This window comes from Bubalus bubalis, chromosome 16, assembly GCF_019923935.1.
Source record: "Bubalus bubalis isolate 160015118507 breed Murrah chromosome 16, NDDB_SH_1, whole genome shotgun sequence".
Taxonomy (NCBI): domain Eukaryota; kingdom Metazoa; phylum Chordata; class Mammalia; order Artiodactyla; family Bovidae; genus Bubalus; species Bubalus bubalis.
In genome coordinates this window covers 35,140,535-35,282,623 of record NC_059172.1, presented here as the reverse complement: position 1 = coordinate 35,282,623, position 142,089 = coordinate 35,140,535, and the positions used below count along the sequence as shown (strand labels likewise).

General features: G+C 37.2%; 6 protein-coding genes, 1 long non-coding RNA gene and 3 pseudogenes across 7 annotated transcripts; 5 read left to right on the top strand and 5 right to left on the bottom strand.

Moving 5' to 3' along the window:
* Positions 1-14,147: 14,147 nt before the first annotated feature.
* LOC112579656 (olfactory receptor 51L1-like) lies at positions 14,148-15,503 on the bottom strand. The gene has a single exon (XM_025266505.3). It carries the CDS (start codon positions 15,451-15,453, stop codon positions 14,494-14,496), a length of 960 nt encoding a protein of 319 aa, XP_025122290.3. The 5' UTR covers positions 15,454-15,503; the 3' UTR covers positions 14,148-14,493.
* Positions 15,504-22,645: 7,142 nt separating this feature from the next.
* On the bottom strand, positions 22,646-23,899 carry LOC123329637 (annotated as a pseudogene).
* Positions 23,900-33,616: 9,717 nt separating this feature from the next.
* Positions 33,617-34,561, top strand: LOC102389142 (olfactory receptor 52D1-like). Its single transcript, XM_044928977.2, has one exon. The coding sequence runs from the start codon at positions 33,617-33,619 to the stop codon at positions 34,559-34,561; it is 945 nt and encodes a 314-aa protein (XP_044784912.2).
* A 14,055-nt stretch (positions 34,562-48,616) lies between these two features.
* LOC123329754 lies at positions 48,617-91,879 on the top strand. The gene is made up of 3 exons (XR_006545314.2): positions 48,617-48,882; positions 50,644-52,024; positions 91,397-91,879. It is a non-coding gene; the product is annotated as an uncharacterized LOC123329754 (long non-coding RNA).
* On the bottom strand, positions 60,331-61,275 carry LOC123329753 (annotated as a pseudogene).
* On the top strand, positions 75,023-76,910 carry LOC102407448 (olfactory receptor 52M1-like). Its single transcript, XM_044929433.2, has 2 exons — positions 75,023-76,601; positions 76,846-76,910. Exons 1-2 carry the CDS (start codon positions 75,671-75,673, stop codon positions 76,908-76,910), a joined length of 996 nt encoding a protein of 331 aa, XP_044785368.2. The 5' UTR covers positions 75,023-75,670.
* LOC123329752 (olfactory receptor 52M1-like) lies at positions 86,976-87,988 on the top strand. Its single transcript, XM_044929434.2, has one exon. The coding sequence runs from the start codon at positions 86,976-86,978 to the stop codon at positions 87,918-87,920; it is 945 nt and encodes a 314-aa protein (XP_044785369.2). The 3' UTR covers positions 87,921-87,988.
* Positions 91,880-96,957: 5,078 nt separating the features above from the next.
* Positions 96,958-98,146, top strand: LOC112579471 (olfactory receptor 52K1-like). The gene has a single exon (XM_025265916.3). The coding sequence runs from the start codon at positions 97,202-97,204 to the stop codon at positions 98,144-98,146; it is 945 nt and encodes a 314-aa protein (XP_025121701.3). The 5' UTR covers positions 96,958-97,201.
* Positions 98,147-106,555: 8,409 nt separating this feature from the next.
* Positions 106,556-107,513, bottom strand: LOC102409691 (annotated as a pseudogene).
* A 12,169-nt stretch (positions 107,514-119,682) lies between these two features.
* LOC102406499 (olfactory receptor 52A5-like) lies at positions 119,683-120,633 on the bottom strand. The gene has a single exon (XM_044928976.2). It carries the CDS (start codon positions 120,631-120,633, stop codon positions 119,683-119,685), a length of 951 nt encoding a protein of 316 aa, XP_044784911.2.
* Positions 120,634-142,089: the final 21,456 nt, after the last annotated feature.

Sequence of the window (142,089 nt, the reverse complement as noted above, 5' to 3'; positions counted from 1 at the left end):
AGCTTAAGATGACAAAATTCAACATCCATTTATGATAAAAACTCTCCAGAAAGCAGGAATAGAAGGAACCTACCTCAACATAATCAAAGCTATATATGACAAACCCACAGCAAACATTATCCTCAATGGTGAAAAATTGAAAGCATTTCCTCTAAAGTCAGGAACAAGACAAGGGTGCCCACTTTCACCATTACTATTCAACATAGTTTTGGAAGTTTTGGCCACAGCAATCAGAACAGAAAAAGAAATAAAATGAATCCAAATTGGAAAAGAAGAAGTAAAGCTCTCACTGTCAGCAGATGACATGATCCTCTACATAGAAAACCCTAAAGACTCCACCACAAAATTACTAGAACTAATCAATGACTATAGTAAAGTTGCAGGATATAAAATCAACACACAGAAATCCCTTGCATTCCTATACACTAATAATGAGAAAACAGAAAGAGAAATTAAGGAAACAATTCCATTCACAATTGCAACGGAAAGAATAAAATACTTAGGAATATATCTACCTAAAGAAACTAAAGACCTATATATAGAAAACTATAAAACCCTGGTGAAAGAAGTCAAAGAGGACACTAATAGATGGAGAAATATACCATGTTCATGGATTGGAAGAATCAATATAGTGAAAATGAGTATACTACCCAAAGCAATCTATAGATTCAATGCAATCCCTATCAAGCTACCAACGGTATTCTTCACAGAGCTAGAACAAAGAATTTCACAATTTGTATGGAAAAACAAAAAACCTCGAATAGCCAAAGCGATCTTGAGAAAGAAGAATGGAACTGGAGGAATCAACCTACCTGACTTCAGTCTCTACTACAAAGCCACAGTTATCAAGACAGTATGGTACTGGCACAAAGACAGAAATATAGATCAATGGAACAAAATAGAAAGCCCAGAGATAAATCCACGCACATATGGACACCTTATCTTCGACAAAGGAGGCAAGAATATACAATGGATTAAAGACAATCTCTTTAACAAGTGGTGCTGGGAACTCTGGTCAACCACTTGTAAAAGAATGAAACTAGAACACTTTCTAACACCATACACAAAAATAAACTCAAAATGGATTAAAGATCTCAACGTAAGACCAGAAACTATAAAACTCCTCTAGGAGAACATAGGCAAAACACTCTCTGACATACATCACAGCAGGATCCTCTATGACCCACCTCCCAGAATATTGGAAATAAAAGCAAAAATAAACAAATGGGACCTAATTAACCTTAAAAGCTTCTGCACATCAAAGGAAACTATTAGCAAGGTGAAAAGACAACCTTCAGAATGGGAGAAGATAATAGCAAATGAAGCAACTGACAAACAACTAATCTCGAGAATATACAAGCAACTCCTACAGCTCAACTCCAGAAAAATAAATGACCCAATCAAAAAATGGGCCAAAGAACTAAATAGACATTTCTCCAAAGAAGACATACAGATGGCTAACAAACATATGAAAAGATGCTTAACATCACTCATTATCAGAGAAATGCAAACCAAAACCACTATGAGGTACCATTTCACACCAGTCAGAATGGCTGCGATCCAAAAGTCTACAAGTAATAAATGCAGGAGAGGGTGTGGAGAAAAGGGAACCCTCCTACACTGTTGGTGGGAATGCAAACTAGTACAGCCACTATGGAGAACAGTGTGGAGATTCCTTAAAAAACTGGAAATAGACCTGCCTTATGATCCAGCAATCCCACTGCTAGGCATACACACTGAGGAAACCAGAAGGGAAAGAGACACGTGTACCCCAATGTTCATCACAGCACTGTTTATAATAGCCAGGACATGGAAACAACCTAGATGTCCATCAGCAGATGAATGGATAAAAAAGCTGTGGCACATATACACAATGGAGTATTATTCAGCCATTAAAAAGAATACATTTGCATCAGTTCTAATGAGGTGGATGAAACTGGAGCCTATTATACAGAGTGAAGTAAGCCAGAAAGAAAAACACCAATACAGTATACTAACGCATATATATGGAATTTAGAAAGATGGTAACAATAACCCTGTGTACGAGAAAGCAAAAGAGACACTGATGTATAGAACAGTCTTATGGACTCTGTGAGAGAGGGAGAGGGTGGGAAGATTTGGGAGAATGGCATTGAAACATGTCAAATATCATGTATGAAACGAGTTGCCAGTCCAGGTTCGATGCACGATACTGGATGCTTGGGGCTGGTGCACTGGAACGACCCAGAAGGATGGAATGGGGAGGGAGGAGGGAGGAGGGTTCAGGATGGGGAACACATGTATACCTGTAGTGGATTCATTTTGATATTTGGCAAAACTAATACAGTTATGTAAAGTTTAAAAATAAAATAAAATTTTTAAAAAAAGATGATTTAGTAGAATGTGTAGAATTTAAAATTTATAATTATAAAATATATAATTTTTATATGTGATGTTAAGCAAACTATAATTGATTTTGAATCTGATTTAAAAGATTCAGAACATTCTTCCTGTTATGTTTCAGAACTAATTAATCATTTAGAGACTGATTCTTTCTACCAAAACTATAAAACAAAAGATATAGGGGTTTTTGAGAGAGTAGAAATTTATCCTTCAAAGCAAAAACAAGAGAGAAAACAACAACAACAAAAGTAAAATGCACAAAAAATGTCTACTGGCATCTGACCTCCACACCAAAGCTCTTCTGCTCAAATGAGAAAATATATCTTCCCCCTATAGATTCCAGGATTTATTCTGTAGTCAAAAAAGACATTATTAAGAAAGGTGAGCCGTTTCTCAAACTCCACTTGCTCCTCAGCTGCCCAGCCTCCATGCTCACCATAATATTGGTTTAGGAATTTAAACTCTATGGGACAAATTACCTTCCACTGTAAACTAATAAATCAGCATCTTCTGTCTTGGAAAGTCTTCTTTGACATTCTGTGACATGAAATCCCTTCAGTCTCCTCTAGTTCTATGTAATATCCTTGATTACAGAAGATATTTCCCCCAATTGTTTAACAATTTTCTAAGAAATACAAGATCCATAATCAAGACACCAAATAAGTAAATTCCAGAAACAAATTCAGTCTTCCTGACTGTTCATATTACACTTAGTTCTATTGACATACTGTATGAACTGATACTTCGTACGGCCCTGCTATTTAACTTCTCAAATTCCTGTCTATCTCCTCACTTTTCTGTCCAAAATTTCACTGATTATTACTTTCTTTTTTTTTCAATTTTATTTTATTTTTAAACTTTACAGAACTGTATTAGTTTTGCCAAATATCAAAATGAATCCGCCACAGGTATACATGTGTTCCCCATCCTGAACCCTCCTCCCTCCTCCCTCCCCATTCCATCCCTCTGGGTCGTTCCAGTGCACCAGCCCCAAGCATCCAGTATCGTGCATCGAACCTGGACTGGCAACTCGTTTCATACTTTCAATGCTCAGAGTGCCCAATATTATTCTTTCTTTTTGATGATTCTTTTCTAATTTCTATTCCATAATCAAAATTTAAAATCTGGTTCTTTTTATCATACTGCTTAGTCAATTCAAACCATTTTTCCAGTTTTATAAATGTTCTCTCCCATTGCCAAGAAGAAGTAAACATGAAGTTTCATTGAAAACTGAAAGATACCTGAACTAAAGGCCATTTTTCATCATATCACTGACCTTCTTTTAAGTTGAAAGGAGACTGATATCTAACATCTCTCTTATGTGGAATATATTTCTCTGGCTCTGCAATCACATTAACTTGTTATATTCTGGTTTCAAAGCTTACTCACTTTAATTTAGACCAAATGACTTCTTTCTCTCTCTCTCTTCTATAGAGGAGTTGTCTCCTCTATAAACTGAAGATAATAATAATTTGATGGAATGTGCTAAGGTGAAGGAGATAATGTGTGTAAACTTGTTGGCATAGAGCCTTTTCTATGATGATGATAGTGATGAAAACGAGAACAATGATGATAACAATAACAATAACACCAACGACCGTTTGATGTATAATGAGAGGAGGAAGACAAGGGGAGACTATGGAGTATCCTCCTCTAGAGGAAACACCATGAATTGCTATGTTAAAAGTGACCTAGATGGTCTGAGAAGTAGAAAGTGAACTATATCAGTTTCATTTCCTTTTTATCAACTAAATATTTAGTATAGCCAGAGATATGAATTGCTCCTTAATATTTTTCTACCCAGAAATTCCTCTGATCAATATGATGACAGTACATACATACTTTCCATTTTATTCAGCGCCAATTTTGGGGGATAAAAATATCCAAAATAGAATGAGAAATCTCACCAAGAGTTAAAATGAGATCTTTGGGACTTCAGTGAAATAGGAATCTGAGCAATCACATTAGCATTCTGATGTTACTGCAACATATATATTCATTATTCTCCATATTCACTAGCATCTGGTCCATCTATTTTTTTCATAGCCCCCATGTTGAAGCACCTGTTTGATTAGACAATCCAATATCTACTGGTCCTGATGCTCTAGTTTCAAAATCTTTCACATTGTCTTTTGATATCTTCTACATCCCCAGAGTAGGAGGGTGGAGTCTGGAATTAGTTAATAAATTCAACAATATGAAGGTCTTAAGGTTTAGAACATAATTAATAATTAATATCATGTTAAAAATCACTGATACATGGGATTAGAAGGGACCTGAAATCTTATCTGCTGTAATCCCACTCTTATTCTGGATTCCTCTTCTGTTATGTCTGGTAATATTCCTTTATGCTGTGTAAACAGTCACATGCACTGACAGACAGGGGACTACTTGCCATGAAAGTCTACGGTATATTAGGCAAGTTCTATCTGAAAAACCTATGTCTGGCTTGAATCCTCTGTCTATGGGTATGCACAATAAAGATTTGGAGAAAGTATGCACTCTAATAACCTGAGAACCTCTTCCTTCTCAATCCATTCCCCTGGTCCTTCTTCTCACACTTTGGGTGTCTGCCCTGCTCTCTTTGATATCTCAAGCCCCCTCTGTATTTTCCTATTACCTCCCAGTTTTACTTCTCCCAATCCTCACCTAATGATAGAATAGTTGCTCTTGTCATGAGTGACTGCTCTAATTCTCAAGGAAAGAAGGATGAGTTAATAAGTGTTCCTCCAATGAAGTTGACATGCAAAGAGAAGAGAAGACAATGTTGTGAGACAAACAAGAGAAATGATCTGCCTGAAGGTGTTAGAGTTCTCATAAGCCACCAGTTGTATCATTAGATTCATAGGATTTCCTCAGACTCTTACAATAAATTCCTCTTTATTTAAACTAGAAAAAAAAAGTGTTCCTCCAGTCCTTAGAGATGTGAGTCCCCATGAGAAATGCAGGACCATGCCTGTAACCCTGTCTGCACCACTATTTTACTTTAGGGCCCTTCCCCAAATTCTCTGTTTTCCATTTCCTATAATGCAGTTTGGAAATGCAAAGGCAGGAGGTTATAGAAAGTTCCAAGTATTAATCACCTCAATGTCTGGAACAAATGTGGTCGTGTGACATGTAATGAAATACTATCTTGCATCCAGAATATGGCAAGGTAATAAAGATGCTGGGCTTCCCAAGTGGCTCAGTGATAAGGAATCTGCCTGCTAAATGCAGGAGGCACAGGAAATGTAGGTTTGTTGCTGGGTCAGGGAGATCCCCTAGTTAGGAAATGGCAACCCACTTGTCATTCTTGCCTAGAAAATTCCATGGACAGAGGAGACTGGTGGACTACAGCGCATTTAGTCACAAAGAATTGAGAGAATCAATTTCTAGGTAGGTTGATAAGAAGTCCAGGGTCCCTGAGGAGGAGAGAGGGGTCTGGGGCTTTCAAAGAGGAGACAGAGGTCTGGAGTTCTCAAGTAGGAAAAAAGGACAAACATTTTTTCTACATTGTTTTGTTTTAGTCAATAGAACAATGTAGCTTGCTCAAGGACATGTTTTTCCTTCTTAAGACCCTTCTGACTAAGCCTGTCATTTAAAAAATGTATATTGTGGGATTGGGTCTGGTAAGATCTTTCCTAATTCTGTTATATTAAAGTGCAAATTGTGGAATTGGGTCTGGTAAGACCTTTACAACCTTGAGACATTCTTTTGATTTACTGTAATAACCAATTGAAAAAGTATATAACTCCCTTGCTAAGACTATCAAGGGGGGCACTCTACATCCCCTTTCTGATGTCTATGTGAGAAGCTTTCTCTGTTCCCTTTTATACTTTAATAAAATTCTGCTACACAAAAGCTCTTGAATGATCAAACCTGGTCCCTGGTCCCAAAGCTAAATCTTCTTTGGAGATCAGGAATCCTTCACCCTGAGCTATCAGAGTCAGATAAGCCTGAGTGACTGACAGGCACACTTGCACTCAATAAAGAATGTTAGCTGTGGAGTAGCCAATCAAAGGGACTTATTAAGGACTTAAACTGTTGAGGAACATGGAGTCTACAACCTAAGGGCTGGGAATGACTCAAGTTCAGTTCTGTTACTGTGCTTAGTTACTCACTTGTGTCCAGCTCTTTGTGACTGTAGCCCACCAGGCTCCTCTGCCATGGGGATTCTCCAGCAAGAATACTACAGTGGGTTGCCATGCCCTCCTCCAGGGAATCTTCCCAACCGAGGGATTGAATCCAGGTATCCTGCATTGCAGGTGGATTCTTTACTGTCTGAGCCACTAGGGAAGCATGCCACCTGGCTAGCCTATCCAACCACCACAAAACAGGACACTTCATTGAAATACTCTGCAAATGTCATGACAGCCAAAGGTAATCTGATTGTCTACAACTTAGGTAGGAAAAGGAGCCAGGCTGCCACAGGACCTCAACAGCAGGAAAGGATGAACTTTTTTGGATATGGTGACCTTATCTGGTCTCAGCTACAATGATTGTTGGACAAGGAGTTTAACTGCTCTATATTGGGTCAGATTGCTAATTTGAATCAATATATTTTATTCCTTCTTCTGATTTAATGGGGGTGAAATTATGTCAGGACAAATTCCAAAGAAAAGGAAATTTGTGGTAATGATCAGGATTATGTTCACTGGATTCATCTGGCACTTTTATGTAAGCACATGCATTTTCTAACTTAACTTTTCTCATTCCAAACATTCTTGCAAATTGCATTCTATGGTTCATGGGACAAGATTTATCACTTATAAACTTAGTTGTCATAATTCTTATAATGTACTTTCTTATATCCACTATAAAACATATTTACCTCTTCTTCATTTATAAAAGAGCTAAAACATTTCTCTGGCATTAGACAGTAAAAAAAATACATGATGAATATAATAGAAACCTATATATGGTCAAGTTGTTGAATTAAATGAATTGGGTGTCTTAAAAATATCTGTACTATTATTCTCTTTATAAATGCACATGGCTTTTTCTCGACTTTCTGGGTAATGAGGTGGTTATCCACATTGTACTTTTTTAAAGGATAATGCTTTTATGGTTTAAGTTATTCAAATGACTGAATGACTAAGTGTGCTAATGACGTATTTTGGAACAATGCATGTATAAAAGAAAACACTAAACACTTAAATGGTGAAGGGTGTTATTCTCTATTCTGATTTTGTGCTTTTTTAATTTTTTTGTGTTTTGCCACAAAGGGCTTTCTGCAAATAAAGATGATCAATGCATAATCCAAAGAATAACATTTGACATCATGAAAATAATTGTATTGCATTTTTCCTAGTGATAGGAGACTGGAAAAAATGAATTATTATTTGGTCTTCTGGATATCTTACAGATTTTTCAGATAGGCAGACAATACTTTTAGAGGACAAGCAAATACTCATGGCTTAATGAAGCAAAACAATATGTGTAAGCGTGTCTCAGCGTGTAAGTCTATATAAAAGTGGGTGAGATGCTTATATCATATTATCATAATTCTAGGCAAGAGTAGGAGGGCTTTCACTTTAAGAGAGATAGCTACTTGCTGGAAGGCTGGACTGGACAAAATAATGCTTCCCTTCTCAGTTCATAATATAACTGTGGCATCTATTCCTTTGTTCAGTCATTCATTCATCTGTATATTCAAAACTCATCTCTGATTCAACAATTGTACTCCTGGGCAAACACCTGGAGAAAACATGGTTTGAAAGGATACATGAACCCCAATGTTCACTGCAGCACTATTAACAATTGCCACAACGTGAAAGTAACATAAGTGTCCATAGGCAGATGAATGGATAAAGAAGATGTTGTACATACATAAAATGGAATATTATTCAGCCATTAAAATAACAAAATAATGCCATTTGCAGCAACTTAGATGGACCTGGAGATTATCATTCCAAATGAGGTAAATCAGACAAAGGCTGATATTGCTATAATATTATAGCAATTATAATATTATATTGCATGTAAGCTATATGATATTGCTTACATGCAGAATAAAAAAAATACAAATGAACTTATTTACAAAACAGAAACAGACACACAGACTTAGAGAACAAACTCATTGTTACAAGTTGGGGGAGAGAGGGAGTTTGGGATTGACATGCACACACGGCTATTTTGAAAATAGATAACCCAGTATAACACAGGGACCTCTGGTCAATATTCTATAGAAACCTAATAGAAAAAGAATTTAAAAAAGAATAGATACATGTGTCTGTATAACTGAATTACTTTGCTGCAACATTATTAATCAAATATACTCCAATAAAAATACAAATTAAAAAATGAAAAGAATAAAATATTTAGGAATAAATTTACTTAAAGAAACAAAAGACTTATATATAGGAAAAACTATAAAACACTGATGAAAGAAATCAAAGATGACACAAATAGATGAAGAAATATACCATGTTTATGGATTGGAAGGATCAATATAGTGAAAATGAGTATACTACCCAAAGCAATCTATAGATTCAATGCAATCCTTATCAAGCTACCAAAGGTGTTTTTCACAGAACTAGAACAAATAATTTCACAATTTGTATGGAAACATAAAATACCTCAAATATCCAAAGAGAAAGAAGAATGGAACTGGAGGAATCAACTTTCCTGACTTCAGACTATACTAAAAAGCTACAGTCATCAAGACAATATGGTACTGGCACAAAGAGAGAAATATAGATCAGTGGAACAAAATAGAAAGCCCAGAGATAAGTCCACACAGCTATGAACACTTTATCTTTGACAAAGAAGGCAAAAATATACAATAGAGAAATTGTATATTTTTATACATTATATAAAATTAAAGAGATTATTAAATTATTATATTATATAGATTATTATTATATAATCTCTTTAACAAGTGGTGCTGGGAAAACTGGTCAAGCACCTGTAAAAGAATCATACACAAAAATAAATTCAAAATGGATTAAAGATCTAAATGTAAGACCAGAAACTATAAAACTCCTAGAGGAAAACATAGGCAGAACACTCTCTAACATAAGTCACAGAAGATCCTTTATGATCCACCTCCCAGAATATTGGAAATAAAAGCAAAAATAAACAAATGGGACCTAATTAAAATTACAAGCCTCTGCATAACAAAGGGAAATATAAGCAAAGTGAAAAGGCAGCCTTCAGAATGAGAGAAAATAATAGCAAATGAAGCAACTGACAAAGAATTAATTTCCAAAAGATATAAGCAACTCATGCAGCTCAAAACAAGAAAAATAAATAACCCAATCAAAAAATGGGTCAAAGAACTAAACAGACTTTTCTCCAAAGGAGACATACAGATGGCTAAGAAAACATGAAAAGATGTTCAACATCACTCATTATCAGAGAAATGCAAATTAAAACCACAATGAGGGACTGTCTCACCCTGGTCAGAATGACAGCCATCAAAATGTCTACATGCAATAAGTGCTGGAGAGGGTAGAGAGAAAAGGGAACCCTCTTACATTGTTGGTGGGAATGCAAACTAATACAGCCACTATGGAGAACAGTGTGGAGATTCCTTAAAGAACTGGAAATAGAACTGCCATATGACCCAGCAATCCTACTGCTGGGCATACACACAAGGAAACCAGAATTGAAAGAGACACATGTACCTCAATGTTCAACACAGCACTGTTTACAATAGCTAAGACACAGAAGCAACCTAGATGTCTATCCACAGATGAATGGATAAGGAAGCTGTGGTACATATACACAATGGAATAGTACTCAGCTATAAAAATGAACAAATTTGAGTCAGTTCTAATGAGGTGGATGAAACTGGACCCTATTATACAGAGTGTCATGTCCGAGTCTTTGCGACTCCATGGATTGTATAGTCCATGGAATTCTCCAGGCCAGAACACTGGAGTGGGTAATCCTTCCCTTCTCCAGGGGATCTCCCCAACCCAGGGATCAAACCCACGTCTCCCACATTGCAGGCGGATTCTTTACCAGCTGAACCATAAGGGAAGCCCATACAGAGTGAAGTAAGCCAGAAAGAGAAACACCAATACAGTATATTAACACGTATATATGGAATTTAGAAAGACAGTAATGGTGACCCTATATGCAAGACAGCAAAAGAGACACAGATGTAAAGACAGGCTATTGGACTGTGTGGGAGAAGGTAAGGGTGGGACGACATGAGAGAACAGCATTGAAACATTTATATCAACCATAAGTAAAAGAGATGACCAGTGTAAGTTCAATGCATGAAGCAGGTCACTCAAAGCTGGTGCTCTGGGACAACCCAAGGGATAGGGTGGGAGGGAGTGGGAGGGGGATTCAGGATGGGGGGACACATGTTTACCCATGGCTGATTCATGTCAATGTATGGCAAAAACCACCACAATATTGTAAAGTAATTGTCCTCCAGTTAAAATAAATTAATTAATTAATTTAAAAATAAAAATAAATAAAATAACACCTCTACACCAACTAAATTCTTCTAGGAAGAATTATCTTAATTTTGAGAATAGGTATTTCTAATGTTTTTTGTAAAATATATTTCATGAAAATCATGTAACTAATGATACACTGTAAGAGTTAGAATATGCTCAGTCACTCAGTCTTATCTGACTCTTTGCGACCCCATGAACTGTAGCCAGCCATGCTGCTCTGTCCATGGGATTTTCCAGGCAAGAATATCAGAGTGGGTTGCCATTTCCTTCTCCAAGAGTTAGTATACAGCGTGATATTTTGTAAATTCAAAGCTTAGATTATCTATGTAAATGTTCATTTAGAATAATTTTACTGGCATGCAAAATGCAAAATTTAAGATGCAATGGTTTGAATATATGTTAAGGAAAAAACTTAAAATGTTTCGTTTTTAGGAGCAGAAGCATTAGGAAAGATATGATCAGCATATCTTTTTAAAAATGTAAAATTAAAAAAAATTAAAAATATTAAAATATTAAAAATACATTTTGTATCTGAAGGTATCATATGAAGGATGACTATAAATATTTAAATGTCACTTGTACATATGAAATTAATGTTCACATTTCTCATTTTTTATTTTGCATATTAATTTTATTTTACTTATTTACTACAGGGAATATTATCTAAGTCTGACGTTCACATATCTTTATTTTTATTTGTTGATGTTTCAGACAAGGTGAATGTGCTAAAGGAGAGGGGTAATTAGAAGTAGAATAAATAATTAAGATAAAGAGAGATAGGAACAGACATAACTGAATTAAAACCAGGGAAAAGATATAAGCTAATGGAAATTCTGAGTGTTTTCCATATGCCTGACATCTGAAATCATAATTTAAAGTTAGTAAGATTTGTTTTATTATAGGAAATATAGGTTCATGGAGGTCAAATTTTTCACTCCAAGTTTTTTTTTTTTAAATCCAACGAGTTGCCAGTCCAGGTACGATGCACAATACTGGATGCTTGGGGCTAGTGCACTGGGACGACCCAGACAGATGGTATGGGGAGGGAGGAGGGAGGAGGGTTCAGGGTGGGGAACACATGTATACCTGTGGCAGATTCATTTTGATATTTGGTAAAACTAATACAATTTTGTAAAGTTTAAAAATAAAATAAAATTAAAAAAAATCCAATCCAAATGAATCAGTCTTTATTCAATGGTTGATTCACTTCTATATAACTTATGCATTAAATAATTATTAAGTGACTCTTTTACACTAAACATAATGTTGATTTTCACAGATAGCAAAATCCTTGAGACACAGTTCCTACAGTAACAGAATAAGATTTGTGAAAATATACTACCTATCATTAAGACCAATATAAAAACTGGGAGTTACAAAGCATTCTTAAAGTTTTATTTTTTGCTTCATTTCTTTCTTCTATTTCAGTAAGTACAGACATTTGAACTAAGACATTTCAATTAAACTTGCAAGTTTGTTAATACAACTCTATGCACAGCTATGCATTCAATAATTTCAGAGAAAAGTGAAGACAGTTTATATATTGAAAAGAGTTCTAGATAAAAATTGAGATCTGTATTACCTGTTTCCTACTACTATAAACTTACAAGTATCTACACCTCAGTGAGTTAGATTTTTTTATGTTTAAATACTATATCCTTAATTATTATTAGATACATCTAATCCAGTAGATTATATAATCACTGGCATCACATGACATTATCTCAGGGACATAAAAAATCACTGAGTTTGGCTTTCTGAAAGAGTAAGATTAATTCTAAAAATTAAATAAAACTATGAAAGTTGTCCCTTTCTATTCCTGATGAAAATAAATGTCCTCAGAAAGAACAGAACATGTGAGTAAAATTTTAAAAGATGATGCTGATGGACCATAAAGTTTGAAAATTTCCTTTTTGAAACCTAATATGTTCTTACATCAAGATAAAGTTTTTTTCCATTTTTAATAAAGTTAGCATAAGTAGATTTACAAACACACTTACATAATGAGAAAGGTAATATAAGATTCTCTGACAAATAGAGTATCAAGAAGCAAAGAAATATGGGTTTAGAATAATCAAGGAAAACTTCATGGACAATCAGCATTGAATCAGGATAGGATTACAAATGAGAAACCACAGATGGAAGTGATTTCCAACACACTCCGCTTCAACACGTTCATCAGATTAGATCAGATCAGTCACTCAGTCGTGTCTGACTCTTTGCAACCCCATGAATTGCAGCACACCAGGCCTCCATATCCCTCACCAACTCAAGGAGTTCACTCAGACTCACGTCCATCGAGTCAGTGATGCCATCCAGCCATCTCATCCTCTGTTGTCCCCTTCTCCTCTTGCCCCCAATCCCTCCCAGCATCAGAGTCTTTTCCAATGAGTCAACTCTTCACATAAGGTGGCCAAAGGACTGGAGTTTCAGCTTTAGCATCATTCCTTCCAAAGAAATCCCAGGGCTGATCTCCTTCAGAATGGACTGGTTGGATCTCCTTGCAGTCCAAGGGACTCTCAAGAGTCTTCTCCAACACCACAGTTCAAAAGCATCAATCCTTCGGTGCTCAGCCTTCTTCACAGCCCAACTCTCACATTCATACATGACCACAGGAAAAACCATAGCGTGACTAGATGAACCTTTGTTGGCAAAGTAATGTCTCTGCTTTTGAATATGCTATCTAGGTTGGTCATAACTTTCCTTCCAAGGAGTAAGCGTCTTTTAATTTCATGGCTGCAGTCACCATCTGTAGTGATTTTGGAGCCCAGAAAAATAAAGTCTGACACTGTTTCCCCATCTATTTCCCATGAAATGATGGGACTGGATGCCATGATCTTCATTTTCTGAATGTTGAGCTTTAAGCCAACTTTTTCACTCTCCTCTTTCACTTTCTTCAAGAGGCTTTGTAGTTCCTCTTCACTTTCTGCCATAAGGGTGGTGTCATCTGCATATCTGAGGTTATTGATATTTCTCCTGGCAATCTTGATTCCAGCTTGTGTTTCTTCCAGTCCAGCGTTTCTCATGATGTACTCTGCATATAAGTTAAATAAACAGGGTGACAATATACAGCCTTGACGAACTCCTTTTCCTATTTGGAACCAGTCTGTTGTTCCATGTCCAGTTCTAACTGTTGCTTCCTGATCTGCATACAAATTTCTCAAGAGGTAGATCAGGTGGTCTGGTATTCCCATCTCTTTCAGAATTTTCCACAGTTTATTGTGATCCACACAGTCAAAGGCTTTAGCAGTGTCAATAAAGCAGAAATAGATGTTTTTCTGGAACTCTCTTGCTTTGTCATGATCCAGCAGATGTTGGCAATTTGATCTCTGGTTCCTCTGCCTTTTCTAAAACCAGCTTGAACATCAGGAGGTTCACCGTTCACATATTGCTGAAGCCTGGCTTGGAGAATTTTGAGCATTACTTTACTAGCATGTGAGATGAGTGCAATTGTGCAGTAGTTTGAGCATTCTTTGGCATTGCCTTTCTCTAGAGGGAATTTAGGAAGTTCGTGTTGTCAGTCTATTATAAATCCAGTAGACACCAATTCTCTCCTTTAGGATTTTTCACAATGTACTGTCAGAGCTATTTCAGCTTTTTTTTTTTTTTTTTAAGTAATCTTTTATTGGTAACTCTGGTGCCAACATAGAGAGCAGACAAATCACTATATATTTACAAACTTAATGTTCATGTCATCACTGTGTAGAGGACATGTCTACATCACAGAAGAACTGAGTTTTAGGGGGGAAAGCAGGTTGCGAATTCCTTGGCGGATATGCTTGGTCTTCACACTATAGATGACTGGGTTGAGCACAGGTGGAACTAGCAGGTAGATATGAGCCATGAAGATGTGGATGAGAGGGGATGAGTGTTTGGCAAAACGATGGACAATAGAGAGCCCAATCATAGGCACATAAAGAATAAGTACAGCACAGATGTGGGATGCACATGTGTTGAGGGCCTTTAATCTCCCCTCCTGAGATGAAATTTTTAATACTGAGTGAAGGATGAAAACATAAGACACAAAAATGCCCAGAGAGTCCATTCCCCACAGCAAAGTGATCAGAACCATTCCATACATAACGTTAAACTTGGTGTCAGCACAAGCAAGGCGGATCATGTCCTGGTGCAGACAGTAAGAATGAGAAAGTGTGTGAGAATGGCAGAAGGGAAAGAAGGCCAGCCGGGCGAGAAGTGGAATCACAGGAAGGGCACTTCTAAGCAGGGCTGCAATTCCAATTTTAGTAACAAGTGTAGGAGTGAGAATGATGGCATATCTTAGTGGGTGGCAGATGGCCACATATCGGTCAAGGGCCATGGCCAAGAGCACAGATGATTCAGTGAAGGAGAAAGTGTGAATGAAAAACATTTGGACTACACAGGTATTGAACTGGATCTCCCTGGATATGGACCACAGCACCCTGAACAGTGATATCATTGTGGGCAAGGACATGCCCATGTCAGTGAGAGAAAGCATGGCCAAGAAGTAGTACATGGGCTCATGGAGCCTGGGGTCTGTCCAGACAATATGTAGGATAGTACAGTTGCCCATGATTCCAACAAGGTAGAGGAGACAGAATGGAATGGAAATCCAGTGGTGAAATTCCTCATATCCAGGGATACCTGTGAGATAGAAGGTGGAGGAGAGGATATTGCTGGAGTTTACAATTGCCATAGGGCTTACTGTTAAACCACAATCCAGATTCACAATCACAGTCCAGAGGGGGAACAAATGAGAAGTTCAGCACCTGTGTCACAAAAACAAAACAAAACTTCAGTCTGTCCTATAATCACTCCTAGATTTACCCTCACAGTTTTGCTTTGTCATTCTTCATTTCTTTGCTGAGTGTTGTCCGTTAAGTAAAACATCCACTTTTATAACCACAGGAATCTTTCCTTCTTCTTCTCAAATGCAAATATATTATCATGTTCTATTAATATGGGTAATCTCCTTCTAAAGACACTACCCAGAACAGTACACACAAAACCCATTCTAGACTACTACTTTAATTTCATACTTTTCTTCAGGAAGATTCTCAACCAGAGTCACTGGTCATACATTAGAACATTTTCTTAAAAAAAAAAAATGACCTTGGCCATGACTTACATGAAATGGCTTTCCTGTATTAGCTTCATAGATTTTCCAGTAATACTAGAACACCACGCAAAGCATATTACAGAATTCAGGTAAGTATTGATCAGCATAGATTTTGCTCTTGCTAACCTATCTCTGGCTATGTAAGTGATGCCACAGGGTTGGTACCAAGTGAAAATCAACTCTAATATCAATTTAGTCTCAGACTAGTATCCCCAAGAGCTAAACATAAGTTAGGATAGACAGAAGAATGTATGATTTTTAAAAAGTATAAATATGTAATTTTTAATGTAATATAAGCAAATAATAATTAACTGACTCTGCATTTAAAGATTCCAAACCTTCCTCCTACTATGTTTAGGAACTGATTTATTATTTAGAGAGAGGTTCTAGCTGCAAAAAAAAAAAAAAGAAAAAGAAAAGAAAAGGCAAAATAATAGATATATAGGGATTGGGGAAAGATTGAGTAGAAAATCATGATTCATAGCAAAATCAAGAAAAAACAAAATAACAAACAGATTGAATGACCAAAAAAAAAAAAAAGCCTACTGTGCCTAACCTTGACACTAAATATTTTATACTTGGATGAATGAGTTAATATATTTTCACCTGTTAGATTCCAGTACTTCTTCTGTAGTCAATAGCAATGCCTCTGAAGTAAGAAGATGACCTTCACTTGCCCTTCTCTTGAGAAGCATCCATGCTTACCAAAATTCTAATCCATGGGACAGATTGCCTCTAACTGTAAATTAATAAACTGTCATCATGCTATCTTGGAAAGTCTACTTTGGCTTTTGGGAGATCAAATCCTCTCAGTCTCCTCTTGCTGTTGTTATTTTAGTTGCTAAGTCAGGGTCGACTCTTTTGTGACCTCATGGACTAGGGCATACCAGGCTCTGTCCATGGGATTTTCCAGGCAAGAATACTGGAGTGGGTTGCCATGTTCCCCTTCAGGGGAATTTCCTGACCTAGGGATCAAACCTATGTCTCCTGCATTGGTAAGAGGATGCGTTACCATTGAGTCACCTGAAAAGACTGCAGTCTCCTCTAGTTACATGTAAATAAACCCTGACTGCAAAAGATTCTTCCCTTGGATGTTTAATAACTTTCTAGGAAATGAAAGATTCATAAGCAAGACACCAAATATGTATATTACAGAAAAAATTTCAGGCTTTTTAACTCTTATTACAATTAAGTTCTACACACACACATAGTATGAACTGATTCCTCTTACAGCCCTGCAATTTAACTCCCCAAATTCCTATCTACTTCATCTTCCTGTCTACACCTGCACTAATTATTACCTTTAATGCCCAGATTTTCCAAAATTATCTCTTCTTTTGTTGATCTTTTTCCAATTTCTACACCATAATCCAACTTTAGAAATCTGGTTTTCATTTCACTGCCTGCTCAATTCAGACACTTTTTCTGATTTCACAAGGTTTCTCTGAATCATCAAAAAGGAGTAAACATGAAGTTTAATTGAAAACTGGGAAGATACCTCATCCTAGTACGTCTTTTGTCGTCTTACTGCCTCTTCACTGAGATTTTAAGGAGACAGTTATTCAACATCTTCCTTATTTAGAATGTTTCTCTCCTTCTGCAATCACTTTAACCTAGGCTGTATTCTGGTTTCAGTGCTGTGCTCAGTTTAATTTTGACCAAATCACCTTTTCTTCTCTCTGTACCAAAACTGCCTCCTCTCTGATCTGAAGAAAGTAACAATTTGAAAGGATGTGCTAAGGTAAAAGATATATTGTGTGTAAAATACTCAGCAAAGAGCCTTCCGGATGATGATGATAATGACAACAATGATGATGACAACAGTAACACCAACAAGAGTTGTTTAAAGTATAATGGGAGGAGGAATATATGGGGAGACTATGAAGTATCCTCCTTTAGAGGAAACCATCATGAACAACCATCTCACAAGTGACTTAGGTGGCCTGAGAAGTAGAAAGTGAATTGTATCAGTTTCATTTCCTTTTCATTCAGTAAATTTCAGTGTAGGCAGTATAGCCAATTCATTAATGAATTGCTTCTTAATTATTTTTTTTTCTATCCAGAAACTCCTCTGATCATTATGACACCACATACACTTCTCATTTTATTCAGTGCCAGATTTGAAAAAAGCAACAACAAAAACTGAGTCCAGGATAGAATGAGAAGTCTCATCAAGAGTAAGCATGAGATCTTTGGGACTTCAGTGAATTAGGACTTTGAGATATTAGCATTCTGAAATTACCATGACATAAATATCCATTGTATTCCATATTCACTATAATCTGGTCTGTTATTTCACAACCCCCTTCAGGTAGTAACTGTTCATTTTGATAATCCAATTCCTATTGTTCCTGATCTTACAATTTTAAATGCATTCACATTGCCTTATGGTATCTTCCACATCTCCAGAAGAGGAGGATGGAGTTTGTGGAGTTAGTTTATAAACTCAGAAATCTGAAGGTCTTAATGTGAATTTAGACCATAATTAATTTCATATTTAAAATAACTGGTAATAAGCGACTTCACTTTCAGGTTTCACTTTCATGCATTGGAGAAGGAAATGGCAACCCACTCCAGTGTTCTTGCCTGGAGAATCCCAGGGACGGGGGAGCCTGGTGGGCTGCCATCTATGGGGTCGCACCAAGTCGGACACGACTAAAGTGACTTAGCAGCAGCAGCAGCAGGATTAGAAGGGACCTCAAAGGTTATCTGGTGTAATCCCACTCATATTCTGGAATTCCTCTTTGTTATGTCTGATAATAGTCCTTCATCCTGTGTAAGCAATCATGTCCACCAACAGAAAGCAGACCACATGTCATGCAAGTCTAGGGTATATTAGGCAAGTCCTATCTGAAAACTCTGAGTCTGGCTTGAATGCTTTGTACAGGGTATGAATAATAAAGATATCTGGAGAAAGGATATCCTCTAATAAACTAAGAATCTTTCCCTTCTTGAACCATTCCCTTGGTGTTTCTTCTCACACTTTGGGTGTCTGCCCTTCTCTCTCTTGTCTCTCAAGCCCCAATTTGTGTTTTTCTATTACTTCCCGCTCTTACTTTTCCCAGTCCTTACCTACTTGGTAGAATAGTTCCTCTTTGCATGAGAGATTGTTTTAATTCTCAAAGCAAGATGCATGAGTTAATAAGTCTTCCTCTAATCCTTAGAGATATGAGTCTCCCTGAGAAATGCAAGACTGTGCCTGTAACCCTGTCACTGACACTATTTTAGTTTATAGCCCTTCCTCCAATCCTCCCTTTATCATTCCAGATATTGCAGTTTGGAAATTCAAAGGCAAGAAGGCTACAGAGAGTCTCAAGTATTTATCATTTCAATGTCTGGAACAAAGTAGGTAGTGCAACATGAGATGAAATACTAATTTGTACCCAGAATACGGTAGAGTAGTAAAGGTTGTTAGCCATGGTGTAGCCAATGAGAACTTATTCAGGACACAGAGGTGGAAATGGCTCTAAGTTGGTACTGTTACCACATACTAGATAAAAATGAAACTTACTTGTGTGAGTAGTTTCCTTCAAAACTATTGTAATAAAGAATATATGGGAAATCTCCTTCGCTTTCACTCAAATTTGCTGTAACCTTAAAACCACAATGAAAAAAGAAACCCATTTTAAAGATCATAAGCAATAATGCCAAGTGTGATTCTCTGTGCCATAGTTTTTACTGATGAAAGGGATTGTATAAATTTGATTTGATTATGTATAGATGCTTTCATTCAATGAATGAAGGGTCATATGTCTGTCAACAATTTTAACTTCTAAATGTCTACTGGTGATTAAGCTATGTAGCAGAGTTGGCATATGGATTACTGAATGATAAGAAATCTCCTCTCAGGGTGAATAAAACTGTCATAAAAAATACTAATTTCTAACTGTTTAGTACAGGAATTTCTTTTAAAAATGTGTTTTACTGTTAATCTTTTTTGACTCTGGTTTTGAACCTTGTAATACTAATTTAAATCTTAACAAATCTATCATTGATTCACTCAAATAAGATATTGCTAACTACACATGTCATAGCTTGCTAATCTTCCTGTACTGTTATATTTAAGATACTAATTGACAATTAGCTTTTTCAGGAGTTGAAAAATACAAGTAATTACTACAACAGAAGTAATAGTTCTCATAAATAATATTTACTCAGTTATTAAAATAAATTCACCATCCAATAACAGTCCATGAAAATAAGAGGCTATTTCTATCCCACCACTAGAAAAACCTTCACACTTCCATCTTCCAATATCTTGTGAAATTACCAGAGAAATGATTTGAACTTACTTCCTTCACTGGCATGGGATGCCTCAGAAATATCCTTACACTTAGCTTTTTGTAATATTAACTTAAATCATTGGAGAAGGAAATGGCAACCCACTACAGTATTATTGTCTGGAAAATCCCATGGACAGAGGAGCCTGGGTGGGTGGGTTAAAGTTCATGGAGTCGCAAACAGTCAGACATAACTGAACAACTGAGCACAATTTAAATCACTTTGACATCATTCAAGTTGGATATGTTAAAAGATCTCAGATTTAGAGGATTGTTATTAGTCAGTGAAACCATACTCCTTTACTATATGGTCTGTATATTTGTCATGTAAAAAACATAGGAACAAATTTTTTTAAAAAAGCAATTTCATCTCTCATTGTTAAATTCTTTGACAACCAAGATCATAAGCTCAATTTTGAATGATTCACTCTAATGGCTAGAAAATGATTTACAAATATTCACATTTACAACTACAAGATAAAGCACTACAGAGACCACAAAGCCTGAACTATACATGTGTAGTTGAGAGCAGATACAAATATGAAAGGCAGACTGCTTGCCAAAGGGCATCCTTAGGCTGTTTTCCAGATCTGCTCTGCTCTGCCTTGACCACAGTGAGCTAAATCAAAGGTCCCTTTGCTCTCTGACTTCTGGTTTGACTTGATTGCTAATGGAAATGCAGGAAGCAAGATACAGTTGGAATGTTTACCCCTTTGACTCCCCAACAACCCTCACTGTGGCTTCCTCATGGTGGCTGCATCTTTCTACAGAAAGGGAAAGCTCATGCTGGGTGTCCTTCTCCACATGCTGTCCTTCCCATGTCCTGGTAAAAAATTTTCTTCCCTTGCCACTTCAGGACTAACATTGGCATCTAATTCCCTTCTGTAGTACTATCTACATCAATGATATATTTATAAAATATGTATAAAAATATTTCTTCTTGGTTTTACCAAATCTTGTCCACATATTTTCGATGACCCCTGATGCCTGTATCAAAGTCTTCATATTATCCAGTTTGAGAACAATTTTATTTTTTTCCTGACAGAACCTTAATTAAGACAAAGGAGAGGTGTCTACCTCATATACATATGTGTGCCTCTTTTACTTTCTATCTCTGTCTTTGTGTTTATCACCATCACTATCACTATTGGCCAACTTAATATATGTTGAAGTTCTAATGTGTGTAATTTTTTCCCATTTTTTACAGGAAGCCTGATGTTCATTTTTTGGTTAATCAAATGAAAAAATCTTTTTTCTCCCACAATGGGGGAGTCATCTCAGAAATGATAGTTGCCCAAGTGTAAGAGAGAAAGCGTCAGGTAAATCTTTGCATATTTAGTTTTTCAACACAGTTGAACACAGTTCAGTGGATCCCTTTGCTATAAAATCTACATTCATATCTGATTTAATGTTAACATAATTTTCACAGATTTTTTTTTTCTGTTTTCAATTCACTTGGAACTGCAGAGTTTGTTTTTTATTTTTGTTTTTATTCTGTTCCCTGAGCTGGTTTACTTTCTAAATGAATTTTTTAAACTATGATTCCTAATAGTTTTAATTTTTAAAATCATCTTATGTATTCTTTCTTTTCAGAGTATCTAGAAATAATTCTGAAAAAAATGTGTTTATTATGTTTTTCAGCTTCCCTTTATTTAACCAAGGGGGGGTCTTTGAGGGTGATTAAAAATAGTATTTGTACAAAACAAATGTGTTCTCTTTGAGCCCTCTTTCTAACTACCTTAGATCCATTTCTATTTTCCCATTAGAATATATACTTTAATCTTGGGTGTTGAAAACTTGTTTCCTCTTATATCCTAAGGAATTGTGTAAGACAGCAAGATCCTCAGACAATTACAGTTTATGGTGATGGGGGGAAAGGTTCTCTCTTGCTCTATGTTTGTTTAAAGCTCTATACATGAGATATTACACCTAATAGGAGTGTATGCTGACCAAGGGATTTTGATGTTTTCACTACACTTCATGAATATAGATTCCCTCTATTGTAGAATTTGGATTTCTCTTCTAGTTTTCTCCATTGGATAAAACTAACTTTATTCATCGCCCAGATTTTTTTCTGACAATCATTTCAAAAGGAGTAAAGAAAATAAAGAAATGCCCAGAGGGATGGTACGGGAAGGGAGGAGTGAGGGGGGTTCGGGATGGGGAACACGTGTATACCTGTGGCGGATTCATGTTGATGTATGGCAAAACCAATACAATACTGTAAAGTAATTAACCTCCAATTAAAATAAATAAATTTATATTAAAAAATAAAATAATAGCAAAAAAAAAAAATGCAATAGTTTCATTTATGCCATCTCTAAATTTAAACATCCACTTGCTTACAATTTGACTCAAAATATGGAGTGTGAAGTCTACTTTGACATAATGGAAAGAAAATGTAATGAGTTATCAACATCAGTTCTGCTGTGTATTATGTCTTTTACCATTGAATTGTTCAGTGAATTTCTCTATTTTAGTTATAACATAGAAAATTGTACTTCCCTTCAAACTTGAATGGAAAATATCTTCATAAAATATTTGAATGAAATTATTCCCTCTTACTACTTCTCCTGACACAAGGGTTTTGAGATGATTTAAAGCTAGGAAATAATGATAGAAACTGAAATATTTTTCTTGAAGGGACATGTGGAATTTGTGAACTATCATGGAATTATTATATACCAAATGTGTCCAAGAATTTCTAACAGGTTAATCTTTAGGATGAAGGCAATGGATGTAAAAGTTGAAATATCAGAGAATCTAAGTTTGAGCAAGCCCTATCCTTTTGGATAATAATATTCCTAGGAAGCCTTGGCGAATCTGCTTTGTCTTGATGCTATAAATAATTGGGTTGAGAACTGGTGGAACTAATAGGTAAATATCTGCCATTGTAATATGAATAATGGGAGAGGAATGTTTTGCAAAACGGTGCACTAAGGACAACCCTATCATTGGCATATATAGAATGAGCACAGCACAAATATGGGAGACACATGTACTGAGGGCTTTGAGTTTCCCTCCCCGGGATGCAATGTGCAACACAGAGCAGAGGATGAGAGCATAAGATAAAAGGATTCCTAGAGAATCTACACCCTAATAAAATGCAAGAACAAACAAGCCATACAAAACATTGAATGAGATGTCAGAACAGGCCAATTGGATGACATCTTGATGTAAGCAGAAGGAGTGGGCGAGAACATGGGAGTGACAGAAAGAAAATGTGAGGATACGAACAAGAACAACAGGGAGGAGAGTGGAGCATCTGAATACGATGAAGACCCCTATGTAGACAATGCGTTGTGGGGTAAGGTTGCTGGAATACCTCAAAGGATCGCAGATGGCAACATAGCAGTCAAAAGCCATGGCCAGGAGCACAGCTGATTCCATTAGAGAAAAAGTGTGAATAAAATACATCTGGGCTACACAAGTATTCATCTCAATCTCCTTAGCATCAAACCAGAAGGTTCTCAGTACTGTGGGTAGGGTGGAGATGCACATGCCCATGTCTGTGAGGGACAGCATGGCCAGGAAGTAGTACATGGGCTCATGGAGACTCTTGTCAGTGTGGATGATGTGAAGAACTGTACAGTTGCCCACTATTCCAATCAAATAGAACACACAAAAGGGGATGGAAATAAGTGTTGAACATCCTCGCAGCCAGGAATCCCAGAGAGGTAGAATGAAGGTGCCTGTCCAATACTGGAATTAGTGCCTGTTGTAACATTGTTCCAAGAAGCCATTTTTCTACCATTAGAATATGAACTCCTAAAGGGAAGAAAAACATACAACATTGAAAAGATAGCAGGTCATGTTTTTACATTAGGTTTTTTTTTTCTTAATGCTTGCTTTGTAGGGGCATTATTCATACAGATTTGGAAATTACTTTGAATCATGTTAATATATTAATGTTTAATCCTTAAAATGATTTGTGGTTATTATACTGTTATCTGTCAATCTTTTAGGCTGCTGATTCTGGATTTTGAATGATTCATAGAATGCCCTTTCCTCCCCTAAGTGTATAATATAGTCTCCTCCATTTTCTACTATTATTTTCTTAGGTTAGTTTATTTTTATTCACTCTAAGTTGTATCATTTACTTTTATTTTTGATTGTGATGTAAAGAATATTTTCCCAGACCCTGACCTCTATATGTTAAGCATTCATTTAGCATTCATTTCACTCTGACAATGACACTTGGTGGAGGCATTTTAGAATGAATGTCAGAAAAAGCTTAGGCAATAAATGAATGAAGTTTGTTTTATCCAATGGAAAAAATCACACAAGACTAATCAAGTCATATAGGATATAAAATTGATATTTCAAAAAAAAACACAAAACACTGCATATGCAGCAAGTATGGTTATCAATTAGAGAGGTACATAAATCAGCCCTCAAACTGATTTAAATGTGAACCAGAAGTCCCCAAGCATCTATGGGTAAACAAGTGCCTACCTATTTGACACAGTCTCAGGGATTTGGAGTTCAGTTTCTCTTTCATATTCTCCACCAAGGCTTATTTATGTGTACCTACCCTGCAATAAGGCAAGAGTTTTAAGTAAATTTCTATCATTTGTTCCATGGATATAATTGATTTGTGAACTATGTCAGTTTTCTTAATCCCAGAGCCTCCCCTCAATTGTCAGTGGAGTCCCAACTAGTTTTCTACTGTTGCCATCTGTGAACACAGTCTTCAGACATCTCTGACAGCAAGGAAAACATCAGCCATCACAGCCTCATGATCCCTAAGATATTAGAATGAAGTTAACCCACCCTCAGGCTGTGATTCCATGGTCCACTATAATGGCAATAATCTAGTATCCTGCCTTTTTTTTTTTTTTTTTTTTCCTTCTGCTCCTTTGCTCATTTTCCCTCATGATTCAATCTTTCTTTCATAAGAGTAAGTTGGCTATTAATGGAGATCTCCTCATAGAAAAGGTAAAACAGATGCTATTATCCAGTTCCTTAAAAGTATTCATGAGTCACAATCACATCCTAATAAATAAGAGTACTTTAGACTCATAATTATTTATATATTTATTATATTTGAACCTTGGAATATGAGATCAACAGAGACTTGGTTATATATGAATAACCTGAGGCTCAGAAATACCATTGATCAAACTAAAGACCAATTTTGTTTACAATCCAAGCCCCTGACTCTAAAATGTTACTAAAATATTTGAACTCTATGTTCAGAAAGTAGCCCCAGTTCTGTCCGTAGCACACTAGGAAGTGTGTATTCTTGCCACCTTTTAAAAGGCCCTTCCTCCTTAGACTGCAGGATATTTTTACCAGGTTTCCCTGAGTAATCCTGGGAATTACTTATCTTTTTCTGCAATTGCTTCCAAGTTTTACTTGAAAATGTGCAGTCTTCTCACTTTCCTTTCGAGTTTTAACCAAACAGTGGCTTAGAAGAAAACTGAGAGAGATAAGCCTTAAAACAAAGAAATTTTGCTGGACAGAGAATGGCAAAACAGAAATCAGACTGATTATATTCTTTGCAGCCAAAGATGGAGAAGCTCTATAGAGTCAGCACAAGACTGGGAGCTAACTGTGGCTCAGATCATGAACTCCTTATTGCCAAATTCAGACTTAAATTGAAGAAAGTAGGGAAAACCACTAGATCATTCAGGTATGATCTAAATCAAATATCCTACAGTTATACAGTGTAAGTAAGAAATAGATTCAAAGGATTAGATGTGATAGACAGAGTGCCTGAAGAGCTATGATGGAGGTTTGTGACACTTGTACACGGAGGCAGTAATCAAGACCATCCCCAAGAAAAATACATGCAAAAAGGCTAAATGGTTGTCTGAGGAGGCCTTACAAATAGCTGAGAAAAGAAGATACGCTAACGGCAAAGGAGAAAAGGAAAGATATAAGCATCTGAATGCAAAGTTCCAAAGAATAGCAAGGAGGGATAAAAAAAGCCTTCCTCAATGATCAATGCAAAGAAATAGAGGAAAACAATAGAATGGGAAAGACTAGAGATCTCTTCAAGAAAATGAGAGATACCAAGACAATATTTCATGCAAAGATGGACACAATAAAGGACAGAAAGGGTATGGACCTAACAGAAGCAGAAGATATTAAGAAGAGGTGGCAAGAATACACAGAACTATACAAAAAAGATCCTCACGGCCCAGATAACCATGATGATGTGATCACTCACCTAAAGCCAGACATCCTAGAATGTGAAGTCAGGTGGGCCTTAGGAAGCATCGCTACAAACAAAGCTAGTGGAGGTGATAGAATTCCAGTTGAACTATTTCAAATCCTGAAAGATGATGCTTTGACAGTGCTGCACTCAATATGCCAGCAAATTTGGAAAACTCAGCAGTGGCCATAGGACTGGAAAAGGTCAGTTTTCATTCCAATCCCAAAGAAAGGCAATGCCAAAGAATGCTCAAATTACTGCTCAAATTACCGCACATGCTAGCAAAATAATGCTCAAAATTCTCCAAGCCAAGGCTTCAACAGTATATGAACCATGAACTTCCAGATATTCAAGCTGGATTTATAAAAGGCAGAGGAACCAGAGATCAGATTGCCAAAATTAGTTGGATCATCAAGAAAGCAAGAGAGTTCCAGAAAAAATTCTACTTCTGCTTTGTTGACTATGCCAAAGCCTTTGACTGTGTGTATCACAACAAACTGTGGAAAATTCTTAAAGAGATAGGAATACCAGACCACCTTACTTGCATCCTGAGAAATCTGTGTGTAGGTCAAGAAGCAACAGTCAGAACTGAACATGGAACAACAGACTGGTTCCAAATCGGGAAAGGAGTATGTCAAGGCTGGATATTGTCACCCTTTTTATTTAACTTATATTTAGAGTACATCATGCGAAATGCCAGGCTGGATGAAGCACAAGCTGGAATCAAGATTGCCAGGAGAAATATCAGTAACCTCAGATAGGAAGATGATACCACCCCTATGGCAGAAGTTTAAGAACTAAAGAGCCTCTTGATGAAAGTGAAAGAGAAGAGTGAAAAGTTGGCTTAAAACTCAAAATTCAGAAAACTAAGATCATGGCAACCAGTCCCATCACTTCATGGCAAATAGATGTGGAAACAGTGAAAACAGTGTCAGACTTTATTTTGGGGGGCTCCAAAATCACTGTAGATGGTGACTGCAGCCATGAAATTAAAAGACACTTGCTCCTTGGAAGAAAAACTATGACCAACCTAGAAAGCATATTTAAAAACAGAGGCATTAATTTGCCAACAAAGGTCTGTCTAGTCAAAGGTATGGTTTTTCCAGTAGTCATGTATGGCTGTGAGAGTTGGACTATAAAGAATGCTGAGTGCCAAAGAATTAATACTCTTGAACTGTGGTATTGGAGAAGACTCTTGAGAGTCCTTTGAACTGCAAGGAGATTCAACCAGTCTATCCTAAAGGAAACAGTCATGAATATTCATTGGATGGACTGAAGCCAAAGTTGAAACTCCAATACTTTGGCCACCTGATGTAAAGAACAGACTCACTGGATCAGACTCTGATGCTGGGAAAGACTGAAGGCGGCAGGAGAAGTTGACAGCAGAGGGTGAGATGGTTGGATGGCATCTTCAACTCAATGGACATGAGTTTGAGCAAGCTCTGGGAGTTGTTGTTGGACAGGTAAGCCTGGCATGCTGCAGTCCATGGGATCGCAAGAGTCAGACATGAAAGAGTGACTGAAATGTACTGAACTGAACTGCAACAAGAATGCTACCTTATGAAGTTGTGGTCTACAAAATATACACTCTCATTACTCTAGCATCCTGCCCAAAATCCTCCCCAAATGCAACAGTTCTAGTCAAATTAATCAATAATCCCTAGTCACCAAATCCAAAAAATGTTCTTGTTCTCATTATAACTCTCAGCAGTATGCAAAACTGTTGACCATGCTCTCCTCTGAAAATATTTTACATATATATTATTTTTGAAAACGTGCTTGCTTTATTTCCTCTTACCCTACAAAAAGTCCTGGGTATTCTTTGGAAGGAATGATGCTAAAGCTGAAACTCCAGTACTTTGGCCACCTCATGCGAAGAGTTGACTCTTGGAAAAGACTCTGATGCTGGGAGGGATTGGGGGCAGGAGGAGAAGGGGACGACAGAGGATGAGATGGCTGGATGGCATCACTGACCGGATGGACCTGAGTCTGAGTGAACTCTGGGAGTTGGTGATGGACAGGGAGGCCTGGCGTGCTGTGATTCAAGGGGTCACAAAGAGTCGGACATGAAAAAGCGACTGAACTGAACTGAACTGAACTGAACCCTACTAACTGATCTATTTTATTTCACTGCAAGGAGATCCAACTAGTCCATTCTGAAGGAGATCAGCCCTGGGATTTATTTGGAAGGAATGATGCTAAAGCTGAAACTCCAGTACTTTGGCCACCTCATGCGAAGAGTTGACTCTTGGAAAAGACTCTGATGCTGGGAGGGATTGGGGGCAGGAGGAGAAGGGGACGACAGAGGATGAGATGGCTGGACGGCATCACTGACTTGATGGACGTGAGTCTGGGTGAACTCAGGGAGTTGGTGATGGACAGGGAGGCCTGGCGTGCTGAGATTCATGGGGTCGCAAAGACTCGAACATGACAGAGCGACTGAACTGAACTGAACTCAAATATATCCACATCCAAGTCCTCAGAACTTAATGTTACTTCACATGGTAAAGGGTTATTTAAGTTACTGATGTCTAATAATCACCTGATCTTAAAATATGGAGAATGCTCTAGCTTATCTAGGCAGGTCCAATGTAATCATAAGGGTCCTTAAAAGTGGAAGTGGGAAGCAGCAGAGGAATCAGTGTTTTAGTGATACATGGTGATAAAACCTTAATTATCCATTGTTAGCCTTGAAGATGCAAAGAGACTCTGAGCCAAGGAATAAGAGCAGCCTGTAAAAGCTGGAAAGTCAGTAAAATTGATTCTATCCTAAAACCTCTGGGAAAGAATGAAACCTTTAGCCCAGTGACATATGTGTTGAATTTCTAACATACAGAATTAAATAAAAAGTTCATGTTGTTTTAAGCCATTAAATCTGTGGTAACTTACTATGGTGGCCATAGGAAACTTAATTCTGATAGGATTCTAAAGAGTATTTGGGAAGAAAAAAGACAATTAGTAGAACTGATCCAGTCACTATTTATGAAACTGCACATAAAAATACAATTTTACTTTCAAACACACACCCCTATAAACTGTCAGGTAACAGATCATAAAATAATTATGAAATTACTAATTAATAATCATCAGAAAATGGAAAAATTTGAATAGTTGGAGGAGTGAAGTAGAATGGCCAAAAATACATATATCAAGAAAGATAGAAGAAGGTAAATAATAGATGAGAGGAGAAAATATTTTACAAATGAGTAATAATTACTAGAGTTAAGGAAACACAAAAAATCCAAATTTATAGGACACATGGTATAGAAAATAAAATAGATTTTTTAAAAACTTCAATGTTAAAGAAATTTACTGCTATCAAACTCAAGATAAAAATTCTAAGCTTTGTAGATAGCAAAATCATATTGGAAAATAACTTTTTATTTCCTGAAATATTATGTTCCCTTATTTATTGTTGATTTTAACTACTACACCAAATATTCCTAAAATGAAGGACCTTGTCTGCTTTATTACATTTCTAGTCTCTAGACTATTACTATGTCCTAGTACATATAAAAGAGTTGATTTGATTACTAAAATAGTTGTTTTTATGAATAAATTCAGGAATGTTAAAAATTTCCATATTTATGATAATGGAACTAGAGATCATAGTTTCTTTGCACAGCATGTTCAGAGCAGTAGATGCACATGGTTTTGTGAATTTTTTATTATTTCTATCATACTACATGAAGAATTAATCTTGATAATTTTTCCTAGTTAGTAAAACAATAAAATAATACATATATTCAGGAACTGGAGAATGGTTAAGTAAACTATGCAACAAAATTCAATGACATATTTTGTGACCATTCAATTATGAAAACTCTATCATTTCTTTTAAGAAAGATCTCTGTTCCATTATATTTTCTCAGAGGAAATTAGGAATACGTGTACTCAAATAAGTCATAAATTATTACATAAAGCCAGTGTTGCCAAAAACTTGAAAGAATTTTGTGAAACAAGCATATCTTTAAGTATTTGTGACCAATCAATATATCCCTAATGAAATTACTTATACAGTGAGACAAAATCCACTGAAAAAGTTATCTATTTATTCCTATCTTCCTGGCTCTTGTCGAAGTGGTGTGAGAATAACCCGATCCCCTGCTCAAGAAGCTCAACTCTGGTATATCTTAGACTCCACAGGGAATCCATGCACACGTGAGCCACTTTCTTGGCTCCTGGGAGCCTGTGATCCTAGAACTATTAATATAATTGAGGTTAGTTGAGAAGAAGTAGATTTGAATTATGACAAACCTGTTCTGATGATATAGGACAGATGGGGTGAAGGATAATACAACCACCTCAGCATCTTTCTTCATTACTAGAGCTGTGGAGCAAGAGGCCCTGGGTTTTTTCATCAAGGCCAAAGGGATCAGAAAACAGAGTGATATTAAAATTCAATGACAGTGATATTAAAATTAATTTAAAATTAATGGTTTAGAATAGTAGGTGGTGAGAAAATAATTGAATGATGATTAGTATCTTCTATAAATAAACATCCTCATTGAATTGACAAGATGTTATAAAATATTTTTCATTACATCTCTCTCCTTATTTCTATCAGTTCATGGTTTGAATCAAAGCTGATATTCCTTGACCACTAGATCTTACTGCTCTAGGATTTTCCTTTTCTCCAATAATTTAGACTTCCTATCTGATCGTATCTCTAAGAAAGGCATGGCGTTCCGTTGAGGTTCTCTAAGGATAAGTAATGCCACTGAAAAGAGGAGATATAACAGTAACTGCTCCTTGACTTGTTCAAACTCCAGGGCGAAGAACCCACATCAGCATTTGGTATGTACAACAAACTGAAGAATAAGCCATGTTATCGAATCTATTTATCTGGGAGATAAGACTGAAGAAATTTAGGCTGTGCTACAGAGAGAGGTACCTGGGAGGACAGAAATTGTGTAAGTATTACTTTCTTCTCAGATTCTGCAACAGGGATGCTACTTGCACATGAAGTCTAAGTATATATTATTATTGCTGAAGTGGAAGCAGGAGCTTTGTGATCCACTGAAGAAGAGTCAGTTCCTATAGTGGCAATGTGACAAAGAAAAAAAAAAATTCAAGCAAGTATGTATGGGCCTGCTCTTACTTTTTTTTTTTTTTCCCTAACTTGTTTGCTATATCCCACTTTTTATATTTTTCTCTTTCTTCTCATCATTTATTTTCTCCTGTTTACTCGAAATAATTACTGGTGTTATTTTAAAATTCCTAATTCAAAGTTTTGTTATTTGACTTTATCATTTATGTAACAAAAACAATGCAGACTAGGAATTTATTACAAATTTTAGAATTGGAATTACGCCATGCAGATGGCATGTTTTCCTATCTTATAATTACATAAGGGGGTGTTGCTCTGAACTTGATTTAGTCTTTAAATGAAGAGCTATTCTGAAGAGGAAACTTAACTGCACAATAATGTATGTGTTTTGCCTATCCTTACATGCTAATATCTACTTTCTAAACTTGTATTTGCTGAAGTAAAGCTATTATTCAAAGTAAATCTTAAACCATATGTATTAAGAAAATTTACAGCTTCATTAGCAAATAATTTTAGATTTCCCTTATTGTCTTTTCTCCTATTCAATTTCAAATGAGAAAGCTCCTCAGTTGTTGCCAACTCCAAAACTGAGAGATATGTTTATTTCTGCCCCCATGCCATCTTCTAGGTGTTAGGACTTCTAGTCCTTTTTAGCTCCCTGGCCTACATTTGAATTAGGCAAACAGCACATTTATGAGAAGTTATACATCTATATATTTCCTAACAGAAGCGTACTTATCTGCTTAATTATCTCTCTAATCATCTTGGAATATGAGTGATAAAATATGCACTTATTATTTTGCAGGCTCTACTCCCTGTATTTTCAGCTGTTTTTCCTTGTTTTGATTTATATCTCTCCATGGGTAAATGTGCTGCCACTGTTGTTCTTATATAGCTGGTCTATAAATTGTCCTCAGAATTAACAGTGGTACTTGTCAGCATGACACAATTTAGCTATATATTGCTAAATTCCGATACCTCCAGAACTCTGAAGTTTGAACTTATCAGATGGAAAGGATGGAGAAAAGAGGTGATGTTTGAAGGAGAAATGAGATATTGGTTGAAAGAGGATGATTATTACCTGGTTCAAAATAGTTACCTTCCATAGGAGGAGGGTGGCTCTTAATTTTAACATAATCTGAGGAGACAGATGCAGAATGTGTCCTAATTTAGAACCTTCTGCTATCACTTTTAGAGTTCTCATTCTGTGGGAAAAGAGTCTAGAATATATGCAATTAAAATTATTCATTAAAGCATGCTAATTGATGTGGCACCATGGACAGTCAAGTGAAATTTAGGACAGAGTCTTGTGTTCTCTTTATTCTGTAATGTCACTGCCATTTCAAGGGACAATTGACACTTGAATATGAGTTTGAACTGCACAAGTCCACTTGCACACTGATTCTTTTCAATAAATACATGTACTGCTACTACATGATCCAGGGTTGGTTTCATGTACAGACGTGAAACTGAGGATACAGATGGCTGACTAAGGGATTTAAGCATCTGAGGATTTTACTATCCATGGTGGGTCCTGGCACCAATCCTCCATGCATACTGAGGGAACACTGTATTTCACAAATGAAAGTATTCGTCACTTAGTCATGTCCAGCTCTTTGTGACTCCATGGACTAGAGCCCAGCAGGCTCCCCTGTCCATGGGATTTCCCAGGCAAGAATACTGGAGTGGGTTGTCGTTTCCTTTTGCAGAAGATCTTCCTGACCCAGGGATCAAACCCAGGTCTCTTGTATTGCAAGAGGATTCTTTTCCATCAGATCCACCAAGGAAGCCCCATTTCACAAATAGTCTTGAACAAATTAATTTTTAAGAGGGTTAATACAGTTAAGGTTACCGTCGTCTGATTGTGAATTTACTTATGTTACATTTTTTTCTTTATCTTAAAGGTCCAGAGTGCTTCAGAACCAAGACTAAACATCTTATCTGTGAATCCTCTGACTCACAGAAGTAGAATAAATATCTCTACCTCTTTGTTCATAAAATGGTTTGTTCATAAACCTTTTACCACATTGATCACATGGGAAATTAATCACTGGTTTATATCAGTTTCTCCCCATTAGAATGTTAATTTGAAATTAGGAATTATGTCCTATTTATCATTTTATTTTTAGAGTATAAAAAATTCTCAAGATTTATATTAATTAATAAATGAAGTCATCAGTAAATAAATGGTCATATGAATATGAAAGTATACACATATTTTGCAACTGAGCACAGCCCATATTTTTCATCATGTCACTGCCAAACAACATCAGCTTTCACCCCAGTACCTTTCTTCTCATTGGCATTCCAGGGATGGAGGGCATCCACACTTGGATATCAATGCCCTTCTGCCTTATTTATTTAACTGCTCTCCTGGGAAATTTCTCCATTCTCTTTATTATCAGAACAGACTCCAACCTGCATAAGCCCATGTACTTCTTCCTCTGTATGCTCTCTGTGGCTGATCTGATCCTTTCCACTACTGCTATGCCCAAAATCCTCAGCATTTTTTGGTTCCATGACAGGGAGATCTATTTTGAAGCCTGCCTTGTCCAAGTATTTCTCATTCACTCACTATGCAGCATGGCCTCAGGGTTTATCTTGGCCATGGCCTTTGACAGGTACGTGGCAATCTGTAATCCTCTGAGACATTCCATTATCCTGACACACAGAGTCATCCAGAACTTGGGGCTGGCTATCATCTTCTGTGGAGTCGTGCTTTTCTGTCCTCAACCCTTTATGCTTTGGTGGCTTCCCTACTGCAGAACTAATGTCATCCCTCACACCTACTGTGAATTTATGGCTCTGATCAAGCTGGCTTGTGCAGAGACCAGGATCTGCAGAACATACAGCCTAACTGCTGCCTTCCTCACTGGAGGTTTAGATTTCCTATTAATCCTCTTTTCCTACGTTGTCATCCTTTACACTGTCTTCCATCTTCCATCCAAGGCTGCTCGGCTCAAGACCCTGGGCACTTGTGGATCACATGTGTGTGTGATCCTGGTGGCCTATACTCCAGCCTTTTTCTCCTTCCTTACTCACAGATTTGGACAACATGTAGCTCCTCATATTCACATCTTTGTGGCTAACATCTATATCCTTGTTCCACCCATGGTGAACCCAATGATCTATGGCATAAGAACCAAGAGGATCAGAGAACGATACCTCCAGGTTTTGACTTCTTGCAAATTCTAAAACAATCAACTCTTTCTGTAAAAATTTCCTAAGATTTATGAAGAAAAGAGATATTAACCCTCTTTCTAGAAGACTGAATCTCTACATCTTCTATTTGTAATATAAAGTATTAATTAGCACTGACTAGATTTATTCTTAAAGAACTTGCTTTAGATGATAGCTGACATAGATGATTTATTTTTAATATATTTGCTTGGTAATGAAATGTCTCCACAATTATGTCATCTTATTCACTATGTTCACTCATATAAGGTTACTCTGTTGTTCAGTCTTATTAGCTTTATTAGAAGTGTTGTTATTGACTTACTACCTCTGACTTTCATTAAGCTGCCATGCATTTGTAGGTTTCAGTGAACGGGGCTATCTATATCTCTGCAACAGTAAGACTGAAATTATTTTAACTTCATAACATTGGAAATTGAGATGGTTTTTAGCAAAATGTCTTCGGAGAAAGCAGATGCAAATTTTAAAAACTGTCATGATATGTCTTCCAGAGGCCTTCCTGTAATCTCTTTGTAACATATTCTTACATGTTTAACTTATTTAATTATGTTGCTAGAATCCTTTGAAACTTTCTAAGTAATATACATTCCCACAAATACTCCTGCAGAATGCTTAATGATTTTATAATTGCCCCACCATTTTTCCTATTTTTGTTTCTTCAGTTTCAAGTCGATTCAGTATATTCTTTGAAAATGTCTATAGCTGTCTCTCCCATTAATTGATTATCTTCCATACACTAATCTTATTTGCTACCAAACTATACTATAAAATAGAGAAATATTCTCTCTTGGCATTTCCTCATAAATAATCTTTCTTGCTACTATGACTCATATTTGTATAGAATATTGTGTAGGATTATTCATTAATGGTCTGTAAGTCATTATGGGTACACCAAGTCATTATGAGTATATATTACAATTATGTTTCCCTTAAGATCTAAACTCTTCCTGATTATTATTCAAATACTTTTGTCATCAGGACACAGTAGTATATTTTATCAATCTCTTCTCAGTATGAGTACCTCTCTCAGTTACAGTTATTCAAAATCATGCCACTTTTTCTCTTTGATTTTTAATTAATTCTTTCTAAGCAAGTGGGTTATTAGGTATTGGGTACTATTTGACCCATTTCTATTGACTGTCCTATGATTTCACACTTTCTCCCTCAAAATGAAAGTGTAACTCTGTGCTACTATTTCTGATTGTCTAAACTTATGTTATTGTTGTCCATTTCAAATTGTCTTCTTTAATATGGAAAAGACCAGCATATCTAAAATTCTGAGAGGTAATAAAAGGTAGCATTTAAAACAACTGGCTCTCAAGCCATACTGCTCAGCTGACTCCAACAAACACTTACTAGCTGTGTTGATCCTCATCAACTTATGCCACCTGTCTGCCTCAGTTTTCTGAATGGTAAAATGGAGAAAATTGATAATAGCTATTTCAGAATATAATTCTAACACTTAAAGGAATGCCTGTTGTAATTTGCTTCCACTGGGGTTAATTTATCAGGAGCTTAAAATTTAAGCCTAGAATTAAGAAATATTATCCAGCAAGAATGTTTAAATTGGAATCCAGTAAATTGGAAATAATTTTACCATTTGTGATCTATTTTAATTAATTTCAAAACCAAATGATTAGAATTTGGCAGTGAATAAAAAATAGATTCAAAGAAAAGGAAAAGGGTCCAATTAGAAAAGCTGGGCTGATAAGTTCTTAGAACCATCATCATAGTTATGCTTATATTGAGCTTACACAGGTCTACATAAAAAGAAAATGGGGCTTTCACTCATGGGTCAGCTCTTATAGGTAGTTTTTATTTGTGTGAATTTTATTTAATATTGAAGAACTATCTTCACTGATTTCTACATCAATGACAACACATATTCTGGAGTAGTCAGGAAGCTAAGCTACAAGTCACACTGTAGTTCAGACAGGTGCTTAATTGAAGAAGATTCATTCAGTGAATGAATACTAGAATTCCACTATGTCCCAGACATGTGAGCAGTAACACGCAAGATTAACATGCAGCACACAGGCCCCTTGAATTATATAATGTGTATCTTGGAAGGAAGGGACATTTGATAAGGTGCTTAAAATAAGTGATTTAACACACAGTGAGAAAATAATTTTACATTATGGAAAAATAATATAAACAATATAATTAGTGCTCTGCAAGAACAGAAGAGGGTTCTTCTCTAGAGGGTGTATTCATATTCCCTCTCAGAATAGGTTTAAAATATAGTGAAAACATTTTCTGAAAAGGTGGGAAAAAATTCATGCAAAGGAAAAAGTAGAAAGACCTGAAGGAAGGGAGGAGCTAAGATGGCGGAGGAGTAGGACGGGGAGAACACTTTCTCCCCCACAAAGTCATCAAAAGAACATTTAAACGCCGAGTACATTCCACAAAACAACTTCTGAATGCCGGCAGAGGACATCAGGTACCCAGAAAAGCAACCCAAGTCTCCGAAAGGAGGTAGGAAAAAAATATAAAAGACAAAAAAAGAGACAAAAGAGGGAGGGACAGAGTTCTGTCCCGGGAAGGGAGTCTTAAAAAGAGAGAAGTTTCCAAACATCAGGAAACCTTCTCACTACCGAATCTGTGCCGAGCCTTGGAAGCACAGAGGGCAACATAACAGGGAGGAAAAATAAATAAACAATTAAAACCCGCACATTGCGAGCCCTACAGTAACTTACCGAGCGGAGAAGCAGCGCAGACGCCTGCTAGCAAGTGGGGGCTGGGCAGGGAGGTGCGGCGCAGGCTGCATCGCAAGGATCTGGCCTGAATACCCTGAGCGCTATCTGAACGAAATAATTTGGGCTAGCAAACCAGACTGTGGGATATCTACCACGCGAAAAGCCAGCCCTAACTTAAGACACCGCCAGGCCCACACACGGAACAAAGGACTGAACAGAGATAGCTAGCAGCAGACCATCCCCCTCCGGTGACAGGCAGCCAGAGCCGGAAGGGGACAATCGCAGCCCCAGAGAGACATTATCTATAAAACTGTAAGCAGGCATCTTTGCTAACTAAAACTTCTTGGGGGTCTGGACGGTCAACATCTGCCTGAGAAGGTGCGCCGGTTGCATACCTAGATAACCGAGCGGTGGGGAGGCGATAAGTTGCAGCAATCGTGCGCACCAAACACCTCATCACCTGAGCTGCTTGGATCTGGGAAGGGCACAAAACGCAGGCCCAACCAAGAGTCTGCGCCTCTGAGGACTACCCGAATGCCTGAACCTGAGCGGCTTGGACCTGGGAAGTGCAGGCAGCCCAGGGCCAGCCTCAGATGGTTCCCGGCAGAGTAACCTAGAGCCTGAGCAGTGTGGGCAGGGAGGCTACACGCGCCGTGAACGGGGGGCAGACCCAGTGTGGCTGAGGTACTGCAAGCACACGCCAGTGTTATTTGTTGGCAGCATCCCACCCTACCTCCCCACAGCGTGACTGAACAAGTGAGCCTAAAAAAAAAAAAAAAAGTGTCCTCCATCATCCCCTTTGTGTCAGGGCGGAAACCAGACACTGAAGAGACCAGAAAACAGAAGAAGCTATAACAGAGGGAACCGCCTTGGAAGCTACAGGCAATAGATTAAAATCCTGTGGTTACTACCAACTACATAGGAAGGGGCCTAGAGATCTTGAGAAATATAAGTCGGACCAAAGAACTAGCCAACAATGAACTGAACCCACAATACTCACAACAAAACTGGAGAAAGTCCTAGATATATTTTTACTATTTTTATGATCATTCTTTTTTCTTTTTTTTATTTTTACTTTTTTAATTAAAAAAATTTTTTTAAGTCCTCTATTATTCCTTTAATTTTCACTTTTATAACTGATTACTTTGCAAAAAACAAAAAAAGAGAGAGAGAGAGAGAGAAGGCCCTATTCTTTTTTTTTAAAGCAAACTTCATATATATATTTTTTATAATTTTTTTGACCATTTTTTTTTCTTTTTTTTCCCTTCTGTTCTTTAACATTGTATTTTTGAAATTCCAAACTCTACTCTAGATTTTTAATTTTAGCTTTTTGGTATTTGTTATCAATTTTGTACCTATAGTTTTTTTTTTTTATAATTTCTGTGACCCTTTTTTAATTTTTCTTTTTCTTTTTCTCTGTTTCTTTCTCTTCTTCTTTTAAATAACATTGTATATCTGAAATTCCAAACTCTACTCTAGATTTTTAATTTATGCTTTTTGGTATTTGTTATCAATTTTGTACCTGTATTTTCTTTATAATTTATGAGACTTTGTTTGTTATTGTTTGTTTGTTTGTTTTCTCTCTCTCTTTCTTCTTCTTTTTTTAACATTGTATTTTTTAAATTCCAAACTCTACTCTAGATTTTTAACTTTTGCTTTTTGGTATTAGTTATCAATTTTGTACCTATATTTTCTTTATAATTTTCGCGACCTTGTTTGTTTTTGTTTGTTCGTTTTTTCTCTCTTTCTTTTCCTTCTTCTTTTCTTTAACATAGTATTTTTGAAATTCCAAACTCTACTCTAGATTTTTAATTTTTGCTTTTATGTATTTGTTACCAATTTTGTACCTTTAAGAATCCAATCTTCAGGACCCATTTTTCACTAGGGAGCGAGATTACTGGCTTAACTGCTCTCTCTCCCTTTGGACTCTCCTTTTTCTCCACCAGGTCGCCTGTGTCCCCTTCCCTAACCCCTCTCTACTCTACCCAACTCTGTGAATTTCTGTGTGTTCCAGACGGTGGAGAACACTTAGGGAACTGTTTACTGGCTGGATCTGTCTCCCTCCTTTTCATTCCCCCCTTTTATCCTCCTGGCCACCTCTGTCACCTTCCTCCTTCTTCTCTTCTCTGTATAACTCCATGAACAACTCTGAGCGGTCCAGTTGTGGAGGGCACATAAGGAAGAGATTACTGGATAGCCCACTCTCTCCTCTATTGATCCCACCTCATCTCATTCGGGTCACCTCTAACTCCCTCCTCCCTCTTCTCTTCTCCATGTAATGCTGTGAACCTCTCTGGGTGACCCTCACGGTAGAGAAACTTTTCATCTTTAACGTAGATGTTTTATCAATGGTGCTGTATAGAAGGAGAAGCTTTGAAACTACTGTAAAAATAAGACCGATAACTGGAAGCAGGAGGCTTAAGTCCAAACTCTGATTCCAGGGAGCTCCTGACTCCAAGGAACATTAATTGACAGGAGCTCATGAAATGCCTCCATACCTGCACTGAAACCAAGAACCACACAAGGGCCAACAAGTTTCAGGGCAAGACATACCAAGCAAATTCTCCAGCAACAAGGAACACAGCCCTGAGCTCCAAGATACAGGCAGCCCAAAGTCACCCCAAAACTATAGACATCCCATAACTCATTACTGGACATTTCATTGCACTCCAGAGAGAAGAAATACAGCTCCACCTACCAGAACACCGACACAAGCTTCCCTAACCAAGAAACCTTGACAAGCCACCTGTACAAACCTACACAATGCAAGGAAATACCACAATAAAGAGAACTCCACAAACTGCCAGAATACAGAAAGGACACCCCAAACTCAGCAATTTTAACAAGATGAAGAGACAGAGGAATACCCAGCAGATAAAGGAATAGGATAAAAGCCCACCAAACCCAACAAAAGAGGAAGAGATAGGGAATCTACCTGATAAAGAATTCCAAATAATGATAGTGCAATTGATCCAAAATCCTGAAATCAAAATGGAATCACAGATAAATAGCCTGGAGACAAAGATTGAGAAGATGCAAGAAAGGTTTAACAAGGACCTAGAAGAAATAAAAGAGAGTCAATATATAATGAATAATGCAATAAATGAAATTAAAAACTCTCTGGAGGCAACAAATAGTAGAATAACAGAGGCAGAAGATAGGATTAGTGAATTAGAACATAGAATGGTAGAAAAAAATGAGTCAGAGAGGATAAAAGAAAAACGAATTATAAGAAATGAGGACAATCTCAGAGACCTCCAGGACAATATTAAAGGCTACAACATTCGAATCATAGGGGTCCCAGAAGAAGAAGACAAAAAGAAAGACCATGAGAAAATACTTGAAGAGATAATAGTTGAAAACTTCCCTAAAATAGGGAAGGAAATAATCACCCAAGTCCAAGAAACCCAGAGAGTCCCAAACAGGATAAACCCAAGGCGAAACACCCCAAGACACATATTAATCAAATTAACAAAGAACAAATATTAAAAGTAGCAAGGGAAAAACAACAAATAACACACAAGGTAATTCCCATAAGGATAACAGCTGATCTTTCCATAGAAACTCTTCAAGCCAGGAGGGAATGGCAAGACATACTTAAAGTGATGAAAGAAAATAACCTACAGCCCAGATTATTGTACCCAGCAAGGATCTCATTCAAATATGAAGGAGAAATCAAAAGGTTTCAGACAAGCAAAAGCTGAAAGAATTCTGCACCACCAAACCAGCTCTCCAACAAAGACTAAAGGATATTCTCTAGGCAGGAAACATAAAAACGGTGTATAAAATCGAACCCAAAACAATAAAGTAAATGGCAATGGGATCATACTTATCAGTAATTACCTTAAATGTAAATGGATTGAATGCCCCAACCAAAAGACAAAGACTGGCTGAATGGATACAAAAACAAGACCCTTACATCTGTTGTCTACAAGAGACCCACCTCAAAACAGGGGACACATACAGACTGAAAGAGAAGGGCTGGAAAAAGATTTTCCATGCAAATAGGGACCAAAAGAAAGCAGGAGTAGCAATACTTATATCAGATAAAATAGACATTAAAACAAAGGCTGTGAAAAGAGACAAAGATGGTCACTACATAATGATCAAATGATCAATCCAAGAAGAAGATATAACAATTATAAATATATATGCACCCAACATGGGAGTGCCGCAATATGTAAGACAAACGCTAACAAGTATGAAAGGAGAAATTAACAATTACACAATAATAGTGGGAGAATTTATACCCCACTCACACCTATGGATAGATCAACTAAACAGAAAATTAACAAGGAAACACAAACTTTAAACGATACAACAGACCAGTTAGACCTAATTGATATCTATAGGACATTTCACCCCAAAACAATGAATTTCACCTTTTTCTCAAGCACACATGGAACCTTCTCCAGGATAGATCACATCCTGGGCCATAAAATCTAGCCTTGGTAAATTCAAAAAAACAGAAATCATTCCAAGCATCTTTTCTGACCACAATGCAGTAAGATTAGATCTCAATTACAGAAGACAAACTATTAAAAATTCCAACATATGGAGGCTGAACAACATGCTGCTGAATAACAAACAAATCACAGAAGAAATCAAAAAAGAAATCAAAATTTGCATAGAAACTAATGAAAATGAAAACACAACAACCCAAAACCTATGGGACACTTTAAAAGCAGTCCTAAGGGGAAAGTTCATAGCAATACAGGCACACCTCAAGAAACAAGAAAAAAGTCAAATAAATAACCTAACCCTACACCTAAAGCAACTAGAAAAGGAAGAAATGAAGAACCCCAGGGTTAGCAGAAGGAAAGAAATCTTAAAAATTAGGGCAGAAATAAATGCAAAAGAAACAAAAGAGACCATAGCAAAAATCAACAAAGCCAAAAGCTGGTTCTTTGAAAGGATAAATAAAATTGACAAACCATTAGCCAGACTCATCAAGAAATAAAGGGAGAAAAATCAAATCAATAAAATTAGAAATGAAAATGGAGAGATCACAACAGACAACACAGAAATACAAAGGATCATAAGAGACTACTATCAACAATTATATGCCAATAAAATGGACAACGTGGAAGAAATGGACAAATTCTTAGAAAAGTACAACTTTCCAAAACTCGACCAGGAAGAAATAGAAAATCTTAACAGATCCATCACAAGCACGGAAATTGAAACTGTAATCAAAAATCTTCCAGCAAACAAAACCCCAGGTCCAGACGGCTTCACAGCTGAATTCTACCAAAATTTTAGAGAAGAGCTAACACCTATCCTGCTCAAACTCTTGCAGAAAATTGCAGAGGAAGGTAAACTTCCAAACTCATTCTATGAGGCTACCATCACCCTAATACCAAAACCTGACAAAGATGCCACAAAAAAAGAAAACTACAGGCCAATATCACTGATGAACATAGATGCAAAAATCCTTAACAAAATTCTAGCAATCAGAATCCAACAACATATTAAAAAGATCATACACCAGGACCAAGTGGGCTTTATCCTAGGGATGAAAGGATTCTTCAATATCCGCAAATCAATCAATGTAATACACCACATTAACAAATTGAAAAATAAAAACCATATGATTATCTCAATAGATGCAGAGAAAGCCTTTGACAAAATTCAACATCCATTTATGATAAAAACTCTCCAGAAAGCAGGAATAGAAGGAACATACCTCAACATAATAAAAGCTATATTTGACAAACCCACAGCAAACATTATCCTCAATGGTGAAAAATTGAAAGCATTTCCTCTAAAGTCAGGAACAAGACAAGGGTGCCCACTTTCACCATTACTATTCAACATAGTTTTGGAAGTTTTGGCCACAGCAATCAGAGCAGAAAAAGAAATCAAAGGAATCCAAATTGGAAAAGAAGAAGTAAAACTCTCACTGTTTGCAGATGACATGATCCTCTACAGAGAAAACCCTAAAGACTCCACCAGAAAATTACTAGAATTAATCAATGATTATAATAAAGTTGCAGGATATAAAACCAACACACAGAAATCCCTTGCATTCCTATACACTAATAATGAGAAAACAGAAAGCGAAATTAAGGAAACAATTCCATTCACCATTGCAACGGAAAGAATAAAATACTTAGGAATATATCTACCTAGAAACTAATGACCTATATATAGAAAACTATAAAACACTGGTGAAAGAAATCAAAGAGGACACTAATAGATGGAGAAATATACCATGTTCATGGATTGAAAGAATCAATATAGTGAAAATGAGTATACTACCCAAAGCAATCTATAGATTCAATGCAATCCCTATCAAGCTACCAACGGTATTCTTCACAGAGCTAGAACAAATAATTTCACAATTTGTATGGAAATACAAAAAACCTCGAATAGCCAAAGCTATCTTGAGAAAGAAGAATGGAACTGGAGGAATCAACCTACCTGACTTCAGGCTCTATTACAAAGCCACAGTTATCAAGACAGTATGGTGCTGGCACAAAGACAGAAATATTGATCATTGGAACAAAATAGAAAGCCCAGAGATAAATCCACGCACATATGGACACCTTATCTTTGACAAAGGAGGCAAGAATATACAATGGATTAAAGACAATCTCTTTAACAAGTGGTGCTGGGAACTCTGGTCAACCACTTGTAAAAGAATGAAACTAGAACACTTTCTAACACCGTACACAAAAATAAACTCAAAATGGATTAAAGATCTCAACGTAAGACCAGAAACTATAAAACTCCTAGAGGAGAACATAGGCAAAACACTCTCCGACATACACCAGAGCAGGATCCTCTATGACCCACCTCCCAGAATATTGGAAATAAAAGCAAAAATAAATAAATGGGACCTAATTAAACTTAAAAGCTTCTGCACAACAAAGGAAACTATTAGCAAGGTGAAAAGGCAGCCTTCAGAATGGGAGAAAATAATAGCAAATGAAGCAACTGACAAACAACTAATCTCAAAAATATACAAGCAACTCATACAGCTCAACTCCAGAAAAATAAATGACCCAATCAAAAAATGGGCCAAAGAACTAAATAGACGTTTCTCCAAAGAAGACATACAGATGGCTAACAAACACATGAAAAGATGCTCAACATCACTCATTATCAGAGAAATGCAAATCAAAACCACTATGAGGTACCATTTCACACCAGTCAGAATGGCTGCGATCCAAAAGTCTACAAGTAATAAATGCTGGAGAGGGTGTGGAGAAAAGGGAACCCTCTAACACTGTTGGTGGGAATGCAAACTAGTATAGCCACTATGGAGAACAGTGTGGAGATTCCTTAAAAAACTGGAAATAGAACTGCCTTATGATCTAGCAATCCCACTGCTGGGCATACACACTGAGGAAACCAGAAGGGAAAGAGACACGTGTACCCCAATGTTCATCACAGCACTGTTTATAATAGCCAGGACATGGAAGCAACCTAGATGCCCATCAGCAGATGAATGGATAAGAAAGCAGTGGTACATATACACAATGGAGTACTACTCAGCCATTAAAAGAATACATTTGAATCAGTTCTAATGAGGTGGATGAAACTGGAGCCTACTATACAGAGTGTAGTAAGCCAGAAAGAAAAACACCAATACAGTATACTAACGCATATATATGGAATTTAGAAAGATGGGAACAATAACTCTGTGTACGAGACAGCAAAAGAGACACTGTTGTATAGATCAGTCTTATGGTCTCTGTGGGAGAGGGAGAGGGTGGGGAGATTTGGGAGAATGGCATTGAAACATGTATAATATCATGTATGAAACAAGTCGCCAGTCCAGGTTCGATGCACGATACTGGATGCTTGGGGCTGGTGCACTGGGACGACCCAGAGGGAGGGTATGGGGGGGGAGGAGGGAAGAGGGTTCAGGATGGGGAACACAAGTATACCTGTGGTGGATTCATTTTGATATTTGGCAAAACTAATACAATATTGTAAAGTTTAAAAATAAAATAGAATTATAAAAAAGAAAAAAAAAGAAAGACATAAGTTGAAAAAAAATAAAATAAAACATGCTTTATTTTCAGAGTAGTTTTAGGTTCACAGAAACCATTTTTTTCTATGTGTTGCCTCCATTTTAACTCTATTTCCCCTTTTCTGCCTTTTTGGAATTATTTGAACATTTTTTAATACTGTATTTTAATTTATCTGTTTGGCTTTTTACTGTATCTCTCTGTATTGTTTTTCAGAGGTTGAACTAAGGATTACAATCTACAAACATACCTTGGAGATATTATGGGTTTGGTTACAGACCACCAAAATAAAGCAAATATTGCAATAAAAAAAAAAAAAAAAGACCTGAAGGTAGAGAATAGGTTAAGGACAATTAGAAGAACTGTGCCATAACATATGCATTTGGAGAAGGCTACAAAAACCAAAACCATTAATCATAATTCTTCAGAGCACAGAATTGTGTGCCCATCCTGGGGACCACTGATGACATGGAAAAATGACAATGAAATTAGAACATTATTATCCATTAACTTAAGGTAAAGCTGGAAAGTCAGAGGACATCCTTGAAAGAGGTGACTGACTTTCATTACCATACTTGGAGAGCTGAGAATGCTTAGGAATAGTGAAGCTCCAGGGAAAGTGAAATTCTCAAACGTAGTAAGTTTTCTATGCCACTTCAGGGCCATGTTTGGGAAAGAGTGGGACAGCAAGTCATAGAATGCAGATATCTGAGCTGACACACCTAAAATTTTTAAACTTTGCTTAAAAAATAAAAGAAAATGACAATATCAATAATCGGGGGGGGGGCACATTAAAAGTTGGCTGGGGAAATCTTATTGATATAGGAGCAATCCCTATGATATAACATTTTTTGTAAGAACCTTTGAAATGATACTATTATGTGGCTAGTTTGATTCTTGGAAATTTTATTTTACTAACTGAAATAAAGATGCTAGAAATGCCATCATCTTACATAACACAGAAATGTATAAAAACACTCAGAGATCTGGATATGATGGAATGGACAAATTATAAAATGCCAATAAACCAGTAGCCAATTATATGTTATGAAAGGCAGTAGAGAGGATTTATCAAGTGAATCCAGAAGTAATACACTGATGAGAGAGGGACTGCCACCACTGAGAATCTAGTGATGACTGGCCTCTATAGCCTGGAATAAAGGAGGCAAGTACTATTAAGGACTGTATGCCTGCTCAGTTGTATCTGACTCTTTGTGACCCAGTGGTCTGTAGCCCACCAGGCTTCTCTTGTCCATGGAATTTTCCAGGCAACAATACCGGAGTGGATTGCCATTTCCTTCTCCAGGGGAATCTTTCTGACTCAGGGATTAAACCCATGTCTCTTGTATCTCCTGCATTGGCAAGTAGGTTCTTTAGAAGCTGAGTCACCAGGGAAGCCCTTACATACTATTATAGAACTAGGAAATACAAGATAAAATAATATCACCTTAATAGAACTTAGTCACATGAAACAAGGTGGTAAGTTTTTCTTTGTAGTGAAAGTGAAGGGCACAGTAATGGTCAAGGGTCCTGATGCAGAAAGAAATATGGAGATGGTTAATATAATATGGCATTCCTGGGGGCAGATAAATGTCATATTAAAAAAAAAAGTTATTCTTCAATATATACAAGCAAAAGAAACCAAAGATAGGTCATCAGGAGGCTGAGGGCAACTACTTCAGTGGAAATGTCACAATACTTTGCTCAGTTTTCAACTTGAGACAATTTCCAGATCCAGAATCCAGATGGAGACTACAAGAGAAGCTGTGTTTCCAAGAGCAAGAATATTGCAATAGTATTGCAAGTTTTCTGGGAAATGAATCTCCTAGTCCTTCTACAAAGGAGTCCATTCTTATTACAAAGATATTTGTAGCTGACATGATACCACAAACTCAAAGTATCATTATACCCTCTAATTACAATGAGGAAAAAAAAAAAAAACAGGGAAAAGGCTAAAATGGAGGCCTGTTTTAACTTTGATTCACAGAGGAATCAAAATCCAATGGCATTCACAAAATTCAGTAGTTATTTACTCCCTTCTCAAAACTATAATTTAAAAGGACATATGTAGCAGATAGCAGAAACTCCACATTCATTTCTTGAACAATGGGTCAGACTGTACAAGAGAAGATTAAGTGAGAGACTTTCCAGTGGTCCTTCTGCAGATAGTAAATAAAAACAACATTGCTTCTTGTGAGGAAAGGTAGAGAACAAATTACTCATTGCAAACATAAATGTTGAAGAATGATTACCCTGTTCATATCCTCATTTAATTCACCAATCTGGCCCCCACACAAGTCTAACACAGTCAAATGTTTTGTCTCTATTTAAACAAACCATGAAGGTGGAGAGGGAGTTAATGGACTACTGAAAACACAACCATTGAATGGCACCGACTGCACTACTGTGCCGCAAGTTGTTTTTTTTTTTTCTTTTGTTTGTTTGTTTTTGCTAGATTCCTCAGGTATATAACAGATGGACATTGATCTGGCAGATTCATTATTTTCCAATTCTATTAGGAAGAAAGTTAAACAGTTCACATACATGGGGGGAAAAGAACAAACGTGGCATAAAAACTCAGGCATGCCCACGACTTGTTAATTCTCCTACTGTTCTGATACAGTTCAAAGGACCCTGAACAATCAATAGATTCTGGAGAATATAAAACTAGTTTATTTTAATGAAATAGTTGAACCATTAATGGAAATTTTATTGGAGGCCTTGGTAAGACACATTTGTTTCAAAGAGTGGGAAATAAACCTTATGAATATTAAATAGCCTATCTCATCAGTGAATTTTTAAAAATCCTATTTATTGCTCTGAGATTTTTTTTTAAAGACATGTTTTAAAATAAAGGATGAATGTTTGCATCTCACACCTCCCATCGCCAAAATAAAGCACAATTTCTGATACACCTTTTCATCTACTATGAACAACATGTACCCCGCTTGGGATTATATCTTCAAAGCATTTATGAAGTGACAGGAAAGACTTTAAGCTTTGTGCTAGTTCCAAAGCAGGAAAGAGTTATGAAGCAGGCCTTGGCTGCATCATACAGAGCCCAACAGTTTGTGATACATACAACCTGGCAGTCTCTAATGGATTAAAACATTTGTGGTGGAAAGATATCCTGTGGAATTTATGGTCAGCTCTAATAAGGTACAGGCACTGTAGACCTCTAGGGTTGTTGAGTAAAGCCATGGCATAGCGGCAAAACTTTTACCCCAAAAAACAGGGGGCTTCTCTCTTGCCTGTGGCAAATACAGGTTATTGCCCTTCCCTTGCGCGCAATACAGAGTTCCCAAAATCCAGGAAAAGAATAATAATAATAGTAAAAATACTATTTCTACCTCTGTCGGGCAAATTGCTGAGATGAACCTGGAGCCGGAGCACCCAGAGCAAGCAGGCTTCCCTTTCTGACCAATTGCGTAGGCCCAGGACTCTGAGTGGGTGGAGTCGGGTGCTAGGGCTAACGCGATTGACTAACGGAAACGGTCCTCTCCACCAATGAGGAGGTGCGGCAGGATAGAGGGGCGGGGCCTGGCGGTAGCGCTCCTGGGAAGTCTCTGGCCGTCGAGGCAACGAAAGAAAGGTCTTGAAAGTCGTTGGCTGTGGTGGAAGCGCGGCTGGATGCTGCAGGCAGGTGAGAGCAGTGCTAAGGAAGGGAGAAGCAGAGTAGGATCCATTCCGTCCACTCTGTAAGCCAACTCTTTCTTGGCTGACTTTTGGAGCCCTATCGTACCCCTCCATACCACAGCTTGGATCCAGCCCTGCACTGTCATCCCTGGCTCTCTGCCCTTCTACTCTTCAGCATCCTCTTTCTGGCTCAATCTCTTCCTCCACGCCTGCCTCTCTCCTTTGGCACTCTTTCCTCCTTACCGCTGTCCCTCCACCCACCTTTCTGTACCAGCTGCCTCTCTTTCCTCAGCTCTCCTTTCTGGTCGTCTTTCTTAGAACCCTTCTCTGGCATCTATAGTATCACTGGCTATTATCTGAGGTCACGGAGGAGGGGACACACAAGGGGTGAGGGTCAGCCGGTGAATTTTGAATCTCCTAGAAGTGAATGCTGGATTTCCTAAAAAGCAGCCATTCACTGAACCGTTTCTCCTCACCTGTGGCCCTTTGTAATTTCTACAGGCTTTGGGTGGTCCCATTTAACTGAAAGCTAAGACTTTCAGTTAAACTTGCTCTTGGCAAAGTTACTGTGTTCATGAAGGGGGTAAATAAGGACATAGTTATGCTACTAGTATGATCCAAGAGCATGTAGAAGACTAAATATTTTTAAAGTGTTTGATAGAAAATAGGATCAAGGAAGATAAGCAGTCTTAAGTCTCTGCCTCAAAGTCCATTGTTAGTGTGTCAACCACAATCTCATCTCTGTCCATGGGAAAAATCTGGTCCTCATTGAAGCCAACCTGAGGAGACAGGGAGGGGATTGAGCTACAGAAGCTCCATGCCTGAAGCCTGTGATCTCCATCTCTGTTCATAGCTTTTCTCCAATATTCACAGCCTAGCAAGGGCCTGCCTGGTCTGCTGCTGCTGCGAAGTCACTTCAGTCTGTCCGACTCTGCGACCTGGTAGACAGCAGCCCACCAGGCTCCTCTGTCCCTGGGATTCTCCAGGCAAGAATACTGGAGTGGGTTGCCATTTCCTCTTCCAATGCATGTACGCATGCCAAGTCACTTCAGTTGTGCTTGACTCTGTACAACCCCATAGATGGCAGCCCACCAGGCTCCTCGGTCCACAGGATTTTCTAGGAAAGAATACTGGAGTGGGTTGCTGTTTCCTTCTCTGGGCCTAGTCTAGGAGGCAATATTCATTGTGGCAGTATTCTCCAGTCTGCAAGGAACAGCATTGCCCTTATTGCTCCTTACATAGAGCCTGAGTATTTCTTCCTCTGTGCTTCAGGATTTTAGATAACATCAGTATGCATCAGGTTTTAGTGGGTTCTACTAAAGAAACTTATGGGACTGTGTGGAAGTATGGGTTAAACAGTTTTGCCATGTATACTGCACTCATATATTTCTTGCTGTGATGCTAGTTTTTTTTTTTTAATATCATTTTTTAGTAGTAAGGAAGCAAAGTTTTACCCTATATTTTCCATTACTAATTTCTCCTTGAAATCCTTCACTATTTTTTTTTCCCTTTTCTTCACTCCATCCCCCACCCCCACCCCCATCATAATGAGTCTGACTGAGAGTCTTAAGAAGATATTTCATACTTGGCATCATGAAAAAGAATCTCCCTTCCTCTGTGGTTTATTTTGCAAATAGACACTATTTTATGATTTATTTGGAGAAACTTCTAAACTGATTTGGAAAAGAATCCTTAGCCAACTAGGAGTTACTATAACATGAAACTAACACAGAATTTTCTTTTTTGTTATTTTATTTGACCTTGTTAGGTACCAGAGGTACAGAGCACTTGACCATGGAATGAAATGTGATTCTGTGTCCAGACTACAAATTATTACCTAAATTCTGCCATATCAACTAAGTCATATGGCCTGTCACAGTTCATTGTAAGATGGAAATTCTACCTTTTGGATCAGGTACAAGCAGGGCCAGAGGATACAAGTAATCACCATAAACCAGTTTCCCACTTGCCCCTGTCACCTATCCTTTTGTACCATCACTTCTCCAAGTCACATCTCAGGATGGTTTATCGTGACCAGCTGAAGGAAAAGAAAACAAGTCAAACTTGACTTCTGAATGCATATATCAGTACAACCTTGAAATGGACTTCCTCTGTACTATAGCACCACTCTATTAGGATCAAGAGTGACCCTGAGAGATAATAATAAAGGGAAATACACCTGGCATTTGGAACATCTGACTACAGCAAGTGCACCCAATAGTTAGAGCTTGAAGTGGTATTCCTGGTAATACATTTTGTGTTAAAAAAGTGCTCTGAAGTAAAAATGTCTACAGACTCCTAGGAAATTTGGAAGAATAAATAGTTAGAAGGCTGGATTGAGAAATAATGGAAACTTGGGAAAAGGAAATCTGGGAAAGAAACATGTGGTTAACTTAAAGCAGAGGGCACAAGTGTAAAGATGTTTACATTTACCATTAATATTCAGCAGAGAGCACTGAACATAGAAGGAACATGGCACAACCAGTTAGACAGAATGGATTGACTGGCAGTCATCATCTGTCACTGGTCACCTCCAGTGGTAGAACAAATGTCAGATGTATGCAGTAGACTTGGGAGTAGAGATGGAGGTTTTGCATGGTCTCAATTCCTTGGGTTCCCACATACAAAGGCTACTCTTGCTACTGCTACTGTGGAATGTCCTACATTCCAGACAGAGCTGATACAATTCCATCCTTTGAGAAGACCATCCAGACATTTAATGGCACGTTAGTTACATTGGACCTCTTTCATTCTGAAAGGATCTACAATTCATCATGATTGGAACTGACATGTATTCAGCCAGTTTTCTTTAAGAGATTACCTTCTCTGCTTGCAGGACCTCAGCCATCAAAGCTAACTGAGTGTTCACAAAATAATTTATATGCAAGAAAAGGACCTTAAACTATCACATCAAACAATGTATACAGTAATGGGGTGAAGCTGTGGGCACATGGCCATCGCATCCACTATTCTTCTTACATACCACAGGACACAGAAGTTGTATGTCTAACTAAGTGATGAAACAGGTTTTGAAGGTGCTGCTGAGTTGCTGATTTGGAGATAATACCAGCAAAGATTGGATGTCTTTCTGCAAGAGATAGCAAATGCCCTAAGCGAGTGGGTCCATATCTGTAGTGCCACTGGATCAGGTAGGAGAGTTTCTCCCAACCATTTATTGAAAAGATAATGCTTTCCTCATTGTATGTTGTTCTTGATTCTCTTCTCACACATTAGTTGCCTATACATGGGTGGGTTTATTGCTGGGCTCTCTTTCATGTGTCTGTATTTCTGATTTGGGCCAGTACTATACTGTTCTGATTATTGTAGCTCTGTAATATATTTGAAATCAGGAAGTATGATCCTTCCAGCTTTGTTCTTCCTGCTCTAGAGTGCTTTAATATTTTTTCATCTACTTGGTTACATATATTCCTTACTATTCTATTGTTTTTGATGCTATTGCTTTTATATATAATTTTATATAAATTATAAAATATTAGGAAATTGTGTGCTTCCATATAAATTTAAGGATTATTTATTTCTATTTCTGTGAAAATTCCACTGGAAATCTGAAAGGCAAGATTGCATTTAACTTGGAGATCACTTTGAATATTATGGATCTTTGAACAGTGTTATTTCTTCCATTCTATCAGCATGGGCTATTTTTTCACTTATTTGTGTCTTCTTCAGTTTCTTTCATCATTGCTTCATAATTTTCAATGTACCCGCCTTTCATCTACTTGGTTACATATATTCCTTACTATTTTATTGTTTTTGATGCTATTGCTTTTATATATAATTTTATATATTTTTGGCTGTGTTGGGTCTTCATTGCTCCCCAGACTTTTTTGTAGTTGCAGAGAGGGGGCTACTCTCTAGTTGTGGTCCATGGGCTTCTCATTGTGGTGGCTTCTCTTGCTGTGTAGCATGGGCTCTAGGGCTTACAGGCTTCAGTAGTTGCAGCTCATAGACTCAGTGGCTGAGGCTTCCGGGCTGTAGAGCACTGGCTCAATAGTTGTGGTACACAGGCTTACTTGTGCCATGGCATGTGGGATCTTTCTGAATCAGGGATTGAACCTGAGTCTCCTGACTTGACCGATGGATTCTTTACCAAGCCACCAAGGAATTTGCTGATGCTGTTGTTCATGGGGTTGATTTTTAATATCTTTATTGGATAGTTAGTTTGTATCATTTAGAAATGTAACTTATTTTTGTATATTGATTTAACATCCTCTGATTTAACTGAATTCATTTATTCTTAGTCTTATACTTTTTTAGTGGCTACTTGATGGTGTTCTATACGTAGAGTGTCTTTGAGGAGACACAGGAAATGGAGAGTAGGTGATTTACAATAATGTGTTCCAATGCTTGTTGAATATGAGCCTCCTGAATATCTGGGGAAGAATGTTACAGGCAAAACAAAATAAAACAAAAACAGAAAATGTAAAGACTCTGAAGTTGCACATACCTTGCATTTTTTTTTGTCTGTATAAAAGCTGAGGTAACTAGAAAGAAATATACAATGAAGGGATCACTTGTAAGAAGCATATTCTAAGACATAAAAGGGGTCTAGAGGATGTGTACCCTTGTAACAGATGTAAGAGTCTGTTACTTTGAGTAAAATGAGAAACTCAGGGTAGTTTTCAAATAGGTAAGGTTTGAACTGTATTTTCAGAGGATAATTCTGATTGCTATTTTGATCTTTGGCTAAAGAGGGAAATGGTTGGGAAAGGGGATCATTTATCATTATTGTATCAAGTAACATGAACTAAGTAATATATTAAAATTAATTCCTCAACTCACATGGACTTATAATAATAACAGCAAAAATATATTTCTCACTCACTTTTCAGTTTTGTTGCTTCAGTCTGGAACTTATTGTGAAGGTGATGCCATTATAATTAACTACTGCTATTGTGTCATAGTTTCTCTTCACTTTCTGCCATAAGGGTGGTGTCATCTGCATATCTGAGGTTATTGATATTTCTCCCGGCAAACTTAATTCCAGCTTGTGCTTCTTCCAGCCAAGCGTTTCTCATGATATACTCTGCATATAAGTTAAATAAGCAGGGTGACAATATACAGGCTTGATGTACTCCTTTTCCTAAAAAGCCTCCTGATGAAAGTGAAAGAGGAGAGTGAAAAAGTTGGCTTAAAGCTCAACATTCATAAAACGAAGATCATGGCATCTGGTCCCATCACTTCATGGGAAATAGATGGGGAAACAGTGGAAACAGTGTCTGACTTTATTTTGGGGGGGCTCCAAAATCACTGCAGATGGTGACTGAAGCCATGAAATTAAAAGACGCTTACTCTTTGGAAGGAAAGTTATGACCAACCTAGACAGCATATTCAAAAGCAGAGATGTTGCTTTGCCAACAACGGCCTGTCTAGTTAAGGCTATGGTTTTTCCAGTAGTCATGTATGGATGTGAGAGTTGCACAGTGAAGAAAGCTGAGCGCCGAAGAATTGATGCTTTTGAAGTGTGGTGTTGGAGAAGACTCTTGAGAGTCCCTTGGACTGCAAGGAGATCCAACCAGTCCTTTCTGAAGGAGATCAGTCCTGGGTGTTCATTGGAAGGACTGATGCTAAAGCTGAAACTCCAGTACTTTGGCCACCTCATGCGAAGATTGACTCATTGGAAAAGACTCTGATTTTGGGATTGGGGGCAGGAGGAGAAGGGGATGACAGAGGATGAGATGGCTGGATGGCATCACTGACTCAATGGATGTGAGTCTGAGTGAACTCCGTGAGTTGGTGATGGACAGGGAGGCCTGGCGTGCTGCGATTCATGGGGTTGCAAAGAGTCAGACACGACTGAGCGACTGAACTGAACTGATTGTGTCATTGAGAAAAAGAGACTCTGAAACTAAAGTATGGCTTATAAATCTTCATTCATAAATAACACAGTTAAATCCTATATTGTATTGGCCCATGCAAATCACATGATGAAAACTAATGTCAGTAGGATTGAAAAATAACACTCCAACAGTAAGAGGCTCTATCAGGCAAGTTCAGTGAATATTTTGAACTATAATATACTACATTGTTATTACAAATATCCAAGAAATAAATAATAGTTTGCAAGAATGTTATTAGATAAATATGTGTTTTGGATATTTTTGTAGAAAAGTGAATAGCATTTGTTGGTTTGAATGGGATATATGAAAGAGTTACAGAGAAGAATTTGGGAAATGTTAGCAGCAATTCTAAGGAGGTATTTGCTCTTAGTGATATGGGAATCACTGGAGAAAATTAGTTTTGGATATATTAATTGAAGATGAATGTCAAATATTCTAAGGCTAATACCCAATAGACAGTTTAATGTGCAAATTGGAGGTTCACTTGTGTTACTTTAGTTGGAGAAAAGTGTGGGTTGAGGGGACAGTGAGGCTGGGATGATGAGTGTGGGGAAAACAGTGGAAAATAAAAGAGAAAATGGTATGGTATTGTACCATGAACCATGTATAGCTTGTACTAAGAATTCTGGGTTATCGTTGAATGAAATGGAAAATAATTGGATGATTTGGGGCAAAGTAATGGCAGCATTTAAGTTAAATCTTAATGGGGTTGCTCTGACTTCTATTTATAGAATCAGTTAAAGTTTGTAGGAGTTGAGGAAAACTGAGAGATAAAGACAAATTAGTAGGATATTGCAGCAACTCAGAAGAGATGATAATGGTTTAGATATGGTTGGTTGAAATGAATTTGAGAAATTAGGTTTAGACATGTCTTGGAGACACAGGTAACAAAATTTCTGAACAGGTGGCGTGTGAAAGATAATATGATTTGAGTCAAGGGTAATACTTTAATTAAAATAAAATGATATCTTTTTAGAAAATCAGAATGTCTCAGGCTTCTCCCACATTTTCTTATTATTCTATGGAGATTATCCCTATATTACTTACTACCTGAACATTTCTTAGAGAATATTCAAATTTCCTCTGCAACTATGCATGTCCAGAAAAGCCCACATATTGCTTTATCCACTGCTGCTGTTGCTTTGACTGGTCTAGTTTCCTGGAAACCAAGGCAAAAGTAAAAACATAGTTGACTGAAAACTGAGAATAAATAAATATGAGTAAAAGTATTTGAAATAAAAAGACTGTTTAAGAACCAAAAATAAATGTTCTTTTTAAGTGGACATACAATTGTTAAGAAAAATTAGCACATGATTCAAAGTACTGATATGTTCTCTGACCTAATGCAGTTAAACTCATTGTCAATGACAAAATTATATGATATCAAGAAAAAGATAATTCTAAAATATTTGAAAATTAAAGAGTATCTAAGTAATACATAGCTCGGAGAAGAAGTGTCAAAGAGAATTAGGAAATATTTCAAATGTAATGAAATAAAAATACAAGAAACCAGAATTTCTGTGGTAAGTAAGCTAGTTCTTAATGGCAATCAATAGCATTAATTTTTATATTAGAAAAAATAACAATATCTAAATTATGTTTCCATCTTAAAAAGATGGAAAACAGAGGCCAAAATAAATAAAAAACAATATAAGGAAAGAAATACTAAAAATAAAAACTGAATTGAAAACAAAAAATTTTTAAAAAAAGTTAATGAAACCAAAGCCTGGTTCTTTCATAAATCTGTAACTTAACTGACACAGAGAGAAATCACAGACATCAAAAATTAAAAAATAAAGAAGGCATATCAATACTGACCTTATGGATAGCAAAATGAGATAATGGAATACTGCAAACAATTCTATGCACATAAATGTGACAATGTAGATGAAACAGATGAATTTGTTGAAGGATCAAACTATCAAAATGCACTCAAGAATAAATAAATAATCTGTTTTTTCTACATCTATATCTTAGTGAATTTTATCAAATAAGAAAGAAATAACACCACTTACTTTCAATATCATCTAGAAGCTAAGAGGGAAAGGAAACAACTTTCAGACTTGTTTTATGAGGCCAAACTTGCTCATAATGACAACCAGATGAAAATTGTACAAGAAAAGAAGCTATAGATCAATACTCATGAATATAGATGTTAAAGTCTTCAACTATACATTAGTAAATCAAATCCTACAAAAGAAAGACAAATAATATGTCACTAAAGTAGGATTTGTCTCAAGAAAGCAAGCATGATTGAACACTCAAACAGTGAAGCCCACCACATAAAAGAAATAACAAGAGATAAGTCATATAATTTTATTGACACATGCAAAAATCATTTGAAAATATTTTAATATCCAAACATGATAAAAAAAAAAAAACAACTTTAACCAACTAGAAATAGAAGCAAACTTTCTCAAGTTGATAAAGAACAATATTAGTGATGGTTGAAGATTAAGTAGTGTCTATTACCAGAAACAAAGTAAGGGTGATCATTTTGACCACTTCTGTCCAATATCATATTTGAAGTCTTTGTATATTCATTAAGGGTAGAAAAAAAGACATTCAGATTGGAAAGAAATAAAATTATCCCTTTTTGCAAATGACATGCTATTTACATAGAAAATACCAAGGAATTTAAGGAAATCTTCCGGAAATAATGTTTATCAAGATCCATGTACAAAATTCAGTCAATGGACAACTGCAACTAAAATTTAAAAATAAGTGTCATTTATAATGGCCTTCCCAGGTGGCGCTAGTGGTAAAGAGCCCAGCTGCCAATACAGGAGACTTAAGAGATGCGGGTTTGATCCTTGGGTCGGGAAGATCCCCTGGAGGAGGGCATGGCAAGCAACCCTAGTATTCTGGCCTGAAGAATCCCATGGACAGAGAAGCCTGGTGGGCTACAGTCCATAGGGTTTCACAGAATCAGACATGACTGAAATGACTTAGCATGAATGCACATCATTTATAATAGTTCAAAAAATAGATCAAAATATATGTAAAACTTATATATTCAAAGCTACAAAACACTGAAATTTTTAAAAGACCTAAATAAATGGAGATATAACTATAGTCTTGTGTTTGAAGAATATAATTATGTTATCAATTTTCACCAGAATAATCAATGGAGTCAGTGCAATTTATGTATATATCTTCTCCTTGTATCTTTCTCCTTTAATTAGTAGTACTTTTGGATGAATATAGAAAGCTTAATTTTTACATAGTCCAATGGGCAATTTAATACTCTTTAAGAAAACTTTGCTTACCCTAATATAATACAGATACATTCCCTCCCATATTTTCTTCTGGTGGCTTTATTATTTGGCCCTTCTATTAAAATCTAAAATAAATCTGCTCTGCTCTTTGTATATGGTGTAGTTGTTAGAACTAAACTTTAGAGTAATAAATATGAATATTCAACTTAACAGCATATATTAAAAGGAAAGAACATTATTCTCTATTGCACTGTGTGATGTATTTGTCATATTCAGACAACTGTCCATTCTAGACCTCTTATTTATTGCATTGGTCATTAAAAAAAGTCTTTGTATCAATACCACTTTGTAATAATTAGTATAAATTTTTGTTTGAACATAGTGTGGTCTACTAGGAGTAGAGATGCATAGTTTTAATCAGTTGTCTGAGGACCTGGAGCTAAGTTATATTGTAGGTGTGCAGCTACATATAAGTACCCTACACTGAGAAGACAGAATGCATACTTAGATAAAAATCTGTTAAGGGCATGACATAATTTGTATTAGTTCTTGTTAATTGATACAAGTTATCAGGGACTTTTTGAGGGGCAACTCTTGTGCTACCTATATTTCAGAAGTGTAAGGAAGATACATTTTACATTCAGGATTGTGCTAAAAATATTCATGAGAAAAACTAGAACATTCTGCATAACATTATCTTCAATTATATCATATTATTGTTGTAAAGTAAATTGCATTTCACGGGGATATTTGAAAACACAAGGTTTTTTAATACTTTGAGCATTAACCAGAGTTATAGGTTGACCTAACAATATGGCTGGCTTAGAGAAAGAGATTAGATGAATCGATTAAGATTAAGAACATTCCCAGGATGGCTAGAAGTGTAAAGGTTCTGTCTGTGTTCAAAGCCTTGTTGTGACAGTACAAGTGAAAGAGACAACTGCACTATGGGATTGAAGCAGCTGATTATCTGAATAGTGCAAGAATGCCAGCTTTGTGTCCATGGATCAGGAAGAGTGCCTTGCTAGCACAGAACAGTACTGTACACCATGGTATAAAGTAGCCTTGCTAGCACAGAACAATACTGTACACCATGGTATAAAGTAGCCTTAGGTATGCAACTGATTAAACTAGTGAACTGAGAAAGATGGCACAATTTACATCACCATGTCTGGGTTATTGCTCACATTTAAGGATCCAAATCCAGAAGAACAATTTATGAAAGTTGGAATGAAATTATATCTGTATTGGAAGAAAGATTTCTCTTCTCCACTTCTGGACATGAAATGAGCCTACCCATGAATGTAGCCATATCTGAACTGATATGAATGATAATGCCACTGGGGCAAATGACGATTACAGGCCAAACTAAGCCATGCCACCTGACTGACCTTGAGTGAGAATACCTGCAAGCCCATATACGAAAAGGTCAGCAGGCTTTGACTCCTATCATTATTCGGACTGTGTGACTCTTTCCCAGGAGATGCAATAATTTAGACATACATCTAGATGCCAAACACAGGGCTAGGCAGAACTAATGGAAATGAAACTGAGCTGTGGGTTGATTGTCTCTTACTCTGTGAAAGCTCCAACTCATGGAGAATCACCTAGGAATTTCTCTGTGCTTGCTTGAAGACTAGAGTTTTGGTAGGACAGCCAGATTTCAAGGCTAGCTTACAATGGTTAAGGTGGCAGTTCGATTTGAGGGATGCTCTAGGGGTAACAGAAATGATGTCAATGGCACCAGTAGAAAGTCTGTGGTAGCAACTGTGCACCTGGACAAAAGCTCCTTTAGCTATGACTGTTGCACTAGGATATAGACTGTAACCAACATTCTCTGCTCTCATCTAGTAAGATATATTAGGAATGTAGGTAGACTCAAGAAGCTACTCCAAATGAGGGACTCTGATTTGGTGTTTTTAAAGTTTAAGCCAGGAAGATATGAATGACAGTTTGTTATTAGTTACTGGAATATTACAGCACTTTAAGACAAAATGCCAAAATTCTGGGCTGCAGAAGAGACAATAGTTTAAGATGTAACTGTAGTTTAAAATACAAATATTGCAAAAGGTAAATACTGAAAAATATTAATGAATTGTCCTATCAATAAATAACATAATTACAAATTAAATAAAAATTAAAAGAAAGCAATAAAAATGAAATTAGAAATAAAATTATTAAATAGAACTAATATCAGTATTGACCTGAAGAGATTTTATTTTATTCTATCTGTAGTTTGTGAAATAAATGTCTAAAAGTTTGAGTATGATGAAGTGAAGTCTTTAACAATGAATACACAGAGTTTAGCCAATGTCATCTCTATCTTTAGGAAATGAAAATATTCTTCCTATGATCTTAATATTTGATGGATCACCGCTATTATCAGTGATTCAGGAAAAATATCCATGCCACACGCTTGCGAATTACCTTATTTTTCACACCATAGACAATAGGGTTGAGTGCAGGTGGCACAAGGAGGTAGATGGTAGACAGAAGAATGTGGGCAGAGGGCACAACATGTCTAAACCGATGGCTGAAGAAGGAGAAAAAGGCAAGAATATAAAACTCAAGGAAAACAAAAATGTGAGCTGTACACGTGTTGAACGCTTTAAGCCGTGCCTCCTTTTGGTGTAGATGAAAAACAGCCTGGAAAATAAGGATATAGGAAATGAGGATGAAAATCATGTCAAATCCTAGAATTGTGAAACCTACGAAAAGACCACATGTTTTATTGACATGGGTGTCCTCTGCAGCCAGCTTGACCACAGCCATGTGCTCACAGTAAGAGTGGGCAATTACAATGGATTGGAAAAAGTGCAGTCTTTTGAGTAGAATGGGTAAGATGCCAACGAGCACTGTTGCTCGGATTGCCACGGCCAGCACCATACTAACCAGAAGGAAAGGTGTAAGGGTGGTTGTGTGCCTCAAAGGATCACAGATGGCAACATTGCGGTCAAAGGCCATTGCCAACAGGATTCCAGATTCCATGCCCTGCAAGGCATGGATGAAGAACATCTGGGCTAAGCAAGCATCAAAGGCCATGGAATAAAAGCCAAACCAGAAGATAGCCAACATTTTCGGAGCAATGGCTACACAGAGTCCTATGTCAGTGGCTGCCAACACTGCCAAGAAGATGTACATGGGCTGGTGCAGACTGTGTTCTGTAGGGATAATGATCAGTAAAATGATGTTTCCCAGAAGAGCCACTAAGCACACAGCAAAGAAGGAAAACCCAATCCAAAACTACACATGCTCCACTCCAGGGATACCAATCAGTGTCACTGTTTTGGGGTCCATATATGACATGTTCATGGATTCCATGGATGTTAGTGATCTCTTTTCACCGCTGATTCTCATACCTACAGAAGAGAATGAATGAGAAGTGAAACAGGACACTGACCTCACTATCATTAAGACACATCAGACATTAAACAAATAAACTTAGTGCTTTAGATGACAATCAGGCCAGAATATTGAGAGGTTCTATGCAGGATGACAGGATGGCGATAGAAAGCCATCCTACAAAACCTTTCCTAGAGACAACAGGGAAAAGTCTCAGGATTTCTAACCTACCATTTATGTAAGTAGAAACTATGACTCAGAACACTCTTCTTGCATTTTCCTTGACCTAGAGTCTGGGCCATTTGCAAAACTGCCAGGCTTTCTTTCTTTATCTCTAGATACCAACCCAATTTTGCTGTAAGGGAAAATTCTCCCTAGGATTCTTAAGGATCCAGAAAGTACTGTTGCTATCGCCCATGATCATTAGTCCACAATCCTATTGGGAATCTTCACCCTTAAGCAGTCTACTCCTGGTCCCAGAGAGCATGCTATTTATCCCCAAGTCATTGGCATTAGTTCTCAATTGTAGATCGGTAGGAGTGAGTTTAGCTATCTTACATTCACTTATTCCAATATCAAGATGCTGAACAAGTCACTATTTGGCAGGGCATTAAGCATGCCCATTAGAGGAGATTTGGAGAAGGTGATCTATTTTTAAAGGCTTCTGGGGTTGTTGGTTCTATAAATTATCCTTCATTTATGTTTAAGGAGAACTGTTGCATGGAATAGGGAAGGTGAAATACAAAGGATATTTTTACAGGGAGGCTTTAGGAAATTAAAAAAAAAAAAATAGAAATATTTCAAGAAGGGTAATAGCTAAAAATAGGGTAGAATTGAGTCAAAAGCAGAACTAAGCTAGTTTACATGTAACATATAGCAGGATGCAGGATATTATGCTTTTCCCCCACAAGTTAAAGTTCAGTAGATAACTAGTTGTATATCCTTCTGCTTTATGCAGTGGGGATCCGACTTTTCTTTTTACTAGCTTTACACTGTACTGTGATCCCAAATTGTACTATGACTCTCTACAGTATACTGTGGTTCATTAGCTGTGGCTTGGATTCTGAAGCACTTTTGAATATAATGACCAACTCTAGTATCTCCCTAGTTTTATACTCTTTTCTGTATTTGACTTGGGTTCCCTTTTATAAGAACCTAATCTCAAATTTAAGAAATTTATTTTTATTTCCTATTAATGTCTGTTTCATTAATCATTCTGTAATATTTGGACCATTTCAGATTTTACTACTGTCTGTCCATGCCTAAAAACTGATTTAAACTACTCCCACAAAGAGGTTTCCTCTGATCCGGTCATATTCATATACCATGGAAAAGGAAGCCATTTATGAATATAAGTGGAAGTCTCTATTTTTGTTTGTCTATGGTGTCAGTCTCTTGAAAAGATCATATAAGTAGCTGTTTCATAGTCACTTACAGCACATGTACAACCCACTCCAGTGTTCTTGCCTGGAGAATCCCAGGGACAGGGGAGCCTGGTGGGCTGCCGTCTATGGGGTCGCACAGAGTCAGACATGACTGAAGTGACTTAGCAGCAGCAGCATAGAGGTATAAAAAGTATTTTTGGTGTAATAATTCTCATACAAATGAAAAAAGAATGATGGAGGTACACTGAGATCTCTTTGCTTGTGATCCTCCACCAATATGAATTCTATATACTGTATTGATATTAATACTATAGTCATAATAGTCATAAGATATGGACTAAAGCAATAAATGTGACAAATAATTTTCTTTGATATTTATATGTAGTATTTGGAAGGATGTAGTGGGAGAAATGATGAAATGTGTGGAAGATGTTGCTAATAATTATGTGTGAGTTGTGAGAAATGATAGAAGCTAAGAGAAAAGGAAATCTCAGAATCTAAATAAATCAGTGTCTCCTGAATTCAAATATTGCCTGAATTGTAAAGGCAAAAATAAATAGTCACACCCACTTGATGACAATGCTTTTATCAGATTAGTTGTCTAATTATCAGTAATTGGATCACAGAGAGTCTGACACGATTGAGAGATTAAGCACAGCATAGCACATTTAACACAGTTATACTTTGGCCACCTGATGCAAAGAGCCAACTCATTGGAAATGACCCTGATGCTGGGAAAGATTGAAGGCAGGAGGAGAAGGGTATGACAGAGGATGAGATGGTTGGATGGTATCATGGACTCAACAGACATGAATTTGAGCAAACTCCAGGAGATGGTGAAGGACAGGGAAGCCTGGTGTGCTGTAGTCCATGGGGTCACAAAGAGTCAGACAGAACTGAGTGACTGAAAAACAAGAAGTTAAAATTAAGTGCTTGAAAATATGACAGATGACCTGGCTACTAATTCCTAGATCCCACCTTCCCACACTTAACTATAGAATCTTGCTGAAGATTTTATGGGATATTAGAGTTCACTTGCCTATAAAGCAGTAATAACCTCACTTACCTCAGTGCTAAATGAGATAATATATAGACTAGATTGGTGGTTGGCACAGTTCAGATATTATCTATGGTAGCTATGAAAAAAACTGGTTATTTTACCAAGATACAAGCTAATAATATTGAGGAAGCAGAACAAAACACACAACTGAAAACTCCTTGATTATAGAAATCATCCAAAACACACAACTGAAAACTCCTTGATTATAGAAATGGAAAAAAAAGAAAAAATAAAAACTCACAAGAAGATGAAAATTCCAGAGCTTAAGAGCTTTCTTCATCTTCCTATGTATAAGATTGACCACAGCCAAAATATTAAGGTGATATCTTTAGTATCATATGGTTAGGAAATGTCACATAATTTTCTAAAGTGTATTTGTAATAATTACTGATTTACAAGCTTTGTGAATTAGTAGGAATAAAATGCTGTGAGCCTAATGCATCTAAATTGTATTAAATACAATTAGGATGAGAAACAATAAGGGCTTGGGTTTGATGACCTTTAGCTTTTTGTTTGTTTGTTTTAATTTATTTGTTTATTTTAATTGGAGGCTAATTACTTTACAATATTGTAGTGGTTTTTGCTATACATTCACATGAATCAGCCATGGGTGTACATGTCCCCCATCCTGAACCCCCTCCCACCTCCCTCCCCATCCCATCCCTCAGGGTCATCCCAGGGCACCATAGTTTTTAAATAATCCAGTTACATATGGGATCATATAATTCTTACTTATTGAGAAGAAGAGGAAGAAAAGGTGCTAATAGATGATCTCCAATAGAAACAATAAGCCAGAAAGGAGATCGGGATATCTTTTGCCTTATCACAAAGAAGACTAATATTTTGTAAAAATTGATAAGATACTAAACCTTTTCAAGGCTTACAATTTTCCTATATTGTCTTACTTTCCATATCACTCAAACATATACCATATCTCTACAGACATAGATGGTCTGTTGCTCATAATTATTCTTTTTAGTTTTTAGGAAGCTGAAGAACATTAGAGTCAACAGGCCTCCAGATGACTTGAATCCAAAATCATGGGAACCATTTTTCATACATAATAAATTACTTGAGGACTATAAATAACAAGATGAGACTAAATTATCTGGAAAATTATTTCAAATCTAAATTATATTAATCTAGCTCCCCAACTCTCTTTTTGTTGATGAAAAATTGTAAACACAGAGAACAAAAATGACATGGCGATGGACAGAAAAATTAATGACCAAGGCAGCATTTTATTTTACTTATTTTTTAATTTAAATTTATTTATTTTAATTAGAGGCTAATTACTTTACAATATTGTATTGGTTTTGCCATACATCAACCTGAATCCGCCACAGGTGTACACATGTTCCCAATCCTGAATCCCCTCCCACCTCCCTCCCCATACCATCCCTCTGGGTTATCCTAGTGCACCAGCCCCAAGCATCCTGTATCCTGCATCGAACCTGGACTAGTGATTTGTTTATTATATGATATTACACATGTTTCAATGCCATTCTCCCAAATCATCCCCCACCTCCCTCTCCTACAGAGTCCAAAAGACTGTTCTATACATCTATGTCTCTTTTGCTGTCTTGCATACAGGCTTATCGTTACCATCTTTCTAAATTCCATATATATGCGTTAGCATACTGTATTGGTGTTTTTCTTTCTGGCTTACTTCACTCTGAATAATTGGCTCCAGTTTCATCCACCTCATTAGAACTGATTCAAATGTATTCTTTTTAATGGCTGAGTAATACTCCATTGTGTATATGTACCACTGCTTTCTTATCCATTCATCTGCTGATGGACATCTAGGTTGCTTCCATGTCCTGGCTATTATAAACAGTGCTGCGATGAACATTGGGGTACACGTGTCTCTTTCCCTTCTGGTTTCCTCAGTGTGTATGCCCAGCAGTGGGATTGCTGGATCATAAGGCAGTTCTATTTCCAGTTTTTTAAGGAATCTCCACACTGTTCTCCATAGTGGTTGTACTAGTTTGCGTTCCCACCAACAGTGTAAGAGGGTTCCCTTTTCTCTACATCCTCTCCAACATTTATTGCTTGTAGACTTTTGGATCGCAGCCATTCTGACTGGCGTGAAATGATACCTCATAGTGGTTTTGATTTGCATTTCTCTGATAATGAGTGATGTTGAGCATCTTTTCATGTGTTTGTTAGGTACTAGCACAAAAACAGAAATATAGATCAATGGAACAAAATAGAAAGCCCAGAGATAAACCCATGCACCTATGGACACCTCTTTGACAAAGGAGGCAAGAATATACAATGGAGAAAAGACAATCTCTTTAACAAGTGGTACTGGGAAAACTGGTCAACCACTTGTAAAAGAATGAAACTAGAACACTTTCTACAACCATACACAAAAATAAATTCAAAATGGATTAAAGATCTTAACATAAGACCAGAAACTATAAAACTCTTAGAGGAGAACATAGGCAAAACAGTCTCCTACATAAATCACAGCAGGATCCTCTATGACCCTCCTCCCAGAACATTGGAAATAAAAGCAAAAGTAAACAAATGGGATCCAATTAAAATTAAAAGCTTCAGCACAACAAAAGAAACTATTAGCAAGGTGAAAAGACAGCCTTCAGAATGGGAGAAAATAATAGCAAATGAAGCAACTGACGAACAACTAATCTCAAAAATATATAAGCAACTCCTGCAGCTCAATTCCAGAAAAATAAACAACCCCCAAAAAAAAAATGGGCCAAAGAATTATTTATTTATTTTTATTTATTTTATTTTATTTTATTTTTAAACTTTACAAAATTGTATTAGTTTTGCCAAATATCAAAATGAATCCGCCACAAGTATACATGTGTAGAAATATTTTTAAAAAACATTAAAATTATTCATTATTATAAAGGAGACTTGCTGAGTAGCCAGGTTTTAAAAATGTTTTATTCAAAGCTAACTATACTAATTGACTGTCACAGAAGAGTTTGATAGTTGTTAAGAGGTAAGGATAGTTGGATGGCATTACCGACTCAATGGACATGAGTTTGAGTAAGCTCCAGGAGTTGGTGATAGACAGGGAAGCCTGGCATACTGCAGTCCATGGGGTCACAAAGAGTCAGACAGGACTGAGCGACTGAACTGAACTGAACTGAACTGAAGAGGTGAGGATCTAAGAAGACTGTCAGTAATAGGTTTTCCCTCTCAGCGGTTGCAAATGTAGACTGTTTCTTGACCCAGAGCTTTAGTAGTTCACTCACTTACTTCAAAAATCATTAATTAACTAAGATTGCAATATGAAGATGCCTTTCTGTAGCAAGCATGCAGATTGTGGGGTTTAAGTGACAGTGACCAAAATATGAGGATGTCCACCTAGGTAGTTTTCTTCTGAGTGAAGCTCAACTGTCTGCACTCACTTTCAATCCTCACATGATGCCATCACATTTTTGTTTATTTACTTATTTATGTTTTTATTTTGGGTATTAAGCTGTCAGTAGTTGTCCAGCCTCAGAATTATTTATCCAGCTGCAGTACACAAACAAAATCAATTTGAATTATGAGGAGAAGAAAATGCTTTCATGCACTAACAGTTATCATCTTCATTACTTTTACTATTCTTTTTTCTTCACAGTTTCCTCAGCAATTTATTCAATGGCTGACATCTCTCCCTTCTTCCCATCCCATTATCTTACCTTCTTTTCTATGCTTTATGATTGTTTTTCATTTTACTCCTTTATAATTGCTTGTCTTTCACCTCTTTATTGTGTCTTTCCTTCCTTTCTTCCACTTTCTCTCTTTTTTCTCACTCTCGTTTTTTATGCCTATCGCACTGTTTTCTCAGGGTAAGGTTTTCATCAGTTGTCCACTCCTTCTGGAATATTTGCCTCCCCACTCTCTCCTTTCTCCAATATGCATTTATTAATTTGAGATTTTCCATTAAACAATATAATCTCCTTTAGGCGAAAAACATTTCAGAAATGTTATTCATTGTATATATTTATGTGTATATTTATTCATTTATTTAACATTGTCTTATTCTACAAAGAATTTGAAGCCATTCATATACATAGAATAGTAAAATATTCATTTTTAAAGCATAAAGCAAGAAAGACAAAGAGAGATTTCTCATTTTATAGCTACATTATTAAATAGTAGTATATATATATGTATAAAATGTATGTACATATATGTATATTCTTTGTATGTCCCATATCAATATGGTTTAATCTTTTTTGTCTCTATTAGAATTTTACTTTCAAAGAAATACAAACTTCCCTCATGACCCAACAATTCTACTACATAGTATTTACTAAAAAGTAACACATGTAAGTCCACAGTAAGTCTTATATAGTAATTTTTGTAGTAGTCTTTTTCAGACTAACCCCAATGACTGAAATGTCCATCAAAAGGATAATGATTCTGTTTCTCAGTATGATGAACTTTTAATATATGTATACTACTATGTAATCATCACCTAATTTTTAGGTACTAAAAATTTTCAGTATCTCAGAGACTCCCTTAGGCCACATTCCAATCATCAGCCAAACCTCTCTTCACTTCAAGAAACTATTAATATTTCTTGTTTTTATTACCACAGATTAGTTTTACCATGTCTTAGATTTTATTTGAATTGTAAACTGTAAATTGAAGCTTACTGAGTGAAAAACATAATGAAGAAATTCAAGCAAAGGGATGGATATAGCAAAAGAATAGTCTTGAAACAAAGGTCATACATACATTTCATGTCATTAGAGTTCATTATGATAGGGAATATTGTGGGAGATGGAGAAGTTAGTTTGTGTATACATGCATATGTATAAAAATGCATATATGTATAAACACATTCATATATATATGAATATATATGTGTGTGTATATATATGAATATACACACACATATATATAATCTTTCTTCTCTAGCTGTATTTCTCACAATATTCCTCATCTATTTTGAATGGTAAAGTATTTAATATGTGGATTTGAAGGAAAAAATGTTTTAGAAAAGAATTAATTGTAGTTAAAATTGATTAATTAGAGTTGAAAGTGAAGTCATTTAAGCAAGAATTAATGTCAACGTTTTCTTGGATCAGTAGGATACACTGGAATTCTCTTCTTATTTCTTCATGTCTCTGTTGGTATTTTGCCTTCTTACTACTTATCTCTGGCCCATATAGTCCATGTAATACTCTTTAAAACTTCTAAGTCACTACAGGAGAAGGCAATGGCACCCCACTCCAGTACTCTTGCCTGGAGTATCCCATGGACGGAGGAGCCTGGTGGGCTGCAGTCCATGGGGTCGCTAGGAGTCGGACACGACTGAGCGACTTCACTTTCACTTTTCACTTTCATGCATTGGAGAAGGAAATGGCAACCCACTCCAGTGTTCTTTCTTGGAGAATCCCAGGGACGGGGGAGCCTGGTGGGCTGCCGTCTCTGGGGTCGCACAGAGTCGGACACGACTGAAGCGACTAAGCAGCAGCAAGTCACTACATGAATGTATACTTAGTTTGGCTATACCTTTTTCCTGTGTCTGGATTGATGTTCCTTTAGGCAGAAACCTTGTTTACCTGATGCTTGGAGCTGTGATGAGTAAGGAGCCACTGCAGTATGAACACAAACAGTTGTTTCAAGCTGCGTTGCACAACAGAGAGTTATTTCTTTTAATGAAGCAGCCTCCATCACAAACTTACTTATCCTTTAAACACAATCTTTTAGAAGATAGTGAGCCCTTTGTTGTGAGCCAAACACTTGAGGCTCCCTTAGATACATCTTTTCTCTCTATGTGATTGGAAAATGAATGGTTCCAAAATTGGCAAATAAATAAATAAATAAAGGAAAATCCTTCATTTCCATGTTGGGAAGAATATATATTGAATTAATTACTCAATTAATAAATGCATATATGTGTGTATGTGTATGTCTGAATACTTAACCTCAATTTTAGTCTATAGTGTAATGTAAACCACTTTTCTCTTTCTTTTTAAAGAGTATGAAATGAGTCATTATTAAAAAGTTGGGCATTGAGGGAAATTATTAGTAAAGTTCAGGGTAATATGGGATGGAGTCTTCCAGTACAAAGCAGATAAGTGAGTTTAGCAGCTGTGATGGAGAGCCAGTTGAAGAAAAATTAGGATGGCAAGAATAAAGTGCAGAATGTATGACTACTTCTAATACTAGTGAATAGTTTAGTATTCTGGTTTATTAATTGTAACTATTAGAACTAATAAATTTAGTTGCACAACACAAAATCAGTATAAGAAATCATTTTGTTTTTGTACAAAATCAGTAAACAATTCTAAAAGAAAATTGAGAAAACAGTTCTGTTCAGAATACCAACAAAAAGAATAAAATAGTTATGAATAAACATAAACAAAGAGGCAAAAAACTTGAACACTGAAAATTATAAAGCTATTAAGAAAAAAATGAAAGAAGATCTAGGTAATTGGAAAGACATTACATTCATGGATTACAAGAATTGATATTGTTAAAATTTCCAAACTGTCTAAAGTGATCTACAGATTCATTGTAATCCCTATTGAAAATTTAATGGCACTCAAACAGAAATAGAAAAAAAAAATCTAAAATTCATATGGAATCACAAAAGATCTCAAATAGTCAAAACAATATTGAGTAAGAACAAAGATGGAGGCATCTCACTTCCTTATTTCAAAATATATTACAAAGCTATAGTAATCACTTTCACTTTTCACTTTCATGCATTGGAGAAGGAAATAGCAACCCACTACAGAGTTCTTGCCTGGAGAATCCCAGGGACGGAGGAGCCTGGTGGGCTGCCGTCTATGGGGTCGCACAGAGTTAGACACAACTGAAGTGACTTAGCAGCAGCAGCATAGTAATCAAAACAGTATGGAACTGGCATAAAGTCAGAGAAAGGAGATCAATGTAACAGATAACACAGCCTAGAAATAAACCTATACAGTCTACAAGGGTGCCAGAACACAATGGAAAAAGGATATTCTCTTCAATAAACGGTATTGGGAAAACTGGACACCCACATGCGGAAGAATGAAATTAGAGCTCTATCTGGCATCATACAAAAAATGAACTAAAATGGATTAAAGTCCTGAAACCATAACACTCCTAGAAGAAAATGGAGGGAAAAGGCTTCTTCACATTTGTCTGGGCAATGATGTTTTAGATATGGCATCAAAAATTAGCCAGCAAAGCAAAAATAATCAAATGGGTTTGTGTGGAACTAAAAAGATTCTGTCCTCTTAAAGGAAACAATCAACAGAGTAAATAATAATCTATGGAATGGGAAGAAATATTTGCAAGGCATGGAGTTGTTTAGGGGTTAGGATACAAAATATATGAGGAATTCATATATTTCATGTAACTCAGTGCAGCAATAATAAAGTAACTCCATTAGAAATTAGGCAAGTGACCTGAAGAGATGTTTCTCAAAAGAAGACATGAATGGCTAATATTTATATGAAAAAGGTGTTCAACATCATTAATCATAAAGGAAATGCAAACCAAAGTCACAATGGATATCACCTATTATGAAGGTTAGTGTGAAAAAAAGACAACAGCAACAAATTTTGGACAGACTGTGAAGAAACAGAAATCCCTGTACTCTGTTTGTGAGAATATAAATTAGTGCAGTAATGATGGGACACAGTATGGAGTTTCCTCAAAAATTTAAACAAAGCAAAACATAGAAGTGCCATATTATTCAGTAGCTGCACTTTTAGAAATATATCCAAAGGAAATCGAGTCACTCACTCTTGTTTCAAGTTGTAATTAAACTGTGTTAATCAAAGGAATAAACAATATGTTATTTGACTTTTTGACCTTTTTCAGGATTTCAGGTCCTGTTAAGTGGTTGACATTAAATAATATCATATTTTTGAAGAATGGCTAGATGTGTCACTAAAATTGGAGGAAATACAGAAATAAACTGCTAGCTCTTAAATTATGTAGATTATCAATTGCTTCAAGTACACAAAATAGTCTTCCTTCTGGCATTGATTCCATAGGGACCCCTTTGTGACAAATGTAATTCTTGCTTATCCTCTGAGAATATTATATTGAGGCTGCTACATATAAAAGCTTGGTCTTTGAGTTTCTTGTTGGCTCTAAATCAGTTTCTTGTACAAGCGACTTAGGGTTGTCATGAAAGTAGAGAAGGGTGGAGAAAAGGGTGATCTCAGTATAACTTTATAAGACATGAGATTCCGTAAAACACACCATCTTATTTTATGAAAGACCTAAATTCAAAGAAGGAGAAATAGTCTTTGAGCAGAGGAAATACACACTTATTTTCAATGGATGAAATTTTGAAAGAACCAGATTTTAGGAGGCATAGATCTTTTCTAAGGATATCATAGAAGTAAGGATTATCTCTCTTTTTAAAATTATTTTATGTTGCATAATTTATTCAAAGAAATAAAACATGGATAATAATAAAATGTATACCTTGTGTCATCTGGACTCCCAGGTTGGTATTTTCAAGCAGATGTCATCCTAGTGATCATATCATGTATGCTTGTAGACAAAAGCACTTTGAAAACTGATGTGTGTATTCCTCAGTGTGTGTACTTTTCATCTTTTGCAGTGTTCTATTTTGTGTTTATGCATACAACATATATGAATAAGACAAAGACACTGTTGTAAACATTGGATAATAAAATTCTCTGTAGGTTATACAATATATGTATTCATGTACTTTATTGCCCATAGAATCTCATCTGTTGTGTACTCATTGAATCCAAATTACATAAAATTTTCAGTTCATTGTGTTATGATTGCTCTTCCTGATGGAACTTTGTGCTCTTATCATTTTGATATATATCTGTATCTATACCTATGTCTATGTTTTGTGTATATTTATATATACACACACATGCCTATAGAGGTGTGTGTGTGTGTGTATATATACACACATATATATCATGTATATATTTCAAATATATATATATATCAGTTCCCAAGACCAGAAGTAATATGTTCTTTAGATGCCATTCTAGGTACCACTTAAGGAGACTTGCCTTTAGGCACAAAACTTAATTAGGTCTATTGCTATTATTGCTATAGAATTCATATCCCACTTGATAGTTTACTGCATTACAACTTGCTTCTTTATGGTGTGCTTTATAAGGTAAATCATTCAAAAAGCCACGTATGTGCAGTTCAAGAGTTTTTCACTAGAATAAAGTCTTGGTAAATGTAGATGCCTAAAAAACAATTCTTCAGTTAGTGGTATTTGGACCACTTAGGTGCGTTTACATGATTTTGGTAAGCGTATTAAGGGATAATTATTTGCTTCTTTATGAGTTCACATTATCTTCAGAAGAACTTGTTTGAGACATAAAAAAATCATATTTCTCCTCAAGAGCTGATGGTTGTACTACTCAGTGTAGCTGCCTTGATGGGAGATGGGGGAGAACAGATAACTAGTAACCAAGGGTTTCTCTACAACAAAATAATTTGTAATGATATAAAGAGTCCTTCTTTTCCCTAACCTTAGCCCCCACCTCCACACCTATCACCTTTATCCAGGGGAGATCCCAAAGGCTTCTTTGCCATGTAGGCTTAGCCCTCCACTAGAACTATGAGAAGCATAAAGCAATGTGATTTATTCAATAACTGGTACTTTGGACATCATTAGGTCAGTTTACAGAGAGCTTCCCAGGTGGCTCAGTGGTAAAGAATCCCCGTGCCAAGGTAAGAGACACGGGAGATGCAAGTTTGATCCCTGGGTTGGAAGATCCCCTGGAGGAGGAAATGACAACCCACTCCAGTATTCTTGCCTGGAGAATTCCATGAACAGACAGTCCATGGGGTCGAAAAGAGTCAGACACAACTGAGTGAGTGAGCATGCACACAGGCAGGTCAATTTACCAATCAAGTATGAACAGCTCTGCTTGTATTAGAATGTGGGTTTCTGGAGGAATAAATGAAGGAGCACAAAAGAGCCTATCTCTACAGTGAAATAGCCTGTTTGAAATATTGAGTATGGGAAAATATTGAATAGCATTAACCTTAATAGACATTCATATATATTCATATATATATATATATATTTCATGTATATATATTTACATATATATTTATAGGCTTCCCAGGTGGCTCTAGTATAGAACCAGCCTGCCAATGCAGGAGACTTAAGAAACCTGAGTTTTATCTCTGGGGTTGGGAATATCCCCTGGAAGAGGGTATGGCAACCCACCCCAGTATTCTTGCCTAGAGAATCCCCATGGACAGAATAGCCTGGCAGGCTGCAATCCATAGGGTGGCACAGAGATGGACATGACTGAAGTGACTTAGCACAAACATATACATATATGTATATATTCACATATGTATGTATATGTATTGTCCTTGTTTATATTTTTGTCCAAAGAACATATAATAATGTCTTTATTTAAAGGGTATACAGTAGAAAAAACAGGAAAAACCTGACATCATAATACACCATGCTTCATATTAGACACATAGGCAGTGTGACAAATGAGATCCAGAGGCATGGGATATATTATTGTAGTTTAAGAAGCCAACCAAAGGGTGTCAAGATCATTCTCTCATTTGGAAATACCCCAACTGATATCACATTTTTACTGCATGCAGCCCTATGAATTTTTAGTTATCCAGATTTAATATGTAACTCCAGGAGCTTGATTGCCTGCATTTTAACTTTATCTTAAAACAGGAGGTGAAGATTGTTTATTTCTACTACTTAAATCACCTAGACTGTGGGTTATGCAGTCTTCTAGTGAAACAAGAATTTTCAATAACTCCCAAAAAGTTTTACAATGTCCCTACTTAATCAATTACAGCCATGGAAAGTCTTCTCACTTGAGAGAAATACTGACTGAGAGATTAAGGAGGACTTTTCTAAGTCTTGCTCCAAAGAACATAGTTTCTGTTTATCATTGACATAAAATCAGCTTGAAGAGGGAAGTCAAAACCCAAGATGGCTTTGGAAGATACGTCTGCATTCTGAGGAATAATATCTTGTATTATTCACCTTGGGGAATCTGAGCGTGCTCTTCTTAGACTCCACTTTATCAAGTCATAAATCCATAGTTTAAATATTAACTGTGCACTTTTCACATTGTGATATTGCATTTGGAAAAGTGTGAATATGTTAGCAATATAATTTTCAGGCAACTATCACAGGAAGGAGTGGAAAGGAAATATAAATCCTATGGAACTGGTGGTATGGAGAACTTATGAGTGAAAGATGAAAATACACCAAGTCAGGTTATCTACAACAAATTTGGAACCATATAATCATTGGAAAAATAAATATCTTTCATAAAGATTTTACAGAGGAAACTGAAGCAGATAGTTTTAGAATATTCTCAACACAGTCACTTATAAAATTGATGTTTTGCTAAAATGGACAGTGGGGAAGTGAAGATTAAGTCATTGATGTGGGAAAATTGCCTTCATCGCCTCCTGCTTTCTCCTTTGATTTTTAAGATCCCACCACTGACACTCTTGTCTGTTTGCTCCTGCTTCACAGTAATTTTTCTTGCTATTTCCATTCCAAGAATGTCTGATATCCTAGATAGAGTGTGAGCTCCAAAATTTAGATATCAGCTTACATAACGTTTTCATCACCATCCTATTGTGATGTTTTTCTTGTAGAGTGTAATCTCCTTGAGAAGAATGTCTGATGTGTGTTACTTTATTCCCAGTGCCTAGGACATGGTTTGTTACACAGTAGCTGCTTAACAAATAGTTGTTGAATTAAGTAAATAGAGAAACTTTTTGTTGGAAATAAATGGATAAGATGACCTATATGCACCTATGATAATATGCAGTGACACATGAATGATCTTTATGTATTTGCAAACACAGCATTTGGTCTCTGATCCTAGTGAATTAAAATTCATGTGGTTATGAATTTGAATTGTTTTACAAACAGATCATTAAGGGTCTTCCTCAACTAAATCTCCCATATTTTCAGCTTCTGGTATGGTATCTTGGCATGGCAACTTTATCTTCAGAAGAACTGATAAAAATCAAAGAAAAAACCATCATGCCTCCTCTCAACACCTTTCATCCCTCTCCTGTCACCTTCTCGCTGATGGGCATCCCAGGACTGGAGCACCTGCATGTCTGGATTGGGATTCCCTTCTGCTCTATGTATGTGGTGGTGGTGGTGGGGAATGTGACCATTCTGGCTGTGGTGAGGGCAGAGCGAAGCCTCCATGAGCCTATGTTCCTCTTTTTATGCATGCTCTCAGTCACTGACCTGGTCCTCTCCACGTCTACACTGCCTCTCATGCTCTGTCTCTTCTGGCTTGGAGCCCATGACATTGCCGTTGATGCCTGCCTGACCCAAATGTTCTTCATTCACAGCTTCACTACCATGGAATCAGGCTTTTTCCTGACCATGGCCATTGACCGTTATGTGGCCATTTGTCATCCACTGCGCCACACCACCATCCTGACCCACACTCGCATCACTATAATGGGTATTATTGTGGTGATTTGGGGAGTTGCCTTCTTTTCTCCACACCCCATTCTGCTCAAACAGCTGCCTTACTGCAGAACACGAATCATTGCCCACACCTACTGTGAGTTTATGGCCGTGCTGAAGCTGGCGTGTGTGGACACAGGAGCCACCTCACGTTACAGCCTCAGTGTGGCTTCTATCATTGGCTCATGTGATGCGATTCTTACTGCTGTATCCTATGTCTTCATCCTCCAGTCTGTATTCCGCTTGCCATCTCGAGAAGCTGGCTTTAAGGCTTTGGGCACATGTGGATCCCATGTTTGTGTTATTCTTGTCTTTTACTCGACATCTGGTTTTTCCATTTTCACTCACCGTTTTGGGAAAAATATACCTGCACATATCCACATTTTTATTGCAAATATGTATCTTTTGGTGCCCCCTTTTCTCAACCCCATTGTATTTTGGCCACCTCATGTGAAGAGTTGACTCATTGGAAAAGACTCTGATGCTGGGAGGGATTGGGGGCAAGAGGAGAAGGGGACGACAGAGGATGAGATGGCTGGATGGCATCACTGACTCGATGGATGTGAGTCTCAGTGAACTCCGGGAGTTGGTGATGGACAGGGAGGCCTGGCGTGCTGCGATTCATGGGGTCGCAAAGAGTCAGACACGACTGAGCAACTGATCTGATCTGATCTGATCTGATGGAGTAAGGACCAAGAAAATACGGGAGCGTGTTATTAAGGCGCTAAGTGTAAAAGTTGCTTGATTTTAGTTGGATCAATGAAGTACATAGTTCAAGAAATATAGAACTGCAAGAGATGATGTAAGGAAAATAAGTAACCACTTTCACTCCCGTAAACGGATTTGCATTTACCACCTGAAAGTTGTTATTTACAAGATATGTAGAATATCTATGGATGCTAACTCAACACATTACTGTAACTTTTTTATTTAGTAATATTAGTGATGAAGTTGTTAATCTCATTCTAAATATGTACCTTTTGGAGGTAGGTACAACAGGGAATGAAAAGTATATAGAAGGATAGAAAATTTAAGTAGACACCTCTCCCTGCACACCCCCTCCAAAAAAGAAAAGTTATCTAAGATCTACATGCTGAATTTTATAGACCAGACATTTTGAAGACATCTTGAGTCCTATATATATGGCTGTGAATATTTAGAACCAGTAATAAGTGTTGTATCTATGACCTGATTGAATGAAATTAGAAGCTTGAGAAAAATGAGTAGTACTAATAATATCCAAAAACTAAATAAATTTAATTAAGAAGACATGAGTACTCCCCTCAAGGGAAACAAGCAGAAACAAAAATAATTTAATAAACTCATAAACATGAATTTTTGTGAAGGTGTCAACATTGATGTTAGAGCTTCAGTGGCTTTTTAGGGAAATTATGATTGAGCCAGGAATATTAAAAAATAAACAATATCTTGAATTCTACTGACTGCTAGAATGTAGTTCATATATTACAGGTTTGATATTTAGTAGTTATAATTTTCAAACTGCCACATTACCAGGAAGAGAAAATAACCAGGTGCATGGGTAAGAGTAAAAATCCCATACACTATTGTTTTGCTTAGTAATAACTCAGTGCTTCCAATAAAAGGTAGATAAAGTGATTTTAGGGCTTCTCAGGTGGCGTTAGTGGTAAAGAACCCACCTGCCAATGCAGGAAATGTGAGAGAAGCAGGTTTGATCCCTGGGTCAGGAAGATCCCCTGAGGAGGGCATGGCAACCCACTACAGTGTTCTTGTCTTGGGAATCCCATGGACAGAGCAGCCTGGCGGGCTACAGCCCACAGGGTCATAAAGAGTTGGGCACAACTGAAGTGATTTAGCACAGCATAGCCCAAAGTGATTTTAGCAGATGAGTTCTTTGGGATGGTAGTCTCTGGACACTGCTCTGGAGGTTGTCTAAGAAATATATCAACTGTATACCAGAGATCAAATTGCTAATATCCACTGGATCATGGGAAAAGCAAGAGAGTTCCAGAAAAGCATCTATTTCGGCTTTATTGACTATGCCAAAGCCTTTGACTGTATGGATCACAATAAAGTGTGGAAAATTCTGAAAGAGATGGGAATCTGATCTGCCTCTTGGGAAATTTGTATGCAGGTCAGGAAGCAACAGTTAGAACTGGACATAGAACAACAGACTGGTTCCAAATAGGAAAAGGAGTTCGTCAAGGCTGTATATTGTCACCCTGTTTATTTAACTTATATGCAGAGTACATCATGAGAAATGCTGGACTGGAAGAAACAAGCTGGAATCAAGATTGCCAGGAGAAATATCAATAACCTCAGATATGCAGATAATACCACCCTTATGGCAGAAAGTGAAGAGGAACTCAAGAGCCTCTTGATGAATGTGAAAATGGAGAGTGAAAAAGTTGGCTTAAAGCTCAACATTCAGAAAATGAAGATCATGGTATCCGGTCCCACCACTTCATGGGAAATAGATGGGGAAACAGTGGAAACAGTGTAAGACTTTATCTTTCTGACTCCAAAATCACTGCAGATGGTGACTGCAGCCATGAAATTAAAAGACGCTTACTCCTTGGAAGGAAAGTTATGACCAACCTAGATAGCATATTGAAAAGCAGAGACATTACTTTGCCAACAAACGTCCATCTAGTCAAGGCTATGGTTTTTCCTGTGGTCATGTATGGATGTGAGAGTTGGACTGTGAAGAAGGCTGAGCGCCCAAGAATTGATGCTTTTGAACTGTGGTGTTGGAGAAGAAGACTCTTGAGAGTCCCTTGGACTGCAAGGAGATCCAACCAGTCCATTCTGAAGGAGATCAGCCCTGGGATTTCTTTGGAAGGAATGATGCTAAAGCTGAAACTCCAGTCCTTTGGCCACCTCATGCGAAGAGCTGACTCATTGGAAAAGACTCTGATGTTGGGAGGGATTGGGGGCAGGAGGAGAAGGGGACGACAGAGGATGAGATGGCTGGATGGCATCACTGACTCGATGGACGTGAGTTTCAGTGAACTCTGGGAGTTGGTGATGGATAGGGAGGCCTGGCATGCTGCGATTCACGGGGTCGCAAAGAGTCGGACACGACTGAGCAACTGATCTGATCTGATCTGATCTGATGCCTTACAGAGAAGCTTTTAGTAGGAGAGCTATTTTGATCCTTTGGCTGGACTTTGTAAAATGTCAGCCAATTCCTTAGGCTCACCAAAATTTCTATATCCACTTCCCCTAAAATTGATCAGAATTTCATAGATCACATAAAAACATTCTAAATAAATTTAGAAGATACTTTCAATCTTAGAATCTCAATTTTAAAATTTGTGATGTTTAAATTTTATGTCAGTCATTTGTTCTAAATAACACAGTGAGTAAGATTCCTATTCAGGAACATTGATAATAATCAGTATGTTTTTTAATCAAAATTAGCAATCATGGTTATAGGATTTCACAATTTCATTGTGTGTAGAATTAACAGAAGAGATCATAGAAAAAGAGAAAAGTGTGAACAGAAAATGATGACTGTGTAGATGGGAGGGGAAAGGGCATTCAACTGGTGGCGGGGTTTGAACAAAAATTTGAGAAATGTGAAAAAGCCTTGCTGCATATGAGAAAGAATCCTGGTAGTGGTGCTGCATCATAGATCATCAGTATTTCAGGATTTAAGGCAGTAGACTTTATCTTATTGTATGAGTCCAGTCTCCACAATTTTCTTTCTGGGTTTGGCAGTTCTTATTCTACAGGTCTGAAATAGTAGAACCATTAGAATTTCTCAACATTCTTTCCTCACATAATACAGAGATCCTGTTACTTCTCATGTGAAATGTGGATAGACCTCTTAGTTTGAAACAAAGAACAATGAGGAAAGCACATAATCCAATAGTTCTTATAGGTTCAGTGTATTTCCCACAGAGAAAAGGTTATGTGTATATGGCTATATCTGTATATCTATATCTTTATCTCCCCTTAAGGGCATAAAACAGAAATACAAACAAGAGGTATACTTTAATCTTGAAATTCTTCCATTTATATCTCAAGTACTGCTATACCAAGATAGATAACCGACTATTTTGCCTCTGTTAAAGGAAAAACATGAATATATGCCTTTATTCCATCTCTTAGAGCTTCAAAGAATTTATAAATATGTAAAACCAGTGCTTTTTTAGTGCACTGAAATGCTCTATTTTAGTCATAATGATATATTAATCTGTTCATCAGACATATCACACATATGGAGAACTTATTTTAATATAGATAATATTCTTAGTGACAGTCATACCCTCCCAACCCACACACACTTGGAGATTTTGCCCTTTCTTCTCTCCAGAGTTCAGTTCACTACTCACTTGTCTTCAAAACTGAGATTGATAAGACATGGCTAGTCACCCGTATTGCTCTGAATCCTATACATATCTTCCTCAGTTTCTGGTGGGATTACATCATAAGTTAAAAATAGCATAGGTAAAAAGTGCATATAATACACCTAACCTACTGAATGTCATAGCTTAGCCTCACTTACCTGAAATGTGCTCAGAACACCTACATTAGCCTATAGATGAGCGTATACATTTAACACAAAGGCTATTTTATAACAAAGTGTTGAATATCTTATATAATTTATTGAATACTGAAAGTGAAAAACAGGATGGTTGTGTGGATGTACAGTGCTTCTAAACATGTTTGCTCTCATGATCACGTGGTTGACGGAGCTGCAGCTCACTGTACTGCCCAGCAACAGGAGGGTATCTTACTACATATGGCTAGCTTTGGAAAAAATCAAAATTCAATATCCACTGTACTGTTTCTACTGAATGTATATTGGTTTGCACTATTGTAAAGTCAAACAAAAATTGTAAGTCAAGCTACTGAGTTGCAGATCATCTATATATAAGAGGTCAAGATTCAGTACATTCATTAGGATACTCCGTTTTTTATCCCATGACTAAAATTAATTTCTAGTTTTATACATTGGGATTTTTAACAGTCTTAAGCTCAGAGTGGGCTTCCCAGGTGGCACAGTGGTAAAAAAAAAAAAAAAAAAAATCTGCCTGCCAATGCAGGAGACTCAAAAGATGTGGGTTCAATCCCTGGGTCAGGAAAGACCCCCTAGACAAGGAAATAGCAACCCATCCCAGTATTCTTGCCTAGGAAATCCCATGGACAGAGGAACCTGGTGGGCTATAGTCCATGGGGTTGCAAAGAGTCGAACATAACTGAGCATGCAACAATCTCTCTCAAGCTCAGAGTAGAGAAGGATAAATAACTCCTTTGATGTTAGCCCTTAATAGAATCAATTTTCATCCAACCACCTTTCTACTCCCTAGAAACTCAGGACAGGAGGTTTCCATTGTCTTCCTTTCCATCTCCCTAGTCTTGTTTTTCTACCTTTTGGTTCAGGTTGAGAAATGTGTGCTTGTGTTCATCATCAAGACAGACCCTACTTGGTATCATCCCACATGTCTCTTCCTGGGCATGCTCTCTGTGCATGACCTGAAGTCTAGCACTGTAATCCTTCCCTTAATTATCACTCTCTTCCAGGTCAGTGACAGAGATCAATTTTAAAACTTACCTGACTTAGATATCATGCATCCACCTTGAGGCCACAGAAAGACAATGATGTTACCCATGAGAAAGCATAACAACAACAACAAAAAAGCAAAAGCAAAATAGTTGAGTTGCAAGACAGGGAAGGATATATTGCACAGTGGAGAAGTTGACCGTCCATTCACAGTAGCAGCAAGTCAGTAGTAATACATGAGCTCGGAGGCAGATAGATAGACATGTTGGTAAACATGTTGATGGGATCTTCTCTTGCTTCTTTTTTCTCAGTGAAAGTGGAATCTAGTTTATCATCTAAGAGTGAAGTTAGGGGAAGTGTGACAGAGGTTTGGATTAAAAGAATACAGGAAATAATTTTGAGGTGACAGAAATTAAGAGACTTCAAAATTAAATGTATTATTAGGGTCCCACTTGATATAGTGAATATGAATTCAAAATAAGACCAGTCACTTGGTTGTAGATGATATTTTTCTCTAGCCATCTTTTTAGAAAAGTGCAAGCTTGAGATCTCTGTTATAAAAATAAGCCAAAGATTGCCTCTGTACATAGGCCTCTCTGACCTAGGGACCATTCATATCAGAGGCTATGAGACTGGTGTCCCCGTGGTTATTTAGATCACAACCTGTGTGATTGTATGCTGAACATCTGGACTGGCGTCCGTCATTTAAAAATATTTACCAATATGATAAATGAGAAAGTGGAAGAATACAAATTGCAGTAGAAATATAACATATAAACATAATTTAGTATAAAAGAATAGCAGTCCTTATTGAAGCAGTGACATTCCATCATAACCTTAAAATGAATAGGAAATGAAAAGGCCTAGGGAAGTATCAGACATAGAAGCAAAAACATGAATCAGAATCTTAAAGGAGACAGTGAAAGATAGTCTGGACTGGTCAAGACTCAGGGAAACTTAAAGATGAGCTGTGTAGCAGAAAGTGATGCCAAGAACCAACAAGACTATAAAGGCTCTTCTTGGTCCTTTGGGATGTTATCAGTTATAATCCATGGAAGTTATAGACTTTAATTCAGGCATACTTCAGTTTTAAATCTTGGTCATATAGTGATTAAGTTAATAAAATGTGGAACTAGAGATATCTGGATTCAGTTCCTAAAATCGCCCTTCATTTGCTATAAAAATTTTACTTAAATCATTTAATCTAATGGTCTCACTACTTCCTTGACTTTTTAGTGGTAATTTCCTATTTACAAAGGTTGTTTTGAAGATCAGTGAAAGAAGGGTTTTTTAGCATTAAACATAGGCCCAGAAAGTGATGACCTCTCAGTATATAAACATAATACTTTCTTATTGTTCTGAGGTTTCCTAATATTTTCCCACAAATTTATTTCATATCAAAACACTCAGAAAACCTTTGGGAAATAATAATATCCTTATTTGTTACCTTATGGGATAGTTAATATTAATTAGAGTAATTTAAGTTTTGTAGTTTGGGAAAAGGCCCCATATCCTGGAGGACCACTGATTCCCGTGCCACCTACACTGTTAAATCCAGTGGGATTTGATGCTGGGTATAATCCAGCTGATATTCAATGATCACACTTCTTAGCACCTGCTCTCATGCAAGATGGCTGTCTAGATTACTCTGAACTTCTAATTTGGGTGAGTTGATAGAGATACAGGACAGAAAAAGAAAGAAGGTGGCTACATTCAAACATCTGCATTTAAATTATGAGACCCTTCCTCAAAAAGGTAATGTCCATCTCTTCAAAAATACTCTTAGTAAAGTTAAGAGTAAATCTTGTAGACATGTAAAACGCTAAAAAGGTGTAGTGAACTCTGTTGATTTTCTAAAGTATATGGAGCATATGAAGCATAGACACTTCAAATAAGAGTTAAAGTAGCATTTAACTCCTTGACCAGGATAAGCTTTGAGGTCAGATTCAACTCTGAGCAAGGAAGAGCCATGTTCCTCCCAGTCAGCATTAGATGTTGATCAGTCATGGTGAATGTTTGTGGGAGGAGGAATATTACTTTTGACCTAGATACTGCAAGAACAGTGGTTTGCAAAAGGAAGTTAATAAAAAGGAGGGGGAGAACATTACAATCAGAGAAGTATGTGAAAAAGGCACAATTTCACAAAGAAGCATGTTGTATTTGGGGAATAGTTAGAAGTTAGTTGTTACCCCCATGGGAGGTACAGAAATAATATCTTAAAATGCTCTGTGTAAGATAATGTGCTAATTTGTTAACATGCATTAACAGCATTTATTTTCTCCACTTTACAGTTGAGGAAACCGAGAAAAAGATGTAATCAGTGCATGTGCTGTGCTGTGTGCTTAGTCGCTCAGTCGTATCTGATTCTTTATGACCCCACGGACGGTAGCCCACCAGGCTCTTCTGTCCATGGGGATTCTCCCGGCAGGAATGCTGGAGTGGATTGCCATTGCCTCCTCTAAGGGATCTTCCCAACCCAGGGATCAAACCCAGGTCTCCCACATTGCAGGCGGATTTTTTACCATCTGAGCCACCAGGGAAGCCCATAATCAGTATATAGAACACAACTAAAAGTTTTTATGGAAATACATGCATTTAATAAAAGGGCATAGGAAGAACCTGTGATAGTGAAAATAATCAGACGGAAGGGGAAAAAAAGATGAAACCAAGTTATACCATTACTTATGATGTGATACATTTCAAGATTTATTGAACTTTATTTCTTCTGAGTCAAAGATCATGGTCATTTAAAGTATTATGTAAATGATCATTTACAGAGCTCAGGTCAGGCTGGAAAATTTTTCAGAAGACACTGGGAATATTTCTAATACAATATATAGTCGGTTTAACAAGGTCTACGTTCCTCCCAAAATGCTGGGTAATGTGTAAGTCATATTCCAGTTTTGATGACACTTGATCAGACTATAAATTACAATGGAGTAAATAGGACTCAAATATTTGTAATTACATTTATCTCAACAGATCCATTTCTAATTTATGGATATTATGTAGAGTATATTAGAATGGTTAAACACAATTTTCTAGGATGATAAAAAGAATCTTGATATTGGTCTATTCTTATTTCAAAATTAGATTTCAATTGCTTCATTGTAGATGTAGAATAAATACCTTTAAAATCGGTATACTAACGCATATATATGGAATTTAGAAAGATGGTAACAATAACCCTGTGTACGAGACAGCAAAAGAGACACTGATGTATAGAACAGTCTTATGGACTCTGTGGGAGAGGGAGAGGGTGGGAAGATTTGGGAGAATGGCATTGAAACATGTAAAATATCATGTATGAAACGAGTTGCCAGTCCAGGTTCGATGCACGCTACTGGATGCTTGGGGCTAGTGCACTGGGACGACCCAGAGGGATGGTATGGGGAGGGAGGAGGAAGGAGGGTTCAGGGTGGGGAACACATGTATACCTGTGGCAGATTCATTTTGATATTTGGCAAAACTAATACAATTATGTAAAGTTTTAAAAATAAAATAAAATTAAAAAAAATCGATAGACAATAATCATTTAATTCAGGCTGTGAATATTAATAGATGCTTAATAATAATAAAAGAAACACAATGGTTATTTAAAGTAATATCTAAAATAATACTCTATAGATTATCAGGTTTAAAAGAAAAAGGCAAATGTTGAAACACTCACTCAAAAGTGTCTTAACAAATATGACTAAAATTATGAAAACTCTTTGTTGGTTATATTTTACTATTACTTAACATCTGTGACAGCAAATACTGATTTTGGTGTAATGGAAATAGTGTGAACTTTGCAGTCATGCAGAATTATGTTAGAATTCTGACATCTCAGCCATTCTTTCTGTGAGGCCATTGCATTATCCATAACATTCTGGGGTACTCTGTTTTAATTGATAAAATTTGAAAAATGATATTTAGTTCACATTGCTTTTCCAGCTACAAATGAACATATACAAAGATTCCAGGAAAATATATATATTTTTTCATGTTAGGATCACTAAGTTTTACTTTCTTTCCTTACTTCATTTAAACAATGATAGTAACTGAAATCACACTAATAATGTATGAATCAAAAGTGGTACCAAGTGCATGGATCTTTGTAGTGATCTGTATGTTCAGATATATGTGATCAAAGTAAGAAACAAGGCGTATTGGGGGATGTACTGTGAAGAAAGCTGAGAACCGAAGAATTGATGCTTTTGAACTGTGGTGTTAGAGAAGACTCTTGAGAGTCCCTTGGACTGTAAGGAGATCCAACCAGTCCATTCTAAAGGAGATCAGTCCTGGGTGTTCTTTGGAAGGAATGATGCTAAAGTTGAAACTCCAGTACTTTGGCCACCTCATGTGAAGAGTTGACTCACTGGAAAAGACTCTGATGCTAGGAGGGATTGGGGGCAGGAGGAGAAGGGGACGACAGAGGATGAGATGGCTGGATAGCATCACCGACTTGATGGACGTGAGTTTTAGTGAACTCCGGGAGTTGGTGATGGACAGGGAGGCCTGGCGTGCTGCAATTCATGGCGTCGCAAAGAGTCGGACATGGCTGAGCAACTGAACTGAACTGAACAGAAGAATTAAGGCAGAAAGTTAGGATTTTTGAAAATTAAGCTTAAAATAAGCAGGTTTGTCAATTGGGACTATTTCACTAAAAAGGAGAGAACTTAATGAAGGTATGACTGTTAAAGCTCAAATTTTGTGAAGACTTTTATGCACAAGACAGATAAATCTGTAGAGCTCCGTGGAAAAGGCAGTACTGTTTCACACCTCCTGAGGATACGTTCTGTGACAGTACTAGGAACATGTGTAAAGGACTAGGAAATGAGTAATCATACCTGAGCGTATGTACTCTCAGAAAGTACTTCAGACCTGTCCTAGAATATTATATCTCAGAATGATATTAAGAAAGTTGGGTTAGATGAGATCTTAGATCCTTTCCATTTATAATGTCTGATATTGTTTATCAAAAGATAATTTGACTTAAGTTGAAACCAAATTGTGAATTTAAAAAGTAGTATTGGATTTTACTATACATAGATTGTTAACAGATTTAGAGTTTGTTTTGTTCTTAAATGTGTGAGATTCATGACTTGATTTACGATTAGTACTTTGTGTCTGGTTGCAAGGTTTTTATTTTAGTAATTAGTGTTACTAAATTTTTTCACCCTGAAGTGTAACCTTGGATGTTTTCTAATGTGATGCTTTGGGATCTTCCATGCTTGTTTTTCATTTGTTGCCAGATTTGGTTGTGATGATCTTGGCACAAAGCTTTTGCCATAAAAAGGAGGATTCTATCAGCAAGAGACAGAAAGCAGCAGAGCAATGGGGCCAGCCAATAAATCCCAAACATCTCCAGACACTTTCTTGCTGATGGGCATCCCAGGGCTAGAGCACCTGCATGTCTGGATTGGGATTCCCTTCTGCTCCATGTATGTGGTGGCTGTGGTGGGGAATATGACCATTCTGGCCGTGGTGAGGACAGAGCGAAGCCTCCACAAGCCTATGTTTCTCTTTCTGTGCATGCTCTCAGTCACTGACCTGGTCCTCTCCACGTCTACACTGCCTCGCATGCTCTGTCTCTTCTGGCTTGGAGCCCAGGACATTGCCTTTGATGCCTGCCTGACCCAAATGTTCTTCATTCATAGTTTTACTGCTATGGAATCAGGCTTCTTTTTGTCCATGGCCATTGACCGCTATGTGGCCATTTGCCATCCACTGCACCACACCACCATTCTCACCCACACTCGCATCGCTAAAATGGGAGCTTCTGTGGTACTACGGGGAGTGGCCTTCTTTTCCCCACATCCTATCCTGCTCAGACAGCTGCCCTACTGCAGGACTCGAATCATTGCCCACACCTACTGTGAGTTCATGGCTGTGGTGAAGCTGGCGTGTGTGGACACAGGGCCCACCAAGCGTTACAGCCTCAGTATGGCCTTTGTCATTGGTTCCTGTGATGGGTTATTCATTGCTGTGTCTTATGTCCTAATCCTTCGTGCAGTCTTTCGTCTTCCATCGCGGGAAGCAAGTCTTAAAGCCCTAGGCACTTGTGGCTCCCATGTCTGCGTCATTCTCGTTTTCTACTCCACAGCTGTCTTTACCTTCCTCACTCACCGTTTTGGCCACAGTGTGGCCCCCCAAATTCATATCTTCATTGCCAATGTATACCTTCTGGTACCACCTTTTCTTAACCCCATTGTTTATGGTATAAGGACCAAGAAAATTCGAGACCATGTTCTTAGTTCTCTAATGGTAAAGGTTGCTTGATTATACTGAAATTGTTTACACAGATGGTATAAGAATAAGGAGGGAAGAATATAAATCACTTATCCCTTTTTCATAACTGACATGATGCCTTTTCCACTGGTATCAGACATCTTATTAGATTTTAATGGGGAAGAATGACCATACATGATAGAAATTTCTCAATTCTAATTAAACTAGTACACTTAATATATTCTGTCTGCCTTTGAATTTTGGGGAGCTTATTTAGAGCCTGATGAACTTAAAGGGACTCTCTTCTTTTTATGCTGCTAGTGATCATTCGTGGTATTAACTGGGGTAGTAGTTTATTTTCAAATACGGAGTGATTTTAAAAGGAAGGAAATCCATGAGAACCTCAAAGAATTCCACATAAAGTATAGGTGATTGAAAAATTAATTATTACTGTAAATATCCAGAGAAGAGACAATATATCAAGGTTGATGTCCTCTGAATACAACAAGTAATTGTGTTTTATTCCTACAAATTGACAAACTGGACAAGCTGTCAAATAGAAATGTGGAAAAGTTCAACATTGCTATAAATAATCAAGTCCACAGATCTGTAAGCATTGTATTGCTCATAGAGTATTCTCTCTCCACCAAGAGTAACATGTGTCTGCAATTATTTTCTTACCTGAACCAACATGGGATTTCTAAACCTTTATCCTGAAAACAAAATTACTTTATGTTTGATGTTACATACTTGGGAGTTTTCCCAGGGCATTGGCAGCCCACTGAGCTAGATTCAGGTATGCTGGTATTTATATGTAACAAGTCCTTGTTCAGAGATGAAGTCTATTATTACAAATAACTCAATTTCAATTTGTAGTGATTATGCTACTGCTGACATTGAAAATGAAATTATTAAAAGGAATATAAATATTTTACTGGAAAAAATCAAATATTTGTTACTTTTCATTCCTTCACTTCTTGGCTTACAAAAAAAAAAAAGGAAATTACTCTAGAGGTGTAACTGAGCAGTACCTTGTGGAGCCTTCTGGGGTAGACCCTTCCCCCATATCCTCTACTTTAGATCCTCTCAGAAGTACCTAGATAACAGTATCTAATGCACATTTCCTGAGTTGCTTTGCTGATGTTAAAACCCCCACCAAATGGAAGAAATTAACTACTTGATGACCACAGGCATTAGCCTCCAGACCTACTGGAGCCTGAGGACTGATAATGTTAACCCTTGTGACACTGCCCTATTATCTCACCATCAAGTAATGAGAGAATTGTGCATGAGCTAACCAAAATCCCTGCAGCTCCTCTCCCTCATCTTGCCTTTGAAAATGGTCTGCAGAAACCCACTGGGGAGTTTTGAATGTTAACTATCCCAGACTCCTGTTTGGTGCCCTACAATAAATGCTTTCTTCACCACAACCTAGTGTCTGTAGATTGGCTTTACTGCTTGTGTGTAAGCAGACTCGAGTTTGGTTTGGTAACAGAAGGTACTTAGAGTTACATGCTGAACTTCCCTGACCTGGTTTCTCTGTGTGATTTACTACTAAAGTATTATTTGTACTTTTTTTCTTTTCTCACTATTTGCCATCTCTTTAGTCTCAGAGCTTCATAGAGGTTAACATCTAAGTTCTCCATTCCTCTCCATTCCTCTTTGACTCTATTAAATGCCATCGTTTAAGCTTTTATCATTTCCATTATAACATTTCAACAGTTTCCACTGATACCTCCAAGGAACTAGCTTTTGATTACTATGTTCAGTACATTCTCTACATTGAGACCATAGTTATCCTCCTAACAATTTAAAACAAGCAAGTAATTGTGTCAGACACATGGAAGCTCCAGGATGAAAGCAAAGCTTTATGAATTACCTTTTCTACTGTTTTTTGTATCCTTCTTATATATTGCATATACTCTTTTTACTATTCATTAAAATTCTCACTTTTATTCAAACAGTAGTTCTCTTCATATCTTTGTGTTTTTGCTTAGAATGCTTCTCTCTGTCCCATCCTCTTTCTTACCTGGAGAGGATTCAGTTATCCTTCAAGATACAGCTCCTGTTTAAACTCCTCAGAAAGATTGTTTCCTTGAATCAAACTAAACAGAAATTCTCCCTATCATTATTGTAAAAAATGAAATGATATGTTGTACTTTTGCCACTTCAACTTACAGTATAGTTAGAGGTTAAATGCATTGACTCTAGAATGAGAGTGCCTGGGTTCATGTTTCAGCTTTACCACTTGCTGTCTTCGTGTACCCAGATACTTTGATAAAACTTTCTGGGCTTTGTTTTCATAATAAAACCGGGATCATGACATTGCCTTCTCCATAAAGTTTTAAGGATTGTATGAGTGAAAGCATGTAAGATACATTAAATTGTACCACACAGTAAGCTTTTAATAAACATACATTAGGTAACATTGTGGATTAAACAGACGTATAATTTTTGTATATTGAATGCCTGACTTTGTGAGACATATATGTCTCATTTAAACATATGTATACACACACACACACACACACACACACACACACACACACACACCATATATGCTTCCCTAATGGCTCAGTAGTAAAAATACAGGAGATGTGGGTTCACTTCCTGGGTCAAGAAGATCGCTTGGAGAAGGAAATGGCAACCCACTCCAGTATTCTTGCCTGGGAAATCCTATGGACAGAGGAGCCTGGTGGGCTACAGTTCATGGGGTTGTAAAAGAGTCCGACACAATTTAGCAACTAAAACAACTGCAATAAATATATATATATATATATATATATTATTAATATATTATTAATATTTGTATAATAATATATATTTACATGTTTGCACACACATATATGTAATTTGAATTATAATTATCACTATAATCATCAGAATGTTATTCTGATTTCACAAATGAGGAATTTAGACTTAGAGAGATTAAGTAATTTTCTCAACATCACCTGTTGATAAAGTGGTGAAATATATATTTTTAAAAAAATGAAAGTAGTTAATTCCATAGTTAAAGACTATCCTTTATTTACTTTTTATCTCTAACACCTCTCAGTGTCCTATGAACATGTGTGTTCAATAAATGCTTCATCAATGAAGCCATAAGATGTGGAATTCACTTGTCATGTTTCAGAGCTCCTAGTTTTGTGATAGTTATAATTAAAGTACTGAATTAAAAACATAAAGATAGGTTTTAATTATATTTTTATAAGATAATGGAGAAAAATTCAATGACAAAGGGATCTCTCCCAGGCTTAAGAGAATCTCTAGGGAAATTTAATCTTTAAGAATGTTCGTGATTATGTTGGATGTTTCCAGAAGGTAAATTTCAAAGTCTGGACCTTCAAGTTGTATTTTTTTAATTAAATTTTGTAGTATAATGGATCATTGAATCTAATTAAAAATATTTCCTGACAAGTTAATATATTTCTTATATGTTAAAAAAGATTGTTTATATGTTAGATTGGGAAATATGAACTAAGCAGTTAGCTTTTATAGGTTATCTACCAATGGCTCTCAAATTGCAGATGGTCAACAATAATTGAAGAGGAAAGAAACAGGCCGAACTGACTCCATCTTGAAAAAGAAGGAAATTCCATCTTGCACTTTCAGTGAACTTTGCACTACATGCCTGGTAGCCATGGGGATAGCATACCTATGGCCGAACTGGCCTCCTGGACTGATCAACACCAGATTCCATACCAAGATTTCCCGTCGCCAAAAAGAATGTAATAATCTCCTATATAGTCAATCACCTTTGTAATCTTTATGGCTCCCATTGGCGTAGGCTACAATATATAACCAGCTGACCCTTCTGATTATGAATCATGGCTGTAACCTGATTGAATCTCCCTTTAACACTTTCCAGCCTAGGTTTAAGGAATTTGGGGATGTGGGCTTGCGCAGTACACTTAAGGTATCTAAGGTTTTCACAAAAGTCAGTCGGGGTCCCTGGCTAAAGAGGAAACTCTGCCTCGGACCCACCGGTGTAATAAACTGTACTCCACTATCCACACTGTCCTTCTGAGTGAGTTTGTTTCCTGGGGCGTGTGTCTGTAAGATGACAACAACCACACAATTATATAGCCAAGATCCCTGCATTAAATTCTAGTCAATGGGGAGAAGATATACAGCTTATTCATATATTCATACAACAAAAGAATATTTATGGAGTGGCTAAAATGTGCCAGGTTGTGATAGGTTCTAATGAGAGGTGAGCAAAAAAGAAATCCATGTGTCAGGGAGTTTATATTCTGGTTGAGGTGGCATGACTTAAGTAAGTAATGTTCAAATGCATAGCTACATTGGATATCAAGTGCTATAAAGTAGAAGCATGGATTTTTTATAAAGGCAACTAACATCAGTTTTGATCTGGTCTGGGGGAATCAAGGAAAGTTTCCTTTAACAAGACATTTATGTGAGTGTTGAATGGGAGATAACTAGCTGAGGGAAGCAAGAGAAAATGTTGGGGTGGTGTTAAAGAGAGAGAGAACAGTATATGTGAACATGTGTGGATTTAAGGTAGACTTTAAGATAAATATTTAGATAGGCAGAGTCATCTTACATTTGAAGAACTGAAGGAGGTCCATTCATGGGATGCAGTACAGAGTGGAATGAAGAGTGCTGAGGACAGCTAAGAGAGTTTCATTAGAGAGTGGGGTAGGCATGCTGAGAATTCACAATTTTATCCTAAAAACTAAAGGAAGACAATGGAAATTGTATGCACGGGAGTGACATAATCAGGTTTGTGTTTTAAAATGATCATTGTGGCTGCAATGAAGAAAATGGATTAAGACAGAGTAGAAGGAATGACTAGAGAAAAACTTTTAGGTTATAAAGTTTTCAAGGACAATATGATAATAACTTGATCCATGTTAATAGTCATCATGATGAAAAGAATTAAATTGATTTGAGTACCCTGAACATACTTTAGGACTTGGCTTGATGAAGACTTTGACAAGCTCACACATTTTATGACCGTTGCTTACCCTAAGCCTAAAATTTGGAGTGGATGATTGATGAAAAACCTTTGTGTTTTTATGTGTCTTTGTGTGTGTGTGTGTGTGTGTGTGTGGTGCATTAACTGATTAAAAAAAAAAAATTTAAAGACTTAGACAATTTGCCAGGCAGTGGGGAAATAGTGAACAAACAGCGCCCCAGTCATTGTCTCCAGGATATTTACATTTGAATACATCCTGCAACAAAATAGTTGTTAGCAATTTCTTCCGCTTTTATATTTACTCTCAAGTTGAGCTTTTGACTTCTGCCAAGAGTTTTTCTGAAACTCAGTCTCTCCTAAACCTAGTATTGTGCATTTTTTTTTATAAAGCTCATCTCTTTCTTCTACTTGAATCTCACTTCTCTGTTATTTTTCTTTTTACATATCTCGTTTACCAAACAATGGTTTTAATTTAGTCAATTAAATATTTTATTTACTGCATACTTTTTTGCCAGATTTTTATGGATCCTTTTTGTATCTAGGGAATCAAGACTTCTACTTTCAGTTTCAGTTTGTCTGTGGAGGTCCCAGTGCCACTGGAAGTTAAAATGATTTAAACTGTTGGTTTTGAAGCAAGCCATAGTAATTTATATATAATTATAGTTGCATTTGGCCCTGCCTGTTGTTGCCCCAGGTGTTCTTTAATTTTCATTCTAAATAATTCTTCAATCCTTACTCCTCCCTGGGCTTCCTAAACCATACCATACCACATGCCAGAACACACAGGCAATTAGTTTTACAGTGCTTCTGAACAATTCTTATCCATCTGTACTCTCCTCACTAATTGGCTCTAGGATTTGTTCTCCAGAATAGCAAAGCTGAATAATGTCCCTTGCTTAACAGAGAGGCCACTAAGGACTCAGGAGGGCCAGGACAAGCCAGCATAAATCTGCCTCTAGCTCAGATGGTTGTCTTGCTGTGGACATCAACAGATCTTCCTCACACCTCAAGAGGACAGTGGCTTTGCTGGTCCCAGTTCCCCTATGACCAAATTCTCAACCATCTACAGGTACTATGCTAGGAAAAGAGAGAAAAATGGGGCAGGAAAAGAGTACAAAATCCTGAGCTGCACAAAGTCATATAGGATAAAGAGATTCTCAAATCTTTTCATCTAAATACCATAGTCACTAACCCTTGTACAGTTATGGTTGAGATCTGCAATCTTTAGATTGCCCAATGACATTCATTAGAAAATAATAAGTAGTATCTTCCTAATTTTTAAATCTAAATTTATGCTTCCTTTACTCAGATTAATATTTATACAGTTGTTGCTGGCAGTACTTAATGCTCAAATAATATCCTAATGCCACCACCACATGGATAATTTTTATTTATACTACTCCTGATAGATGAGCATTTAAATTCTACCTGAAAACTCCCACTGATAGTGAGCTTCTAATTTCACAGGGCTGTCTTTTCTTTTGAGTTTGTGGTAGGTTTCTTTCCCCTACTGAACTAAAATGCACCTTTAAAAATATTTTAGCCTCCTTTATTTGGCCAGGTATCTATGTCTGGTGACACTAAATATATATTTTTCCCCATAGCACGTAATGAATCAAAAAATCATTGGTGACTATACCCAGTATTTTATAATAATCTATAAGGAACTCACTTATAAGGAACAGGAATATGTAAAAATGGATATATATATATATATATATATATATATATATATATAAACTGAATCACTTTGCTGTACACCTGAAACTAAACAATATAAATCAACTATACTTCAATTTTAAAAAAGACAAACTCTTTAATATTATTTTTGCTTAGAAAATGTATGTTTCAATTTTTTTCTCTGTGTATTTTTAAAACCACCAATGCACTTTCAAAAGATGTTTTTCAATAACACTGAGTAGAGACATAGAATGCACAGTTCTTATTTTGAACACATTGAACCTGACAGATTTATGAAAAGTTGTTAGAGGAGGCTACTTTGGGGCAGTTCTATGAAATGTTTAATGCTGACCTCAGTAGCCATGAGCAAAATGAAGACTTTCGAATTACCTTCTCTTGGATGCTGATAAATTGACATGGTGCTTAAAGTACACCGTCTTTTCTATTATCACTGCCAGGTTTCTGGGTTCTGGCTTTCTAGTGTACTCAAGCCCTCAGATGAGGTCTCCTATTGTATTAGAGATGGATTGCTGAGATCAGGAAGAAATGACTTTCTGGTAAGGATCCATAAAGTACTGATTAAAGGTTATTTATGGAAACACACTATGGTAGAAAAGTACAGAGGTTGAATGTAAGTTTATGGCCCTTCCAACCTTTTCTAAAATGCTTTTTTAGAAAGATATCTTGGAAATGGGATTTTACAGGCTGCCAAATTATTTGTACTTCATTAGAACCCAGTGATAATAGCTATGGTAAAATAATACACATCTAAGGCGGAAAAAAGATTAAGGATAAAATTACAAATTTTATCAGGGCCATCACATATTCCTTCTTATGGTATCCGTTCAAGACTAGTTATTATCCTTATAATAGTTATTATCCTCATAAACACAAAGCAAAAAGGACTTTATTTTTGGCTTATCTCACTTAATCTTTGTACTTTATTGAAAAAGAAGAAAATTTGCATTTGTAGAGCACAGAAACATTAAAAGAATTAGGCCAGAAACACTGTACATTTTATACAATGTTGGGATTTAATGATGGACTTAATTCTCACAGCAAGTTTTGCAAGGTAAACCTCATCTCATTTTTGAGATGAGGAAAGAGGCTCACAGCCTTGAACACTTTATGGTCAAGTCACATAAAATTAGTGGCAGGGTTGAAATTGTATCACAGCCACATTTATCTGAAGACCTTATTATTTTTACTATACCAAGTTACCTGCTAGGAGACCTGCCTGTCATTTGGCTGTGGCTTGCCTTTTACCAAAGGTGGTTGATACATGAAATACTTAGATCTTCATAACTCAATTTAGGATGTATAAAAGCTGTGTACTTTTTGCCACTCTGTTTTGGGATCCTAAGTATTTAGAGTAAATTAATTGGCATAAAGACAAATAATCCAAGTTTGTGAAAACAAAAAAAAAAGGACACAGTGTTAATATCACTGTACTTTTTTATTGTTGTACAGTTTTTCTACAATGTTGTGTTGGCTTCTACTGTGCCTCAGTATGTATCAGCTATATGTGTACATGGGCTTCCCTGATAGCTCAGTTAGTAAAGAATTGACCTGCAGTGCAGGAGACCCCGGTTCAATTCCTGGGTCGGGAAGATCCACTGGAAAAGGAATAGGCTACCCACTCCAGTATGCTGGCTTGGAGAATTTCATGGACTGTATATATACATATATCCCTTCCTCTAGAGCCCCCCTCCCACTCCCCCTTGCCATGTACTTTTATTTTTTAAAGCAACTTTATGTTGTGTTTTTTCATCTCTGTATTTTAAGCGTCTGCTGAAGCTTCTATTTTTTCTGTGATTGCCTTTTATAAATATTATATAATTGGAATATTTCTAATAAAATGTGAAGTCCAGACCTTAATAGTGAAATTTAGTATTGTATAGTCTTTAACCTATAGCTGTCATCAAATAATTTGTAAATATGTATCTCTATTTGTTATGTATATTAACATATTTAACAACTATAATCTTATTTATATAGAAATATGTTACCATTAACTTTAAATTATGGTTGCTGTACAAAAACACATAAATACATATATATATATAAATTTTTAATATGAAATTATTATCTATTGAGGTATTTTTGACTCTACCTTTGTCCTTCAAAATATCAGTTATTCCTCCAGAAAACCATATTTTTCACATGTAAGAGCAGCAAATTTCCTAGGTTATTGGTAAAAAAAAAAAAAAAACACTCCAGAGAAGAATTCTGAAGCACAAAGGCCAGTCTCAAGAAATGAGGACCTTCGGATGATGAAATTCAACTTCTTCAGTGAAAACCATGCTTTCTAGCTCATCCACATCCCCATGTCATGCCTATAATGAATATATTGGATCTCCTTTCAGGTCCTGTTCTCTGAGGGGAAAAAAAAAAAACTCTCCTACAAGTTTATATACATTGAATATTAAACAGGATCAGGTCAACAGGAGAATTTACACAGCAGAGTTGGTATGTTTTTATTGAGAATTTTTCCCTGAGACTGCTTCTCTCCTGCAGAGAAAGTAACTGAGAATTATCTCCCTCCTTAACTCCATTAGCTGCAACATTTATTTGTTCACTAGCTGGTAAATTTTGCTTATCGCCATAAACTACTATAGTACCCAGCATTTTAGCTTCAAATGATGCAGTGATTTCAAAATGTCCCTCCTTTCTTTCTCTCTAGGAATCAGACCTTGAGGAGGTCTGGAGAGGGATGTCCTCTTGCAACAACTCCATCCCTCAGCCCTTGATATTTGTCCTGGCTGGAATTCCTGGCCTGGAATCTTCCCATGGCTGGTTCTCTGTGCCTTTTTTCTTGGTGTTTGTTGTTGCTGTCATTGGCAATGCCACCATTTTATGTATCATCAGGGTGGAGAAGAGTCTTCATGAGCCCATGTTTCTCCTCTTGGCCATGCTGTCAGTTGTTGACCTGTCTCTTGTCAGTGTCACTGTGCCCCGCATGCTGGGCATCTTCTGGATGAATGCCAAGGAAATCAGCTTTAATGCCTGCCTCACACAGATGTTTTTCATCCCATCATTTTATGTCATGGAGTCTGGGGTCCTTCTGACTATGGCTTTTGACAGATTTGTGGCTATCTGGCACCCTCTGAGATATACAACTGTCCTTAGTAACAGCCTGCTTGTGAAGATGGCACTGACTGTCCTGGCAAGGGCAGTGGCAGTGCTGACCCCAGCACCCATCCTGGTGAAAAGACTGGAAAGCTTCCAAACTCACATCATTGCGTACTCATACTGTGCCTACATGGCTGTGGTGCAAATAGCCTGTGGAGACCTCTCTGACCACATTGTCTATGGCCTTATGGTTATTGTAGCATCTGTGGGATTTGATCTGTTTTTTATCATTCTGTCATATGGGCTGATCCTTCATGCTGTCTTTCGGATACCCTCTTGGGAGGCACGGGGCAAAGCTTTCAGCACATGTGGCTCTCATCTTTGTGTCATTGCTCTCTTTTATTCCCCTGTTATCTTTTCTGTCTTGGCCCAGGTTTTAGGCTATCATATGGCTCCCCACCTACAGATTATCATTGACAATCTCTACTTCTTGGTGCCTCCCATGATCAACCCTTTGATTTATGGGGCTCGGACCAAGCAAATGCGGGAGTGGGTGCTACGAATCTTCCATTGTGAAGGAGATTGATGTTGGTACCTATAGACCTGGAAATCATGTTAACGTTGTAGGTAGAGATAATTCCTGTCAGAATTGGGCTTAGTAAGGAAAAGTATAAACCAAGGCAAGAGAAGGACTTGGTCAGTGTGGGAATGTAGAGGGGCATGTCCTTTCCATCAAGATGTAGTTGTTATGAAACCTTCATGACAAGCAATCCTTCATAAATGCTTATGTGTAATAAAACAGGAGAACATTTTGTAATTAATTTTATTGTTTATCTACTTCCATCACATAACATAAATTGGACATTTTTTTTCAAATGAGGTAAAATGAATTTAGGCATGTATCTTAAGACCTATGGATAAAAACAATTATCCAAAGTTTTTGTTGATATAATGATTTTTCTTCCACATTTATGTTTCAGATACTTCACCAACAGAATTATATATCATTGAAAATAATCCTAATTGAAATAAATATGTATAAGTATCCATGACCATATCAATAAATACTGAGCCCCTTCTTTTGTCTGAAGGGTTTTAATAGAGAAGTGTCATCCTTAGAGAGTTACTCAGTGTCAGAACATACAACCAATATACAGTAGATTGGACTTGATAAGTAAGATTTTACAAATGGAAAAAAAAAAAAAAAAGACAGCCTTAGTTTTTTTAGTAACCTCCATTTCCATACTGTTTTTCATAGTGTTCCACCAATTTACATTCCCACCAGCAGTGTATGAGGGTTATCTTTTCTTCATATCCTCACCAACATTTACTATCTCTTGACTTTTTGATAATAGACATTCTGATTTGTATGAGGTAGTGTCTCTCATTATGGTTTTGACTCATATTCCCCATAGAATTAGTGATGCTGAACGTCTTTTCATGTGCCTGTTGGCCATCTGCCATGTGGTCCAGCCATTCTAGGTATTTATCAAAGAAATATGAAAATGCTTATTAAAAGCTGCATATGCATCCCATGTTCATCACAGCATTATTTACAATAACCAAGACATGGAAGCAGCCTAAGTGTCTATCAACAGATGAATGGATACAGATATGGTGTGTATATTTTTACATATATATGCATACACATGTACACACACACCTATAATCAAACACTTTTCAGTTAAAAAAAAAAGGTGAAATCTTTTTATTTGTGACAACATGGATGGATCTTGAAGGTATTATGCTCAGCATAATAAGGCAAAGAAAAAAAGAAAAATACCATATTGTTTCATTCATATGAGGAATATAGATGAATAAATGAGTAAATAAAATGAAAACAAAAACAAACAGAAATACAGAGAACAGAGTAGTGGTTACCAGAAGGAAGAAGGGTGGGTGAAGGGTGAAATGGGCAAAGGTCAACTGTATGATGATGGGCAGAAAATAAGTATTAAGTGGTGAGCACACTGTAGTGTATACAGAACATGAAATATAATATTGTACATGCACATCTTATATAGTGTTATAAACCAATTTTTAAAGAACTCAAGCTATTTTTTTCTCTAGCTTCACTTTTTTTCCTTCCACCTATCCAACCTCACAACTTTTCACAAACTAGAACACCCAGATCTATGTCTTAAAGCCTGAGTTATAGCTGTGTTCCAGAAAACATTGCAACAATGTTGTGAACCACTCTTCTCTTCATATGCACCTTAAATGTAAGTCTTTCCAAAATAATTCCTTATCTCCTTGTCAGCTAGATTGTTCCTCTGTAGCCTTCACTTCTTTTGTTCTTTTGACCCGAGTTAAATACACAACCTTTGAAATACTTATTTCCTACCTTTTATCCAACCAATGACCAATATTTCTTTGCACATCTCCTTTGTCTTTTTTCTGTCTTATATTTTCATTACTTTCAATCTCTGTGCTACAAAATTCTAACTAACCTGCCTATATTCAATTTCTCTCATATTCAAAATTTTCATTGACTCTGCACCCACCTGGAGTCATCTTTTTCAAACAGACGTCTCATTTTGTCCAGTTAAAATCTTCAACAGCCTGTTCCTTAAGATAATGGCTTAACTCCATAGCATAGCATTCAAGTTCTACATGACTTGCTTTCAAACTGCCATGCCAGGTGCTCTACTTTCACTAAATCACTGAACAGGCATCAGTCTAGCCAGACATGACTGCTTTATTTGTAAAGAAATAACACATTACTGCTGTTTTAGCTCATTCTCCAGCTACTTAGGAAGCATTTTCCTTGATCTTAGTCAAAATTCTTCCCACCTCAAGAGACTTTCTTCAGTTTGTTTTCCTTAATGCTTATCTTCAAACATGTGCCAGTCTGTGCTGCGTTTCTTTGGTGTTCAGTCATCTGTGATCTGTTCTATAGTTCAGTTTTAGTCTACACACTTTACCTTTATTTTTAATTAATTTATTTAATTGAAGGATAATTGCTTTACAATAGTGTGATGGTTTTGCCATATGTCAACAGGAATCAGCCACAGGTATACATATGTCCCTCCCATCCTGAACTCACCTCCCTCCCCATCCTATCCCTCTTATATTGACATTTCTTTAAGGGCAATGGCATGCCCAGAAATTGAACTTTTCACCTCATGCAAACCAGTTCTAAACCCTTGTCTTAGCTTTTTAAAAAACATTGTTAAATACCAGTTCATAAACCAAGGGACCTATACATGCAAATCATACCCATCTTCATACCTCTAATGTTTATAATATAAACACCCTCAAATCTGTTTAGGACAAATATCACACAGATGATATTTACTCACATAAGTATATACAAATAGACATGCTATTTCCTTCATATATAGCCTTGCAATCATCTTATTTGTCTATAAACTCTTTTTTTTCTGGAATATGATAACATATGCATATTTGTATTCACCTATACACCTCACCTGAGATATGCATACATTCACAGGAACTTCTGTATGCACATATATCTGATGTACACACCAATTACATCATCAGTAGATATGCAAAACCACTATTAACCCCCTATCAAAGGTTCTATGTTATGGTCCCAAACATTTTTAGTGTTGTCTCCAATGATTATTTTCAGTGCTTCCCACATTAATCTCATACATGTAGTCTACTCTCAGTTTTTTGAATTTGTTTTTGGTTTTTTTTTTTTCTTTTTTCCTATAGAGATTCCAAGGTAGTCAATACACCTTCACTTATGTACACAGGAATTAATAGGAATTGATGAGAGAGACAGGACACACCAACACATCTGTTCCTTTCCAAGACAACACACCTTATTCTGCACAACAGCAATTTTCTCCTCTCTTAATTTAAGACATTAGGTTCTCGTCTGGCCCATGCTCCACTGTGAAAAAACTCAATCCATTCCAGGTAGTATACCAGAAAAAAAAAAAAGTGGATTGGGAACAGGTATGGTATGGTAAGTTATATAGAAGAAAGAAGCACTTTTCTCTAACTAAATACCCCTCAAACCGTTCATTTCTCAGTTCATATTCTCATCTACAAAAATAATTATAACCATTGTTGGCATCTGCCAATAATAACTGCCGGGAGCCGGCGAGAGGCACTTCACTCATGGCAAAGGTCATGAGGAAGGAGGCTCGGCATACGCAAAGGCGGGATCGAGCCTCAGGAGTCCCCCTAGATATTCTCGAGCATCTACCCCCCAAAAAACAGAGTCTGCCTACTTTATTGCTTTGTGCTCTCACCTCTGACTTTACTGGGGGCTGTCCCCCACCACCATCTTGCTCTCTGACAAAGAGTTAACTTACAGCTCCAGTTAATAAAGTTCCTGGGCATTAGGAGTGTTTAAATCCAAACCCCTCATAGATAGCTCTCTAACTCTCCTGACAAGTTTACCCGGACTCCTACAGCTATGCATATGATTGTTTACAGTCTCGAGAGGCACTGGAAGCTTAAGATATTCAAATAGCTTAGAGCCTTTCAGAGAGTTAGAAACTGTCAGAATAAAACTAGTAAAGGATTTCATTGATGAGCCAATGCTTGCTGCCAAGTTTCCACATCCCCTGTATTGTATTCTTGAATGTGTATTAATTAATATAGTTGGTATGTAGAAAAAATAAGTAGTGGCCTTGGTGTCAGCAACTTTAGACCCTTAAAGTAATAAATTATTTCCTTTGTTGTAAACTCACTGCACCTCTGCCCTATAGGAATGCAACTTTATCTAACACCTCTGGAGGATGGTGCCAAACCTTAAAATAATTACTCTTAGAGAAAATAAGTCTTACGGTTGACAAACCTTTGTCAAGAGTCATAAAATGTTAATAGGCCTTCTGGCCAAAAGATGATGTAAATCACCTAAACCATTTGTATACAATAAATTTGCAGGAAAGAAACCCTGGTTTTTGATAAGGATCAAAGACTGCTGACTTCGCATGATTTCACATCCCCTATTATCCTCTATGTGCAACTTAGGGTATAAAAGCCCCTGTTGAAAATAAAGCTACGGGCCTTGCTTACCAAAGCTTGGTCTGCCCATGTCATTCTTTTTCTCAATTTCTGGCTGAAGTTTCCATCTGGAGCACGGATGTCCTCTGCGACCATTTATTTGCCTGGGCTTCTAAGACCCACTCGAGAAGGTGTCTAAGGTGGGGCACCTTCTGCTATTCGAAAGGGCGCCTGCAGCCTCCGTGGTGAGAGCTAACCTGGTGTCACAGGTTATATTGATTTTCTGCGTAAACCAAGCTACTCAGCCTCTTTTCTCCACTGAATTTTCCTACTGAGCTATCCTCATTCTATTACTCTTTATATCTTCGATGAATATTTAAATTAATCACCGACGCCGTCTCCCCTTCGAATACTCTGGATCAGCCGGGGCTGGTCCTCGGCAAATAACATTCTGTAGAATGTGATATCTTTCCACTCTATATATTATGACAGACAGTGTCTTTAGAATTAATAAAAGTAAATTAATTGCTGGCAATCGTTTCTGATACTTTTGACTCAACCCAGCTAGTGGTAATACTTAAAGCTTCTGTGTTTTTCTTATATGGAGAGTTTAGTTCAGTTCAGTTCAGTTGCTTAATTGTGTCCGACTCTTTGCGACCCCATGAATCGCAGCATGCAGGACTCCCTGTCCATCACCAACTCCTGGAGTTTACTCAAACTCTTGTCCATCAAGTCAGTGATGCCATCCAGCCATCTCATCTTCTGTAATCCCCCTCCCCCAATCCCTCCCAGAATCAGGGTCTTTTCCAATGAGTCAACTCTTTGCATGAGGTGGCCAAAGTATTGGAATTTCAGCTTTAGCATCAGTCCTTCCAATGAATATTCAGAACGGATTTCCTTTAGGATGGCCTGGTTAGATCTCCTTGCAGTCCAAGGGACTCTCAAGAGTCTTCAACATCACAGTTCAAAAGCATCAGTTCTTCGGCACTCAGCTTTCTTCACAGTCCAACTCTCACATCCATACATGACCGCTGTAAAAACTATAGCCTTGACTAGACAGACCTTTGTTGGCAAAGTTAATGTCTCTGCTTTTGAATATGCTATCTAGATTGGTCATAACTTTCCTTCCAAGGAATAAGCGTCTTTTAATTTCATGGCTGCAATCATCATCTGCAGTGATTTTGGAGCCCCCAAAAATAGTCTGACACTGTTTCCACTGCTTCCCCATCTATTTCCCATGAAGTGAGGGGGCCAGATGTCATGATCTTCGTTTTCTGAATGTTGAGCTTTAAGCCAACTTTTTCACTCTCCTCTTTCACTTTCATCAAGAGGCTTTTTAGTTCCTCTTCACACTCTGCCATAAGGGTGGTGTCATCTGCATATCTAAGGTTATTGATATTTCTCCCGGCAATCTTGATTCCAGCTTGTGCTTCTTCCAGTCCAGCGTTTCTCATGATGTACTCTGCATATAAATTAAATAAGCAGGGCACAATATACAGCCTTGACATACTCCTTTTCCTATTTGGAACCAGTTGGAGATTGTTAAATTAATATCCCATGTTTCTGGTCCCCCATGGGAACAATTTGTAGGTGTGTTTCTTACATTTTTCCAGTACCCCTAGCAGGAAAAAGCTCTGGTAATCTACAGCAGTAATCTGCTCAGTCATGATTACTTTATTAGCTTCTTCCTCACTGTCTTAATTGCTTCCTCTCTCACAAGGTTTTTCATTTATCAATCCCCAGTTATACCACATACACTAAAATTCTGGCTTTGGTTTGCTTTGGGGAGAACTCTTGATAGGGCCATTCTAATATCATACTTACCTGATTATTGCTTGAGCCCATCATGTGGTAATTAAACTTTGATCTTTTATTCCTCCTCTAAGAAATAGTATAGGTCATTACCTTGATCAATATGAATAACCTCAGATATGCAGATGACACCACACTTATGGCCAAAAATGAAGAAGAACTAAAGAACCTCTTGATGAAAGTGAAAAAAGAGAGTGAAAAACTAGGCTTGAAACTCAACATTCAGAAAACTAAGATCATGGCATCTGGTCCCATCACTTCATGGCAAATATTTGGGGAAACAGTGGAAACAATGACAGACTTTATCTTTTTGGGCTCCAAAAATCACTGCAGATGGTGACTTCAGCCATGAAATTAAAAGACGCTTGTTCCTTGGAAGAAAAGTTATGACCAACATAGACAACATATTAAAAAACAGAGACATTACTTTGCCAACATAGGTCCATCTAGTCAAAGCTATGGTTTTTCCAGTAGTTATGTATGGATAGGAGAGTTGTACTATAAAGAAAGCTGAGCACCAAAGAATTGATACTTTTGAACTGTGGTCTTGGAAAAGACTCTTGAGTCCTTGGACTGCAAAGAGATCCAACCAGTCCATCCTAAAGGAAATCAGTAATGAATATACATTGGAAGGACTGATGCTGAAGCTGAAACTCCAATATTTTGGCCACTGATACAAAGAACTGAATCATTGGAAAAGACCCTGATGCTGGGAAAGATTGAAGGCAGGAGGAGAAGGGGATGACAGAGGATGAGATGGTCAGATGGTATCACCGACTCAATGGACATGAGTTTGAGTAAACTCCGGGAGTTAGTGATCGACAGGGAGCCTTGGTGTGTTGCAGTCCATGGGGTTGCAAAGAGTCAGACATGACTGAGCAATGAACTGAACTTACCTTGGTCATCAAGGGGAAGGAGACAAACAGCTGTGGCCCATGACAAACCTGAGCTAAGACTTACTGGTGTTCATGTGGTGGCATATATGCTCTCAAGCTGTAGATACTGGACAGGAAGGTCTGATGTGAAAATGAGACTAAGGGAGAGATGGCTTAAACATCAGAGTATTAGGTTTTTTGTAATATTTTTTGAGCTGTATGGATAAAAAGAGTGGGAAAAAAGAACCTGTTCCATGTGCATCATCAGAGAACTGGCTCAGATCAATGGACAGTATCTCAAAATTTGTCAGGGTTTCCTAATGACCTTTTGGAAAAAAATAAGTTCATAGTGAGTTGCAACAATACAGACAGAAAATGAACTCCTTCTAAAGCCATCATAAGCAATGCTAGTCAATGGGAACTTTGAAAAGAGGAATTGTTCACCTACCCAATAAAAAGGACTGTGTTTGGGCTGTTAAATGGTGTCAAGCATCCTATTACTTGGATATTAATGCATAACTTCATAATGCAGAATGATTTGTATAATTTTGATCACTCCTGAGGGGCTTCCCTAGTAGCTCAGCTGGTAAAGAATCCATCTGCATTGCGGGAGACCTGGGTTTGATCCCTGGGTTGGGAAGATCCCCTGGAGAAGGGAATGGCTACCCACTTCAGTTTTCTGGCCTGAAGAACTGGTGAAGGCATATTTGATTCTGCTTTTCATGAATCAAATGCTCAAGGAAGTTAGATTCACACATATCTGCACATACTCCTTCATAACTACCTAAGTTATAGTGTTTTAAAAACTAAGTTATGTTTAACACAATTTCATCATTTTAAATGAAACATTATTCAAGTCTCACATTTGCCATGACTGTCTATATGAGATCCTCTCTGATTCCCTAAAAAAAATCTAAAGTAGTTGCTTATCACATGTGAACCAAAATCTTTTGTTCTTGTCTTAACATAGCTTACGTAAAATTAAATTAGATTTATTCTTTTTAAATAATGGATATATCTGGGTCAATATTGCACATCCAAAAGATAAACTGCCTGTTGATATTATAGGAAGATACAAAGAATCTTATGTCTTGTTTCCTTGTAAACAATAAAAGAAAGGGAAAAAAAGAGAAAAGAATGATGGAAGGATGGCAAAAAGATAAAGGAAGGGAGAGATGAAGGGTTGATAAGAAGTTATGAGATACATATATTTTTTTCACCTAAGTTTATCTCATAGTATGATTGTTCCTGTTTTGGGAATATGCATTCTTTAGTGGAGATCATTATGATGTAAAAATCTCATCAAAATAGACATCGTACAAGAAGTTTTCATCTTAAACCTAAAAATATATTTTTTCCTGTATAATATTATTTTTGGATTACTACTGGGAGTCATGCTTCATAATACAAATCTGAGCCAGTCGTTTGTGGATCCCTGTGGTCTTCACACCATAGACAATGGGGTTAAGGGCAGGGGGAACAAGCAGATAGATGGTAGATAAGAATATATGAGTATAGGGTGATACATGTCCAAAACGGTGGCTGAATAAGGGGAAAAAAAGCAAGGATATAAAACTCTAGGAAGATGACAATATGGGAAGTGCAGGTATTGAATGCTTTGAGTCGTGCCTCCTCCTGAGGAAGATGAGAAACAGCTCAAAAAATAAGAATGTAGGAAATGAAGACAAAAATCAGGTCAAAACCCAAAATTGCAAAGGCCACAAAAAGCCCATATGATTTGTTAATGTGGGCATCTTCCACAGCCAACTTGACCACAGCCATGTGCTCACAGTAGGAATGGGCAATAACCACCGACTGGAAAATTTGCAGTCATTTTAGTAGAATGAGTAAAATCCCAACAAGCACTGTTGTCCGAATCGCCACCATCAGTACCATCTGGACTAGAAAGAGAGGTGTGAGGATGGATGCATTCCTCAAAGGATCACAGATGGCAATATAGCGGTCAAAGGCCATGGCTAACAGTATGCCAGATTCCATGCCCTGCAAAGCGTGGATGAAGAAGAGTTGGGTGAGGAAAGTATCAAAAGCCATGGAATAGGAGCCAAACCAGAAGATAGCCAACATCTTGGGAGCAATGGCTACACAGAGTCCTAGGTCAGTGGCTACCAACACTGCCAAGAGGATGTACATGGGTTGGTGAAGACTGCGTTCTGTTGCGATAATGATTGTTAAAACAATGTTCCCCAGCAGAGCCACCAGGCACACGCTAAAGAAGGGAAATCCTATCCAAAACTGTACATGCTCTAGTCCAGGGATCCCAATCAGGATCACTGTCTTCGGGTTCAGATATGACATGTTAGTAGATCCCATAAGGCTCATGAATCCTTTCCTCACCACTGATCCTGATACCTCTTCACAGACAAATCATGGATGGGAAGGAAGAAGGGGATTCTCTTTGTCATTCCTTGTAGATCATGAAAAAAATGGATGGAAATATGGACACATGGCATTAAATATTTGGAAATCAGCTTAAATCAGCATGATAATAGAATTCTTGAATACCTTTTCCAAATGCCAGTAAGGCTATTTATGGAAAAGGAAGATGAGTCCAGTGTTTCTCACCTAGAAATTATAGAAATCAAAATTATGATTCTAAGGACATTGACCTTACTAGTTTTTGAAGTGGTCTCAGATGGTGCCACAGATGACAACATTAATTTTTTTGTCTATATCCACTTCTAAACTCCAGACATCTTTCAGGTTAGGTGAAATTCCTCTGTGACAATTGAAGTCGTAGACTAGCTCCTCAAACTCATAGCCCTGTCTACTTTGTTTGAAACTAGAATCTCCAGAAAGTGGCAGCTTTTCCCAGGTTTCACATTTACTCTGGTTTAGGAAGTAAAATACCTACTCACAAACCTTGGAATTGACTCTCAGGTGAGACAGTGAGGAGGTTTGTTCTCTCCAGAAAGAAATGGTTCGCCCATGTGCAGGTTCTTATCCAGGTTTTGGAATTTATATGGAAGTGGTGTCCTTTAATCAGTAGTGGAGGAAAACTTGAGTTACTGAGAAAATTCTGGCCCATTAGCTTCAAAATGGATGTGTAAGCAGACTGGGATAGAAGGCGATGTAAATCCTTACAGATCTTAAAGAAAACAAAGTTGAGACAATAAATGGAAAGTCAGTTGAATAAAAGGCACAGTAAATTAGGATATGATAGTAACATATAAAAATTGACCTATTGGGTAACCCCTGTAGCTTAAATATTTTGGTTATGATCATGTGTTTCAGATGCAAAAGGACAGAGTTGCCTATGGGTCACTTTACTATTTATGATGGAGCTCAGCCTAACCTAGATGTTTTCTATCATTTTAGTATTTTCTGTTGGCAATGAAAATCATTTCTGATATTTTTGATCAAATTACCTTGCTTCACACCCAACCCAAACTTCTGGTATTTTTATAATTTCCCTCTTCTATTTCTTTAGAAATCTACTCAAAAAACTTAAGGCGACTTTATATACTCTTTTTTTTCTTTTTCATTAATTGTTATACAAGCTTAAAATCATCCACAAGTTTTATTCTGTGTATGATCTTTGTCACAGGCAAATACATTGAATAGAGAATACCACTCTGAATGGGATTTTATATATTTTTGTTTGATAGGAAACTAGAGGGATTACTGCTGTAATATACAGTAAATATACACATATTTATCTATACTTTAAATATATTATAAATATAAAAATGTAACATGTAGTTTTCTATATATTATATACATACAACTTTATGCTTTATGTTCATGCATATTATGTTTTGACATCTTAGAAAAACCTTTCTGGTTGGGGAGAGGCTGTCTCTGTCTGTCTGGGTGATAGCAAAATGCCTGCCTCTGCTGCTGCTAAGTCGCTTCAGTCGTGTCTGACTCTGCGCGACCACATAGACGGCAGCCCACCAGGCTCCCCCATCCCTGGGATTCTCCAGGCAAGAACACTGGAGTGGGTTTCCATTTCCTTCTCCAATGCATGAAAGTGAAAAGTGAAAGGGAAGTCGCTCAGTCGTGTCCGACTCTTAGCGACCCCATGGACTGCAGCCTACCAGGCTCCTCCTTCCATGGGATTTTCTAGGCAAGAGTACTGGAGTGGGATGCCATTGCCTTCTCTGAGCAAAATGCCTAGCCAGCAGCAAGTCTTTGGTCTGCAAAATAACTAATCCATACTTCCTTTATCTGGCCAGAAACTCCAGGAGGCAGTATTTTTCTGCCTTGAACATCCAGGGGCAACAGAGATCGTCTCTATATTCAGAACCCACAAAAATTTTTCAAAGCAGCAAATCCTAACCTGTTCACCCTTCCCTGTCATGACTTTCCCATGGAAATCCCAATTACAGCCTTGTTCTAAGCACCCAAGTTCTTCCCTGCTCCCCAATTTCTCCTCCTATCTTTTGCCTCCCACTTACCCTGATTACTCTCCATTTGGCTCTGCAAGACCTGCTATGCCTCTTGTCTCTATTAGGACCTGTTTGTATAATAACTATTGTTTTCCTGAGCCTATTTCTTTTCTCTTGTGGCCACACCTGGTTGATTACCTCATAAAAATATAAAATATAATATGTAAAACATGGTATAGAAATTTAGAAATATGTCATAGTATCTAAAATGCTGATTCTAACACTTACCTCAAGAGGAATCTTATTAAGTTTCTTAAGTTCACTCCACTATAAACAGAAATAATGTGCATGAGTTCTAAGCACTTCAGTCATGTCCAACTCTTTGTAACCCATGGACTGTAGCTGCCAGGCTCCTCTGTCCATGGGATTCTCAGGGCAAGAATACTGGAGTAGGTTGCCATGCCTTCCTCCAGGGGATCTTCCTGATCTAGGGATTGAACATGGATCTCTTAGGTCTCCTGCATTGGCAGGTGGGTTCTTTACCATTAGTGCCTTGGGAAGCCCAAATAGAAATAATAATATTTCTTAATTCATTGAATTAGTGGGAAGGATAAATGAATTTATACATAAAAAATTCAACACCAAAGGGGGAGAAAATAAGCACTCAGTCTCTGGTAGCTCATGCTGTCAGAACCTGTAGAGAACTTCTGTGTGACAGAGACAATTTACTGATTCTTGAGGAAGTGTAAAATTAAAATACACAAACAAGGAAACATTATAAATAAAGAAGTGACTACAATTCCGTGACAAAATAAATTTTCTTGAGCTGAATAACCTTCCTCAAGTCAGTCCATAAGATTGGACATTTATGTAAGCAAGTAAAATTATCATGGTTACAATAGAAAAATTACTTCCTAATGATGTGTAGAACTTGGTGGAGCCAATAAATTTCACTTATTTAAATTGATGCTTCCACTTCATTGGAGAAATAATCGTATCCTCCTTTAAATTATCCCAAGTAGATGGAAAACACATGATTAGGAAAATCAGTTTTCTAAAAAAGTTTAGACTAAAACTGCTTCTAGGACAGCAAAGGCATGCATTCTATGCAATTTTCTATGAAAATCAAAGCAGACAATGTTCATTCCTGATCTCTAAATGAAAGAGAAAGAAAAAGGAATAGGAAAATAACCTTCAATGAAAGTAGTATAAAGTCTAGGAAACAAGAGTCAAAAATATGAGACTTTAATGCACCCAGATAAAGAGAAGACTGTATTTCAGGGGATAGGATATGAGCTGTGGTTACAATGAGAAGACGAGACATCGAAGCTATTAAAGGCAACAGGATGCCTCTATCTTTCACCATCTCTTCACATCTTATAAGCTTTCCTGCTTAAATTGAAAATGTACATGCATGCACACACACACAGACAACTTTCCAAACCATAAACTGTATCTTCTTATTTTAATAAAACAAGCAGTGTTAGAGTGCTTGAAGGTGAACATTGGTTGAGGAGTGTCAAACCTTATTCTGATGTTGTCCTGACGCGAAGTAACTGGGATGTGTCAGTTCTGAGTTTTCCTCACATGTAGTTAAGAGGCTGATACTAGATTACTGTTTCATCTCTTATGTCTCTAAATGAAATGAATCTCTTTCATCTCTTCTATCAATGATTAAGAAACAAACGAACAGAAAAACTTGGATCAGAGTGGGGGAAAAGTGGCATGCTAAAAGAAAGTTTGTTACTGAGAGATATAATATTAAGATCTGATTCTCTCTTTTCCACTTCCTTTTAAAATTTGCTAAAATTGAAAACAATGAACCATACATAGGTTCCAATTCATGGAGAAGAAACTCACCAAGAAAAACAGATAGCTGGCTAGTATGTAAATCAGTGGAACAGCTCTTCTCTGACAGGATTTGAACTTGGAAATGTATTAATAGCTATCCACTCACCCAATGAGAATTGTGGCTAATGGAAAATCACCTGAGAATTTCTGTGTGCCCATCTGAGTGCCCAGAGTTTCTGGAGAGTAGCTAAACTTCAATAACAGCTTCAGTAATGGTAGTGGAGTTCAATCTAGGCGATGTTCTAGGGGCTACATGGGTAACGTCAATGCAACAGCACACACAATATGTTAATATTCATGCCCCTACACCACAGCATCTTTGGCTACACCTGTTGCACAACTATACCCAATATTAGAACGTAACCAGAGTTCTTTGCTGTCACCTAATAAGAACTACTGGGAATACAGATTCACAAAACTTCCAAAATGAGAGACCCTAATGTGGCGATTTAAAAGTTCCAGGTGCAAGATATGCATCACACTTTACTATTTTATGACTGAAATATGACTGTGTTATAAGACTTGATAAAACCCTAATTTTAATAATGGTATCAGTGCATGTTACTTATTCTAAAAGTGATAAAAATTATATTGTTCTATGATTTAATGTATTAAATTCTTTTTTAATACTCCTTGGGAACTTGCTTGTGATACTTGATATTAAAATCTGCCGAGGACTTAGATGAATTATTTGGTCAAAGCAACAGCCTGATTGTTCAGGTTATAGAGAGGATATCAGTGACCTTCTGAATGATACAAATGCTTTTCATCAAATACATGATCTGTTATTATTTATAAGATTATGACCAAAGGTCACAAGATGTAAGAAGGAATTTTCCTTAGGTTAACTTTATAAATCTGATCTTTTAGAGAATTCTATAGATAGACCCACGGCTGCATTGAAAGGAAGGAAAAAAGGAAAGAGAGGGAGAAAAAAAAGGAAGGTATGGGGGAAGAAAGGAGAAAAGACAAAAGGGTAAAAACACAATCCTGATTGGTAAATTACACTGGGAGTAGACCTTCTCTAAAGAAGTTTTAATTATGTGTTAAACAGGGACCTTTTTTTGTTTAGTATCTGTAGTAACTTAACTCCTCCTTCCTTTCCCTGAAAGCTATTCTCATGCATTCTGCAAAAGTATATTAGATATTGTGGATTATAGAGTATCAAAACTACAGTCAATCTGTATTTACCATACTATTCTTTCTTCTTATAGAGCATTTACTTTAGAAAACTGTTAACCGTTAAATTATTTTCCTTCTGAGATGTAAGTTATTTAAAAGTCTCTGAGAGTTTGACAGCATAGAAATGTCTTTCTCAAGGACCTGGTAACCATCCCCTTTGAAATATATTCCTCAAGGAAGGCAGTGCATCTCACACCTAGTCTCTATGGGGAGGTAGGAACCTAACCTTGGTATGTCTGTGCTCTAAACTGTAAAACAGCCTCTAGTCATGGAGACAGTAGAAGATTTACTTTTTGTGATCGATTTCCAATTAATTAATGCAGTTCCCTTGCAGTTCCCCCATCCCCAAATTTTCAAATTCTCTCACCTTGGATTTCAAGGGTATTGAGTATTCACTCTTGGTCTGTACTTCCTCTCCCTATTGCTGGCAATAGTATCAGAACAAAATGAACTTCTGTTTCTCTATTCCATCTTCTGGGATTTTTTAAAACATATATTAAAGAGAATTTTAGGGGGTCATCTATGTAGGTAAGGACCACTTTGAGCACTACACTCACTGAAGACATGACCCCGCTTGTATGCTCTGTTTATAGTTGCACATGCCCACCACTTTATTTTTTTTTTCTATTTTATTTTTTTATTATTATTATTTTTTTTTACTTTACAATATTGTATTGGTTTTGCCGTGCCATGAAGCCTGTGCTGCAATTAAGAATTGTCTTAATTCAACTCTAAATTCACTTTTCCTTGTTTGTGAAAATGTGCCATGGCTTTGCCATCCCACCCCCACACTCACCCCTCCACCCCCCTGCCTTTTTTTTCCTTTTTACCAGCCGGTACAATGATAAACTTTGTCAGTTGAGGGCACTAGTGAGGCACTGTGGGAAAAGAGAATTTTGCTTCTAGATTCAGAGTCAGATATGACTGAGCGACTAACACATGCACAAATTCAGATATCCTGGCAGATGGAGATTTAGTTCTTAACTCTAATCCTTTGAGTTTCCCTGCTGCTTCAGACGGTAAAGAATTTGCCTGCAATGCAGGAGACCCAGGTTTGATCCCTGGGTAGCAAAGATCCCCTGGAGAAGGGAATGATAACCCACTCTAGTATTCTTGCCTGGAGAATTCCATGGACACAGGAGCCTGGCAGGCTACAGTCCACATGATTACAAAGAGTTGGACTTGACTGAGCGACTAACAACATCTTATGTACTCATTTCAAAGACATAGTTTGGTTGCCATCTCTAGTCTCCAACAGGCTTCTGCAACTCTTGCCAACTGTTCCAGGGCCCGGGTTCTACAGTGCACAAAGTAAGCAGCACCTAGCAGCCGGCAGCTTCCTCAGAAACCCATGAGCAGCTTTTCCTGGCACCCTCTAGAAGATGGATATCTGGCAGGTTCCACTGGATCAGCATCACAGGAACGTTCAGTGATCCAAGTCTGTGCCTTCTCTAATGAGGTCTGAATTTCAGATCAAAAAAGGGAGGCTCCCCTCTTAGGTACTCTATCTCAGTCCTTCCTAGGGGTAGTGGCAGTCTTATATCTGCTGTTTCTGCATCCTTTAGAATTCTCTTTTTTTTCTTACTAGCCTGTCCCTCATTAGTTCAATCTCCAGTTAAAGTGAATAATTATTTAAATTAAACTTTCTCTGTCAAACACTGTGTGGTTTTTCGCTTACCATCAGGCTCAGAAAGATACATAGACAAAGCTGCACTGTGAGGAGATAGAATTTGATATGTGTGTGCATCTCTATTGGCTATTTTGGAATATTTACAAAATGGTGTTGAATTATATTAGTAGTTGAATTCAAGTTACTGCCACTTGGTATTTGCAATGAATTAAATCCTTCAAATTTGCAAAATTGTCCTGTTTAAGTATCACCTCATTCTGTATTTATTCAAGTGACTGTGGTTAGAACAGCATGATATTCTGTTTCCAAATTGATTTCTAGAGTATTTAAGTTTTTATAATGAAGTGGTCAGTATAGTTTTTTGCTTATTGTCTGTATTGTTAACTCATATTTATTATGTTATTGCATTGCTTGATCAAAAATTGAAAAATACAAAAAAACATGAATCACTTTTAGAATTAGGCTGCTTTTCAGGATTTAAATACACATTTGCCTGGAAACTCATGGATAATTTTCGTCATAAGTTCAGTTCAGTCACTCAGTCGTGTCTGACCCTGGACTGCAGCATGCTAGGCTTCCCTGGCTCAAACTCATATCCATCGAGCTGGTGATGCCATCCAAGCATCTCATCCTCTGTCATCCCCTTCTCCTCCTGCGTTCAATCTTTCCCAGCATAAGGGTCTTTTCCAATGAGTCAGTTCTTTGAATCAGGTGGCCAAATTATTGGAGTTTCAGCTTTAACATCAGTCTTTCCAATGAATATTCAGGACTGATTTCCATTAGGGTTGACTGATTTAATCTCCTTGCAGTCCAGGGGACTCTCAATAATCTTCTCCAACATCACAGTTCAAAAGCATCAATTCTTTGGCACTCAGCTTTCTTTATAGTTCAACTCTCACATCCATACATGATTCCTGGAAAAACCATTGCTTTGACTAGATGGACCTTTGTCGGCAAAGTAATGTCTCTGCTTTTTAATATGCTGTCTAGTTTGGTCATAGCTCTTCTTTTTCTTTTTAATTTTTTCCCTTTTTTAAATATAAATTTATTTATTTTAATTGGATGCTAATTACTTTACAATATTGTATTGCTTTTGCCATACATCAACATGAATCCACCATGGCGTCTTTTAATTTCATGGCTGCAGTCACCATCTTCAGTGCTTTTGGAGCCAAAAAAGATAAAGTCTGTCACTGTTTCCACTGTTTCCCCATCTATTCACCATGAAGTGATGGGACCGGATGCCATGATCTTAGTTTTCTGAATGTTGAGTTTTAAGAAAACTTTTAAGCAAAAAGTGTGATTTTTGTCATATATAGCACAAAGAATTGCAACATTGAAAAGATTTATAAAACCCAGTAATAGCTTCCTTAAGCTGATTTGGGATAGATAGTTATACTGAAGGATTTGATTATTATTAAAATGGATATAAGGATATGCATTTGGTATTTCTTCATTAATGGTTTGCTATGTAACTGAATAATCTTTTATAAACATCAGTTAAAGATAAGGACTAAGAATTATGTCATGAAAAATGATGGAGTAAGGAACTCAGAGAATCAAGCTACTCTACTCAAACATCTATGAACTTTCAAAAACTGACAGAATAAACATTTTTTAGAATGTCAAGATCTAATCAAAATATGACAACCACCAGGGACCTGCTTAATGAGGAGGGGAGAAAAGCAGCTGAATTTTGGAAGAAAGTTTTATGGCATTTTTGGTCATTCACTTACCGTCTTCCATTTCACAGTTCAGCAGTAGCTGTGGGAATGGGGCCCAAATTTCTGGTGCACCTTGCAAGTGCCAGGAGATAATATAATACTTCTAAAAACACTGTAAGTGTGCATTTTGACCTATCTGTTGGTTCACTGAAAAACCAGCACAGAGCATCACTTTTGTTCCCAGCCACCTAGACTACAGTAGCTTTGTGGGAGGAAGTGGGGTTTGTCAAAAAGATTTAAAGACAAACACTGCCTTATGTCCACCTAGAGTAAAGGACAGGAGTTAAGACAAACAGCAGACAGTTCCAACACCCCACAAGGATATGAAGGAAAATGTTTCTTGGGGTTATATGGGCAGGCTCACAAGGACCACTGTATATATCATGGAATGTGGTAGGTAACACATGTTCAGGACTGTATACTCACTCTGTGTGGCTGGACATAGACTATCAAAGCTGAATAAAGATACAACAAGAATAAAATTTCAGACCAATATCCTTAATTAATATAGATGCAAAATTTCTCAGCAAAATACTAGCTAACTGAATCCAGTAGCATAATAAAAGATACACCATGACCAAGTTGGGGTATATTTTAGGAATGCAAGTGTGGCTCAACAACAACAAAAATCAGTATGAAACACCACATTAATGGAACAAAAGAAGCAAGCAAACAAACAGAGAAAAACTACACAAAAAACAAAAACACATGGCCGTCTTAGCTTGTGCAGAAAAACATTTAACAAAGTCTAACACCCTCTCATGATAAAAGTGCTCAGAAAGCTAGAAGTAGAGGGAAAATTCTATGGCTAACTTTATGCACAATGGTAAACCACTGAAAAATTTTCCCCTAAGATAAGGATACATGAAAAGGTATTCACCATCACTGATCATTAGTGAAATGCAAATCAAAACCACAATTATCATTATCTCACATCTGTTAGAAGAGCTATTATTAAAAATCTAAAGATTACAAGTGTTGGTGAGGATGTGGAAGAAAGGGAACCCTTGTGCACTGTTGGCGAGAATGTAAGTTGGTATTGCCATTAGGAAAAAAAGTATGGTGGTATTTTTTTAAAAAAATTAAAAATAGAGCTACCATATAATTCAGCAGTCGTTCTTCTGGGTACATATCCCAAGGAAATAATATCTGTATCTCATGGAGCTATCTGTACTCCCATGTTTATTGTGTCATTATTCATAGTAACCAGGATATGGAAGTAACCTAAGTGTCTATTGAAAGATAAATGTGTATGTAAAAATATGATACATAACTATGTATTATGCCTTAAAAAAAGAAGGAAATCCTGCCATTTGTTACAACATAAATGTAGCTGGAATACTTTACTCTAAGTGAAATAAGCCAGATACAGAAAGACAAATATGATCTCATTTATATATTGAATGTTTAAAAAAAAATCAAACCCATAGACTCATAGCAACAGAGAAAAGAATGATGGTCACCAGAGGCTGTACCAAAGTGGGAAAAGAGAGCTTTTGATCAAAGGGTATAAACTTGCAGTTGTAAGACGAATGCATTTGAGAAACCTAATGCACAACATGGTGAACTATAGTCAATAATAATGTGTTGTACACTTGATTGTTAATAAGGTAGCTCTTCAGTGTTCTCCCCTCACACACACAAAGTAACTGTATGAGAAGATGGATATGTTACTTTTCTTGTGGTAATATTTTCAGTGTGTGTGTATATGTGTATGATTTTTAAATTTCATGTGTTTGTGTATTTAACATCTATTCTATATATACAATTTTTTTCAAAAATAATTAAGAAAAATTCTAAACATTCAGTTGTTTTACAGATATAAAATTTCATATCTTTACAGATACTCAGGTTTTGTATGTTTTGCTTTACAATTTTTGTAATTTATATCTTTCAAGAATTGGGCTTATTTTGTTTACATAGTCAAATTCATTGGTAGTAATTTATTTTCAATATTTCATTATTAATATTTTAATGTATATAGCATGTAGAAATAAGACTTTGTTCTTTCCTTGTGTTGGTGATTTATATTCTCTCTCTCTGGCTTTTTTCCTGTAATTTGCTTCATGTTTTATTAATTCATTTTCTGTCATAATCATTTCCATCTTTCAACTTATTTATGTTTAATTTGTTCTTGTTTTTCTCACTTTTCAATAATTATATAATGCACATTCATTTCAGAATATACAAAATAGACCTTAAACTGGGCCATAATTCAAGTTTTAACACATTTCAAATGTTTAATATTGTGAAAAGCATATTCTCTGAATACAATATGGCTAAATTAAGACTTAAGCATATTATTCAAGGTTTTAAATATCTGGAAATCATGCAGCTCATATCTTCACATGCTAACAAGATTATGCTCAAAATTCTTCAAGCTAGATTTCAGCAGTGAACCAAGAACTTCTGGATGTAAAAACTGGACTTATAAAAGGCAGAGGAACCAGATATCAAATTGCCAGCATCCATCGTTTCATACAAAAATCAAGGCAATTCAGAAAAGAAAAAAAGAGAGAAAAATCTACTTCTGCTTCATTGACTACATTAAAGACTTTGTGTGGGTGACAACAAACTGTGAAAAATTCTTAAAGAGATGGGAATACCAGACCACCTTACCTGTCTCCCAAGAAACCTGTATGCAGGACAAGAGGCAACAGTTAGAACCTTGTATGGAACAACAGGCTGGTTCAAAATCTGGAAAGGAGTATGTCAAGTCTGTATATTGTCACTGTATATTATATATTGTACATCATGAGAAATGCCAGGCTGGATGACTCACAAAACAAAATCAAGATTGCCAGGAGAACTATCAGTAACCTCAGATATGCAGATGATGCCACTTAAATGGCAGAAAGAGAAGAGGAACTAAAGAGCCTCTCGAAGGTGAAAGAGGAGATTGAAAAAATTGGCTTAAAACTCAACATGCCAAAAACTAAAATCATGGTATCCAATCCCATACTTCATGGCAAATTGTTGGAGAAAAAGTGGAAACAGTGGAAGATTTTATTTTTTTGGACTCCAAAATCACTGTGAATGGTCACAAAATTAAAAGATGCTTGCTCCTTGGAAGAAAAGCTATAACAAACCTAGACAGCTGTCAAAAAGTTGAGATATCACTTTGTGACAAAGTTCCAAATAGTCTAAGCTATTGTTTTTCTAGTATTCATGTACAAATGTGAGAGTTGGACTGTAAAGAAGGCTGAGAACTAAAGAATTGATGCTTTCCAGCTGTGGTGCTGGAGAAGACTCTTGAGAGTCCCTTGAACAGCAGGGAGATCAAACCAGTCAATCCTAAAGGAAATCAGCTCTGAATATTCATTGGAGGACTGGTGCCAAAGTTGAAGCTCCAGTACTTTGGCCACCTGGTTTGAAGAGCTGACTCATTGGAAAAGACCCTGATGCTGGGAAAGATTGAAGGCAGGAGAAGAAGGGTATGACAGAGGATGAAATGATTGGATGGTATTCCAGTACCAAAAGTTCGAAAACTAAAATCAAAGAATGATCTCTTATGAAGAACTAAATTAACTACAAATTAAAAATAAGGAAAGGAAAAGGAAAGATTATATTAGAAGAGAAATACATTAGAGATAGAGAGATAATATCAGTGTTAACCTAAACACTTTTTATGTCAACTTAGCTGTCTTGGAAATCAATGCTTTGAAGTTAAAGCATGATGATATAAAACCCCAACAGTTAACAAGAAGAGTCTGAACTCTTTCCCTTTGTAGGAAATAAAAATATTCTCTACATGTCCAGAGACATTTGATAGATCACTGCTGGGATCCATGATTCAGAAGCAAAACCTGTGCCACACGCTTACGAATTACCTTATTTTTTACCCCATAGACAATAGGGTTCAGTGCAGGTGGTACAAGAAGGTAGATGGTAGACAGAAGAATATGAGCAGAAGGGACAATGCGTCCAAAACGATGGCTGAAGAAGGAGAAGAAGGCAAGAATATAAAACTCAAGAAAAACAAAAATGTGAGCTGTACATGTGTTTAATGCTTTTAGCCGTGCCTCCTTTTGGTGTAGATGTAAAACAGCCTGGAAAATAAGGGTATAGGAAAGGAGGATGAAAATCATATCAAATCCCAGAATTGTAAAACCTACAAAAAGACCACATGTATTATTGACATGGATGTCTTCTGCAGCCAGCTTGACTACAGCCATGTGCTCACAGTAGGAGTGGGCAATTACAGTGGAATGGAAACGGTGCAATCTTTTGATTAGAATGGGTAAGAGACCCACCAACACTGTAGCTCGAATTGCCACTATCACCATCATGCGACCCAGAATTGAAGGTGTGAGAATGGATGTGTGCCTAAGAGGATCACAGATGGCAATATAGCGGTCCAACGCCATGGCCAACAGAATACCAGACTCCATGCACTGCAAGGCATGAATGAAGAACAGCTGGGCTAAGCAAGTGTCAAAGGCCATGGAGTAAGACCTGAACCAGAAGAGAGCCAACATCTTGGAAGCAATGGCTGCACAGAGTCCTATGTCAGTGGCTGCCAACACTGCCAGGAAGATGTACATGGGCTGGTGTAGGCTGCGTTCCATAGGGATTATGATCAGTAAAATGATGTTTCCCAAAAGAGCCACCAGGCACACAGCAAAAAAAGGAAACCCAATCCAAAACTGCATATGCTGTAGTCCAGGAATTCCAATCAAGATTACAGTTCTGGGGTTCAAATATGACATGTTAATGGATGCCATAGAGGTTGGTATTCTGTCTTCTCACCACTGATTATGATAAGTGCAGAAGAAAATTTGGATAGGAAGTCAGAATTGTTCAGGCTTCACTTTCATTCAACCTTTATCATTCAACCATACTGAGCATTCATTCAGTGCTTTGGATAGCAGTTTGGACAGAATTTTTTGAGGTTCTATAATACCTGCACATGACAGAAGCAAGCAATCATATAGCAGCTTTATCAGAACTGGAAAATGCAAGTTTCAGTATTCTTGATATAGCTCTTAGCTCTTGTGGAAATGAAAATTATGAAATGGAGATCACCAATCTTTGGCATCTTCCTTGAGTTCTCATCTTGTTTGCCTGAAAACTCAGCATTCAGAGTTCCTTCTTTATCTTCTTCCAAATGCCATCCTATTTTCACGGCAGTTGGTTATTCTTTTGGGTGGCTTGGAGTCCCAGGATAAATCTTGTTTCTGTTGTCCTGTGAGACTTAGTACTTAATCCTATGGGAACCTTCAGTATTAGCCACCCTGCTTCTGGTCCCAGTGAGTTGTTTATTCCTAGAGTTGGTTCTCAAATGGAGTTTGTCAGAATAGATTTCACCTTTCTTAAATTATCTCATTCAATAAATATCAAACAAACTACTGTTTTTGGGGACACTAAATGTGACCTGGTAGGCAAATTTGAAGAGAGTGGTCTTCTCTCAGACACAGACAGGTAAAGTTGGTTCTCTAAGTAAATTAAGGCTCATTTATGTTTAGGGTTGATCTGTTGAGCAGAATAGGGAAGAATAGAAGTGTGGAATAGGCTGTTTTTTTGTTGTTATATTGCATAATATTATTTTTTATTATACATTATATATACATGCAGGATCTGGCTAGTTTAGACACACTCTGAAGTTAGATTAGCAAAATAATGGTTTGTTCCTGAGGTTCAGGATCAGTGGATCCCTAGATTTCTTGAGCTCTAAAATCACATATCCTACTTTACATATTAGACTTCCTGGAGTGCTGCAGCCCATGGGGTTGCAAAGAGTTGGACAGGACCGAGTTGTAGAACAACAACAATATATTAATGACTATAAGGGACAAAAATAGTAGGAGATCCTTGATTATGATTCTTTATAGAGCTGGCTGCTGCTAAATATAACAACATTCTCTATCTTATGAGACCATTGTTTAGAACTTGTATCTCATGACTGATACTTGAAGGAGAGGAAAGTGGATTTGATTTACCTACTGGTTCCCATTTACAATTTGTAGAAGGATCACCTCCAATTATACTTTCTGATTAATGGTGTTGATAGTTATTACCCTGGGAATGCAGTTTGAAGGATGGCATAATTTGAAGCTCTACAAGGTTGTGCTTGAATGAATTTATCCAGTATACCAGGGATTGATCATGTCAGATCAGTTGGAACAAGAGACACATGAGGGACAGTGGTTCTGGAGGATGCTAAAAAGCACAAAATATAGTTTTATTTTCTAGGTTTTAAAAAATTCTGAACTTTTAATATATTTGTGGGTTATTTTAGTCTCCAAACCTAAATTCTCTGAGTGTCTTAAATTGAGACACTTGACTGCCAAGTATTGGCAATTTTGTCTTTAAATTTATATATGAAAAGATACAGAGAAATTAAGCAAACATTTACCTTTACAGGTAATAAATTACAGGTAAATGTATCTTTACAGGTACCTTTGAGCTTCCCTGGTGGCTCAGACAGTAAAGAGTCTGCCTGCAGTGCAGGAGACCTGGCTTCGATCCCTGGGTTGGGAAGATCCCCTGGAGAAGGAAATGGCAACCCACTCCAGTACTCTTGCCTGGAAAATCCCATGAACGGAGGAGCCTGGCAGGCTACAGTCCATGGGGTCGCAAAGAGTCAGACATGACTAAGCGACTTCACTTTACCTTTACAGAAACTTTTAAGCAACTGTTTTATAGTAGTGATAATAATATTAGTAATTGATCATAGTTGTAGTAATTTAATTACAGTATCTATTATGCATATATAAAATTTGAAGTAAAGATCTGATCCATACAGTGTGTGGTAGGAATTAAATGTATTAATTTAATTGATGAACTAAGCCAAAATCTATGGAAAAAAGAGAAAACTCTTTTCTGTATGTGAGACTTTATGTGGGAATTACATATCGTTTCCAGGTATCAAATTTTATGAAATGATATATTTTCCTGTGATTTTAAAAAAAATGAAATATTTTAAGTGACTATTTTACTGGTGAAAGTATTCTCATTCATAAATTCTCAAGAGTGTTATTTTATATGAAAAAACTAGTTATTCAGTCTATTCAATAAGCTTTCCTCATTCAACAAATATTGAAGAACTTTCTTATTATAAATTAGGCATTAACTATAGTTGCTAGCGGAGAAGGCAATGGCACCCCACTCCAGTACTCTTGCCTGGAAAATCCCATGGATGGAGGGAGAGGTGAGGGGTGAGGAGCCTGGAAGGCTGCAGTCCATGGGGTCACTGAGGGTCGGACATGACTGAGCGACTTCACTTTCACTTTTCACTCTCATGCATTGGAGAAGGAAATGGCAACCTACTCCAGTGTTCTTGCCTGGAGAATCCCAGGGATGGGGCACCCTGGTGGGCTTCCGTCTATGGGGTCGCACAGAGTCAGACACGACTGAAGTGACTCAGCAGCTGCAGCATAGTTGCTAGCAAGATAAACATGAACAAAAGAAACCTCAACAACATTATACCAGAATTTTGTAAAGTTGAGTTTTGAAATTTATGTGATAGCCGAGGTAAGATCTTTGGCCCAAATAAATATAAAAAGTTATGGTACAGATATGATCGTACATACATTTATTTATATTATTTTAAATGTACTGAACACTAACAAATGCTTATACCATTTTCAGGTTGTATATGGACATATAGCATATTCTTAAACCTGGACATACTGTTATTATTTTTTTTTTTCTGTGTGTGCTTATGTACTCATAAATTAGATCAGTGTGACATAATCCTATGGGAACCTTCAGAATTAGCCACACTGCTCTGGTCCCAGTGAGTGAGTTGTTTATTCCTAGAGTTGGTTCTCAAATGAAATTTGTCGGAACAGATTTCACCTTTCCTAAATTATCTCATTCAATAAACATCAAAGAAGAAGACAGTGATCACATATCTCCTCATGTGGTTATTTTTCCACTACATAGAAGGACAGCTTCATTTGTCAACATTATGAGACTTTGGCTCTGTCATTGTGGGCCCAGGAAGTTCTGTAAGACTGCTGAGTTTAGAAATTCTCTTCAAAACTTTGATCTTCTTGTATATGTGGACATCAATACACTCATATAACACTGTGACATCTTCAGAAGAATGCATGTTAAGAATCTTGTGTTTTTTTTTTTTTTTTTTAAACAACTTTTGAAGTCTTGAGAAAATTAAAGTGCATAACGTGGCCACTGGTCCAATTATGACTTTGCTACAGTTGGTCAGGGAGGTAAACCTAGTTCTGACCCCACAGACAAGGCTTTAAATAATTCAGACATGTTGCATGATTAGATTCATATAATGTCTATAAAAGATTTGCCTTGGTTCTTTTAAGCTTTATGAGATATCTGGGAAAAAATATAATATTATTTCCATTTTTTTTTTTGAGCTTGATTAGAAGAGTTAGCTGAGTCAGTCTTTTTTAGGTTAGATTTTTTTATTATTTTATTAATCTGTGCTGTGTGTTGGATTATTTTGTATTTTTCCCCCAAGAATGATGTTCTTGAAAGAACATCATTTTTACCTGTACTCTCCATATATTTTGCTCTAATTTTGTTTTCTATGTTATCAGAAGTTTTTATAGAATCTACATAGCTGAGAGCTGAGTTTATAGGGCAGGGCTATAGTACATTTTCAGTACTTTTCTACTGAATAAGACTCTGTCACTTACTACTGTAGTCAGTGACTCTATAGTCACCGAGTACAGAGTAAAGAATATACTAGAATATACTTTGTCATCCAAGACCTCATTTTTGGTCAGTAGTCTGTAGAGAAGAGTCATGAGGCATGCATAGAATTCCCTCATAAAAATCCATTCAAGCCTTCTCTTTTACCTGTGAAGAAAAATTCTCATTAAGGCTCACTTAGATTCCTTGGTTGGAGAAGGCAATGGCACCCCACTCCAGCACTCTTGCCTGGAAAATCCCATGGACGGAGAAGCCTGGTAGGCTGCAGTCCATGGGGTCGCTAGAGTTGGACACGACTGAGTGACTTCACTTTTCCTTTTCACTTTCATGCATTGGAGAAGGAAATGGCAACCCACTCCAGTGTTCTTGCCTGGAGAATCCCAGGGTCGGGGGAACCTGGTGGCCTGCCGTCTATGGGGTCACACAGAGTCGGACACGACTGAAGCAACTTAGCAGCAGCAGTAGATTCCTTGGTCAATATATAACCTATCTCCAGTAGGAATGGGAACAAAAGAGTCACTCCCATGCCTACCCCCAGCAAATAAGTTTGAAACTTCTGGCCCACAATCTCTTAAGGGAAAACTCTGAAAATAAACCCACATCTCCACTGGCCATGTGTTTTAGGACTATAATCTCAAAGTCTTCTAGAAAAGGGTTGGAATTCTGCTCCAGAAAGGAGGAAGTAGAAGAGAAGCAGACACGAGAGAAACACTCCTGCTTCTGTATGCGCTTCCAGGGTTCTTAGAGGTTTTAAAGTATTTTTCTGTTTCATAACATTTTTAAAACATTCTATCAACATTAATACACTTCTTGGATTTCCTACTTCTTGCTATTTCACACACCAATAGCATGTTTCTGTAAATGGCATTTCTTTATTGTGGATGCTCCATACCAACTACATAAATGTGTTAAACTTTTCTTTTCATAGATTCGTGTTTTCAGGTTTTTTCATTTATTATTGTAAAATAGACATAGCATAAAATTTACTGTGTTAACCATTTTTGACTACCCCACGTCCGAGGTCAGGGATGGCGGCCGAGATGACAGCGGAGAAGCATGGCCGCAATGGAACGCACAGAAACGTGGCAGAGAGGAGGTACCCCTCGCCCAAGGTCAGGGGTGGTGATCGAGACTGCCAGGATTCGACGGTGCAGGAGCGGCCGAGAGGACCCCACGTCCGAGGTCAGGAGCAGAAGCTGAGATGAGCTACACCACGCCTGAGGTCAGGAGCAGCGGCCAAGATGACCTACCCCACGCCCGAGGTCAGGGGTGACGGCACAAGAGGAGCTACCACACATTCGAGGTCAGGGGCGGCAGCCAAGAGGAGCAACCCCAAGTCTAAGAGGGGAGGCTGCGTGGGCACAGGAGGGCTGAGAGGAGCTACTCCATGTTCAACATCAGGAGGGGCGGCCATGAGGAGATACCCCTGGTCCAAGATAAGGAGCAGTGGCTGCACTTTGCTGAAGCAGCCGTGAAGAGATACCCCCAAGTCCAAGGTAAGAGAAGCCCAAGTAAGATGGTCGGTGTTGCGAGAGGGCATCAGAGGTCAGACACAATGAAACCATAATCACAGAAAACTAGCCAATCTGATCACATGGACCACAGCCTTATCTAACTCAATGAAACTAAGCCATGCCATGTGGGGCCACGCAAGACGGATAGGTCATTGTGGAGAGGTCTGACAGAATGTGGTTCACTGGAGAAGGGAATGGCAAACCATTTCAGTATTCCTGCCTTGAGAACCCCATGAATAGTTCAGTTCAGTTCAGTAGCTCAGTTGTGTCCGACTTTTTGTGACCCCATGAATCGCAGCACGCCATGCCTCACCTTCCATCACCAACTCCCAGAGTTCACTCAAACTCATGTCCATCAAGTCGGTGATGCCATCCAGCCATCTCATCCTTTGTAATCCCCTTCTCCTCCTGCCCCCAATCCCTCCCAGCATCAGGGTCTTTTCCAATGAGTCAACTCTTTGCAAGAGGTGGCCAAAGTATTGGAGTTTCAGCTTTAGCATCAGTCCTTTCAATGAACACACAGGACTGATCTGCCTTAGGATGGACTGGCCGGATCTCCTTGCAGTCCAAGGGACTCTCAAGAGTCTTCTCCAACACCACAGTTCAAAAGCATCAATTCTTCGGCACTCAGCTTTATTCACAGTCCAACTCTCACATTCATACATGACTACTGGAAAAACCATAGGCTTGACTAGACAGACCCGTGTTTGCAAACTAATGTTTCTGCTTTTTAATATGCTATCTACTTTATGAACAGGCAAAATGATAGGATACTGAAAGAGGAACTCCCCAGGTCGGTAAGTCCCCAGTATGCTACTAGAGATCAGTTGAGAAATAACTCTAGAAAGGATGAAGGGATGGAGCCAAAGCAAAAACAATACCCAGGTGTGGATGTAACTGGTAATATAAGCAAGGTCTGATGCTGTAAAGAGCAATATTGCATAGCAGCCTGGAATGTCAGGTCCATGAATCAAGGCAAATTGGAAGTGGTCAAACAAGAGATGGCAAGAGTGAATGTCGACATTCTAGGAATCAGCAAACTAAAATGGCCTAGAATGGGTGAATTTAACTCAGATGACCATTATATCTACTACTGTGGGCAGGAATCCCTTAGAAGGAATGGAGTAGCTATCATAGTCAACAAGAGAGTCCGAAATGCAGTACTTGGATGCAATCTCAAAAACGACAGAATGATCTCTGTTCATTTCCAAGGCAAACCATTCAATATCACAGTAATCCAAGCCTATGCCCCAACCAGTAACACTGAAGAAGCTGAAGTTGAACAGTTCTAGGAAAACCTACAAGACCTTTTAGAACTACACCCAAAAAACATGTCCTTTTCATTATAGAGGACTGGAATGCAAAAGTAGGAAGTCAAAACACACCTGGAGTAACAGGCAAATTTGGCCTTGGAGTACAGAATGAAGCAGGACAAAGGCTAATAGAGTTTTTCCAAGAGAACACACTGGTGATAGCAAACACCCTCTTCCAACAACACAAGTGAAGACTCTACACGTGGACATGACCAGATGGTCAGCACCGAAATCATGTTGGTTATATTACTTGCAGCCAAAAATGGAGAAGCTCTATACAGTCAGCAAAAACAAGACCAGGAGCTGACTGTGGCTCAGATCATAAACTCCTTATTGCCAAATTCAGACTTAAATTGAAGAAAGTAGAGAAAACCACTAGACCATTCAGATGTGACCTAAATCAAATCCCTTATGATTATGCAGTGGAAGTGAGAAATAGATTTAAGGGACTAGATCTGATAGAGTGCCTGATGAACTATGAATAGAGGTTCATGACATTATACAGGAGACAGGGATCAAGACCATACCCAAGAAAAAGAAATGCAAAAAAGCAAAATGGCTGTCTGGGGAGGCTTTACAAATAGCTGTGAAAAGAAGTGAAGCGAAAAGGAAAGGAGAAAAGGAAAAATATAAGCATCTGAATGCAGAGTTCCAAAGAATAGCAAGGAGAGATAAGAACGACTTCCTCAAAGATCAATGCAAACAAATAGAAATAAACTACAGAATGGGAAAGACTAGAGATCTCTTCAAGAAAGTTAGAGATACCAAAGGAACATTTCATGCAAAGATAGGCTCAATAAATGACAGAAACGGTATAGACCTAACAGAAGAAGAAGATATTAAGAAGAGGTGGCAAGAATACACAGAAGAACTGTACAAAAAAGATCTTCACAACCAAGATAATCACAATGGTGTGATCACTCACCTAGAGCCAGACATCCTGGAATGTGAAGTCAAGTGGGCCTTAGAAAGCATCACTACGAACAAAGCTAGTGGAGGTGATGGGATTCCAGTTGAGCTATTTCAAATCCTGAAAGATGATGCTGTGAAAGTGCTGCACTCAATATGCCAGCAAATTTGGAAAACTCAGCAGTGGCCACAGGACTGGAAAAGGTCAGTTTTCATTCCAATGCCAAAGAAAGGCGATGCCAAAGATGCTCAAACTACCATACAATTGCACTCATCTCACATGCTAGTAAAGTAATGCTTCAAATTCTCCAAGCCAGGCTTCAGTAATATGTGAACCGCGAACTTCCAGATGTTCAATCTGGTTTTTGAAAATGCAGAGGAACCAGAAATCAAATTGCCAACATCTGTTGGATCATCGAAAAAGCAAGAGAGTTCCAGAAAAACATCTACTTCTGTTTTGTTGACTATGCCAACAAACCATGTGTGTGGCTTTGACTGTGTGGATCACAATAAGCTGTGGAAAATTCTTCAAGAGATGGGAATACCAGACCACCTGACCTACCTCTTGAGAAACCTATATGCAGGTCAGGAAGCAACAGTTGGAACTGGACATGTAACAGACTGGTTCCAAATAGGAAAACGAGTACGTCAAGGCTGTATATTGTCACCTTTCTTATTTAACTTACCTGTAGAGTACCTCATGAGAAACCCTGGACTGGAAGAAGCACAAGCTGGAATCAAGATTGCCGGGAGAAATATCAATAACCTCAGATATGTAGATGATACCACCCTTCTGGCAGAAAGTGAAGAGGAACTAAAAGCCTCTTGATGAAAGTTAAAGAGGAGAGTGAAAAAGTTGGCTTAAAGCTTCACCTTCAGAAAACGAAGATCATGGCATCTGGTCCCATCACTTCATGGGAAATAGATGGGGAAACAGTGGAAACAGTGTCTGACTTTATTTTGGGGGCCTCCAAAGTCACTGCAGATGGTAATTGCAGCCATGAAATTAAAAGACGCTTATTCCTTGGAAGGAAAGTTATGGCCAACCTAGATAGCATATTCAAAAGCAGAGACATTACTTTGCCAACAAACGTCCGTCTAGCCAAGGCTATGATTTTTCCTGTGGTCATGTATGGATGTGAGAGTTGGACTGTGAAGAAAGCTGAGTGCCGAAGAATTGATGCTTTTGAACTGTGGTGTTGGAGAAGACTCTTGAGAGTCCCTTGGACTGCAAGGAGATCCAACCAGTCCATTCTGAAGGAGATCAGCCCTGGGATTTCTTTGGAAGGAATGATGCTAAAGCTGAAACTCCAATACTTTGGCCACTTCATGTGAAGAGTTGACTCATTGGAAAAGACTCTGATGCTGGAAGGGATTAGGGGCAGGAGGAGAAGGGGACGACGAAGGATGAGATGGCTGGATGGCATCACTGACTCAATGGACATGAGTTTGAGTGAACTCTGGGAGTTGGTGATGGACTGGGAGGCCTGGCGTTCTGCGATTCATGTGGTTGCAAAGAGTCGGACATAACTGAGTGATTGATCTGAACTGAACTGAACAATTTTTGAATATACACTTCAGTGGCACTAAGTCTATAACAATTATTATTCAATCATCATTACCATCTGTCTCCAGAGTTCCCCCCTGCCCCATCATCCTGAGCTAAAATTCTGTATCTATGATTCTCACCCTTCAGCCCCTGGCTGCCCCATTGTGTTTATTGTCCCAGTGTATTGGACTAATCTAAATTCTTCATAATATGTAGAATCATATAATATTTGTCCCTTGGTGGTTGACTTATTTCACTTAACGTGTTTTAATATGTGTCAGAATTCCTTCCTTTTTAAGGTTAAATAATATTCCATTGTATGTATATATCACATTTTGTTTATCCATTCATTTATGGACTGGACCCTGAGTTGCCCCCACATTTTGACTTTTGCTATGAATATACATGCACATATATCTGTTCTGTACCTTACTTTCAATTCCTTTGGATCCAAACCCAGAAGTTGAATTGTTGGATCATATGGTAATTATGTATTTAATTTTCAGTGTATTGCCATACTGTTTCTATAATAATTGGACAGTTTTATTTTCCCATTAACAATCCACCAGCCTTCCAAATTCTCTAGTTCTTACATTGTTCTTTTTCTGCCCTTTTCTTCTTAATTTTTTTTTCCTTTTCTTCCTTTTCTTCTTCCTTCCGTCTTTCCTTTTATAGCCCATTTAGCAGGTGTGAAGAGATATCTGATTATGATATTTATTTCTATTTCACTAATGATTAAAGATCTTGAACATTTTTTGTGGTTATTAGTAACTTGTATATCCTACTTTAAGACCTTTACAATATCCAGTCTTCCAGTCAATGAACATGGGTTATCTTCTGATTTATTGGTATCTCCTTTAATTTCTCTCAGCAAAGATTTGCAGAGTTCAGTGTACAGATTTTTCACTTCCTTGGTTAAGTTTATCCCTAAGAACTTTATTCCTTTTGCTCTTATCTCCAAACTATTTTCACCATGTACTTTACTGCACTATTTTGGATATTTTTTTCACTGTAAATCAAATTGTCTTCTTAGTTTCATTTTCAGAACATTGTTAATGTATAGAAATGTATCTGATTTTTTTCTCCTCTATCTTTACTGAATTTTTTTTTCTCTCTTTTTTGAGATTTTCAGAGTTTTCAACATAATAAGATCAGGTCATCTGACAAAAGTGATATTTTCACTTCCTTTCAGATTTCAATTCCTTTTTATTTCTTTTTCAAGTCTAACTTATGTAGAAAGGACTTCCAGTACCATGCTGAATATAAAGGTTGTCTTTTTTGGCCATGCCATGTGGCTTGTGAGATCTTCATTCCCTCACCAGGGATTGAACCCGTGTCCTTGGCAGGCAGTTAAAGTGCAGAGTCTTAACCGCTGGACTACCAGGGAATCCCTCCTTTTTTCTTTTTCTTTTCCTCTGTCTTTATCCTGATTTTAGAAGACAGGCTTTCAGTTTTTTCACCTTTGAGCATGATATTATCTGAGTTTTCCCCAGATATGGCCTTTATTACTTCCCTTCCTGCAGCTTCCTATTTCTAGTTTGTTGAGTGTTTTATCATGAAAGAGTGCTGAATTGTAGGAAAAAAAAAATTCTGCATCAGTTGACATAATCAGGTGTGTGTTCAGTTCCTTTATTCTGTTAATGTGTTCTATGGCTTTGATTTTCATACGTTGAACTATCCTTGCACTCCAGGAATAAATGTCACTAGGTCATGGTGTATAATCCTTTTACATGCTAATGAATTTGGTTTGTTAGTGCTTTGTTGAGGATTTTTGTATTGATATTATTAGCACATATTGCTCTGTAGTTCTTCTATTATACTGTATATTCTGCTTTACCATAGTTCATCAGGCACTCTATCTATCAGATCTAGGCCCTTAAATCTATTTCTCACTTCCACTGTATAATCATAAGGGATTTGATTTAGGTCATACCTGAATGGTCTAGTGGTTTTCCCTACTTTCTTCAATTTAAGTCTGAATTTGGTAATAAGGAGTTCATGATCTGAGCCACAGTCAGCTACTGGTCTTGTTTTTGTTGACTGTATAGAGCTTCTCCGTCTTTGGCTGCAAAGAATATAATCAATTTCATTTCAGTGTTGACCATCTGGTGATGTCCATGTGTAGAGTCTTCTCTTGTGTTGTTGGAAGAGGGTGTTTGTTATGACCAATGCATTTTCTTGGCAAAACTCTTAGTCTTTGCCCTGCTTCATTCCATATTCCAAGGCCAAATTTGCCTGTTACTCCAGGTGTTTCTTGACTTCCTACTTTTGCATTCCAGTCCCCTATAATGAAAAGGACATCTATTTTGGGTGTTAGTTCTAAAAGGTCTTGTATGTCTTCATAGAACCATTCAACTTCAGCTTCTTCAGCATTACTGGTTGGGGCATAGACTTGGATTATTGTGATACTGAATGGTTTGCCTTGGAAATGAACAGAGATCATTCTGTCGCTTTTGAGATTGCATCCAAGTACTGCATTTTGGACTCTTTCATTGACCATGATGGCCACTCCATTTCTTCTGAGGGATTCCTGCCCGCAGTAGTAGATATAATGGTCATCTGAGTTAAATTCACCCATTCCAGTCCATTTTAGTTTGCTGATTCCTAGAATGTCGACATTCACTCTTGCCATTTCTTGTTTGACCACTTCCAATTTGCCTTGATTCATGGACCTGACATTCCAGGTTCCTATGCAATATTGCTCTTTACAGCATCAGACCTTGCTTCTATCACCAGTCACTTCCACAGCTGGGTTTTGTTTTTGCTTTGGCTCCATCCCTTCATTCTTTCTGGAGTTATTTCTCCACTGATCTCCTCTTGAGAAATCTGTATGCATGTCAGGAAGCAACAGTTAGAACTGGACATGGAACAACAGACTGGTTCCAAATAGGAAAAGCAGTACATCAAGGCTGTATATTGTCACCCTGCTTATTTAACTTTTATGCAGAGTACATCATGAGAAACGCTGGACTGGAAGAAACACAAGCTGGAATCAAGATTGTGGGAGAAATATCAATAACTTCAGATATGCAGATGACACCACCCTTATGGCAGAAAGTGAAGAGGAACTAAAAAGCCTCTTGATGAAAGTGAAAGTGGAGAGTGAAAAAGTTGGCTTAAAGCTCAACATTCAGAAAATGAAGATCATGGCATCCAGTCCCATCACTTCATGGGCAATAGATGGGGAAACAGTGTCAGACTTTATTTTGGGGGCTCCAAAATCACTGCAGATGGTGACTGCAGCCATGAAATTAAAAGACGCTTACTCCTTGGAAGGAAAGTTATGACCAACCTAGATAGCATATTCCAAAGCAGAGACATTACTTTGCCAACAAAGGTCCGTCTAGTCAAAGCTATGGTTTTTCCTGTGGTCATGTATGGATGTGAGAGTTGGACTGTGAAGAAGGCTGAGCACCGAAGAATTGATGCTTTTGAACTGTGGTGTTGGAGAAGACTCTTGAGAGTCCCTTGGACTGCAAGGAGATCCAACCAGTCCATTCTGAAGGAGATCAGCCCTGGGATTTCTTTGGAAGGAATGATGCTAAAGCTGAAACTCCAGTACTTTGGCCACCTCATGCGATGAGTTGACTCATTGGAAAAGACTCTGATGCTGGGAGGGATTAGGGGCAGGAGGAGAAGGGGACGACAGAGGATGAGATGGCTGGATGGCATCACTGACTCAATGGACTTGAGTCTGAGTGAACTCTGGGAGTTGGTGAGGGAGGCCTGGCGTGCTGTGATTCATGGGATCGCAAAGAGTCGGACACGACTGAGCAACTGAACTGATTCTGCTTTTCATATCGAAATAATGCTGTTCTCAAGAAATGAGTTTGGATGTATTACTTCATCTTCAATTTTTAAAAATATTGCGGAAGACTGCTGTTAATTCTTGTTAAATATTTAGTAAAATTCATCAGTGAAGTCATCTTGTCCTAGGCATTTTGGGTAAGGAGGTTTTTGATCACAGATTGAATTTCCTTACTAGCTATGCTGCTGAGTTGCTTTGGTCATGTCGGACTCGGTGCGACCCCATGGACGGCAGCCCACCAGGCTCCCCCCTTCCCTGAGATTCTCCAGGCAAGAACACTGGAGTGGGTTGCCATTTCCTTCTCCAATGCATGAAAATGTAAAGTGAAAGTGAAGTGTCTGACCCTCAGCGACCCCATAGACTGCAGCCTTCCAGGCTCCTCTATCCATGGGACTTTCCAGGCAAGAGTACTGGAGTGGGGTGCCATTCTATAGGTCAATTTATATAGTCTATTTACTCATGATTCAAGTCTTCTGATTTTGAATTTATAAAATTATTTCTATTTAATATAGATTACCTATTTTTTAATTTTTTATTCCTGTAAAATTACATTTTATATCCCCTCTTTCATTTCTGATTTAATTATTCTAATTATCTCTTTTTTTTCCTTTTTTTTCTTTATCAGTGCAACTATGTTCATCAGTTTTGTTCATTTTCTCAAAAAAACCTAAAACATGGTTTCCATTGATTTTTATTTATTTTTTTTCTACTCTCTCTTTCCCACATCTCCCCTAAATTTATTATTTCTACCTTCTAATAACTTAAGGTTTAGTGTGTTCTTCTTTTTCTCAATTCATTTCAGAAACTCAATTGTGTCTGACTCTTTGCAACCCCATAGACTTCAGCATGCCAGGCTTCCCTGTCCATCACCTTCTCTTGGAGCTTGTTCAAACTCATGTCCATCTTTTTCTAATTTGTTATAATAAAAACTTTGGTTCTTTTAATAAGAGTTTATAGATATACATTTTTCTATTAGCATTGTTTTTGCTGCATCCTATATATTTGCACTGTTGTGTTTTCATTTTGTTCTTCTCAATATTTGCTAGTTGTTCTTGTTTTGTCCCTTAACTCACTTCTTGTTTGAGTATGTTGTTTCATTTTCATATGTCTGTGGAATTTCTAGTTTTTCTTTTGCTATTAATTTCTAGCTTTATTTTGATTGAAAATATGTTTAATATGATTTCAGTCTTTTTACATTTAGTAAGAATTATTTTGTGTATGATCTGTACTAGAAAATGTTCCATGTGCACTTGAGGGAGATGTATATTCTGCTGTTGTTGATTGGAATGGTCTGAATATGTCTCTTAGGTCAAATTAATCCATAGTGTTGTACAAATCCTATTTTCCTTAGTGATCTTATGTCCGGTTGTTTAAATCATCTTTGAAACTGGGATATTGAAGTTTCTTATGATTATTGTAGAGCTTTTCTCTCTTCAATTCAGTAAATTTTTGTTTTATTTTTGTAGGAGCTCTGATCTGTGGTGCATATATGTTTATAATTGTTTTGTCTTTTTGGTGAAATGAGCTCTTTTCACTAGATAATCAATGTCTTCTATAAAACTTTTTGACCAAGTATTTTGTCTGATATTAATATACTGTCTTTACTTTCTTTTGTTTAAATTTGGGTGGAAAATATTTTATTATTATTATTATTATTTTGCCATGCCACATGGTATGTGGGACCTTAGTTTCCTGACCAGGGTTTGAACCCACACCCCTGAATTGGAAGTACAGTCTTAACCACTGGATTGGCAGGGAAATCTCTCTTCTCCCCATTTTTTTCTTTCAATCTATAGATGGTATATGTGACAGAATGTGGAGCATATTTTTATATGTGTATTTGCCATTAATATATCTTCTTCCATGTAGGTCTGTTAAAATCTTTGTACATTTTTAATTGAGTTGCTTGTGTTTTCATAGTTAATAAATTATTAGATTTCTTTATATATTTTAATAGCATTTTCATGTAAGATTTTTGAAAATATTTTCTTCCAATCTGTGGTTTGTTTTTCATTCTTGACAGTGTCTTTCATAGACTAGAAATTTTTAATTTTAGTGAAGTCCAATTCATCAGTGATGTCTTTCATGCACATGTTTGATATCATATCTAAAAGTCATCAATATACCAATGTCCCCTAGATTTTTTCTTTTATTCTTCAAAAATTTTATAATTTTGCATTTTACCTTTAGGCCCCTAATTCATTTTGAGCTAGATTTTGTGTGTGTGTGAAAATTGTAATGTCTATATTTAGATCTGCATGAAAGAGCTAAGCTGCCCTACTTTTGTAAATATATTAAATATATTCTTATAAGAATTTGAAAAAATACTCTATGTGCTCCATTTTATTTTACTTATCAAAGATCAGTTGACTGTATTTATGGGAGTTTATTTCTGACCTTGCTCTTTTGTTTTATTCATCTACTTGCTGTGTGTATGCTACTTCCACACACTTTTTTCATTATTGTAGCTTTGTAGTGAGTCTTGAAGTTGAGTGGTGTTGGTCCTCCAGTTTTGTTTTTCTCCTTAATTATTGTGTTGCTTTTACTAGGTCTTTTCCCTCTACATATAAACTGTAAAATTAGTTTTTTCTATACCCACAAAATAACTTCCTGGGATATTGATTGGGATTACATTGCATCTATACATCAAGTTTGGAGAAGGCAATGGCAACCCACTCCAGTACTCTTGCCTGGAAAATCCCATGGACAGAGGAGCCTGATAGGCTGTAGTCCATGCGGTCACTAAGAGTCGGACACAACTGAGCGACCTCACTTTCACTTTTCACTTTCATGCATTGGAGAAGGGAATGGCAACCCACTCCAGTGTTCTTGCCTGGAGAATCCCAAGGATGGCGGAGCCTGGTGGGCTGCCGTCCATAGAATCACACAGAGTTGGACACGACTGAAGAGATGCAGCAGCAGCAGCAGCAGCAGCATACATCAAGTTAGAAAAACTGACAGCTTGACAATATTGAAACTTACTACTTATAGACTTGAAAAATCTTCCAACTAATGTATTTTGTTTTATATATATATAAATATACAAAATACATATTGTATACATACATACAATACAATAAATATACATACATACAATAAAATACATATAAATACACAATATATATATTGTACTTTCCCCTCATACAGAACTCATACATATAAGATTTATACCTAGGTATTTTATTTAAGTACTATTATATATGGTAATGTATTTTAATTTAAATTACAACTTTTTTATTGCTGTATGTAGGAATGAGATAGACTTTTGTGTATTAACCTTATGTCATGAAACCTTGCTATAACTGCTTAATTACAGAAATTTTTGTCAATTCTTTTGGATTTTTCTACATAGACCATTGAAATATCTGTGATCAAAGATAATTTTGTTTCTTCTTTCCCAAACTCTATTCCTTTTCTTTTCTTTCATTATTGCATTTGCTAAGACTTTCAATATTAAGTTGAAAAGCAGTAGAGAGAGGGAACAACCTTGTTCCTGATCCTATGAATATGTTTTGAATTTCACACTGTAAATTGTACTGTTAACTATAGTTTTTTTTCTTTTTTATTTAGATATTCTTCATCAAATTGAGTTAGTTTTCCTCTGTTTCTGGTTTTCTGAGAATTTTGTATCATTAATGAATTTTGGGTATTGTGAAATGCTTTGTCTGCATATATTCTTGATTTGATCATGTGATACTTTTCTTTATCCTTTATCTTTGTCTTGGAACAATTTGTATTGGTTATGGTCTATAATTCTTTTTATACATTGTTGTATTTGATTTGCTAATATTTTCTTTAGCATTTTTTTATGTCTGTATATAGCAGATGTTGATCTGTAGTTTGTGTGTGTGTGTTTTTAATAAGGTGTTTGGATTTGGTATTAAGGGAATGCTGACCACACTCCAGTGTTCTTGCCTGGAGAATCCCAGGGACGGGGGAGCCTGGTGGGCTACTGTCTATGGGGTCGCACAGAGTCGGACACGACTGAAGTGACTTAGCAGCAGCAGCAGCAGACCACACAGAATGAGCTAGGAAGTGTTCCTTTCTCCTCAATTTTGTGGACTAGTTTGAGGACAGGTAGTAACTTTTCTTTAAATGTTTGGTAGAATTCAATTGTGAAGTCATTTGGTCCTGAACTAATGTTTGTTGAGAATTTGTAAATATTGATTCAGTTTCAGTATTGATAATTGGTCTGTTCACATTTTCTATTTCAAAAATTATACATTTCTAGGAATTTGTCCATTTCATCTAGATTGTCCTTTTTATTGCCCTACAGTTGTTAGTACTGATATCTAATACTTTGTATTTCTGTTGTACTGTTTAATTTTCCTTCTTTCTTTTTTTTAATTTTATTTTTAAACTTTACAATATTGTGTTAGTTTTGCCAAATATCAAAATGAATCCGCCACAGGTATACATGTGTTCCCCATCCTGAACCCTCCTCCCTCCTCCCTCCCCATACCATCCCTCTGGGTCGTCCCAGTGCACCAGCCCCAAGCTATGCATTTGGGCCCTCTTTCATTTTTTTCTTGATAAGTCTGGCTATAGATTTATCAATTTTGTTTATTAGAACCAGCTCATAGTTTCACCAATTCTTTCTTTCCTTTGCCTCCATTCATTTCTTATCTGATCTTTATGATTTCTTTCTTTCTACTAACATTTTTTGGAGTTTTTTTTTTTTTTTAATGTGTGTCTTTTGTTTGGTTTTGACTTTTGTTGTTCCTCATTTTCTTGTTTCTTTAGCTGTAGGGTTAGGTTGCTTATTTGAAAATTTTCTAGTTTCCTGAGGTAAGCTTTTATCACCGCCAACTTCCCTCTTAAAACTGCTTTTCCTGTGTCCCATAGTTTTTGATTCATTTTGTGTGTGTGTGATTTTTTTCTTCCTCAGGCATTTTTTTATTTTTCTTTCATTTTTTTTTCTTCAGTGATCCATTTGTTGTTTAGACGTTGAAACTGGAAATGTATAAGCTAGAGCTGGAGGTAGTTGTGATGTGGGACGTTCTTTCTGCTCAGTGACTGTTACCAGCCTATCAGAGTTGGAGGTTAATTCCAAGTTGTTTACACCCAAGCTGTTCCTATTCCCTTTTAATGTTTGTTTTTCCCTCTCTTTGCACTCAGACACTTAACCCAGAGATGGGGGAGTGGTGAAGGTATGGGGGCCCATGCTGTCTTTTGACTCATGTTGGCTATATACAAAGATCCAAACTGTACTCTTTATGCATGCATGCATGCATGTATGCTAAGTCTCTTCAGTTGTGTCCGACTCAGTGCAACTCTATGGACTGTAGACCACCAGGTTCCTCTGTCCATGGGATTCTCCAGGCAAGAATACTGGAGTGTGTTGCTATGCCCTCCTCCAGACGATGTTCCTAACCCAGGGATTGAACCCATATTTCCTGCATCTCCTGCACTGCAGGCTGATTTTTTATTGCTGAGACGCTGGGGAAGACAATGCTTTCTGTGCAGTTTCCCATAATTGTTTTCCTCACTTTGATCAGTCTCAGCCTCAGGTGCAAGCCCCTTTGTCCCTCACAGCCAATTACTGCCCCCACCCTCTACCACAACTGCCTCCACATGGTTATGGGTCATAGTTACTCACATCCAGTGCCACTCTGTGACATGGAGTGATTAGGGCCAGAGCGTTCACTCTCCTTGATCTGGAGCACATGCCAAGGTGGCCTTGAGAAACATGGCAACCCATAGAGCAGACTTCCGTCCATCTTGCCTTTCAGGCAAGCTAAGTGCACGCATGCTCCTCACACATGCTTCCTACACACTCCCATTAGTGCCAGTTATTCTCCAGCCAGCCAACAGGGCTCTTCTCCCTTTCACAGGACCCCAGGACTGGGCTACCCAATCTGTGGCATTTACTGCCTAACTCCCATGATAGGTGTCTTATCCATATATTCTCCCTAATCCTCTGTGTTCTTTCCCAGGAACACGGTCCCAGCCCCATCACTTTTCTTCCCTTCCTGTATGATTACATGAATCTTTGATACAACCTTGATTGTGAAGGAGTCTAGTCAGTTTCCAGTTTGTTTTCAGTGAGAATTGTTCCACATAAAGATGTATTTTTGATGTGTTTGTTGAGGGAGGTGAACTCTATATTCTCTTACTCTATCATCTTGATCCATATCTAAATTCTGTTATTTAAATTCTTTCTTTCACTCTATGTGTTTTGACTGGGGAGTTTAAACCATTAACATTTAACTGTTCATAAGAAGGACATATTCTTGCCATTTTCATCGTGTTTGTATGTATTTTTACTCTTTTTTGTTCCTTGTTTCTCCCTCACAGTCTTCATATTCAGTTGATATTTGTAGTGACACCTTTTGATTCCTTTTCATTTCATGTACATTTTATAAACATTTTCTTTATGATTCCTTATTTCTATATATAAAAGGGGATATACATATCCTTATATTTGTAAAAGGATTACATATAGCCTTTTAAAGTTATAGCAGGATATTCATAATTAATAATAATATATCTTCAGTTCAGTGGCTCAGTCATGTCCGACTCTTTGCGACTCCATGGACTGCAGCATGCCAGGCTTCCTTGTCTATCACCAACTCCCAATGTTTACTCAAACTTACGTCCATCGAGTCGGTGATGCCATCCAATCATCTCATCCTCTGTCATCCCCTTCTCTTCCTGCCTTCAGTCTTTTCCAGCATCAGGGTCTTTTCCAATGAGTCAGTTCTTGGCATAAGGTGACCAAAGTTTTGGAGTTTCAGCTTCAGCATCAGTGCTTCCAATGAATATTCAGGACGGATTCCCTTTAGGACGGACTGGTTGGATCTCCTTGCAGTCCAAGGGACTCTCAAGAGTCTTCTCCAACACCACAGTTCAAAAGCATCAGTTCTTTGGCACTCAGCTTTCTTTGTAGTCCAGTGCTCACATCCATGCATATCCTTACTGGAAAAACTATAGCGTTGACTAGATAGACCTTTGTTGGCAAAGTAATGTCTCTGCTTTTTAATATGCTATTTAGCTTGGTCATAACTTTTCTTCCAAGGAGCAAGCATCTTTTAATTTCATGGCTGTAGTCACCATCTGCAGTGATTTTGGAGCCTAGAAAAATAAAGTCAGCCACTGTATCTACTGTTATTTTGGAGCCTGCCAAAATAAAGTGGGTCACTGTTTCTAGTGTTTTCCCATCTATCTGCCATGAAGTGATGGGAACAGATGCCATGATCTTAGTTTTCTGAATGTTGAGTTTTAAATGAACTTTTCACTCTCCTCTTTCACTTTCATCAAGAGGCACTTTAGTTATTCACTTTCTGCCATAAGAGTGGCGTCATCTCCATATCTGAGGTTATTGATATTTCTCCCAGCAATCTTGATTTCAGCTTGTCCTTCATCCAGCCCAACACTTTTCATAATGTGATCTGTATATCTTCAAAGACATATAAAAGCTTTTCTTTGTTAGAGCTTAGCAACCACAAATTACATCTTTATATATTATGTATCCAGTAACATGTATTTATAATGTTTGTGTTTTTTGGCTTTTAAATCCTTTAAAAAAACAATTGAAAAAGAAGTAGAACAACAACAACAACAAAATTAAGAGAAGAAATCATAAATATCCCAACAGAAATAAATGAAAAAGAAATGAAAAAAAAAAAAAAAAAACAAGAGTAAAGATTAATACAATTAAAAGCTGGTCCTTTGAGAAGATAAACAAAATTTACAAACGTTGGCCAGACTCATCAAGAAAAAAATAGAGAAGAGTCAAATCAACAAAATTATAAATGAAAAAGGAGAGGTTCAAATGGACAGTGCAAAATACAAAGGAACATAAGAGACTATTATGAACAACCATATAGCAATAAAACGGATAACCTGGAAGAAATGAACAGATTCTTAGAGAAGTTCAACCTGCCATGACTGAACCAGGGAGAAATAGAAATTATGAACAACCCAATTACAAGCACTGACATTAAAGCTGTGATCAAAAATCTCCCCAAAACAAAAGCCCAGGACCAGATGGCTTCACAGGAGAATTCTATCAAACATTTAGAGACCTAATGCCTATCCTTCTAAAATTCTTTCAAAGAATTGCAGAGGAAGGAACACTTCCAAACTCTTTCTCTGACACAGCCATCACCCTGAAACCAAAACCAAAGACAACACAAAAAAAGAAAACTACAGGCCAGTATCACAGATGAACATAGATGCAAAAATCCTCAACAAAATTTAAGCAAACATAACTCAGCAACACATCAAAAAGTTCATACATCATAATCAAGTTGGGTTTATTCCAGGGATGCAAAGGTTCTTCAATATGTGCAAATCAATGTGATATACTGTATTAACAAACTGAAAGATAAAAGTCATATGGTAATATCGATAGATACAGAAAATGCCCTTGACAAAATTCAGCACCCATTTATGGTTAAAACTCTTCAAAACATGGGCATAGGAGGAACCTACCTCAGCATAGTAAAGGCCAT

What these genes read in the sequence shown, in the direction of transcription:
- LOC112579656 (XM_025266505.3), bottom strand. Translation starts at nt 15,453, where the DNA reads ATGGCAATTGTAAACTCCAGCAATATCCTCTCCTCCACCTTCTATCTC.
- LOC102389142 (XM_044928977.2), top strand. Translation starts at nt 33,617, where the DNA reads ATGTCACTGCCAAACAACATCAGCTTTCACCCCAGTACCTTTCTTCTC.
- LOC102407448 (XM_044929433.2), top strand. Translation starts at nt 75,671, where the DNA reads ATGGCAACTTTATCTTCAGAAGAACTGATAAAAATCAAAGAAAAAACC. An exon ending in TTTTCTCAACCCCATTGTAT is followed by an intron (nt 76,602 to 76,845) that starts TTTGGCCACCTC and finishes TGATCTGATCTG; the next exon opens with ATGGAGTAAGGACCAAGAAA.
- LOC123329752 (XM_044929434.2), top strand. Translation starts at nt 86,976, where the DNA reads ATGGGGCCAGCCAATAAATCCCAAACATCTCCAGACACTTTCTTGCTG.
- LOC112579471 (XM_025265916.3), top strand. Translation starts at nt 97,202, where the DNA reads ATGTCCTCTTGCAACAACTCCATCCCTCAGCCCTTGATATTTGTCCTG.
- LOC102406499 (XM_044928976.2), bottom strand. Translation starts at nt 120,633, where the DNA reads ATGGCATCCATTAACATGTCATATTTGAACCCCAGAACTGTAATCTTG.